The sequence below is a fragment of the Scyliorhinus torazame genome, chromosome 19 (genome assembly GCF_047496885.1).
Source record: "Scyliorhinus torazame isolate Kashiwa2021f chromosome 19, sScyTor2.1, whole genome shotgun sequence".
NCBI classification, from domain to species: Eukaryota; Metazoa; Chordata; class Chondrichthyes; order Carcharhiniformes; family Scyliorhinidae; genus Scyliorhinus; species Scyliorhinus torazame.
In genome coordinates this window covers 110123786-110267964 of record NC_092725.1, presented here as the reverse complement: position 1 = coordinate 110267964, position 144179 = coordinate 110123786, and the positions used below count along the sequence as shown (strand labels likewise).

The window sequence follows — 144179 nt, the reverse complement described above, 5'->3', positions numbered from 1 at the left end:
ATAAAACTTGAACTGTGAAGCACGATGGTCAATCCAATTTGGCAGCTCTGATTCAAGTTTGAATGTTTGCCAGCACAAGGTTCATTGAGTTCTGCTTTCCATAACTGACAAAGCAGTTCTGCAGACGAGGTATCTTGCAATGCTGTGCATCATGTGATCTTAATAATACTGATTCACTGAAGAAAATCTTGGAAAAAAAACACGAAAATAAGCCCACGCCTGTCTTATGTACATAAAGGTGCCCTGTTCAGCTGGATTTCATTTTATGTGAATGCAGGGAGATCTGAAGTAAGCTAGATTTTGACTGCTTTACTTAACAATGGATATTTGTCTGTGTAAATAGACAGCACTATTACCAAAGTGAAGATGTCACTGGGGATGGTTGAATGTACCGCAACACCAACAGGAACTCATATTTATATAATGGTGTCAACATAATAGACGTCCCCTGAAACACTTCACAGGAGTGTTCATGTTCTAACCCGACAGGAGGCCCAGGGATCTGCAACCTCAGAGTCCCTGTGGCCTCACCTGAGTACGATCTACCCAGATGAGGGGGCGATGCGATCCCTGAAACCAGGGACGGCTGGGACATAAATACCCTGGCCCGAGTGTGGGCCGGGCGCAGGAGACCCTTCGGAGAGTAGGAGGTGTAAGTATACAAGGAAATAAGCCTAACCCTTTCTACAGTCACCACTTCCGAGTGTCCGCTTGCCTGAGACTTTACAAAACAAAATAAGGCACCAAGCTATATCGGGAGATGGGCAGATGATCAAAACTTGGTCAAAGAGACAGGCAGGAGGGAATTCCAGAGCTTACGACCTAAGTTGACGGCTCAGCCACCAATGTTGGAACAATTCAAATCAGCATGCACAAGAGGCCAGAATTGGGGCAGTCCAGATATCTCGGGGTGTTATGGGGTTGGACGAGATGACAGAGATAGTGAGGGGCAAAGCCCTGTGGAAGGATTTGAAAACAAGGTTCAGAATTTTCAAAATTAAGATGCTGCCTGCACTGGGAGATGATAGAAGGCAGCAAACACAGGGGCGATAGGAGGACCGGATCTGCTCTGAGTTAGCACAGAGGCAGCAGCGTTTTCCATTACGTCAAGTTCATAGCAGGTAGAAAGTGGGAGACCAGCAAGGTGGGCATTGGAATGACGAGTCTAGAGATAGCAATGGAGTGGACGAGAGTGTCAGCTGCAGTGCAGTTGAGGCCGAACAACGTCAGACGATGTTATGGAGCTGGAAACAGGCAGTGAGTGTGATAACATACAAATAAGGTCAGAAATTCATCTTGGGGTCAACATGACACCAAGGTTGCAAACAGTCTGGTTTAATCTCAGACAGTAACCAGGCAGAGGGCTGGAGGCGATAACTAGGGAGGGGGAGCAGGGAACAGGAACAAAACCAATGTGGTCTGGGTACCATCAGGATACTGTGCTTCCAAATGATATAGCTGAGGGGCATCATGTAGTTGAAAAATAGGAGGAGTCCAGGTATGAATCATTTGGGGCACACCAGAGGTAACTGCACAGGAGCAGGAAGAGAAGCCATTGCAAATGATTCACTGGCTATGATTGTATAGTTAAGAATGGATTCAGGTCAGAGAAATCCCACCAAGATGGAAGATAGTGGAGTCGTGTTGGTGGAGGATGGTATCATCAACTGTGTCAATGGTTGTAGGCAGGTTAAGAAGGACAAGGAGGGATAATTAACCTTGGTCGCAGTAACGTTAGATACCATTTGTAACTTTGATAAGAGTCACTTCTACTGTGACAGAGGTAGAAACCTCATTGGAAGGATAGAGGTCTGGACACAAATTTGGGAGGCAACAACACATTTGACCTTTGAAAGGGAACAGGAAGTTGTTGTTGGGACAATTTAGTTCTCAAAGATGGTGGGTGAAGGATTCTTTTTATATTTGGAGATGTGATGGCAGCAAATTTAAATGAGGAACAACACCTGAAGAGAGAGAACCATTAATAATATCGGCTAACATGGGGATCATCAGTTGGGTGGGAAACAGTATAGTTGGAAAATGATACAGGGAGTAGGAGGTGAGTTTCCTGGAAAAGGATACAGGGAGTAGGAGATGAGTTTCCTGGACAAGAAGAGCTCAGGGAGGGCAGGGGGGCAGATAGGCCACACTAGACATCTAGACACAAGAGAAAGATGTGAGGTCACAGCTAGGGCAGGAGGGAGCATGAGAGTAAGTATAATCAGGCGGGCTAGTCAAAGGCCACAGAGGAAGCTGATTGGATAGTCTTGATGTAAGTGACAAAGAAGTCCATGATCTCCTCACACTTAATTTGGAGGTGAGGATGGAGGAGATCGAGGAGAGAGGTTTAATAGGCGGTTTAATAAGGACACGTGAAGTCCATACTGAGTAAAATAAGAACAAAGTTTTATTTACAGACGATATATATTGTCATGTGAGAGTACCTTTAAGAAATGGGTGTTTAAGAAATGTATCTTGAAGAAATGGGTGTTTATCAGTGATAAAACATAGAACATAGAACATTACAGCGCAGTACAGGCCCTTCGGCCCTCGATGTTCCGCCAACCTGTGAAACCACTCTAAAGCCCATCTACACTATTCCCTTATCGTCCATATGTCTATCCAACGACCATTTGAATGCCCTTAGTGTTGGCGAGTCCACTACTCTGATGTCAGAGTGTGGGTGGAGCTGGGCTGTCAGTCAGCATTTTACTTTCATTTTAGGCTGTTCGCTGCAGGGTGAGTTTTAGTTTCGTTTTCAGTGTTGGAGCTGAAGTCAGACAAAATAGCTGTATTGCTGTTCTCTCTGCCGTGAAAAGACTATCTCTTGATCATTTGGTGAATTCAGAATTATAAATGTTTTCAGTAGTGACTTTAACCTGATGTGCTTCTGTTGAAGGTTATGTTTTTTTAAGTCTTCTGGATGTTAAAAGGACAGCGTAAGCATCACTTAGTGTTGTACTCTTTAGGGGTTGTATTTGAATTAATGGTTGCGAAGATGTTCACTGTTTGTTTTAAAAAGGTTAACTTAAGTTCATAGAATAAACATTGTTTTGCTTTAAAAAATCCTTTTCCATTTCTGCTGTACCATACCTGCAGAGTGGGCTGTGTGCTCCCCATACCACAATCTATCAAAAGTTGTGGGTCAGGTGAACTCCATGATACACTTTGGGGTTCTCTAAACCCTGGCCCATAACAAATTGGGGGCTCAATTGGGATAAATGTCTATCTCTTGGATTGACTTAGTGAACTTAAAGGCAGTTGAGGGGTGAGCATATTGTGGTTGCTTTTCAGGTGTGGTATTCTAGTTTAAGTAGGGAGTGTGTTATGGACAATGGCTCTTTCAGAGGCTCAGAAGTTTTTGGGGTTGGAGATGGTCACACACAGTATATTACAGACAGAGACTAAAAGCAGACCGTTAGATTTGGCAAAATGCAAAAAGATGAGGTAATTATGGCAGTGGCTAAGCATTTAAAGTTGCCTGAGATACAGTTTGATTAATTGGAAATGGCAAAAATTCAGTTACAAATTAAACAAATGGAACATGAGAAAGAATTAAAGCAGCTTGAATGTGAAAGAGATAGAGAGGAAAAAGAAAGGGGAGAGAGGGAAAAGAAAGAGAAAGGGCTGTGACCAGTGGTGTTCCACAGGGATCAGTGCTGGGACCTTTGCTCTTTGTAGTATATATAAATGATTTGGAGGAAAATGTAACTGGTCTGATTAGTAAGTTTGCAGACGACACAAAGGTTGGTGGAATTGCGGATAGCGATGAGGACTGTCTGAGGATACAGCAGGATTTAGATTGTCTGGAGACTTGGGCGGAGAGATGGCAGATGGAGTTTAATCCGGAAATATGTGAGGTAATGCATTTTGGAAGGTCTAATGCAGGTAGGGAATATACAGTGAATGGTAGAACCCTCAAGAGTATTGAAAGTCAAAGAGATCTAGGAGTACAGGTCCACAGGTCATTGAAAGGGGCAACACAGGTGGAGAAGGTAGTCAAGAAGGCATACGGCATGCTTGCCTTCATTGGCCGGGGCATTGAGTATAAGAATTGGCAAGTCATGTTGCAGCTGTATAGAACCTTAGTTAGGCCACACTTGGAGTATAGTGTTCAATTCTGGTCGCCACACTACCAGAAGGATGTGGAGGCTTTAGAGAGGGTGCAGAAGAGATTTACCAGAATGTTGCCTGGTATGGAGGGCATAAGCTATGAGGAGCGATTGAATAAACTCGGTTTGTTCTCACTGGAACGAAGGAGGTTGAGGGGAGACCTGATAGAGGTCTACAAAATTATGAGGGGCATAGACAGAGTGGATAGTCAGAGTCTTTTCCCCAGGGTAGAGGGGTCAATTACTAGGGGGCATAGGTTTAAGGTGAGAGGGGCAAGGTTTAGAGTAGATGTACGAGGCAAGTTTTTTACGCAGAGGGTAGTGGGTGCCTGGAACTCGCTACCGGAGGAGGTAGTGGAAGCAGGGACGATAGGGACATTTAAGGGGCATCTTGACAAATATATGAATAGGATGGGAATAGAAGGATACGGACCCAGGAAGTGTAGAAGATTGTAGTTTAGTCGGGCAGCATGGTCGGCACGGGCTTGGAGGGCCGAAGGGCCTGTTCCTGTGCTGTACATGTCTTTGTTCTTTGTTCTTTGTTCTAAAGGGAGATACAGATCAGGGAAAAAGATAAAGAGTGAGAGTTTGAACATCAGAAAATGGGCATGGCACATGACAGTCAGTTAAAATTGGCAGGTGTAAAGGGAGACGTACAGTTGGATGGTAGTGATGAGGATAGTGAGAAAGAGCGTCATAGTTGAAGGCTTGGTGGGGATCTATTTAAATATGTCCAAGCATTGCCAAGGTTTGATGAGAAGGAGGTAGAAGCCTTTTTCATTTCATTTGAGAAGGTAGCTAAACAAATTAAATGGCCATACGACATGTGGGTATTACTGATTCAAACAAAGCTAGTAGGTAGGGCTAGTGAAGTGTTTGCATCACTACCGGAGGAGGTATCTGGAACGTATGAGGAGGTGAAAAAATAAATCTTAGGTGCATATGAACTAGTGCCTGAAGGCTACAGACAAATGTTGAGAAATTTAAGGAAAGAATTTGGTCAAACATACATGGAGTTTGAAAGACTCAAACAGAGTAATTTTGAGAGGTGGAAAGGGCTTTGAAAATAGACAAAACTTATGAAGCTCTCAGAGAAATTATACTTTTGGAGGAGGTTAAAAATTCAATTCCTGATGTAGTGAGAACTCATGTGGAAGAACAGAGGGTTAAAACTGCGAGGTTAGCAGCAGAAATGGCAGATGATTATGAATTAGTTCATAAATCAAAGCATGGTTTCCGACATCAGTTTCAGCCTGTAAGGGATAGAAACTGGGGACATGAGAAATTCTCAAGTGGTAAAGGTAAAGGTGATCTGAAGGGAGATAATAAGGAAAGTGCACATCAGAGTAAAAAAGAAATCCAGGAGGGTGGAAAAGTAATGAAAAGTTTCAAAAGTTTTCACTGTAATAAACTAGGTAGGCCATGTAAAGTCACAGTGTTGGTGGTTGAAGAAAAGCACTGGGAAGGCTGATGTGGTAAAACAGGATAAGACAGTGGGATTTGTTAAAATGGTAAAGGAAAGCCCAATTGAAGCGAAGGAGGTGCAAAAGATTGTGCAGCCTGATCAAGAGCTGATTGATAAGAAGGTGCCAGATCTTTTAAAGAATTTCCTTGTGTGGGTAAAATTTACTCATGTGTATCAGGAGGAGCAGGTAAAGAAGTCACAATTTTAAGAGATACGGGAGCTAGTCAATCATTAATGGTAAGAGGTGAAGAGTTATGTAGTTTGGGAAGAATATTGCCAGAAAAGGTGGTAATATGCAGAATTCAGGGTGAGAGGAATAGTGTTCAATTATATAAGGTAAGGTTGGAAGAGTGAAGAGTGGTGAAGTGGTAGTAGGAGTAATAGAGAAACTATCTTGTCCAGGAATACAGTTTATCTTGGGTAATGATATAGCTGGATCACAGGTGGGAGTGATACCTACTGTGGTTGATAAGCCAGTGGAAAATCAGACATCCAGGAATACATTTTATCTTGGATAATGATATAGCTGGATCGCAGGTGGGAGTGATACCTACTGTGGTTGATAAGCCAGTGGAAAATCAGACATCCAGGAATTCATTTTATCTTGAATAATGATATAGCTCGATCGCAGGTGGGAGTGATACCTACTGTGGTTGATAAGCCAATGGAAAATCAGACAACTGAAGTGTTGAAGGGCGAATATCCTGGGATTTTTCCAGGTTGTGTAGTAACAAGGTCGCAAAGTCACAGGTTAAGACAAGAGGAGAAATCAAAGAGTGAAGATAAAGTTGAAGTGCAATTATCAGAAACGATTTTTGATCAGATGGTTGAAAAAGAACAAGAACAGCTGGAGGACGAGGCGGATATTTTTAGTTCAGGAAAATTGGCGGAGTTACAACAGAAAGATGTCGAAATAAAACGGATGTATCAGAAAGCATACACGGAAGAGGAATCTGAGTGTACGGAAGAGGAATCTGAGTGTATACCAGAGTGTTATTACCGTAAAAGTGATGTCTTGATGAGAAAATGGAGACCTTCACATATGCAGGCGGAGAAAAATGGGCAGAAGTTCATCAAATAGTATTGCTGCTGGGGTATAGAAAGGAGGTGTTGCGAGTTGCACATGAGGTACCAGTGGGAGGTCATTTGGGAATAAGGAAAACTCAAGCTAAAATACAAAAACATTTTTATTGGCCTGGATTAGAAAGATGTAGTTAAATTTTGTCAATCATGTCACACATGTCAAGTGACAGGGAAACCTCAAGCAGTGATAAAACCAGCGCCCTTAATACCCATTTGAGGAACCTTTTACAAAGGTCCTAATTGATTGCGTAGGACCCCTTTCTAAAACAAAAAGTGGGAATCAATATCTTTTGACGATAATGGTTGTGTCTACTAGGTTACCAGAGGCCATTCCAGTACGTAATATTACAGCTAAAAAGATTGTGGAGGAATTACTTCAATTCTTTACTAGATATGGACTACCCACAGAACTACAATCTGATCAAGGATCAAATTTTACCTCCAGGTTATTCAAAGGAGTTATGGATAGCTTAGGAATAAAACAATTTAAATCAACTGCGTACCATCCAGAATCACAGGGCGCGTTAGAAAGGTGGCATCAGACATTAAAGACAATGTTGAGGGCTTATTGTCACGATTATCCAGAGGATTGGGATGAAGGAATTCCATTCGTACTGTTTGCGATTAAGGATGGACCTAATTCAGTCCTTTTGAACTAATTTTCTGTCATGAGGTAAGAGGACCACTTAAATTGATTAAGGAAAAGTTGGTGAGTGAGAAATCAGAAATTACATTATTGGATTACGTGTCAAATTTTAGGGAACCAATAAATAGAGCAGATGAATTGGCTAGACAACATTTAAAAGTCGCACAAAATGTGATGAAATGGCTAGTGGACAATAAATCCAAAGTTCGTAGTTTTGCCATTGGAGATAAAGTTTTAGTGTTGTTACCAGTGGTAGGTGCACCTTTAAAAGCTAGGTTTTGTGGACCTTATCAGATTGAAAGGAAATTAAGTGAGGTGAATATGTGGTAAAAACACCGAGTGTGTCATGTGAATATGCTTAAAAGGTACTTTGAAAGGGAAAGAGAGAAAAAGGAGGTTTTAATGATTCTAAATCAAAGTGACGAACCAAATCCAGATGACTGTGAATTTGACATACCTCAAATTAAATTGGAAAACGAGGATGTTCTTAAAAATTGGGATAAATTGTGAGTTACCTTCCAGAGGAAAAACAAACTGACCTGAAAGAGTTATTGATGTCACATGGGCAAGTTTGTGGAGATAAATTGGGAAATAATAAAATGGCTATACATGATGTAGATGTGGGAAATGCTGTTCCAATCAAACAACATCCATATAGACTTAACCCTTTAAAATTGGCACAGGTTAACAAAGAGATTGAGAGTATGCTTAAAAATGGCATAATTGAAGTGGGTTGCAGCCAATGGAGCTCACCCATAGTGATGGTACCTAAACCAGACGGTACCCAACGGTTGTGTGTGGACTATAGAAAGGTGAATGCAGTTACAAGAACGGACTCTTATCCTATCCCACGTTTGGAGGATTGCATTGAGAAAGTTGGACAATCAGCTTTTATTTCCAAACTGGATTTACTTAAAGGTTTCTGGCAAATTTCTGGTTATCCGAAAGGGTGAAGGAGATTTCAGCTTTTGTGACTCCAGATGGTATATACCAATTCAAAGTTATGCCATTTGGCATGAAAAGCACCCCAGCCACATTCCAACGGTGAACTAACAAAGTCGTTTCAGGATTACCAAATTATGCGGTATACATCGACGATCTGGTAATTTTCAGCCAGACATGGTAAGAACATTTAAAACATCTGATGGAGTTATTCGATCAACTTTAGGAGGCGGGTTTGGTGATAAACCTAGCCAAAAGTGAATTTGAGGAGTTTCCGATTCCCTCGAGACGAAGGGAAATAATGTGATTTCTTGCATGAGCGGATTTGATCGAACATTGTTGAAAAAGCTTTGTAGCATGGTTGCTCCACTGATAGACTTGCTGAAGAAACGTCGAACATTTCAGTGGACAGCGGACTTTCATCAGGCATTTGACTGCCTGAGAGCTGTGATAACCAATGCTCATGTGTTGGAATCGAGAAGGATTCCAGTTGGAGGAAAAACAAAAAATGGACCAAATTGTTGTACCTGTTTGCGTGTGTTGTTTTTTTTTAAACTAAAAAGTACATTTACTGTGTGCTTTTCATAAAGGATAGTGAAAAGGTGAAAAATGAAGCCATCTTGAAGTTGATGGTTTATGTATTTTTCTTGGGGGAGGTGGCATGTGAGAATACCTTTAAGGAATGGATGTTTAAGAAATGTACCTTTAAGAAATGGGTGTTTATCAGTGATGTCAGAGTTTGGGTGGAGCTGGGCAGTCTGTCAGCTTTTTACTTTTGTTTTAGGTTGTTTGCTGCAGGGTGTGTTTTAGTTTCGTTTTCCGTGTTGGAGCTGAAGCCAGACCAAGCAGAGAACTGCTGTTCTCTCTGCCATGAAAAGACTATCTCTTGATCATTTGGTGAATTCAGAATTATAAATGTTTTCAGTAGTGACTTTAACCTGATGTCCTTGTGTTGAAGGTTATGTTTTTTTAAGTCTTCTGGATATTAAAAGGACAGCGTAAGCATCACTTAGTGTTGTACTCTTTAGGGGTTGTATTTGAATTAATGGTTGCGAAGATGTTCACTGTTTGTTTTAAAAAGGTTAACTTGAGTTCATAGAATAAACATTGTTTTGCTTTAAAAAATACTTTTCCATTTCTGCTGTACCACACCTGTTGAGTGGGCCGTGTGCTCCCCATACCACAAGTTATCAAACGTTGTGGGTAGATATTCACTACCCAGTAGACCCCGACCGGGTTTCTCTCTGTCGGTAGAGCTTCTGGTGCTCTTGACAGATGGAGCACTGCTGGGCCAACGTCGCGATAACCGTGTCCAAACCCAGCCACCAGACATCGCTTCTCGCTAGCATCTTCATTTTGGGCATTCCGGAATGTCCGTTGTGAAGGTCCTTCAACACGACAGCCTGTCCCTTCACCGGGACAATAACCCTGGTGCCCCACAGGAGGATGCCGTCTTTCACGGTCAGCTTTGACTATCTGGAGGAGAAAGCCTTTAACTCTCCTGGCAGCTGCCAATGCTGCCCACCATAATGCACCAGATGACGCACCTTGGCTAGGACAGGGTCTATTTATGTCCAGTCACAAACATACGAGGCAGTGTCGGGCAAGGAGTCTATGATATTCAAGACCGTAATCACTTCCTCCCCCGCAGGAGGGTTCGTGCCTCGATCTGCAGGGGAACGCATCAGCATGAGCAATCTGCGTCCATGGACGTTGTGCAAAAGAATATTCATACAAAGCCAATAACACAGCCTTGCTCTGACTCCTTGCAGATGCCATTGGCTGGATTGCCTTTCCTTCACGGAAAAAGCCGAGCATGACTTGTGATCGGTAACGATAAAAAAGTGGCGGCCATAGATGTATTGATGAAAGCGCCAAATACACTTGCCAGATCTTGTTTCCGATCTGGGCATATTTTCTTTCAGCCAAAGCCGTGTCTGGAGGCAAAATCAATCGGACGGTCACGGCCGTTGACCATTTGATGGGACAAAACTGCCCCAATGTCATACATTGAAGCATTGCATGTGACATACAATGGTTTTGAATAGTCAAAATATGTCAACACCCCTGAAGAAGACAACTGCCGCTTCACCTTGTTAAACGCCACATACTGGGCTTTGCCCTATATCCAAGGCAGTGCTTCTTTAAAAGCAAGTGGAGCGGGGCGAGGATGGTAGCCAGATTTGGAATAAAGCCCCTGTAATAATTCATTAATCCAGGAAAAGAGCGAAGTTCCATGGCGTCTCGGGAGCAGGGTCTATTTTAATTGCCTATCTCTTCTCAGCGACCAGGTGTAAGCCGCCTCGGTCCACACAATATTCCAAATACACCATGGTCGGGATTCTTCGGTGGCCAACGCTGAAATCAGGAACGGCGATCGGGCAGTGAATAACTCCCGACGCCGAAATCGCGGCAGGCGCCGGTTTGACGCCGAGTCGCAATGCTCCACCCCCACCATGTTCGCATCTCATTATCTGGCCCACCCACGATGCTCTGCGTTCGATGGGCCGAGTTCCCGACGGCGCGGTCCACATGTGATCTCAACAGTTATTAACCTGCCATGGTGGCTGCGGAGAGAAAGGGCATATAGACAATGTCCAGCGCCGCTATACTTCGCCGACAGTCGTGCTGCTGGCCGGGGGGCTTCTGCCAGTGCTGGGGGGAGTCGTGGACGGTGACCGGGAGGTGAGCTGTGGGGTTGGGGTGGACGGGTATGCGGTCCAGCACAACCGGGTGCGATCTGTGTGCGTGTGTGGGTGTATAGCGTACATGTGGCTGCAGCGTGTCAGCCCTGCACATGCCCCTCAAGGACCCAGTGATTCTTGCACCAATTTTCTTGTGTTCTGCGGGTGTTCCACGCGGCGCCAGTGAGAGCCTCTCACCGGTAGCGGAATCGGTGCAGATGTGGTGACGAATCTTCTGTCGTGGAACTTATCCTCCGTTGGTGTCAGCACTTAGACTCAGGAGCGGAGAATCCAGCCCCACTTCTTTCGCGTGAAACACGCACTTCGCAAACCCCATACTTGGAAAACCACTTCAATGCCGCATCAAAGCTCTTGTTCTTGTTCCGTGGCATCTGTGACTAACACGTCATCCAAGTAAACCACAACATGCAGCAATCCACGCAGGATGTTCTCCATGACCCGGTGGAAGACTGCGCGCACCAAGGACACTCCGAACAGAAGTCGGTGTACTCATCGAGTGCCTTGTGCGTACTAATTATGACATACTTTAAAAAAAAAAGAAATTTAGAGTACCAAATTATTTTTTTCCAATCAAGGGGGAATTTAGTGTAGCAATCCACCTATCTTTGGGTTGCGGGGGTGAAACTCACGCAGGTACGGGAGAACATGCAAACTCCACACAGACAGTGACCCAGGGCCGGGATTGAACCCGGGTCCTCAGCACCATAGGCGCAGTGCTAACCATTGCACCACTGTGCCACCCTGTGACGTACTTCCATGAGGATTTATCGAGCACCAGCTGTAGATAAGCGTTGCTCATGTTCAATTTCGTGAATATACAGCCACCGGCCAATGTTCCAGAGAATTCCGAGATGCAAGGTAAAGGGTAATGCTCCAACCTCAAAGCGACGTTCACTGTTCATTTATAGTCTCCGCAGAGGCGGACTGTCTTATTTGGCCTCATCACACCCGCACCGTACAATCAGCAAAGCACACGGGCTGAATAATGCCGCAAATGTCTAAACTCTGAAGTTCGGTCTCAACCTTCTTCACTGTTGCGTAGGGAACCAGGTGAGCACGAAAATATCGGGGCTGGGCTTCCAGATCCACCTGGATTTGTGCCATTGCCCCTTTAATGGTGCCCAAAGCAAGCTGGAAAACCTTCCGGAATTTGCTCAGTACTGTACACAAACCACCAGACCTCACTTGGAGGATATGCTGCCAATCCAAGTGGAACAGGTTTGGGCCATTTAATTGCGCAACAATGAGGGGAAGGTGCACTGACTGGTGCCCATAAACCACCAGAGTGAGGGTGGACCCCACGATATTTAGCCATTCCCCTGTATAAGTGGCCGAATGAGTCGCCGTGTCAGCCAAATACAAAGTATGGAGTCCTTGTGTCAATAAGATCAAAAGTGCTCTGTGCCACCACAGAAATAGCTGTTCCCGTATCCAGCTCCATTTGACTATTCACTTGTATCAGAACGCAAGTAGGGGGCCACATGGGGCGCTGCCAAATAGCTCAGCTGCATCTCAGCTTCATCCTCGGCCCTTCTGGGTCATCTAGATGCAAGGCCCGGCCCCGGGGCTGATACCTAACTCGACCAAGACACCTGGAGAGTTGGCATTCCTGCTGCCAGCGGGTATGCCTAAATCAGCCGCATGTAGCACGTGGACTGCAATCTCCTTCAGCCGAGTCCAGGGACGTCGCATGCCTCGGCTTTTCGGATAGAAGCCAGAGTCGCAGTGGCTATCGGTCCGGTGAGGGTATGTATCTCTTGGACGCCGCATTCCGTGGTTTCTTCGGGATAGGGAGATCTGCAGTGCCTGTTGAAAAGTTAGGGAGACTTCACCCAAAAGCTTTTTCTGAGTTTCCATATTATTCATACCATAGTTCAAGTGGTCGCAAAGCATATCGGACAAAACATACAAAACGTGGTTATCTTCTGCAGCCGAGACACAAACTTGATGACAGACTCACTGGCAGATCTCTCCGCCGTTTTAAACCAATATCTTAAAACGATTATCAACGGGGTTGGGTAAAGTGCTGCGCCACAATCAGCACGAGCTGGTTGAATGTTTGCGTATCTGCCACTGCCGCGTACATGAGACTTCGGATCACCCCAAAAGTATGCGTTACACAGACCGTCAACAGTATGACTGCCTGGGGCTCGTTCTCTGTGATATTGTTGGCCCACATTCGTCCAGCCTATTTGTGCCAGTCTTCAACACCAACATCAAATGCACCTAACTGCCCAAACAGAGGCATAGCGACTCAAGGAAATCCAAACCTGGGTCCAGAAAATCTGGGAGGAGGCTTAACTGAGTAAGTCACAGTGTCGACAGCAAACCAGTTTATGGCTTGTCGCCAGTTTAATAAGGACACGGCGAGTCCACAACGAGTAAAATAAGAACAAAGTTTTATTTACAAACAATATATGTACACTACCCGGTAGACCCCCTGCCAGGTTTCTCTCTGTCGATTCCTGACTGGCTGGCCTTATGTACACTGGGTAATTGAGATACCCCGCCCCTAGCGGGGGAGCACGTACTCCTCAAGGAGCACGGAGAAGACAAGCATTCACACCCAGTAGGTCCCGTGCGGGATATTACAGGTGGGTGTGCAGCAGAGTAAAGAAGCCAGAGGTTACGTTTTATATTACAGAACAATCATGGAATAATGAGCAGTTTTAGCAGATGAGAGCAACAGAAGCTGATAGTGCATTGTGTGGTGCAGTCAGATGTGGCAGTGAAAAACAAAAGCAGTTGCCTGCTATATTTTTCTTATCCTGGCAGAAATGAACTAATTCTCAGGGACTGGGCACAGATGTAGAAACCATTTGAAATTACTTCAGGGCGTATAAAGGAGGCCTGGTCTCCCTGCAAGCAACTTACAAACTCAAACTGTTGCCAAGAATGACTCAGAGAGTTACTGAGAGCAATCCTCAACACTGAAAGCCACATCACTGGAGCAAGGACAGAGAAAGATGCAGGTTTAAGTTATGAGACAGATGTTAGGGTATTTTAATACTGCCCAGCCCCGAAGAACTGGGCAAATTAGCAGTTCATATTGCCGATGGGACTGACCCACTAATGTCCTCTACCAATCACTCAGGCTCTGATTTTAACCTGGAAAAAACCCACAAAGTTATTCTTTCCTCTATCAATTGGGCTGCAATCATTCATTGGATCTCTGCTATTTTAGCTATGAGCCTGCATGGGGAAGCCTTGAGGCTTTTTCCCCAGGCCAACCTGTGGCGACAGTGTGTACCTTTACAAGGTGTTCTGTAACAGCTCACCAAGGCTTCTTCGACAACACCTTCCAAATCCCCAGTCTCTCCCATCTCCCATCTGGAAGGACAAGGGCAACAGATACATGGGAACCCGCAAGTTCCCTTCCGAGCCACTCACCAGCCTAACTTGGAAATATACCGCCGTTCCTTTAACTGTCGCTGGGTGGGACTTTCCGGTCCCCGCCCCATGGAGTGTTTCCGGCAGCGGAGGCAGCTCGCCATTGGCCACTAGAAGGATTTTCCGGTCCCGCCAATGTCTCCAACATTTTGCATAACTCGCCTGTCCCGCCGCTGGGGAACCCATTGCGGGGTGGGCCGCCTTCGGCAAGACCGGAAAATCCCGCCGGCAGGAAGGGTCAGAAATTTCCGCCCACTGTGTCAAAATCCCACAACTCTCTCCATAACAGCACTGTGGGTGTACCTGTTCAAAAAGGCAGTTCATCACCTCAGGAAAATTAGGGGTGGGCAATAAATGTTGGGCTTACTGGTGACAAACCTTGAACTAGGATTGTTTTTGTTGTTTCCAACATTATGCTGAATCGCCAAGAGATTGGTTAATGGGAATCTGTGGCAGACTATTGATTTTTTTTCTTCGTTGATGGATGAAGGCCGATTGATGGAGTGGTCAAAGTGCTCTTGTCACCTTTCTAGAACGTGGCCTTTTTCTGTGAGGCACGTTGATCTGTTGGCACCAAGGGTAGGTGATAAAGCAGAAGCTGGTAGTCAGATTTCAGAGCGTTGCACAACCCCTTCCAATCTTTGTGGCCTGCATCTGACTGAAGTTCATCCGCTTTGTGATTCAGCCATCGCTCTGAGCTTGCATTGGACAATCCTGCGGATCTTTTGGTCGGCATTGTGCTTGGATAGCGATGACTGCTCATTGAGGTAAACCCTGTAGAGGTAGGTGATATTTCTCTTCCAGTTGTTTCTAGATTACCTAATTGTTTTCAGTGAGCCAATCTTGATGCTTACAAGAGGGAGTGCCAAGGGGCATCTAGAGCAGTGGACTACTCCATACCCTTCAAGTTAGTCCAGCCAGCCTCCAGGTAATGAGTATCCATTTTCATTGTACACAGGTGACTTCGGGTGCCTGAGAGAGTGTGGTGGTATGTATTAGGGGTAATACAGTACACCATGAATGCCGAGGAGCTATTGGAGGACAGATGCTGGGTCCCGATTGGATCTGCCGCCTACTGAGCTCCACCCAGATAGGCGGGGTATAAGAATCTGGGTTAATCCCCGCAGCTGTATTCTGTGACTGAGCTGCTGGGGAACAAGTCTGAACAAGTCTGCTCAATAAAGCCTTGATTGAAGTTCTTTACGTCTCGCCTCGTGTGTGATCGATGGTGCTACAGAGAGATTCCTTCATGACTGCCTGTTTGAGCCTTGAGAAATTGAGGCGCTTCTAGATCTTCATGCCCTTGGAGCGTCTAGGGAGAATAGATATTGACGCTTAGCACTGAATTGATAAGACAGTGGCCAGTCTAGCAGTCAGCATATGGAATACGTGATGAGTAAATGCTGCCTGTCGACTGTCTGGTGATCACATAGTTGAATTAATGCAAATGCATAGAACGGGGTGATTTCAAGATGTCATGTTATGATTAAGGAGGGAGAAAATTGCCGAGTTCCACTTCTGCATCTTTCTAGTGAAGAACAACCCCCTGGCCTAAACCTACAACTCCCAATGAATGTGCATCTGCTCATTGTCACAGGACTTGTGACATGTAAATAATGGGTTACACATAATAGAAAGATGATGAACGTGACTTCCATGTGATTTGGATTATAGCAAGGGAGAGTAGTGCATCGTCAGCCTCACTCTTTCACCTATCTTGGTCCAGTGGCAAGGCAAATTTAGAGAGCTGGAGAGAGATCTACATACAGTGGGAGCCCAGGACATGTCCTGCTTCTTGTCAATGTGTCTATGTGTTCCACAACACAATGCTGATCCATCCTTCAAGACCATTGGATCTTAGGTTGTTCTCATTGCTCAGTCTCCCTGTATTTGGTCATCACATGCTAGAATAGACAAATTCCAAGGTCACACAGTGTAGGAGACCCAATAGCTTCCCTCACCTGGTTTGGCCCACCTGTCAGAGCTGGTTACCAGAGTGTGGCGACTGTCACATGCTCCCAGCTACTTGCAGCCACAGGTGAGAGCTGGGTGAAGGTGAGGGTCCATAGCCATCTAAAGGTCAAGCCATCTAAATTTCAATCAAACCCTACTCAGCCCTCTGCAGATATTACTGGCAAATGCTCTCAAATAGAAACAGTAAACACTCAAATGCTTATTCAATGTTTATATCTGGCATTTCTGTCACCAAAGCTTTATATGTGTGCAGGGCTAGAACTGAAAATGGAAGCTATTATTTAGGGGACAAAATTAACTAATGATTTTTGATTACAAAATGTTTACACTGGCTGATGCAAAAGGCTTTTTGGTTTAAGATTCATTTACAATGCAGATTTCTAGTTTCAAAATATATTCTCTTCATTTTTTGCAGCTGTTAGCACAGATATTGTGTGTTGGTTTTAAATTGACTGTGAATTTTAAGTAGTATTACAACTCACAATCAATATGCCTCATTTTTTTGTTGGTAGGTTATATGCAGAAGGAGGGAGTGCAAAGGTATGCAACTGGTTATGGCCAGGTCAGCTGCAATGATGTTCCAGGGATGCATTGAGTTGAAAATGCAAATGAAAGAACCCACAATGAGCGCATTGACTCCAGCTATTCCACACTCGATGTCGGCATGCTAAGCGGAACTGAAAGTCTTGTCTTTGTTTTTAGTGGAGAAAGAGAAGTGAGGTTTGTCTTTAGAAAGAAAGCAGTAGCATTAAACTGCACTCATCTTTCCTCTGGGAATTGAGTTCAAATCCAGTTAATCAATATTAGATGAAAGTCCCCTGTATTTGTTGACCGTAAATGCCTGAGGTGAGATGAATTTGGATCCTAAATCCAAATTGTACAGGATACAGCCCTGGCACAAAATGGATATTAAATTGGCAGTCAGTAAAATGATGACCAGTGTGAACAAATGTACAAAATATTGCACTGGTGCAGGAGGGGCTGTTTTTAAAACCAGAGGAGATTGAATCAAAAGACTGTCTGTCAGCCTATTGGATCAATGTTCCGGCTTTGTTGAAGCTATCCTGAATTGCAGATTGGCCTGGGAACTTTTGGTATACCTGCACTTCCTTTGCTTCAAATATTTACCCTGGGTGCGATTCGCTACCTCGTTTCGCTTGAGCGAAAGGACAACAAGGCCGGTGAATAGCGGGAGAGGCCAAAAATGAGAACCGCGCCGGGTGTCAAACCATTTGCGATGCAACGGCCCACTCCCGTAGGCAAAATCGGGATCCTGCTGTAGCGTGGCGAGAAACCAATTATCACCACTTAAGCCCTATTTCCATATAATTCACGGGTGTCACCCCATATCTAACGGCCTCCCATGATTCATCAGCCTCCCCAGCAAGTGGTCACTCTGGAGCTAATTAGTGCTCCTTTTGAAAAAGGTGAAAAAGGTGAAAAAGATGCCAGAGGCATCAGAATGATTGTAGTGAGGGTATTTTAATGTTCCCCGTACAAGTGAACATCACTGCCCCACTCTCCCGATGGTGCCACGATCCCCACTCCCCTCCCAAATGTCCCCAAATGCCCCCTCCCACTGCCCCCCAATGCATATTCGACTCCTTATCCCCCCACCCCCACCCCCCCCCCGCCCCTCACCCCCTCCCCACCCAGTGCCCTCTCAATATTCCTTGTGCTCGTTCCTTGGCCTTGATGTGACCATCAATTCACTTGAGACAAGAGTAGAAATAAACTGTGGCTTTAATCAACTAGAACAGTGCCTGCCTGCGACTGATCTAACACTGAGAACTGCCGACAGGTCGACTGCTCTTTATACCTCCCTTCAAGGGGAGGAGCCATGGGCGGAGCCCATACATGCCCCAACATATTCCCTTATGGATAATGCCATACAATGGCCCATAGGTGGAGCCCACAAGGGCAACAGCATAGCACAGATACATTGGTGGATTATTGATATAATACATTCACCACAGGCCTTCCTTGCTCTACCGCTATGTCCTGGTGTATTACCAAGATGCACATCAGAGTTCGAGACAGCCAGCTGCTTACCTCGTCCCATGGCCTTCGATGCCCCTGGCTGGAATCCTTTGGGGCTCTGGGGCCGGAGAGCCCTGCCACACTTGTCAGTGGCACATGGACAGCCATGCTGCCCTGTTATGGGTTCTGGCTGAGCGATACGGCTTCAGAGAGGGTTGGAACATGGGGGAGCTAGTGGCCACCGTCGCCAGTTCATAGGATGGGTCCGGGTTGGCACCCAGTGCCCCCTCCTCCAAAGAGCCCTGGGGTTCAATTTGGGATGGCGGGGCAGCTGGATTGAGCCCCGGCTGTCCCCGCATCATCTGGCTCTGCCAGCCCTGGCGGTTCTCCATTCTCTGCACCACGGTGCCGACGCCCTCGGCGATGCTCCTCAGCGATTCTCTGAAGTGCCTTGGCAATACCAACCTGCAACTGGGACAAGCCATTCCCACCTGAGAGCGGGACATGTCCCGCAGTGCCTCATCAAGGTCAGCATGGTGCTGCATCACGTCCCCCAGCGAGTCAGACATTTTGCCTCAGCGACTGCACCACGCCTTGGACACCTCCACTAATGCTGCTGATGTTGTGCACCAGGCTCTCCACTGTGGTCACCACTCTAACAGTGTTGGCCTCAGTGCCACGCATTGCCAGTGATGTCTCCTGCACCCGTCGCCTCTAGGACTCTTCCAATCGGCTATGGATCTGCTGGAGTATTGCTGACATCACCCCCTGAATGTGCCGGCTGCTCCCTAACCTCTCCATCAGCACAGGGATAGCATGTTTCATAGACTCAGCATCTGGCTGGACCCCAGCTGGGACTTGGGATCCCACAGACCTCCAACTGCTGTCTCACCTGGGCGTTCCTGCCTCCACCTGGTGTGCATCAGCAGCTGTGTGGTGCTCACCAGATTGTGCCCCAGAAGCCTGTCCACTAACATTGCCCACTAAGGTGCATGTCTCTGCGCTGGTGGAGGGTGGATATGACAGCTGTGCCGCGTCTATGGTGGCATCCTCAGAGCTCTCGTCCGAGGTGGTGTCATGGGAGACAGGGGAGGGGGCCACCCCAGGATGGGCCGGCGCTGTCGGCTGGAGGACCTGTGGGAGAATGAACACGTGGTCAGTGGGAGGGATGGGTCAGTCTGTATGGCAATAACAACTCACGTTTGACAGGTCCTCCGGGTGATCTCCGCATCGGTGACCCTTCAGTCCTCGGCCAACCCCGTAACCTCCAGGGCCCGTTCCTCGAAGGTCATGAGGAGTCTTATGACCGGCACCCCTCCGTCACTCTGGGCCCTCTCTCGACCATTGTGGGACAGCTTCTCTTGTGGAGATAGAGAGGGCATCGTTAACCGCATGTGCTGTTTATATTGGTCGGGGGGGAGGTTGGTGTGAAGGAAGGTTTGGGGGGTGAAGGGAGGGGAGGTGAAGGGATGGGGGATGAAGAGAGTGGGATGAAGGGAGTCGGGTGAAGGGTAGGTTGGGGGCTAATGGATGGTTGGGACGGACTGGTCACATTTGGATGGGAGTTTTCGGGGGGGGGATATCAACTCACGCCTACAGCCCGGTGTAGGTCATTGACCTTCTTGCAGCAATGGAGGCCAGTCCTCCTGGTCACGCTTCCCGAGCTGCGGGCCACAGCCACTTCATCCCAGGTGGCACTGGCTGCCCTGTGGTTCACCCTCGGGGAATAGGACATCCCTCCTGGCCTCGACCAGGTCTAGAAGCCTCCCTCGGTTCAGTGTCTCCAAACCTTGGGGCCGGTTATCTCAGTGTCGTGTCTGCGAGTCTTCATTTGCGGCATGAAGCCCTTGGGGCCTTGATAATAAACGTTGTGTTGCGTTGTCGCCCTCACCGGGTTGAGCGGCGGGAAGTTCGCTTGAGTTCCCGCTCGTTACCACACTTGGAAATCTTTCCGGAGAATCGCACCCTCTGTTTTCCCTTAAAGACACAATGGTCCCTGTCCCAGCCATTCCCTTTGGCCTGATATTGCATTTGTAAAGAAATGAATTCCTTAGGGATTCTGACCTAACGGCCCAGATTTTGTGATATTAGCGAAATCAAGGCTGTGCTTGCCCACAATGAGGACACCTTAGTGCAGGCAGCAGGAAAGGTCTGGGCCTACCAAATTTTCTCAGGTACTTCCCTTTAATCTCCAACGTTCCCAAAACAAGGAAGACATGCACAAAGAGGAAAGTCCAACTTTTAATTGGCTGGGCATCGTAAAGTGAGTGAAATTATTTTGTTAAAAACTCCTACTTACCACTACCACTATTTTAATAAGGACATTTTTGGTGTGTTTGGAGACAGGAAATGCAATAAAGAAGTTCAATATTCTTTGGCATGGAAGATCATTCCTCTATTAAGCTGAAGTACAAGCTGGTCAAGATGTCTGCAGTTTTGCATCCCAGTTTATTTGTCATCATTGGAAGGTGTCGACCTAATGTAAACACGCATCCTATTCGCCCTCGATGTGACAGGATGAAAGCGTTCAGTGAGCATTGGTTCCTTATCAAAATTACTCTGCCGTTCAGCATAAAAGCAAAGGCCAGTTTCAATGTGAGTCAGTGAATCTTACACATAAAGTTTATTTTGCAGATGGTACTGTCACTGGGAATACCAGGCTAGCTAATTTGCAAAGTCCTAGAATGGACACAGTGAGTATAGAATCATAGAATTTACAGTGCAGAAGGAGGCCATTTGGCCCATTGAGTCTGCACTGGCTCTTGGAAAGAACACCCTACCTAAGCCCACACCTCCACCCTATCCCCATAACCCAGTAACCCCACCTCCCCTTTTTGGACACCAAGGGCCATTTATCATGGCCAATCCATCTAACCTGCGCATCTTTGGTCTGTGGGAGGAAACTGGAGCACCTGGAGGAAACCCATGCAGACATGGGCAGAACGTGCAAACTCCACACAGACAGTGATCCAAGCCATCAATCGAACCTGGGACCCTAGAGCTGTGAAGCAACAGTGCTACCCACTGTACTACTGTGCTGTCCCATAGTTAGGTAGTCGGACATTTGCTAGTATCTTCCAAAATATGTTCTGCTTACAGGCCATGCACAAGCACCATAAGATTACCAGGACAGGCGATAACCCAGTCATACTGCAGAGGCTCACCCAGGAAGAGAAGATAGCCCTCACCTTTGGTTGAGGCGATTGGCGAAGGTGTCGTGGCCACCAAGAACCCTCCATTTGTTTGTTCCTGTCCCAACACTAATTTGCTGCTTGGATCCTCACTGCGAAGCAGGCATGTGACACAGAGAACATTTTATGGTCTTACCTCTTCTGGAAGGCACTGCCTTGTGGATACTTCCTTAAAAAGCTTTGTGCAGAGGTTATTCTGGTTTAATGGCTTGTTAATGGTTTGAAAACACTGAGGTATGATGAAGATGAATTGTGTAGGCTGACTGTTACTCATTACAGCCATTTGCAAGAATCGCTCATAGTGGCATTCTCAGGAATTTGCTGATATGCGAAGTATGATTTCTGAAAAAGCAATTAGCCCTCCCAAGTGAGGTAAAAGTGCATGGCGCGCAGAGTATTTCTTTATTTCAGAGTGGGGCATCTCACTTTGTCTGGATATGGGCACGTGATGAAAAATAACAAGGTGACACAGCATGGAGACAACTTTTGCTAACAGAATGACTTATATCAGTACATCTTCCAAGAAACTCTTAAAGGCACGTGTGCCCTTCTCATTGTTGTGATCACATTTTTTGCCTATTAGTCGGGATTTGCAGTGACACTCAATGAAGGATGAAGGTCACGTATTATAATGAGATTTTTATTTGTCATCAAGCAGCCATCTCACTGGTGTCAGAAAAGTGAGGTATCCTTTGCAAGCTTTTTCGATTGGCAGGACACCATATGGCCATTCTTCAGAATTATGCACAGATGGCAATTGTAGACTAAGAAACTGTGGCAATTGGCCAGGAATCTCATGCATCAAGGCAGCAACTTTTATCAACGGCACATCTGGTTGCTGTTTTCAATTAAAGTATATTTTGGAACTGTTTTGCCTCTCATGTGAGTTTCTGCAATCCTACTGATTTTAAATTAAAATAAAAACGCACGTCGTGTCATTTATTTTATACGGCTATTATGATCAATTTACTTACTGCCTGTTGTGGAAACTACCTGATTTTTATTTTTCACATTAGGCAGTCAATCCACGATGCCAGTTTAATGCCCAGGTGAACATTATGTACCGCACAGCAGGATAGACAGACATGTTTCTCGTTCAACCTCGTCTCTGCAAGACGGTATGAGGGATCGACCATCACACTGCACTGTCATGCCATGTTTAAATAGAGATTCAAGCATGCTAAATAAGATTTGAAGCATTTTTCTGTCTAAAGTTTAGGGTGTGGGGAGCGGAGGGGATGTGGCAACAGCAGCCTTAGGATCAAACTTGAAGAGGCATTGGATCTGGTCACCAGGATACACGAAGGTTGATGTAAGAAGCAGTGGCATCGCTAAGGTTACGTATCAAGAGAACAGGAGAAACCCTTAACCCCATGAGGGCAGACGAGCAAAAGCTTGGTCAAAGAGGTAGGCTTTGAGGGACAATTAAAAACAAAGTGAGGAGAGCGAGGGAGGTGGAAAGGTTCAGCGAGGGAATTTCAGAGCTCAGCGGCTAAGCAACTGAAGGCAGGGCCGCCAATGGGGCAGTGATTAAAATTGGGAATGCGCAAGAGTCCAGAATTGAAGGGGAACAGGGACCTTGGAGGAATAGGACTCATAGACAATCTCATAGAGAAGGGAGGCTGAGATGTGTGCCTCATAGAATCAAAACAGTTTAGTTTCTATGATTTTTCCACTAGTGGGAGGAACGTAGGATGGGACGTCGTTGTGAACCTACTTTGCAGTTCAAGAGCGGCAGGATTGAAGATGAGGCTGCAATCCTCTGCCTCCGGCGGGATCCTCCCGTCCTGGCGACTGAAGGTTCCCTGGCAACTCATTGACAGTGGCGGGACCGGAAGATTCAGCTGCCAATCGATGGCGAGCCACATCCGCCACCTTTAACCATGCTGCGGGGGATGACAGAAAATCCCACCCTGCTTGTTTGTTCTTTACTTGTGTCAAGGTGCAGACACTACTTTTGAAAGGAATCAGTCAGAATCAATCAGAATAGATGAGGCTACAACAGTTTGGTTGACAAATAAACAAAGTGACTTGAACCTTCCTGTTGTTTGGGGGGGGGTTCATGATAAAAAGTGAAGAGCAGAGTTTTTTTTAAATGATTTACTTCCTACTCTCAGCTTACAGGACTTAAGTCTAGTGGTCAAGGTTTTGCTGCTCTCATTTGGTTCGATTCCGTGTGAGGGAATTATTTTTTAAATGCTTGAAGAGGAACATTTTGCAGAGTTATGGGGCAAGAACAGTGAAGTAGGACTCCATCCAAGAGCCAATACAAACAGGAAGGACCAAGTGGTCCCCTTCTGCGCTGTATCTTTCTATTGGTCAATTATTAATACTTTAAAAAATATTATTCTATTAATATGGAATGTTACACATATTACATTATCACTCAGAAAACCTTCATACAAATCCAAGCAGAAATGTTAGTTTCTCGCGTTGAATGTCAGATGGTCACTTTATTACTTTAATAGGATCGGGACAATCAGATGATAATTTGAACAATAACGCCCTGTGGGATTAAGATTGTTTTGATACCAATGTCCAAGCCAGATTGTTTCAGTGAATGGCAGGCTGAGAGCAGAACAAAGTGCAATTTATTATCTTGATATAGAAGGCGACCTATTCACGCAGCAGGATTCATACAGCAGCTACTACCTGCACTCAAACTCAAGCAGATAAGTAGTGATCTAAATCATCTTCAAGACAACACTTAGAGTTGCCCGCATGCCTTGCCAAACACAACTGATTCTATCTGTGTGCCAAGAAAGACGTGTCATTTAGCAAAACTCAGTTAGCGATTAATCACAGACAATTCAATTGCCTTGGTACGCTTCGTCTGCAGATTTATGTCTGCACAAGTACTTACGTGATTGTGGATCCTGAATTTTCTCTCTTCCTATTTGTTGAGACAATCCCTGTGCCACCTCCTTGTCAGCATTGCACATTAGTGCCTTCATTAACATTTCAGTTTTGTTAATGAATATTTCTTTAATGAACGAACCTGAAGTTTTCCTGCATACACACACACATAAGATGCATGGTGCCCAAATGTATCCATTTGAATCTCTGGGCACGATTTAATGGCCGTGTTGCGCTTAAGCGAGAGTGTATTAAAATCACATGAGAGGCCAAAATCTGGAATGCCGCCAGCACGCCAATCTGTTTACGATCTAACTGGTCACCCCCCTTTGCGAAATCAGGATCCTGCCATAGCGTGATCACCACTTAAGGCCAATCTCCATCCAATTAACAGGAGCGACCCCTTATCTAACGGCCTCCCGTGATCTAACCGTCTCCCCAGCAAGTGGTCATATGGACACCCGCCAGTCCGCTGTGCCACCCTGAGTTCCCGTTCTGGGGGCAACCCCAGCCCGCCATCCCCACCGACATCCCATAACTCCCACTGACCACAGATGCCTCTGGCCATGCGGCTGAAGGCTATCGCTAATTGGGAATCATAATTAAGTTAGCACTGCACACCTCCCAAGCGGATCCCCTTGGGTAGAGCTGGTTTAGCACAGTGGGCTAAATAGCTGGCTTGTAATGCAGAACAAGGCCAGCAGCGCGGGTTCAATTCCCGTACCGGCCTCCCTGAATAGGCGCCGGAATATGGCGACCAGGGGCTTTTCACAGTAACTTCATTGAAGTCTACTTGTGACAATAAGCAATTATTATTACTAGATGGAGGTTTTCGCTGGTATGGGAATCTAGAACCAAGGGACATAATCTCAGGATATGGGGAAACATGTATTCACTCAAAGGATAGTGAACCTGTGGAATTCCCTACCACAGAAGATGGTGGAGGTGAAGTCACTGAATGTTTTGAAGAAAGAGACAGATAATGTTTAAAGATTTTACTGGCATTAAGGGGTATGGGGAGAAAGTGTGAATATAGCACCAAGATTAGGGATATTGAATGACGAAGCAATGCTGGAAGGGCCAAATGGCCTCCTCCTAGTTTCTATATTTTAGGGCAGCACGGTAGCATAGTGGTTAGCACAATTGCTTCACAGCTCCAGGGTCCCAGGTTCGATTCCGGCTTGGGTCACTGTCTGTGCGGAGTCTGCACATCCTCCCCGTGTGTGCGTGGGTTTCCTCCGGGTGCCCCGGTTTCCTCCCACAGTCCAAAGATGTGCAGGTTAGGTGGATTGGCCATGGCAAATTGCCCTTAGTGTCCAAAATTGCCCTTAGTGTTGGTTGGGGTTACTGGGTTATGGGGATAGGGTGGAGGTGTTGACCTTGGGTAGGGTGCTCTTTCCAAGAGCCGGTGCAGACTCGATGGGCCGAATGGCCTCCTTCTGCACTGTAAATTCTATGATATCTATGACATGTGGCATGTAGGAGTTATTGTGTAGCATCCCAATCAGAGCGTGATGCCTGAACACTGTAGGGAGCAACACCACAGACAGAGCGACCAACATCCGAGCACCCTGGGGCTGGGTCAGAGCACCGAGGACGAGCCCGGGGAGGTCCCGCAGGATTAGCCGGAGCTAGGGAGGCCCTCATCCTTGTCCGCTTCATGTAGGACGTTGCCTCAGCCATCATTCCCCTCTTCCCACTTGCCCCCCCCCATTCCCCACCCCCATCTCCTTTCCCCCCTCCCACCCTGTCCCACCCTCACAGGGTCTGTGTAACTGCACTCCAGAATGACGGGAGTGTTGGCACGGTCAGCGGGTCACTGTTGAGGGGAGGAGAATGATGATATCCCGCTCAGAGCTGAGCGGCAGTGCTCCTCAATCTTTGCCATAGTTTGACCGCTGCCTGTCTGTTGAGTGCTCGCTCATACCCATCACCTGCAAATGGTGTGCTGGGGGGTGAGGGTGGAGGGAGTAAGAGGCACCCAGGAACTCCATGTTCGGGGAGCTGAGGAATGGGATTGGTGCACCACCCGCATTGCAGAAGGAAGTGCCAGAGGCGGAATATTTGTCAAGGTCAACATTTTATAATGCTATCCACGTGTCCCAAAATGCTCTAATTCCCTGATCCTGCCGCCCTTCTCTCCCAATCCCTCCTCGCACCCATTCCCCCCCCCCACCCTCACCTCACCCTTTCCCCCCCTACCCGGCTCCCCCAAGTGCCCTCTCAGTGATCCTCAACCTGCTTAGCCTTCCGTGCTCTGCCGCTGCACCTAGGTGTGTCACCAGGGTGCACATCACAGGTGGAGACAGCCTACTGCTTACTGCATCCATGGCCTTTTATGCCCCTGGCGGGTGTCCTCAGGGGGCCCTGGGGCCGGAGAGGCCCGGCGCCCTTGCCGGCGGCACATGCCCGATTGTGCCACCCAGTTCCGGGTGCTGACTTGGACATGCTGTTGAGGCGCTCAGCCATGGCCGTCACCGACTGAGCTACGCCTGGGCCACCTCCATTCATGCTGCCGAAGTCATGCACCAGGCTGCCCACTGCGGTCGCCTGTTGTTGGCCTCAGTGCCATGAGTTGCTGATGCCATCTCCTGCATCCGTAGCCTCTGGGGCTCCAACTCGGATATGGACCTGCTGGGGTGTCGCTGTCAGCCCCCACTGAATCTCTTGGCCGCACCCTAATGTCTGCATAAGCTCCGGCAAAACTGGTCCAGAGGCTCAGCGTCTGACTGGGACACAGCTGGGTCCTGGGATCCTGCAGACCTCTGACTGCTGCCTCCCCTGATCATCCCTGCCTCCATCTGATGTGCATTGGCAACTGTATGGTGCTCACCAGAATGTGCCCCAGAAGCCTGTCCACTACTTTTACCCACCAAGTGTGTCTCTGTGCTGGTGGAGGGTTGGGATGACAGTTGTGCCGTGAATACGGTGGTGTCCTTGGAGCTCTTCTCCGAGCTGTTCTCATGGGAGCATGGGAAGAGGGAGTGGGGAACCACCCCAGATGAGCGGCACTGTCAGATCTGGGTCCTGTGGGAGAATGGACATGTGTTCAGTGGGAGGATTGGGTCGCACTGCATGGCATTAACAACTCACGCGTGGCAGGTGTCTGTTTGGGGGCTGGTGGATCCTCACCTCTGCGCCGCATGCCAACCTCGAAGTTGATGACAGATCTGTCTTCGGCCACCTTCAGCACCCGTTCCTCATAGGGGGTGTGAACTCTGGGGCGTCATTCTCCGACCCCCCGCCGGGTCGGAGAATGGCCGTTGGCCGCCGTGAATCCCGCCCCCGTCCCCGCCGAAGTCTCCGGTACCGGAGATTGGGCGGGGGTGGGAATCGGGCCGCGCCGGTTGGCGGGACCCCCCGCTGGATTCTCCGGCCCGGATGGGCCGAAGTCCCGCCCAGAAATTGCCTGTCCCGCCGGCGTAAATCAAAGCTGGTATTTACCGATGGGACCAGGCGGCGTGGGCGGGCTCCGGGGTCCTGGGGGGGGGGGGGGGGCGCAGGGCGATCTGACCCCGGGGGGTGCCCCCACGGTGGCCTGGCCCGCGATCGGGCTGTTTCCCTTCCGACTCCGCCACGGCCTCCACCATGGCGGAGACGGAAGAGACTCTCCCCACTGCGCATGCGCGGGAAACTGACAGCGGCCGCTGACGCTCCCGCGCATGCGCCGCATTTCCGCGCCAGCTGGCGGGGCAACAAACGCCATTTCCGCCAGCTGGCGGGGCGGAAATCCCTCCGGCGTTGGCCTAGCTCCTCAATGTTGGGGCGAGGCCGCCAAAGATGTGGAGCATTCCACACCTTTGGGCCGGCGCGATGCCCGTCTGATTGGCACCGTCTATGGCGCCAGTCGGCGGACATCGCGCCGTTGGGGGAGAATTTTGCCCCTGATGTCCGGCCTCCCGCCGCCGATCTGGGCCCTCTGTCATCTGTTGTGGGCCAACTTCTCCTGTGGGGCCAAGGAGGAGGCATCATGAGCCACCCGCATCATTCATTACAGGGCTGTATGGGGTGTTTTGGGTCAGGGGGTGATGGGGCATATGGGGGGTGGGGTGGGGTGGATGTGGGTATGGGGAGATGGGGGGATATGGGGGAGATGGGCCCAAGGGGGAGGTGCATTTGGGGATGGGATGGCGAGGGTGGCACTGCTGGACATGGGTGAGCCGGGGCACGGAATCGTGCAGGGTAGGGGATGTGCCAGGCATTCTCGGTGGGGCTGGGGTGAGGAGGCGGTCGAGGGTCCGGTACCAACCCACCCATGCAGCCCAGCGGAGGTAATTGATCTTCTTACGCCACTAGTTGCCAGTCCTCCTGGTGATGCTCCCCGAGCTGACAGCCACTGCCACGTCCTCCCAGGCAGCTCTGGCTGCCCTGTGGCTGACCCTCCACGACCCTCGGGGGAGCAGGGCAACCCGTCTGGCCTCTACCATGTCCAACAATCTGCCCAGGTCGGCATCCCCGAATGGTGGGGCTGGTCTCTGTGGTGGCACGGCTGGGAGCTGAGTGGGGTTGGCTGTGCAGGAGCGGTTTAAGAGCTGCTCTCCCTTGTTAGCAGAGAGAGCAGTAGGGTGAGCACAGTCCTGGAGAATCAGCTGGCGGGCGAGGCTAGCATTTGCGGCGTGAAGCCCATGGAACCTCATTAATTGGACCAATTAATGTTTTGTGGCGATGATGGCCTCGCTGGTCCAAGCGTCGGGAAGTTTGCGGCAGCTCCTGCTCACTACCACACTTAGAAAACTTTTGATTAAATCGCACCCGCTATAAATCACCAGGGGGTGTTGATCTCATGCACATGTTCCATTTGGCAGCCTGCTACGTTGATGGTCACTCACAGGCAACAGGGATCTTTCACAATAAAAATTAAACAACTCCTGAACATCAGGAGAAAATCGTCATGACAATGGATTGCAGAAACTGCTTGAAATGTGCGTTTCCTTCTTATTTGCCGTGAACAGGAACTTGCTGGTTCTAATTTAATTTATAGGTATCTGCTTCTTGGGCACCAACCAAGAGATGCAGGAAAAAGAGACAAAGGAAAATTCAGCTACACTAATTTTCGACTTCACATGCTCCAGACAGAGCCCTGTTGGTTGAGATTGTAGGTTGAAATTGCAGAAAATGTAGATTTTGGAAGTATACATCAAGAAAAGGAAGGTTCCCTCCCAGCAGTACAAAGACAGAACATTAGGCATTAAATATAATCGTCAACAGAAAAGCGCAAAGACATTCTCTTCTAGGGGAATGGAATTCTGGTGGAGTGGTCCTGAGGAGAGTGGGCACACACCTTGAGTCTGCCGAGCATCTATCCCATTTAAGTTGTGTTTAAATTCTAGCCAGGTGAAGTGCTTTCTGCCCACATGTCCTATGTCATGGGAACATTTAGGTACAGTAGCGGGAGACATATGCAGGAATGTAGGATAAGTGTAGACCTTGAGTCTTTTCCTCTATTCAATCAGATCACGGCTGATATGTACCTTAAGTCCATTCACCTGTGCTTGGTTCCATATCTTTTTATACACGCTTGCCAGCAGAATCAACCTTGCACACTGCTGTTGTACAAGCCATGCCTTCTGGCAGCAAGCATGGGTACCCTCTATCAAATACATGTTAATATTGGATCAACAAACAACACTCGGATCAGTGTACTTCCTCGCCGTGTGCTACTCCTGACTTTTGTCCTGATTCCCAGTGCTGATTTTAAGCTGCAATATCATAGGTAGAGTACAATTTCCCCTCCCATATTAAAACGGAAATGGCTGTCACACCACTACTCCTGTTTTCTTTAGGTCCATCAGTGCCCCCAGATCACCATCCATACTCAATTCCAGTCAGTTTTTTGCACCACTAGATTGCTGTATCGTGCACATTACAGCCATATGCACGAATAGCCTCCCCCCCCCCCTTTAAAATTGTAGATTTTCACTTCAATCCAAATTAAAAACACACACATCCTATCCCAATTCCAGTAGAGGAGCTCAGCCATTGTACTGCGATCCAGTTATAAACCATGCAGCCCATTGACACCATGCAGGTCACCCATCCGCCCCGTGGAATAGTCACTTTAAGTAAGCCAAACTTGACCAAGAAAGGTCGCCATTCATCATTGATGTCTGCATCGTCGGAGCAAATATGCAATTTTTCTGAACATATAATGGAGTCAGTGGTGATTACTGTGGAGGGAAAAAAATGACCTAATCTGTAATGAATACAAGCAGATATATATTTATTATAACTTCACACAACAAAAATTTTACAGAATTATATTGTTACAGTGGGCTACATGACATTTTTAGTAGCAATTTATGAAAACTAAATTTCAGAGGAAAGATGTACAGACACATAATGGGTCACCTTGAGCCTCACTTATGTTACTAGTAAAGAAAGTTGCAGGTTATGAGGATAAATATACAAATGCAGCCATATCATATTAACAAAGGAGATTAGTATAAGCCTCTAAGTCTTTTTGCAAGCTCATTATTGTGACAAATGTCAGCAGAGTAAATGATTCACGCTTCACTCCTGCAAACAATGAGCCCTAGAAGGCCGCACATGGAGCACAATGCTCACTGGGCTCCATGGCTGGAAGCTAACAAACATCAATCCACTATACATTGTTACAGAGGTGAAAAGTGTTCAAAACAAGAAATGGAAATGTCCAGGAGGTTTATCAGCATGCAAAACAGAGGTTCATGTCTGAAGTACATCTCTTTGTCAGAATATTAGTGATCACTGTTGCGGGAGAGGTTGATTGGAGCCGAGGTAGAGAATTCAGTTGGGATCGAATTACGTTGTGTCGCATTGAAGGTTGAATGTGGACCTCGGGTTGGACTGCATAATCCAATGATCCCAGGGTAATGTTCCGGGGAACTGGGTTCGCATCCCAACATGGCAGATGTCAAAATTTGAATCCAATAAAAAAATAGAATCTGGAATTAAAAGTTGATTGTCGATTGTCATAAAAGCCTATCTGGTTCACTGATGTCCTTTAGGTATTATGTGGAGATGCCGGCGTTGGACTGGGGTGAGCACAGTAAGAAGTTTTACAACACCAGGTTAAAGTCCAACAGGTTTGTTTCGATGTCACTAGCTTTCGGAGGAGCAGTGCTCCGAAAGCTAGTGACATTGAAACAAACCTGTTGGACTTTAACCTGGTGTTGTAAAATTTCTTACTGTCCTTTAGGTAAGGGTATCTGTCATCCTGGAGCACTTGCAGTGTAAGAAGGAGGCCATTCAGTCCAACAAGTTTGCATCACCCCCTGAAAGGGCACTGCAAGTCCCCCTCTCTATCCGCCGTAACTCTGTGCATTTATCATCCCCGTAACTCTGTGCATTTCATAGAATTTACAGTGCAGAAGGAGGCCATTCGGCCTATCGAGTCTGCACCGGCTCTTTGAAAGAGCACCCCACCCAAGCCCACATCTCCACCCTATCCCCATAATCCAGTAACCCCACCCAACATTAAGGGCAATTTTGAACACTAAGGGCAATTTGTCATGGCCAATCCACCTAACCTGCACATCTTTGGACTGTGGGAGGAAACCGGAGCACCCGGAGGAAACCCACGCACACACGGGGAGAACGTGCAGACTCCGAACCAAGCCGGGAATCGAACCTGGGACCCTGGAGCTGTGAAGCAATTGTGCTAACCACCAGGCTACCGTGCTAATTATGGCCACTCCACCTAACCTGGATATCTTTGTCACCCAAGGCCGGAATCGAATCCAAATCCCTGGCACTGTGAGGCAGCAGTGCTTACCACTGTGCCAACATGCCTTTTTTTTGTATTGACACTTTTTAATCGAATTAAACATTCGGTTCAGAAGTTCTGACATATTTAAATTACAGCTTAAGTAAAAAAAAACACCTAGTCTGGCCTACACGTGACTCCAGAACCACAGCAATGTGGTTAACTCTTTAATGTCCTTTGAAATGGCCTAACAAGCCACTCAAGTCAAGGGCAATTAGGGAAGGGCAATAATTGCTAACGTGGCCAGCGATGCCCACATCCCATGAATGAATTTTTAAAAATTAAATCCGAGCATTATCATTTGCTAAGAAGCCAGTGGAATACAAAGGAATGTACATTTGCTTCTGCTCAAGTCAATATTTTCCATTCTATGCTACTTTTTCTAGAGAAGTGTTTATGAAGGTAAGTTTTCCAATACCCATATTTGGACTTTGGGAATAAGTATTCAGATGAGCTAGGAACATTTGACCACACCGGTCCTTACAGATTGATCAGGCTTATATATTTGCTGTAAGTTCGGAGCCTGAATTCAGCTTGCCCAATCAATGATGAGAGTGAGAAATAATAATAATAATCTTTATTATTGTCACAAGTAGGCTTACATTAACACTGCAATGAAGCTACTGTGAAAAGCCCATAGTCGCCACATTCCGGCGCCCGTTCGGGTACATATGGGAGCATTCAGAATGTCCAATTCATCTCCCAGCACGTCTTTCGGGGCTTGTGGGGGGAAACCGGAGCACCCGGAGGAAACCCACTCAGACACAGAAAGGACATGCAGACTCCGCACAGACAGTGACCCAAGCCGGGAATCGAACCTGGGTCCCTAGCGCTGTGAAGCAACAGTGCTCACCACTGCGCCACCGTGCCGCCCACAAACAGGCACATTTCGAGCTCTGAGATGAGTATCGCTTATGTGCCCAGAAGTTATACACCAGATACATCGATGACTTTTTTTTCTTTTGGACCCACGGCGAAGAATCACTGAAACAACTACACGATGACATCAATAAGTTCCATCCCACCATCAGACTCACCATGGACTACTCTCCAAAATCAGTTGCATTCTTGGACACACTCGTCTCCATCAAGGACGGTCACCTCAGCACTTCGCTTTACCGCAAACCCACGGATAACCTCATGATGCTCCACTTCTCCAGCTTCCACCCTAAACACATAAAAGAAGCCATCCTCTATGGACAAGCCCTCCGTATACGCAGGATCTGCTCCGACGAGGAGGAGCGTAACAGACATCTACAGACACTGAAAGATGCCTCGTACGAACAGGATATGGCGCTCGACTCATCATCGACAGTTCCAATGCGCCACAGCAAACAACTGAACCGACCTCCTCAGAAGACAAAAACGGGATACAACCGACAGAGTACCCTTCGTCGTCCAGTACTTTCCCAGAGCGGAGAAACTACGACATCTTCTTCGCAGCCTTCAACACGTCATCGATGAAGATGAACATCTTGCCAAGGTCATCCCCACACCCTCACTACTTGCCTTCAAACACCGCGCATCCTCAAACAAACCATTGTTTGCAGCAAACTACCCAGCCTTCAGAGCAGCAACCACGACACCGCACAACCCTGCCATGGCAATCTGTGCAAGACGTGCCAGATCATCGACATGGATACCACCATTTCACATGAGAACACCACCCACCAGGTACACGGTACATACTCGTGCGACTCGGCCAATGTTGTCTACCTCATACGCTGCAGGAAAGGATGTCCTGAAGCGTGGTACATTGGCGAGACCATGCAGACGCTGCGACAACGAATGAACGGACATCGCGCGACAATCACCAGGCAGGAATGTTCCCTTCCAGTCGGGGAACACTTCAGCAGTCAAGGGCATTCAGCCTCTGATCTCCAGGTAAGCGTTCTCCAAGGCGGCCTTCAGGACGCGCGACAACGCAGAATCGCCGAGCAGAAACTTATAGCCAAGTTCCGCACACATGAGTGCGGCCTCAACCGGGACCTGGGATTCATGTTGCATTACATTCACCCCCCACCATCTGGCCTGGGCTTGCAAAATCCTACCAACTGTCCTGGCTTGAGACAATTCAGACCTCTTTAACCTGGGGTTACCCCATCTCTGGATCTGTAAACACTTAATTAACTGCAAATGCTTGCATTCTAAGCATTGTCTTGCATCTTTGAATTTATCTATGTATATGTTTCTGGAACCTACCTCTTCATTCACCTGAGGAAGGAGCTCCGAAAGCTAGTGTTTGAAACAAACCTGTTGGACTTTAACCTGGTGTTGTAAGACTTCTTACTGTGCTCACCCCAGTCCAACACCGGCATCTCCACATCGTGCCGAGAGGTGACTCAGAATGAGCTGCAAGTTCATAAAAGTTATGCCAGAGTTGGATGGTATCTGAAGCCAGGTTCCAGTGGATAGCACAACTAAAGCCAATACCGCCCTGGTGAACTGGAGCCTATAAAGGTATATGCTCTTGGATATTCCCAGGTAGGGACATCTGGATGTGTGCCCACTAACACAGGGAATCTGCTTCTAAGTGTATGTAGGAACATCAGGAAGGAGTCATAGAGTAAACCCATTGAGCCGACTCAGCTATTGAATTTAATTATTGCAGACCTGTACCTCACCCACCAGATAGCTCCGTGACACTTGGTAGCCTGAGCAAAGATTGATTCACTTCAGTCTTGAAAACTTCAAATTGCCCCAGCATCGAAACAGCCTTTTGGGGGAAAGAGCTTTCCAGTTTTCTGCTACCCTTTGTGTAAAACAGTCCTTGCTGATTTAGAATCATAGAATTCCTACAGTACAGAAGGAGGCCCATTGTGCCTGCACCGGCCTTGGAAGGACACCCAACTTAAGCCCAAGCCTCCATCCCATCCCCACAACCCAGTAACCCCACCTAACCCCAGGACACTAAGAAGCAATGCAGTATGGCCAATCCGCCTACCCTGCACATCTTTGGACTGTGGGAGGAAACCGGAGCACCCGGAGGAAACTCACGCGGACATGGTGAAAAAGTGCAACTCCGCACAGGCAGTTACCCAAGGCCGGAACTGGACCCGGGTCTCTGGAGCGGTGAAGCAGCAGTGCTAACCACTGTGCCACCAAGCTGCCCAGGGATGCTTTTTAATTTTAAGATTCTGCCTCCTCATTCTTGGTTCTCTCCGCCACAGAAAATAGTTTCCTCCACCTTATTGACCCTCCATTTAATCCCCTGCTTCATCCAATTGAGTAGAGCTCAAGCCAGTATCTATTTGAAGTATTTTGATTGCAGCGATAAACCAAATTTAATAACCCATTTCCTGAAAACCTAGAATGTGTGGTCCTTCCATTATGTTTTTGGGCTTGCTGAGCGCTCGGCAGGTTCTTTATGACAGCATTGGGGAATCATTCATTGCCTCATGTACATAAATTTCCGCACTTTATAATACTAAAATAAATGTCCTGCACCAACCAATTCCTCTGGGCTGGAAAAGCTGAGTAACTGATGATGAAAATGTTCAGTCAGTGTGCTTACAATCTTCTGTGATGATCAATGCACAGGTTTCCTCCCATGTTTAAAACCTGCAGAAAAATGAGGCAAAACGACAGCAGATAAGCAAGATGAAGTATTAAAGTGCTTTCTTTCTTAAAGATATGAAGAAAACTGAAAATCAAACCTTTGCCATAATGGGTGCCTGATCAGAACAGCAATTTTATACCCAAACATTGGATGGGATTTAACTAAATGGGAACAAAGTCCCATAGCGAGCAGGTTTAAGCTGCATGTTTCTTGGGGCTCACATCATCGAGAAACACAATGCTATAAAATAGTACACCAGTTAGATAGGGGGACATAAACGGGGAACACATGGCCGAGGCCACACAGCCCTGTTTTGTGCACTTAGGGGCTCCACTTGCCAGGCTGGCACCCAGGTGGCATTGCCAGGTACCAAGTTGGCACTGCCAGGGTGACTGAGTGGCACCAGTGCCAGGGTACCATCTTGCCCAAAGGGCATGCAGCTGGGGGCCTCCGATCCCCTGAGAGACCCCCATGAGTGTCATTCAATCTGGTCCCCAGTTTCTGAAGACAAGTACAACGGCACTTGCCCGAGGTCTCCAAGGTGAAGGGGATAGATCCCAATGCGTTGGGTACCTCGGGAAACTGCACATTAGAGTGAGACTAGCTGCCTCACTCTAATATGCAGATTTGCCTAAAATTAATTGCAACGTCTCGCAAGATTGCGTTAGGGCCATTGAGTCTGCACCAACTCTCTGAAAGAACATCCCACCTATGCCCACTCCCTGCCCCACAACGCCACCTAACCTGCACAGCTTTGGAGACTAAGGGGCAATCTAACATGACCAATCCACTTAACCTTCACATCTTTGGATTGTGGGACGAAACCAGAGCACCCAAAGGAAATCCACGCAGACACAGAGCGGAAGTGCAAACTCCACACAGACAGTCACCCGAGGCTGGAATTGAATCTGGGTCCCTGGCGCTGTGAGGCAGCAATGCTAACTTCCTTGCAACACATTCTGGTTACGATCCCGAGTTTAAGAAACATATAAGAAAATTAATCAGTCTGTGTAAATTATTAAGCCTGCAGGGTTACTTTAGAAAAAACAATCAAAGCTTCTGTCAGGGAAAGGATAATCTTTTCCTCGGAAAATAAAGCTTAATTGAGCCTGTAAAAAGATTAAAGAATATGTAGCATTTTATTAAAATTCAAACTTGTTAAAAAAATGAAATTTGTTGCGTTGATGAATGATGAAGGAATAATGAAAATGGTGCAAGCTGAAAGGACAACACCAGATCCATGATCCAGGTCGAAGGCCTTTCTGTGCTTTAACCTTTCGATGGTTCTATACGATTCAATAACTTGGCAATAGACTTTGAGGCTCTGCTGGCATGCCAGAGTGAGAAAAAAGAGCAGCAGCTTTAACAATAACAGCAATTAGAAAGGAAAATGGAAACCTAACAAGGGATTATGAATGTATTAATGATGCTTTTGAAGCCTATTACCAAGTTAGACACTTCAATGGGCAATCTTCCAAACAAAAAATATGGAGAAAATTACTTCGAAAATTAAATTACTCTCTCTAATGGAGAAGGATGCTGAGGAAATGAATGGACCAATAGCAGTGAAGGAGACTCAATCAACAATTCTGAGTCTGTTTGATCATCAATCAATGAGCGATTGCTTACTCTAATTACTCTACATTAAGTGGTGCAACAATAGGGTACAGCTGGGCTGGTGACTCACTAAGGTAACCTTGGCAACTGCTGAGAATACAAAAATACTTGGAGAAAATTGTATTGGGGCGCCAACAAATGTTCCCCTTGTCCAGTGCGAACCTTGAGTCAGATTGTGATTGTTAATTCTGGATTGATAGATTATTGTTTCAGAGTTCCTGAGGGGTAAGTTTCTAACTTCTAGGCAGAGTGGTGCAATCGGCCCAAAAAACAGGCCCCGATACAAAAATGTAGAAATAGAACCCCCACAAAACCCCACCACGGAGCCTGCCCCCCCCCCCCCCCCCCACTCCTCCGACACTGTCCCCTGGCATTGCCCGGACACAGCCTCCACCCGGCGTTGCGCTCTGTAACTCTGGGCAGTGCTGGGGGCAGTTCTCTATACAGTGCCAGGGCAGTGCCCGGCCGGGGACAGGGGGAAGTGCCAAGGTACTGCCCAGGCACGGCACTCTTCCCCTGGGGGATATAATTATCTGCGCGCGTCTGGCAAGATCTGCTCGGAAGGTACACACTGTGGGGGACCTGTCAAGGTTCATATTGACGTTCCCTCATGCCGGCGTGAATGGAAATTTTGACGGGGGTGCTATTGGATGTAATGGTTCATACATTTAAATAGGTTCAAATGGAGATCAATAAAACCCAATCCAATCTTGACTTTCAGTTTTGGGATTCCCATTATGAAATTGGCGGGGACAATCGGAACGGGAAGTCCCACCAGCGTAAACCACATTTTGCGAACACCCTCTAGACTTCTTGCTCACGCTGCCAATCCTGGTCCCTGAAAGCAGAAGCAGAAAATCTACCTGCCTGCCCTGCAGCACCTTCCCCGGCTCTCCACCTCCCCCCACCCAACTCCCCCACTGTATTTATGACACCGCCTGAGTACAGTGCACAAAGAAAAAGTGACGATGGAAGAGGGCTGATGATTGCACATCAGTAATGAAGACTCCCTGATTTTCCAGAAATTCTACATAGAATAATTTGAAATTTATAGTATGGAATCAGGCCATTTGGTCAAATGGTGTATAATGGACTCCATGCTCCTCAATAACCTCACCCTGCACCCTTCACCTAGCCCTATCAGCATTTTGTTCTATTCTTTCCTCTCTTGTACTTATTGAGTTTCCCCTAAAATCTAAGGGGTGAAAAATCAGGCCAGCAAATGGTCTTTTCCCTCTAAGCACCTTTGATGCTGCAACATTATAAAAGAAGATACACGTCTCTAATTCCTTCTTCCATGGAATAAGGTTCTGGGTTCTGATTTGATCTGATGGTGCAGTGACACCCATCAATGCACTAAAGCAAATGAAAGTGTAGATGAGCGCAGGCATCTCTTATGCTCGGACCTCATTGTCTGGGTTTATTTTGATTTTTATTATAAATGCTCCTCTCCAAATCATCAAGGCATCAGACTCAGGAAGCACCACGTGTCAATTCCTGAAAAGAGAAAACCAGTCAGCTGGGTTTAAACCCTCTCAGACAGCAAGCCATTCATTCATTTCTCTTTGATATTGGGCACGATTCAACAAAAACCTTTGTAAGTGCTGTTTTGGGCGGGTTAGGTGTGGTTTTCCTTGATGGCCGCAATGGCAAGATGGCGGTCAGTATTCGACTTTGTGTCAAAAATGAGCTCCCACATGAGTTGGCACCATTTGATTTGCCAGAGGTGATTACAGGAGGGGAGGAGAGGATGAGGCGGGGAAGGAGAGAAATGGGGCTGGATGGCTAGCACGGAAATGGGGGATGGGTTGAGCTGGTGGATACAGCCTCGTCCTAAGTTAATTTGGTGTGGATGAGGGTCTCCTGGGTCTTTCGGGTGTGCCGGACCCTTGCCGCCACCTGACCTCCATCCTCGGGCACCTCCTACGGCTCATCCCTGGGCAAGTCTGACAGCCCCTCCTGGTCCGGCCCTTCCGCCTCCTCCTCAAACAAGGCTGCTTGTCCCTCCTCCTCCTCCAGCATGTCGCCCCGCTGCTGTGCCAGGATGTGGAGGACACAGCAAACAACGACAAATGGGAAGACCCTCTGGGGGTGTGTATTGCAATGCAACACTGGAGTGGTTCAGGCACCAGAACCGCATTTTGTGCAGACCGATACACCATTCAATGTCAGCACGGGTGGCAGCATGGACCTTATGAGGCCTCCACATGGGTGTCAATAGTCAGGGCCTAAGTGGATACCCCTTATCCACCAAGAGCCAACCCATCATCCTGGGGTGGTCCTTGAAGACGCCGGGGATATCCCAGGGTGTAGATTTCCCCTTTATTTAGCGGGTCTCTGGGGACCTCTTTATTGAAGGGGTCTCTAGTGGGGGTCTCTAGTGGGGTCTCATTGTTTAGGGAGCCTCTGGGGGAGTCTCTTTATTGGCGGGGTCTGTATCTGTAAGATAATTGGCCAAAATACAGGTTGTGGGGAAAGTTAAATGATGGGTGAGGGGTGGAGGTATCTTTTACACATTAACCTGTCATGAGCTGGAATGCTGGTGGAAGCAAATTCATCAGTAAATTGCAAAGAAACGTAGATATGTTTTTGAAACGGAAAAGTAATAGCAGGGCTACGGGGAAAGAGGAGGTAAAAGGGACCAATTGGGTGGCTGTTTCTGAGAGCTGACACAGGCACAATAGGCCGCGTGACCTCCTTCTGTGCTGCAGGATTCCGTGGCCTGAGTTTCGTGGTCCCATGAGGGTGGGGCTGGGGGTGTGGTGGACGCCAGCCAAATGGATAGGAGCCGGATCAGAAACTTCCCCAATACATTCCCGCCAACCACTGGGTCTCGTTGCTTGATTACTTTTCTGCAGGAAACCAAGGGCAACTCCATGCTGAGACCATGTCGAGGTCGGTGTGCGTCAACTGCACCCTTAATTTCTCATGGGGCTGCTAACCTAACAATGCTTCAGGCCCTCTGATTGGGCCTCCAGTCTCAGGATCCCACTGCCATTGTGGCACGGTAGCACAGTGGTTAGCACTGTTGCTTCACAATGCCAGGGTTCCAGGTTCGATTCTTGGCTTGGGTCACTGTCTGTGCAGAGTTTGCATGTTCTCCCTGTGTCTGCGTGGGTTTCCTCCGGGTGCTCCGGTTTCCTCCCACAAATCCCAAAAGACGAGCTTGTTAGGTGAATTGGACGTTCTGACAGGCGCCGGAGTGTGGCGACTAGGGGATTTTCACAGTAACTTCATTGCAGTGTTAATGTAAGCCTGCTTGTGACACTAATAAAATTTATTATTAATAAGGTGATGGCCAGTTAGGAGGCTGCCTTCTGGAAGATTGTGGAAAAAGATGCTCTCGGGACCCCAAAATAGGCCTAATATCAGGGTCCATCGCTTTCTAGAAAATCCAACCATATGTTTCCATAGCAACGTGAATAAAACTACAGTATTGTTAGAAATGTGTAATAATTTTAGAGTGGACTAGAGTCCATAAGAACTACTACTCCTTAGCAGTTACAAAAATCTGTTGCTTTGCACAAAGTAAGGTTGTGCTTCTCCACTCTATATAGGTGGTAAAATTGTAACTTAAATGTTAACTTCTAGGCTTACAAGACTAATACACCTCCAATGACATGAACTGAATACTAAACACAATATGGTAACGATTTGGACCCTGACTATCCAGCCAGTGTGATAGCTGCCTGATAAGCATATCTGTGGTTATTGTTGAACTGTCTGCTTTTTGAGACAATGACTGCTCCAGGCTTCAATATGATGAACAAACACATTTTGGATATCAGAATAAGTGATATCAGGAGGAGCAATTTCAAGTGTGCTTTGGGGAAATCAGACAAGGTTGCCTGTTATCCCAGCTACTTTCTACTTAACCCTGGAACAATTCCGTACGGCCATTCAACAAAACAAAGATATTAAAGAGATTGGACTAGACATTGATTTAAACTGTCATTTTACATGGATACTATTCTTGCTATGATTAATGAGTTGCAGTCTCGGTACCTATATTAATGAGGACTATATGGAAATACAGATTGCTGTCTCGATATTCTATAATGTTGTAGAGATCTGAGGCGATATTTCTCTCTAAAGTTTGATACCCTGGAGAGTATGAAAAATGAGTTCATTTAAATGGTCACAATGAGGTCTAAAATTTACTGGCATCTTAATTAAAAAGAAATTGCAAAAATAAACACAATAATTTTTACAATTATAGATAATTTACAATTATGGTCAACTCCCCCCTTGTTATTAGAAAATAGAAGAGAAACAATAAGGAAGAATAGCATGGCCTTAACCATTTATAGAATGATAATAGCAATTTAGAATATGACAGCACTGCTGACATTAAAATAAAATCCCAAGGTGCATTACAGAAAGAAAGAGAAGTGGGCACTGATCCTGTAAATGATTCTGCTTAAAATACAGTAGACATTTGTCATGCAAATCAATAGAGTTGTGCCTGCCGTCTTGCTTGATAGGAAAGCCAAATTGGAATTTGGTAAATTATAAAGAGGATTTAGGATCAGGAAATCCATTGTGGCATTATTTAGTATTTCACACTCGATCTCACTGAAAAATGCATAATTCCCTTCGATAACAAGCATCCTTTGACGCAATGGGTGTCGCCATTGTCCAAGCTTGTTTATGACAAATCTGCTTCACCCTCAGATCCAGATTTTAAATCAGCCAGTAGATTGCCTGGGAAAGAAGCCATCCATGGTGGTTTTGGGGCAAATGGGAAGCCATCTTGAGAGGTAGCTTTCAACTCTTGCACTTTGTTTCAATATCATTGAGAAGTTGCACACAAAATTGCTCAGGAAGATCCAAAGTTTGATTCTTTATCTGTGCTGAGTTGACTAATCCCAGCAGTGGGTGTTCAAGCTGATGTAAAAGCTCAGCTCAGCTTGAAAAAGAAAAAGCAACTCAAGTTCATTTTTGCACTTCAGTGATTTCTCAACAAAGTGTGAATGATGTCCGAATTGGCTGTTCCAGTTCTTCGTAAACCTACTTGATGACACTCACGAGGATTGCTCACGTCTGAGGAAGATGATTAATATAATGAATAGTATCAGCAATGGTGTTATTAATAACCACTACCACTACTAGTTACAGTAATAATGTTATTAAACACTGTACATTAAGTGACATATTAAGCAATTGGACAGCTTTCACAGGAGGTGAATTCAGAATATCATCACATTGGAGGACAAAATGTCCAACAATGAGGTACTTCAAAGAGCTGAAATGCCTTGAATTGAAACACTCATCAGTGGAATCCAGTTGAAATGGAGTGGCCTTTGTATAATTGACAATACATTCCTTAAGCAGTCAAGTATCCACCACTTAACCTTGGACATAGCCTGTGAGATAGACCAAGATTAAGATTCAAAACTCCTTCAAGGCAAACCTCAGGAAATGTGGCAGGTGCACCAAGTACTGGGAGAAAACATTTTAAGGAAGAAGTAACTGGGAGCAATCTCCTATGTAAAGTGTTGTAGCTATTTAATATGGTTAACCATATACTCATTATAAGCCACTCCCAGAGTGAATGGAGTGGAAGAAACAATATTGACAAGAAAATAAATATTATTACATCAATGTAGTTAATAACATGTCTGAGGGACTTGTGCTGGGTCTATATCTGCAAATGATTATCATAGAGAATAACATAGTCATTTACTGATGTTGCCAAATTAAGAAGCTAATTAAGGGCAAATATGGGAAACTGCAGGATTAATTCAGCCATTTGGAGGAATGGGCAGATATGTGGCGAATGCAGTTCAGTCTAGATAAAGGCAGAATGTATATTTTGGGAAAAAGATCAAGTTTGGAAAAGTACCATAAATGATACATTTTGAAGGGATTGGCTAGGGTTAGACGGATCTAGGAACGCAGGTCTTTAAAAGCAAGGTTGCAGGTAGAAAATGCGCAAAGTGGAGTTTGGATTTTCTGTACAGTATAAATACAAAAGCAAGGAAACTGTGATAAATCTAAACGAGACATCGATTAGGCCACAGTTGAATTACTCTGTGCTATTTTGGGAATCCTACTATTGAAAGGACATTGCAACCATAAAAAAATAGATATAGATTGATTGGGTTGATAGCAGATCTGGCAGATTTTAGGAGGTGAAAAACTGTCTATATTTGCAAAAGTAAAGACTGATGGAGGAATCTAATAAGAGTGTAGAAATGTTCAAAAGAGTTGGTTAAAAATATTATTTTGACTGGGTTATTAGACTAAAAACTCTATGGCCAAGCTGAGAAGAATTTGATCAACACTCGAAGGTAAATATTTATCTAAATGTACCGGAAAAGAGCAGATAAAATGGGTTAAATAGATCTGTTGGATATAGTGCTAATACTGGTAATAAGGGTCAAATGGGGCTCCTGTCCTGGATTTTTGATGATTCAATGAACTTCTGATACCTTTGGATTTCCAAAGTACACTAAACAAAGAGTTGGAAACTGAACACCTCCATCCAGGTGGCTCATTTCTAGTAAATGTTTAAATCGAAAAAGCTAAAATGTCACTTATGTCATTGTATGATCAGCTATTTTAACGGGAGGATCCGCAGCTGCAGGTTGCCCTGAAAACTTGGCACGCTGCCAGTGGCTCCTCCAAATTATTGACACCTTCCTGGAAACCTCAGGCACCTTTTATTGGTATGCAGCTAAACAAATATAGTGTCAGTAGGACAGAAAAATGTTAGGTGGGGGTTACTGGGTTCCGTGGATAGGGTAGATACGTAGGGTTCAATAGGGTGCTCTTTGTAAGGGCCGCTGCAGACTCGATGGGCTGAATGGCTTCCTTCTGCACTGTAAATGCTATGATTCTATGAAAAACAAATCAGGAATCTTGTGAGACAGACAGAAATATCGTTAGCTGAAGAACCCATCGAATTCCCTTGTGGAACGCATTTTGAAATTTATGATCGAGAGAAGCCAGAAGAGACAAATGAAATACAATACACATCGATTTAATGACACGGCTCCTGATAGTAGCCCCAACTCATTCAATTATGCATGGAATGTGCTTCGTACCATATAGAATAAATTAGATGAAGCGTTTCTCTGCAGATGCAAATTTGTGCTTCCCTATTTTGATATGTTTTGGGACCACAGGGAAATATTCTGGATGAATGTAGTTGGCCGCATCTCGTAATACCAGATTTCTGTTTATCATTATCTCCAGGTAATTAATTATTAAGCACAACATTCCTCAATGCAAGTGTGCAAAATATCACCACTGGTCAACAATCATCCAAGTGAAAGACACGGGACTGGAAACTCCGTTCCCAGCGACGCGCAATTTGCTGGTGGCGGGATTCTCTCTTCCCGCCGCTTGTCAGTGGGATTTCCTATTGGAGCCACCCTGCTGGGAAACCCATGGTCAGGGGTGCACTTCCAGCAGGAAAAGAGAATTCCAACAGCCGGAGAACTCAGGCCATGATTCCAACAAATTGGAAAGCTGAAAGTATGGGAAAATCTTCATTTGACGTGATTGGAAGGGAAAACCTATTGCCTGACGAAGAAAAAAAAAATAATGTAAGACTCAAAATGAACATGATATCACATGGCATGTGACCAATAAGGTGCAGAACTTCACGCTTTGCAGTCGCATCCATTCAATAATACTCCGCTCGTTCACGGATGTTGAAGGTAGTAATTTACACCTGCTGAATTTGACTGATCCACATGATTTTTGAGGTTAAGTGTTCAGCTGGCCGATACTGATGGCAGAATGTTATTACTACAAAATTGGAGCTGTTCTCATTTATAAAGTACTAAAGAGAGAAACTGTGATACTAATAGCTTTGACCAGGCCTTATAGAGGGCATTGGTTGAGGCATTGCATGAATTAGGGATTTTGAAATGATACTTATGGTTGAGCTCTTTGGACAGTTTGTCAATTTTGCTTTTAATCCATTGCATTAGGCTTTGCGAAGCAATTTCAATGCTGATTTTATAAGATAATGAACAGGGAACAGAAGTTAGTAAAAGGAAGAGTTATGACTTTGTCTCCATGAAGTGTTTGGCCAGCAGCCAATTTACCTTGATAGTGAAGTGCACTACATCTAGGTCACACAGCAAATCTGGTCACTGGATGATTATGGGCGGCATATAGCACCAGGGATGCGGATTTGATTCCCGGCTTGGGTCACTGTCTGTGCGGAGTCTGCGCGTTTTCCCCGTGGCTGCGTGGGCTTCCTCCAGGTGCTCCAGTTTCTTCCCACAAAGTCCCGAAAGACGTGCTTGTTAGGTGAATTGGACATTCTGAATTCTCCCTCAGTGTACCTAAACAGGTGCCGGAGTGTGGCGACTAGGGGATTTTCACAGTAACTTCATTGCAGTGTTAATGTAAGCCTACTTGTGACACTAATAAAGATTTTTATTATTTTGCTGTGCCTTGGGCAAATTGTTTTTTTTATAATTCATTCATGGGATGTTGACACCAGTTGCCGATGCCAACATCTATTGCCCATCCCTATTTAAGACCATAAGATCATAAGAAATAGAAACAAGGGTGGGCCACTCAGCCCTTCGGGTCTGCTGTGCCATTTAATAACATCATGGCTGATCTAACACTTACTAAATCCACTTTCCTGCCTTATCTCCATAACCCATAATTCTGCTACTGATTAAAAACCTACCGATCCCAGCCTTGAAAATATCCAAGGACTTTGCCTCCACAACTTCCTGGGATAAAGAATTCCAAAGAACTTTCAATCAATCGTCTCCCATCGTTTCCACCCACAGTCCAAAGATGTGCAGGTTAGGTGAATTGGCCATGCTAAATTGCCATTAGTTTCCAAAAAAGGTTGGGTGGGGTCGCTGGGTTTCAGGGATGGGGTGGGGGAGTGGGCTTGGGTAGGGTGCTCTTTCCGAGGGCCGGTGCAGACTCGATGGGCCGAATGGCCTCCTTTGGCACTGTAAATTCTATGATCTCTCATTCTTCTGAACTCCAAGGAGTACAGGCTGAACCTGTTTAAGCTTTCCTCATACGGCAGTCCCTCCATGCCTGGGATCATCTTAGTAAACGTCCTCTGTACTGCCACCAATGATAGTATATCTTTCCTTAAATAAAGGGGCCAAAACTGTATACGGTATTTTAAACTAAAGAGGAAATACTGGAAAATCTCAGCAGGTCTGGCAGCATCTGTAGGGAGAGAAAAGAGCTAATGTTTCGAGTCCAGATGACCCTTTGACAAAGGCTGAAATTTTCCAGCATTTTCTCTTTGGTTTCAGATTCCAGCATCCGCAGTAATTTGCTTTTATACATTATTTTAAATGTGGCTTCACTAATACCGCGTGTAGTTGCAGCAACAGCTCTTTACTCTTGAACTTCAGCCCCCTTGAAATAAAAGCCAGCATTAGCAGTGATCCCGAGAGCACTTCACTGGTTAGTGCCCTCCAATCTGAGAAAGAAACCCTTATCACTACTCATTGTTTCCTGTTAATTAGCCAATCCTTTATCCATGCCAGAATATCACCTCCAACACAATGAGCAAATCTTGCAAACCTTATCAAACTTTTTGAAAAGCCAAATATACAACATCAACTGGTTCTTCTCTATCTACTTGAAACTCTCTCTATCTATTTGCCTTAGAGGAGGTGGTGGTGAATAGCCTTCTTAAACTGCTGCAGGGCTTGTGGTGCAGAAACACCTACAGTATGAAGGGAGTTCTCGGCTTTGGACCAGTTACGATGAAGGAACGATTACACAGTTCCAAGTAAGGATGGAGCACGACTTGAAAGGGAAGTTGCTGGTGGTGATGTTCCCTGTGAGGCGACAACCTTGTCCTGGGTCTCGGCCAGCAACTGCACTGAATGCCCCAGGCCTTGGGTCTGCTGATCCGTAGGCAAAACCGTCGTTCCCCATTGCCTCCACCACGGATGGAACCTGTGCGGTGTTGGCCTGGGTGGCACGCATGGTCAGCGCCACTTCCTGGTGGATACCTCCAACTGCACCTTCAGGTGCTGGATGCTCGCCAACAACCCCTCATGTAGTCCCTGGCTCTACAACTGCATCTCCACAATCGATTGGACTGTCCGTTCCAGTAGCCTGAAATCCATCTGGACGACAGCTAATCTCTGGGTCAGCCTGCCCTCCAACCGTCCGCCCCCTCGGGTGTTCCTACCTTCACTTGCTGTACCGGATCGGCTGGGAGGTGCGCACCAGAGAGTGTCTTCACTGAAGTGCCCAACCGAGATGAGTGCCTCTGCAATGGTGTAGGGTGTTGGAGACAGCTATGACGGGAAGTCAGTGTCATCCTCAGACTCGAGCTTTGGGAGTCATGCGTCACGGCTGAAGGGCTGGCATCTGAGCTGCTCTCAGCGTCAGTTCTCGGCTCTCGGGGGGGGGGGGCATGGATGTGGCATTGGCTGGGGGTGGGGGGGTTGCCAGATGGACCGCCCCATCGCCAGCAGGTCCTGTAAGGTACAAGGTAAGACACATGATTAGACCACGGGACGGGGGAGTGCGGGTGGGTGGGGGGTGCGAGTGGTGTGGGGATTTGGTGGGGCTGAGGGTGTTGATGGTGTGGGGGTGGGGGTGGTGTGGGGGTGAGAGTGGTTAGGGTAGGGGTGGTGTGGGGTGATGGTGGGGGAGAGGGTGGTGTGGGGGTAGATGTGTTGTGGGGTGAGGGTGGGGGTGAGGGAGGTGTAGGATTGAGGGTGGGAATGAGGGTGAGGGTGATGTGAGGGTGAGGGTGATGTGGGGGTGAAGGTGGGGTTGTGGGTGAGTGTGGTGTGGGGGTGGTTTTGGGGGGGGGGGGATTGACACCCATGCCACGGGGAACCGCAACTGAGCAGGTCTCATTTCCTCGTCCGCGGCCGAACTCCACCCCGGCGACCTCCCTTTCCTCAGGGCTGCTAACCACGTCCAGGGCTTTCTGCTGTGCCATGGTGAGGGGCCGCAGGTCCAGCTGTCCCCCCCCCAGTCTTCTCCCGCTCCCGGCGCTTGTGGGCAGCCTGCCTCTCCTCCATCGTGTCCAGGAGGGTCTCCAGCTCGCCACCCATGAAGCGTGGGGCACCGCGTCTTGCTGCCATCTCGTTGACTGGGATGGTGCGTGTGGCTAGTGAAGTCTATATATGCGGCTGCAACTTCTCAGCCTCCTGAGAGTCAAGCGTGAATCCGGCCAATCCGGTATCGTTTCTCATTGGAATCGATTGTGTTCCATGTGGCCCTGGGGCTAGCCCCTTAACAGTAGCAGAATCGGTCCAGGTGCGGCGCCAGTTTTGCTGTTGTGGAACTCCACGAATTTTGCGCTGCCGTCTTAGCAATGGAGAATCCCGCCAATAATGTATAAGTTTATGCAATTGATTAATGCCAATACATAGACAATGTTAAAAATGGCAAAGAATGCCTGCTGGGTTCTTTTTCGTACTGATGTTGGAAAATTAATATAATTAAGCATCCTCCTGAGCAATGCTAAGGTTAGTTGAGGAATGACTTTGAAAATTGCTGACTGATTGATGCCCATGGTTGCTCTGGCACAGGTTTTAATATGCCAAGAGCATAGAAGTCATCAACTTCACTGGTGGGTGTTTGCGGTGTCAGTTTCACACCCTTGATTTCTTTACAGAAGTTAGATTTAATGAATTTTGATGAATTCAGTGAACGCTGCCAACCTGTCCCACTAATGTCCAACATTGTTCCTCAGCTCGTCTCCACTCACTGCTGTTCTCCCTTGCTATACACACGCTCATTTGCCAGCTGGAGTATCAGACAGTGATCAAGAATGTAGTGTCTGGTGGCATTTTCCTTCCTATTCCTGAGCAAATAATTTTACTCTTTAAGAAATCTAAATTTCCAGATAAAGACCACTAGGACAGCTGTGACTCTTGAGGGTACCTCTATTTTCGGAGTCTGAACTGACACAGAAACATAGAACATAAAGCACGAGTAGGCCATTCAGCCCTTCAAACCTGCTCCCCCATCAAAATGATCATGACTGATCATCCAACTCAGTAACCTGTTATCACTTTCACCCCAAGAGCTCTACCTACCTCCTTTTTGAAAACATACACTGTTTTGGCTTCAGCTGCTTTCTGTGGTAGAGAATTCCACAGCACACCACTCTCTGTGCGAAGAGGCTCCGCCTCATCTCAGTCCTAAATGGTTAACCCTGTATCCTTAGAAGTAACTCCTGGTTCTGGTTGTGCCTGCCATCGGGAACATCCTTGCTTCATCTACCCTGTCTAATCCTGTTAGAATTTTATAGGTGATGCACGATCAATCACTACTGAAGCGAGATTGAGGTCCAATTGAAGGCTTTATTGAACAAGTAGTTACCCCAGCAGCTCCGGTACAGAATGTGAATATAATCCTAACCAAATTAATCTCTCCGCACAAATCAGGCCTGCCATCCCAGGAATTTGTCTGGTAAACTTTCGCTGCTCTCTCCCTATAGCAAGAACATTCTTCTTCAGATAAGGAGGCCAAATAGGCCCACAATTTTCCAGGTGTGGTCTTACTAAGACCCTGTATAATTGCACCAAGAAATCCCTGGGCGTCATTCTCCGACCCCCCAAAATAATGAGACAATATTTTGACAACAGAATTCTTTTGCATCAAAATGTTTCATTTGAAATGCAAAATGTAGATGTATCCCATAGCGAAACAAAATGTTATACAACGGGCATTTCAATATTGTGTGCAATTCAAAATATGTCATGCAAAATTAATTTAATCGCTTCAAATGCTGGACTCTTTGACCGTTTAATAAAAAACATGTTAAAAAAATATTTTCGAAGACCAATTCTGCAAAAAAAGACCTCCTCAGATCCTAAAGTATGATGCTCAAACTGAATTGGGCTGGTTTGCATTTCCTCAGAAGAACCTAACCTTGATCATCCTTGATTATACCTCGAAAGTCCTACCTTTCTCATTCAAGATCACAATTTCTCTCATGGTTAAGGCTGTGAGCAATGGTAAAATCAAAGGCTTTTTGGAGGAAATGGGATCACTTTAATAAGTAATTGATAAAGTCTTATCGGGCAATTTTTCACTGCATTACATCAATTTCCAATTCATGTTTTTACAGTCTTTTGGTTTTCTTTCTGTAGTGACAGAGGTGCTCCGGTTTCCTCCCACAGTCCAAAGATGTGCAGGTTAGGAGGATTGCCCATGCTAAATTGCCCTTAGTGTCCAAAATTGCCCTTAGGTTGGGTGGGATTACTGGGTTATGGGGATAGGGTGGAGGTATTGGCCTTGGGTAGGGTGCTCTTTCCAAGAGCCGGTGCAGACTCGATGGGCCGAATGGCCTCCTTCTGAACTGTAAATTCTAAATTCTATGAAGGCAGGTGGCAGTGGATCAGATTACTGGCGTGCTGAGGGCTATCATTACTGATTTCTCTCCAGGAAATATATGTGAAGTAAGTAAGTAACAGAATTCTGTACATTACTGTGTAGCATGCCAAAAATTGGGGTAAAAATGATCCCCTGCCCCCAAAATACCTCACAAATGTCCAACATAACATTGATTTGATGATTTTCAGGCGACCTTAAGCAGGCCTCTCACATATGCTAGCAAGTTCTTCTTATGTCTGTTTTTGGTGCCCCTCTGAGAAATTGAGCTGTCCTAAATGTAACAGGTACTCGGCCAACTCTTGGTGAAGCCGAGGAAATGGCTGTCATCGAGAAAGTAAGCAACAGCGCTCCAGCCCTTCTAGCGCTGCAGTGGCTGTGAGAGGTAATGCAGTGCTGTGCCTGAGCCTAGTTCCCAGGAACACACTTGGGTGTCAAGTAGGTGTCAGGGATCCCTGGAGCGTGAGGGCAGGAGACGCCCTGGGGAGTACAATCTCAGTGTTAGTAAGAGTAGGCTGGGTTGGGGGGCTGGCGGGGAGAGGGAACACTGGTATCTCAGGTCCTGGAGGGAAGGGTGCCCCAAATCTAAAAACGGATTCAGACTGAGACACCCCCACCACTCCTCCAACCGTTCTTGTCCAAGGTGTAGATATTTAACTAGTCAATTTGATCCCCTGCTCCAACTGTCGCCCACCAGCCTAAGATTTGAGGTTGGGCAGGAAAAGGCTTTTAAGTAGCTATTAATAGGGGTATAGGCTGTCCTTGCCCGTCCAAAGCTGAAATTGCTTCTGGATCAGAGTGGGCATGCAATTTTACGTTCCTCCCCCACATCCCACCACAGTACCCATTAAGGTGGGGGTGGCATGGAGTGTCATTATGGTACAGTGAATCATTGTGGTACAGAATCAGGCCATTCAGCTGTTTCGGTCCATGTCTGTACCCTGTAGATCAATCCAATCAATATAATTCTCCAGCTCCATCCCCATCGCCTTGCAAGTTTCCTTTCCTCAAGTGGGCTAATGTTATGCTAAGTTGGCTGGAGGCCTTTAATACACCACGTTAGATTTAAGCCATGCATACCAGCAGCTTGAGCTGGAAGAAGAGTCAAGAAAGTTTGTTGCTATAAATACCCATAAAGGCTTGTTCCAATATACAAGATTGCCCTTTGGCACCTCATTGGTCTGTGCAATATTCCAGCGCACAATAGAGAGCATATTGCAGGGAATTCCAAAGATTGTCATGCATCTGGATGATGTCCTAGTGACAGGGGCAACACTAGAGGAGCACAAAGCAAATTTGGAAGAAGTCCAGAAGACATCGGTATTTGGCTAAAGCGGGAAAAGTGCACATCTCAGGCTGATGAAGTCACTTATTTAGTTTTCTGAGTTGATGTCAAGGGGTTACATCTGCTTAAAGATAAGTTAAAGGTAATAAAAGGGGTTCTGGAACCAAAGAATGCATCGGAATTGAAGACTTTTCTAGGGATGCTCAATTATTATGTCTAATGTTTGCCAAACTTGTTGACCATTTTGGCACCACTCCATCAACTTTTGATCAGGTTAAGCAGACCTTGCAGTCATCGACCTTACTGGTCCATGTCAACCTGGATAAACCCATTGTTCAGGTCAATTCTGTTTTTATTTCAGTGTAACTTCCCTACTTTTAATTTCAGAGCCTCTGTTTATGAGATCTATGGTGCTCTCTGCTTTGCTAACTGCTAAATAAGTCCTGCCACCTTAGCATAGAAGGTCTAAGCACATGAAATCCCAGGCCTCCCTGTCCCTGTACATTTTTTAGAACAGTGTAAGTTAGCCTACATTGTTTCTCCCTAACCAATATGCCAAAACCTCTTATACTTCTGTGTAGTAAATTCCATTGCCATTTGTCTGCTCATTCTGCTAGCAGTCAATTGGTATCATCTTCGTTGTCAATCCAATCTTGGGGAAGACCATCCTTCAGTCTGAAAAACCACCATTTACCAAAACTAACTGTTTCTGCCCTTCAGCCAATTTTTTTCCTACAAGCTGAAATTGACCCTTTTTCCCATGACCCTTAAATTGTTAACAAGCATTTTATGCGGTTCTTTGCGAAAGGCTTTCTTTAAATCCATACACAAAGCATACAAATCTGGAAATGGGGTAGCTGCTTGCAGGCACAATCAAATCCAGATTTGGAACAGATTCTGGTCTTGTGTACATCTTTGTGTAGTGTTGATTCTATGTCCAAAATGGACTGGAGCTCTTCAAAAAGGCAGGTCACTACCATCTCCTCAAGGGCAACTTTTAAATTTATTATTCACTTGAGGGATGTGGGCTTCGCTGGCGAGGCCAGCATTTGTTGCCTATCCTTAATTGCCCTTGAGAAGGTGGCAGCAAGTTGCCTTCTTGAGCCGCTGCAACCCATGTGATGTAGGTACACTCACAGGGCTGTTAGGGAGGCAGTTCCAGTGACTGACAATGAAGGGATGGTGATATATTGACAAGTCAGGATGGTGAATGGCTTGGAGAGCAAGTTCCAGATGGTGGTGTCCCCACGTGTCTGCCGACATTGTCCTTCTAGATGGTAGTGGTTGTCATTTTGGAAGGTGTTATCTAAGGGGTCTTGGTGAGTTGCTGGAGTATAGCTGGTACACACGGCTGCTGCTGTGCAATGGTGGTGGAGGGAGTGTATGTTTGTGGAAGAGATGCCAATCAAGTGAGCTGTTTGTCCTGGATAGTGACAAACATTTTTAGTGTTGTGGGAGTTGCACTCATCCAGGTAGGAGTTGTGAATTCCATCACACACCTGACTTGTTCTTTATAGATTGTGGACAGGCTTTGAGGATACAGGAAGTGAGTTACTAGCCGTAGGATTCCTAGCCTCTGACCTGATCATGTAGCCACAGTCCAGTCCAGTTCAGTTTATGGTCAATGGAAACCCCCAAGATGTTGATAGTGAGGGCTTCAACAATGGTAATGCCACTGAATGTCCATGAAGATGGTTAGATTCACCCTTATTGGAAATGACCATTGACTGGCACTGTGCAGTACAAATGTTACTTGCCACTTGTCAACTCAAGTCTGGATAAATTATCCAGGTCTTGTTGCTTTTGAACATGGACTGAGGAGTAATGAATGAACATTGTGCAATCAGCAGTAAACATCGGTGGCATAATGGTATTGTCATTGGACTCGTAAGCCAGAGACCCAGAGTAATGCTCTGGAAGATCCAGGTTCAAATCCCGCCACTGCAGATAGTGAATTTGAATTCAATAAATCTGGAATTAAAGTCTATTGATGACCATAAAACCATTGACAATTGTCATAAAAACCCATCTGGTTCACTAATGTCCTCTAAGAGAAGGAGATTTGCCGTCCTTACCTGGTCTGACTTACATGTGACTCCAGACCCATAGCAATGTGGTTGGCTCTTAACTGCCCCCCTCAAAGGCAATTAGGGATGGGCAATAAATGGTAGTGCAGCCTGCAATGTCTACGGCCCATAAATGACTAAAATAAAAATCACATCTGCTGACATTATGATGGAAGGAATTCATTGATGAAGCAGCTCAAGATGGTTGGACCGAGGACACTACCCTGGAAAACCTCTGCCCAGATGTCCTAGAGCTGAGAATGACTGCTCTCCAACCAGCACAGTTGTGGCTCCAACCAGCGGAGAGGTTGCCTCCTGATTCACATTGACTCGTTTTGCTCGGGCTCCTTGATACCACACTCAGTCAAATGCTGCCTTAATGTTGAACTCTTTTGACTATATTTGAATCAAGGCTGCAATGACGTCAGGAGCTGAGTGGCCTTGGCGGAACCCAAACTGAGAGTCAGTGAGCAGGTTATTGCTAAGCAAGTGCCACTTGATAACATCATTGATGACCCTGTCCATCACTTTATTGATAATCAAGAAAAGACTGATGGGGCAGAAATTGGCTGTGTTAAATTTGTCCTCCTTTTGTGGACAAGCCAAAGCTGAGCAATTTTCCAAATTGTCAAGGAGATGCTGGTGTTGTAGCTGCACTGGAACAGCTTGGCTCGGGGCGCGCCATGTTCTGGAGCACAAGTCTTCAGTATTATTGCTGGAATATTGTCTGAGATCATAGCCTTTGCATATCCCGTGCCGTCAGTAATTTCTTGATATCACGTAGGGTGAATTGAATTGGCTAAAGACCGGCATCTGTGAAGCTGGGGACCTCCGGAGGAGTCTGAGATGGATCCTCCACTCGACACCTCTTGCTGAAGATTGTAGAAACTGTCTCAGCCTTATTTTCTGCACTGATGAGCTGATCTTCCCCATGATGAGGATGGGGACATTTGTGGAGTCTCCTCCTCCAGTGAGTTGGTTAGTTGTCCACCACCATTCACGGCTGGATGTGGAAGGCATGTAAAGCTTAGATCTGATCCATTGATTGCAGAATCACTTAGTTCTGTCTGTCAGTTGTTGCTTATGCTGTTTGGCATACAAGTAGTTCTATGTTGTAGCTTCACCAGGTTGACACCTCATTTTTCGGTATGCCTAGTGCTGCTCCTGGCATGCCCTCCCGCACTTTTCATTGAATTAGGGATGGGCAATAAGTACTGACCTAACCAGCGTTGCCCATATTCTATGAATGAATTAGAAAATGCTGACACACCTTTCTCTGTTTAAGAGTGTGTTGTCATTGCATATTTATTTACTGATAAACACACCATTGTCTTGCGAATAGGCCGAAATTGCTGGTGGTATCACCATTAACTGCACTTCCAAAGTCACAAGAAAGAACAGGGGCTGAATGCTCCACAGCCCCGCGACGAAATCGGGGTTGGCGTGGGGATGGAGAATCCTATTTGGTGCCGAAATCGGGCTCGGCGCCGGTCTGGCGATTCTCCGGGCCCCGAAAATCAGCGTGTTCGCCAAGTACTCCACGCGGCAGGGTGGTCATTGCCAGAGACCCGCCCAGCGATCCTCTGCTCCCGACCGGACGAGTTCCCGACGGCGTGGAACTAACATGCGATGGCCGGTCGGGATGCTCGCGTAGCGACTGCGGACTGAGTCCGCGGCCGCCCTGGTGGAGGGGGGGGGGGGGGGCGTGGGGATCGGGCACTGGAGGGGACCTTTGGGTGGCCGGGGAAGAGATCGGGCCAGACAGATCTTCGGGCGTGCGGCCGATCGGGCGGGCCTACATTTTGACACTGACTCCGTGGTCCAAGTCTGCCATAGCGCTCGGCGCAGCCGCTGGAGGCCGCCGCCGTGCGCATGCGCGAACTCCAGACCGGAAGTGCAGGGGCCCGTATCCGCAGCTAAAGCTGCGTGAATCACTCTGGGTCCCTGCTCGCCCCCTGTAGGTGAGTGAATCAACTGTTCTTTTTTATTGGAAACTCGGTTGTGAAACACCCCATTTTGAGAGAATCCAGCCCCAGATTTATATCAACTAATATGAAGCAATGACAGCTGGAAGAAAGATATTATTGGGAGTTTATGACCTATTTATACCATTAAACTTTAGTTCCTGGTGTACAACATATTAGAAGCCTTATATGTATTGCATTGTTATTCTCCTTTATTTGCTGTGGATTGTACTTTCGGACCAAAGGCACAATGGTGAAGATAGCAAATCAAAATTAGGATTAGATGCTTTTCATAGCGCAGAATTCTTCTCTTGTAGGACTCTTGGCAGTTAAAATGTAATGATTATATTTCTTATCCTTTTCTGGATAGCTCAGCATATAACATTTAAAAAAGATATATTGCCCAGCAATCTGATGCAACTGTGGAAGGAGATAAGCGTCTATATTACAACTATATTTGCTTTGAAAGTCAGAGTATTATACAAATCCAAATATTCCATCACAACTGGAATGCACATTAAGATAGGCTTTTAAGTGGAGCTACCTGGAAAAGCTACATTAACAGATCTCAGGGCACCCTTGCTACTAATTCATCTCCAGCTCCACAGCTACCTCGCTATTTATTACTTCTATGCAATCTGAAGTTGAGCAAAGATATTAATCTTCCAAAACCACTGGGGAACCCAATATATTTTTGACTACAATCTGTACATTTTACCTAATTAATTCTCATTTGCTAAATGCTTGTAATTCCAGTACCGAAGCACAAACTAATTGAGTTTGCATATTTAACTACTATCTGACAATTGCATCTATGTGTGGTGATGCTTGTAAATGGAAGACTGTAAAAGTTTAGACAATGTCACGGCAATAAGCAAAGGTGAGAATTACAGAGACGTTCCTTGCAGTGATAACCAAAATGAATGGTTTCCAGGAAGAATGGAGAACGGTTGTGGTTGGCAAACAATTTACATCTCGTCCGCCCCAGAAAATGTCATTCAAAACTGCATGAATGGACAGCATGTTAAATGCTGCAGGCGCTTAAAAGAGAAATGAACGTTTACTTGTGATGGAAAAAGTTTTCAGGTTTGTGTGGACATAGAAATCGTAGAATGGGACTAATTGGATGGCTCTTTCAAAACACCAGCATTGGCATTGATGGGCCAAGCGGCTTCTTTCAGCTGTAAGACTCTATACTGACAAGTTCTCATAAAATCACCTAACGTCAAGGTTCAAATACTATTTAAATAGAATTACTCTGAATGTATTACTGGGCAGTACATATTTATGTGTGTGTGTCTGTATGTGTGTGAGGATGTATGTGTGTGTGTGTGAGCAAGTGTGTGCATGTGAGGGTGTATGTGTGTATGTACGTGTGTGCAAGTGTGCATGCAAGTGTGTGTGTGAGGGTGTATGGGTGTATGTCTGTGTATGTGTGTGTGTGAGCAAGTGTGTGCATGTGAGGGTGTATGTGTGTATGTACGTGTGTGCAAGTGTGTGCATGTGAGGGTGTATGTGTGTATGTACGTGTGTGCAAGTGTGTGCATGCAAGGGTGTATGTGTGTATGTACATGTGTGCGTGTGCAAGTGTGCATGCAAGGGTGTATGAAGTGTGTGCGTGTGAGGGTGTATATGTATATATGTGTGCGGGTGTTTGTGTGTGTGTATTACAGTCCAGACCAGACCCTCAACAGTGGCTAGGATACTGACTGAAACCCCAGTATTTTAGTGTATTTTAAGGTTGCGCGAAAGAACGATTCACTCCAGGAGTAATTGCATGAGAAAATAGAGATGTGGTATTTCTAAAACAAAACTTTATTATAAATACGATATTAGCTTTTTAACTTCACCCCCCGAAAGGAGCAGCTTATACTATCTCTTAATACTACTACTCAATTTTCTATTGAACAACAAGAAAAGAAACATACAGCTCTCAATCCAGCTTAAAAATCAGCAGGGCATATAGTAATACTTGCTTTACAGAACAAATTCTGACTCTTGTTAGAACCCCTTCAGACTGAATGTCTTCAAATAGCTGCTACAACTGGGTTGTTTCAGCCTTTGACAAGGAAACTTGATACTCTTTTTTTTAACTCTCCGACTGCCTTAACTTGTGGTTTAACAAAACAAAATCAAGGCTTGCCAGATCAGACTTCACTCCCAAAAGCCTTTCTCCAAAACAACTCTCTTCACAACTTTCTCCAAAACTGCCTCTCTCCACAGCTTCTCAAAATGCCCCTCTTAACGGCACCCAGCACTGACATCATCTTCCCTAGCTAAAAAACAAATTGACTTTCCAGGACCTGAAAGCACATTGACTCCACGGGGACTTCCCCAAGAAACCACTATGCATTAGCCCAGACTGAAAAACACATTCCTTCATCAATTTCACCTGCCAGCTGCTAAATCAATCCAGGCGCTGCAGAACAGAATTTAAAAAACAAACATGACCATTTCAGTCAAACACATTCTAACCCCAGGCTTTTAACTCTTAAATTGTCCAATACCCTGAAACCTTCCAATCATCACAGTGTGTGTGTCTGTGTGCGTGTTTGTGCATGCGTACGCATGTGTGCATGAGCATGTGTGAGCTTGTGTGCACGTGTGCGCCTGTGTGTGTATGTGCTTGCGTGTGTGTGCGTGTGTGTACCTGTGTGCCTATGTGCATGTATGCATGTGCGTGTACGTGCACGTGTGTGCACATGTGTGTGCCTGTTTGTGTGTGTGCTTCTGTGCCTGTGTGTGCACATGTGTACTTGTTTGTGCATGTCCGTGTGTGTGCTTGGGTATACGTGTGTGACTGTGCATGTTTGTGTGCATATGTGCATGTGTGTGCAAGTCTTTGTGTGCAAGTCTGTGCGTGCATGTGCCTGAGTGTGTGTGTGTGTGTGTGTGTACATGTTGCTTGTGTGTTCGAGAGTTTGTGGTATATTGGCTGGCATGGGAACAGAATATAGTGCCTACCACAAGGAAGGATTCCTCATAAATTGACTTTGTTGCAGCTGCTGACGCAGGACGTGGAAAATACTCAGCCCTGTCAGAGGGCAGGACTGGAGTGGTAGGAAACGTAAATATGAGTTTCAGGTTAACTATCCAATGCCTTCTCACCTCTGAGAAATCTTGCCGGAGTCCGGTAAAGGGAATGTGGCTACTGCTCAGCAGTAGTGTGTGTGCATGCCAATTAATCCCAATAAATGGCCAATTGCAGACATGTTTATAAAGCTGACAATGTCTTCCGGCCAGCGGCCGAGTCCTGCGATAAAGGTGGAGCCCAGCAGGTAGTTGGCGGGAGCTTCCTCGTGATAGTCCAGGGGTGGCAGGTGGGGTGAAGGCATTGGTACCTCGTTTTAAATCACTCTTTCCCAGAGTTACTTTGATCATCGGTTCACAGCTGTGGCCACAGGCCATCCAGTGCAAGGCTTTCCAATCCACTGATGGCCAGGCAGCTGTAGCCATACTGATTTAAAATTACTAATTATTCAGAGAACACCTCCATCTTGAGCTGCCCTCATGGTTTCCTACCTGCGTTAAAAGTGCCCGCTTCTCCTGGAAGGGATGCTGGCAAGACATTGCTGAGGGCTCTCCTTGTTCCCTGGCCTCCTGCTCTCCTAAATTGGATGGCGCTCCCAGGGGTGGATTCTTAATGGCTGCCGAGGGGAAGACCTTGACTCCATTCAGACTGCCGCCCCCATTGGAGTCGGGATCCACAATTGCTCCAGCTGTGGAAAATAATTCAAGTACAGGAAGATTCCACCCAATAACAGCAGAAGGATATATGTTTTGGTGCATATTGCCTTGCTCCCTACTGAGGAGCATTTAACTTTTCATTTCTGCTATCTTCCTCACTGTCGCCAGTTTTCTGTTCATTATCTAATCTTTTATCTCTCCAGCTTCTGTATGGATTTGCAAATAGAATCACAGATATATTACAACGCAGAAGGAGGCCATTTAGCCCATTGTGTGACTAGCCAAATGAGCATCATGACATATTGCCATTCCCTGCCTTTTCCCCATCCCTTGCACATTGAATAATCATCTGATGCCCTCTTGTGTGCCTCGTTTGAACCTGCCACCACCACACTTCCAGGTTGTGCATTCCAGACCCGAACCACTCGTCGTGTGAAAACACTAACGGCTACTCTGTAAGATGAAATATAGTTGCCGCCATTATAGCAGCAGTCTTACCTTAGAGACATTATGGCGGTCTAGATAGTACTTTATTCTCAAAAAACTGTTTCATCAGTATTACCTCTTTTATGTTATCAAAATCCTGATCAATCTTCACAGTCCTATAGCACCGATCAAATATCATTTCCTTTTCATTAGAAACTCACTAAAGTCTGATTCTGCCTCTTCCTTAAATTTCTAAACTTCCGATGCAGCACGGTGGCGCATTGGGTTAGCTGTGCTGCCTCATGGCGCCGAGGTCCCAGGTTCGACCCTGACTCTGGGTCACTGTCCGTGTGGAGTTTCCACATTCTCCTTGCGTCTGCGTGGGTTTCGTCCCCACAACCCAAACATGTGCAGGGTAGGTGGATTGGCCAAGCTACATTGCCTCTTAATTGGAAAAAAAAAATGATTTGACACTCTAAATTTATTCAAAAAAATGTTTTTCTAATCTTCCGCATGTGAGTTTCTGGTGCTGATTCACTTACGTTGAAGACAGCAGTCTTCACAGCATCATAATCATTAGGTTATACATCTGAAGGCAATGAGGACCACTTTGAAAACTTCCCCCATAAACATGCTTTGCGATAAGACTGTCCAGCTTATCTGCAGCCATTGTAACTTTATGGCAATTTCCCCAAAATAAATTTCAGTTGTTTTCTCACTGAATTTTGACACTTGGTGATATTCATTGTCAAATCACAAGCAGGGTATCTGAGTCATTGACAATTTATATACAACTCCCTGGATTTGGGTCATCTTTTCTTTGTTGAGATCAAGTTTCCTTGCTTATTTTTCTCTTTGGAATTCAAGATGTCCCCTCTCTCATTTTGTGTTTCTCCCTTTCTTAATTCTTTTTCAAACACTGACGCAAGTATTTGCATTTCTATCTTTTTCAAGCTCAGTGTGCGGGATTCTCCGTTTTGCCGGTTCCCGGGGGTTTCCCGATGGCGTGGGGCTGCCCCACAATGGGAAACCCCATTTGTTTCATTGCGTTAAAGGTTAAAAGGGGGAATTTTTTCCTATAGTTTAATCTATTATTTGGCCGCAAATTGTATTTAGTTGCTGTTGATTTAAGTTTGTTTGCTACAGTAAAAGTCTTAAAATTGAAGTCTTGGCAAGTGATCATTTGGGTCAGTCACTGAGAATTCAAATCTCTTTTTAAAAGTTATTATTTCAGCCGCAGGGAGAATGTGGAAATTCCACACGGACAGTGACCAGCCGGCGTAATGGAGAATCCCGCCGGCGGGTCGGGGCTGAAATTTGGCGCAGTGGGGCAGAGAATCCAGCCCATGTTTCTTATCTCTTTTTTCTTCAAGTTTCTGCCTTTCTGATTCCAATTGAGTTGAAATCCAGCTAACTCAACCTGAGTATCATCTGGATTACACTTCTCTTCCTCAAGGTTCAGGTGTTAAGCCAATTACTTTAACAATTACTGCCTTTTTAGCACCAACTTTGAAATCTGTTTCCAACTTCTCTGTCGCTGCCTTCAAATTAACCTTGGTTAACTGTCACAAGGCATTCATAAGCAACTGGGAAATCACTTTTAAATAACTTTTAAAAAGAGATTTGAATTCCAATAGGGTTTCCTTTTGGGGGCAGACCCACGCTGTCAGGAAATCCCCGGGCATGGGTGCACTGCCGGCGTGATGGAGAATCCCGCCAGTGGAGAATCCAGCCCCTTTTTTCCCCCTTGCAACAAAAAAGAGAGGTTTGTTTAAAAAATGAAAGACTTCGGGGGAGTGCAAAATGAAAAATCATTTCCATTGGCTGGCAAATCAGCAATAATGGAACACCTCTTCAAGACTGTCACAAAAGCAAATGAGAAGTTTGAATGGTTCTTTTTCATTCCCAGTGGTTTACTAAGTAGTATGCGTAGTTTGCTGAGGAAAATCGAGTAATTTTGGATTAAAGGTTCACAAAGCTTGCAGGACTCTCCATCGGTGGGATCCTCCACTCTGCCGGCAGTGCCTGTGGCCACAATGGGAAACCCCATTTTCCGGCTACCAGAATGGAGGATCCCGCAGGGGCATGCCGTGCTGGAAAACGGGGCTGGCGTGACGGAGAATCCTGCCCTTGATGCGGGACCTTTTCTCACCTCATGTCTGGGGTTTGTTGTAGAATAATTGTCAAGAGATTGAGAACCATGATGGAAACAAAAACTTCATTGTCATTGTATCATGTGAGTATCTGATCAGGGGAATAGATAGAGTAGACAGTCAGAGACTTTTTCCCCAGGTGGAACACACCATTACAAGGGGACATAAATTTAAGGTGAAAGGTGGAAGATATAGGAGGGATATCAGAGGTAGGTTCTTTACCCAGAGAGTAGTGGGGGCATGGAATGCACTGCCTGTGGAAGTAGTTGAGTCGGAAACATTAGTGACCTTCAAGCAGCTGTTGGATAGGTACATGGATTACGGGAAAATGATATAGTGTAGATTTATTTGTTCTTAAGGGCAGCACGGTAGCATTGTGGATAGCACAATTGCTTCACAGATCCATGGTCCCAGGTTCGATTCCGGCTTGGGTCATTGTCTGTGCGGAGTCTGCACGTCCTCCCCGTGTCTGCGTGGGTTTCCTCCGGGTGCTCCGGTTTCCTCCCACAGTCCAAAGATGTGCGGGTTAGGTGAATTGGCCAATGATAAATTGCCCTTAATGTCCAAATTGCCCTTGGTGTTGGGTGGAGGTGTTGAGTTTGGGTAGGGTGCTCTTTCCAAGAGCTGGTGCAGACTCAGGGGGCCGAATGGCCTCCTTCTGCACTGTAGATTCAATGATAATCTATGATTAATCTGGGACAAAGGTTCGGCACAACATCGTGGGCCGAAGGGCCTGTTCTGTGCTGTATTTTCTATGTTCTATGTTCTAAAGGTACATTAGATATCCCTTGATTATATTTTTAATCAAGAAATGTATATGAAAAGGGGATTGAATAAATATTTGGAAATGTATATTCATTTAAATGTCTTTATTCTTCTTCTTTAAGAAAGGTTAAAGACCTGGGATTAGAGTGGACAGGTCAATTTGAGAGTCAGAGGCATGGTGTGGTAAATCCTTCTGAGCTGTAAAGTTCCCTTGATGCCTTTCTGTGCCTTATCTCAACCTTGATTTCTTCTTTGTTCCACAGCACTCCCATCTTCAGTAGCGGCCAATCTCTAACTTTTTTCCTGGAAGCCGGGTAAGGCAACATAAAGATTCACCTCTCCATTAACAAAAGCAATGTGCCTTTCTGCAGAGAAGGAGCTCGCTTTCACATTTAGGTGAACACACTTAACCTTTTTTAAAAATACATCCCATCTCCACACTTTTCACTTGCCAGCCAGGCAGGTGTTGCTTCCTCTGGTGCTTGGATAGCCTTAGGGCACTTGCTGATTTATTCAGGTACATCCATCTATCCTGCCAACCTCCTGTGGTGATCCGGGTGCCGCAGGGGTCTGTTCCATCTCCTCCGTCGACTCACTATGGTTTTTCACTAAACCCTTTCAGTTAGTCAGAGGCAAATAACCTTTTAGTTTCTCTTTCACACAACCTTTTCAGATAAAGAAGAAGGAGCATAAAGAATATGCTTGTACTTCTTTGAATGAGGAAAATATTGCTTTTGCAAAATTGCTGAGAATACTTTTGGACAGCTGGTCCACAACGACATAAGTATATTTCATGTTACCAATGGACAGATCCTAATAAAATGATTCTATCCATGTAAATCATTCTAAAGCCATATAAATTAGACTCTGGATCGAGGGGCTGCACAGGATCAACTTTACATTCCTCTGAGTCGGGCTAAGCCTGACGCAGGTCACGGTGGTGCACAGAGCATGCCTTACTAAGGCAAGCATGAGCGGGTTCTTCCCGAAGGTGGAGGGTAGGTGCGAGCGGTGTCATGGGGCTCCGGCCATCCACATCCACATGTTCTGGTCCTGCCCCAGTCTCAGGGAGTTCTGGACGGCCTTTTTCTAGGCCATATCCAGGGTGGTGGATAAAAATAATAATCTTTATTGGTGTCACATGCAGGCTTACATTAACACTGCAATGAAGTTACTGTGAAAAGCTCCTAGTTGCCACATTCTGGTGCCTGTTCGGGTACACTGAGGGAGAATTCAGAATGTCCAAATTATCTAACAGCGCGGGCGGGATTCTCTGATCCTGAGGCTAAGTGTTGACGCTGACGCGTTTCGCGACGGCGTCAACATGGCCTCAGGGGCAGCGATTCTGACCCCTACAGTGGGCCAGCATGGCACTGGAGCGACCCACCCGCTCCAGCTCCACCAAAAGGGCCCACAGGTCTGTGCATGCACAGTGGGACCGGCGCCAATGCGCGCATGCGAAGTGGCTCCCTCTCCCAGCCGGCCCTGACGCAAAATGCCATAGGGCTACAGGGGCCGGCGCAGAGCAAAAGAGGCCTCCAGCCTGAGAGGCCGGCCCACCGATCGGTAGGCCCCGTTCGCGGGCCAGGCCACAGCGGAGTGTCGTCGTCCCCCCCCCCCCCCACCAGGCCGCACCCGGATGGATCCACGCCGAGTCCCGCCGGGTAAGCGCAGGTGTGAACAGTGGCGGCGGGACTCGGCTTTTTTTGCGTGGCCGCACGGCCCATCCCGGCCGGAGAATCACCGGGGGGGGTGGGGGGGGGAGGGGGGGTGGTGGTGGGGGGGGGGGGGGGCGTAGAGCGGCCCCCGACCGGCACCGCGCTGATCGCGTCATCACCAAAGACGGCGATTTACCGCTCTCCGGAGAATTGGCAGACCGGCGTCGGGGCAACGTGGCACGATTCGCGCCCGTCCCAGCGATTCTCCGGCCAGCCCCCGGGGTGAAAGAATCCCGCCCCACGTCTTTCGGGACTTGTGGGTGGATACTGGAGGAAACCCACGCAGACACGGGAAGAACGTACAGACTCTGCACAGATGGAGCTATGCCCATCTGTGGTGGTCTTCGGCATTTCAGAGCATCAGGAGCTCTGGACAGGGAAGGGGGCAGATGCCCTGGCCTTCGCCTCACTGATCACCAGACTTCTGCTAGGCTGGAAGCTGGCAGTACCACCCAGGGCCTCGGAGTGGTTGTCAGGCCTGGCTGAATTCCTGAAACTAAAAAGAATAAAATTCTCAATAAAGTAGTCCAAGGAGAGATCTTGACATGCGGAAGAAGTTCACAAACCTCTTTGCACACCTGTTCACAACCAGCAACTAACTCGGTGTGGGGGTGGGGAGGGAGGAACAGATAGGAAGGGGGAGGGATAGGAAAGGGGGGTAGGGAAATCGCCTGGATGAAAGGGAGCTCGCATATAGCAGGGAAGGAACGAGGAGGAGGGGTACAGATCCCTCCCACACGTGCCAAACCAGGAAGGCGGACCATCCTAACCTCCATCGAGAACTCAAAGGGGGAACAGGACTCCCCCCCCCCCCCCCCTCCCCCCGTAGCAAAACAAATGTAGTCAGAAACAATGTAAAATCCTGGCAGTAATTGTAAATACGTGTGTAAAGTTGTGCATAATTCTTATGACTAAACGTTAAAAATCCCATTAAGAACTGTACGATACACACTAATGTAAATAATGTAGGAAATGATAGTACTGGACTAGACACAGACATGGTGGCAGCTTGTGATACTGGGGTTAGTGTTGTTATTGTTTTGGTTATTATTATTGTTTCCATCTTGATCTGCAAAGTTTTGTGATTAAGTGCAAAAATTCCAATAAAAATATTTTCAAAAATAGGAATGTAGTGCACTAATATTTTGCAGAATAAGGAGAAAATGATTGAGAATCAGATTGGTGTATTGTCCTATGACTAGAGGAAAATAGTTCTGGCAGTTTCTTCAAAGGAGAAAAACAACACCACAATTAGAACTCACAATGAAAATGGGAGGTTTTGAGACCTGTGTTAAAGTGTCCCAAACTTGCATCTGCTATAGGTTCCTTCCGCATTTGATGGCAACTGTTCCTCCCATTAGCAGTCTGCAGAGCTTATTCTTCTCCAGGAATTGCTTTACATGGCCCTTTATCTACCTGTTGGACAGAGTAACCAAGGTGAGTTAAAATACCCTCCTCGTGATCCAAATTTACTGTCTTCCCCATGTGCATATTTTTCAATCTTCCTATTGCACACCAAGCAACTTGTGATGAGGCAACATTTGAGGCGAACGATTAAGATGCTTTATTTAAAAGCAAGTGGACAGGTAAAACAAGAGAATCTGATTCACTTGGATCAATCGGTGCAAACATGATGCCAGATGACATCACCACCACCTTTTCAAGGTCAATTCGAGATGGGCAAAAGGTACTGGCATTGCCAGTGACTCTTCCAGTCAGTTGATCATTTTACTTAACTTAAATAACATTGGATTGAGTTTCCTCTACCTGCTGAGCATGGCATCACATCAGTTAACCCATTAGCTGCTGCTCTGGCTACTGCCATTGTGTGTAGGCCACATGATATTCAAACTGCTACATTTGGATATATCCACCAGTATTTTGAAATGGGGAGCCAATTAGAAGCCAGGATATGGACTCACTACCCAATCAGGGACAGTTTGTCTTTAGGCCCCTGTAGTTCCAGGAGAGAGCACCCAGAGGCTTTCTGGAGAGTAAGTCAGCCCTCACAGTGGCCTTCTGGAGAGAGTTAGCTGAATATTTCTTGAGAGTTAGCAGAGTCTTGCCTCCTTCTTACTGCCAGAATCAAAACTGAAACCAAACTCAAAACTTGGACTCTGAATAACATTCCAATGGGATCAGATCTAATCACCACCTATTACCGGGTAGAGCACAGTCATTTGGCCAATCCATTACTCTGTCACTGATGCCGGCCAGTCTGCCATCTCTAGTTTAAACCAGCACAGCCTTTTGGATTCTTCCGGCTTGAATTAAAGATACAGGTTGCTTACAGGCTGCTTGCCTTAAAGTGAGATGTCCATTAATTATCCATAAATCAAAAATGTGACGCCAAAAATAAAAGAAAGAGGAAATAAGGGAATAAACAGGAAATAAACAGAAAGGACCTTTTACAGGAAGGAAATCTGTCATCCTTACCTGGTCTGGCCTATGTGTGACTCCAGACCCACAGCAAAGTGGTTGACTCTTAAATGCCCTCTGAAATGGCCTATTTAAGGGCAGTTAGGGATGAGCAACACATGCTGGCCTCCATATCCCATGAATTGGAAACAAGCCTAAGGTTCTCTACCTCTCTCACCTCTTTTAAGATGCACTTTAAAACTAACCTGTTTGACCAAACCTTTGAGCAGCCTCTCTATGTGGCTCAATGTCAAATATTGTTTGATGTTTGATGACTTTCCTGTAAAGTGTCTTGGGATATTTTAATACACGAGCTATGTAAATATCAGTTGTTGTTGTTTCAAAAAACTCACTCCTTCACGTCTCTCTGAATAGGTAGCAATAGGGTGACATGATGGCACAGTGGTTAACACTGCTGCCTCACAGCTCCAGGTATGGGTCATAGGGCAATAGAGTGGCATGGTGGCAAAGTGGTTAACACTGCTATTTCACAGCGCCAGGGACACAGGTTCAATTCTGGCCTTGGGTGACTGAGTGTGTGGAGTTTGCACGTTCTCCCTGTGTCTCTGTGGGTTTCCTTCAGGTGCTCCGGTTTCCATCCAAAAATGTGCAAGTTAGGTGGACTGGCTATCCAGGAACGTGTAGGTTAGGTGGGGTTACAGGGATAGGGTGGGGGCGTGGGTAGGGTGCTCTTTCAGAGAGTTGATGCAGACTCATTCGTCTGAATGTCCTCCTTCTGCACTGTAGGGATTCTATTCTATGGAATGCATACATTTTTTGCCAGATCTGATCATTAGAGAAAAACTGCTCTGATTAGATCCTTCACCTGATGAAGGAGCTGCGCTCTGAAAGCTAGTGATTCCAAATAAAGATGTTGGACTTTAACCTGGTGTTGTAAGACTTCTTACTAGATCCTGCAAGTCAAGAAATTGTGAGAAAAGTATGTACTTCAAGCATTAACTTTTTTCATTATTATTTTGCAGTATTACTACCAATTTCCACTTGGCTTCAGGAGAACAAAAAAAAATCACCAGAGTATTCGCATCTGATTGTTTCTTCTCATGTTTGCAACAAGATCAATCACTCTTACTAAATGAAAAATTGTCTCTTAACACAATGCCGTGCTAAGATGTACTAAAATATCAAATAGATTACTACCACAAAACCACCTAGTCTCAAATGATCAAATATGAACAGGGAAATACTAATCAGTTTCAAATCAAAGCTCCCACATCAATCTTCAAGAATTTTTGGTGAGAAGTTTCCGTGATTCTCATTGAACCTCTCATTCTTGGTTTCAAATCTCTCCATGGCCTTGTCCCACCCTCTCCCTACAATCTCCCCAGCCCTGCAGGCCTCTAAGGTACATGGGTCAGGGAGCGAAATCATGGGCCCTGAAGCTTCTTTTGTTTCTGCGCTCACTGGTAGTGCCAGGGTGGCAGTGCCAGTGCCAAGGTGTCCGGGTGTCAGAGGGAGTGCCATGTGTCACCTTGTCCTGTCCCTGACCACCTGTGGATCTCCAATGGCCTGGGAGATCCCCCAAGGTGCTGTTACGCCAAGTCCACGTTTGTGTGGACCAGTACTAAATGGTGTTGCAGACATGGCTGGTGAACTCCGGGCCCTGGGTAAATCATTTAAATACGCAGATCCGGGTCTCGCCCAGCGGGAGCGAGATCCACAACACGAAGCCTTGCAAGATTCAATGGAATCCTGTGAGATGTTTTGAGCATCGTGAATCTCACGAGAGGCCTCTTGCGAGATTCAACGGCCTTGTCCCGACACCAAATTGGAAGTGACAAGGCCGCTGAATCACACCCTAAGTGTTCCCGGCAGAATTGAATAGTATGCGATTCACGCTTCCACTGGGACACGAAATGCCAATGGGCCAGCACTCTTCCGGCGAGAATTGGAAACAATTTCCAGCCCAGCGACAGTGTAAATGCTGGGGCTGGAATTAGCGCTAAAGAGCATGACAGCAGCAGCTGTTTTTAGGCGCTCCACTTACCACACACTCGTTGCAGCCAGAAGGATGGCTCAGAGAAGACCTGCCCCCCAAAAAATTTTAGGACTCTGAAATAGACCCACTGTTCGATGCCAATAAGAACACCCTCGTCCCCCGGTGAGGGCCGCAGACTCAAGCCCACCTTCCTGAACAGCGCCTGGGAGGAGGTGGCAGAAGCAGTCAGTGCTGCAAACTTCACCAGGAGGAGATAGCTCCTGAGGGGTGGGGATCACTGGTGAGGCCTCTGTCCTGAGAGGGGCAGTGTGTCAGGGAGGGCTCAAAAGGCCACGATGCAGGTGTCCCTTGGTTGGTGTGAGGTCTGCTAATCCCACTGCTCTGCAGTGGGGCTGTTCTTCTGAGGTGCGCATTGAGGCGTGCCATTGAGCAAGGCCACGCTCATTCCCTTGTTGATACTGCTGGGGTATGAGTGTTTCCAGAGGGGCAGCCTTGGTGGGCTCCTAGACACCAGAGGCTCTCTGGACATTTGCAGGACGCAGTCAGCAGTGTGAGCAGCCAGGAACCTGTAAGTTGCACCAAAGGGATGGATTTAAATCACATACCACAACAATGGCGGTCTGATGGTATTGCGATTCAAATCGGAGTTTTTCCGTTGCAGGGCAATTGCCCAAAGGAAGTTTGAACTTCTTGGACAATTGCCATGCAATCCTTGCATGGGGACTTCTGGGGGCGGGAATTGTCCCCCAGCGCCTCTTTGGAGTACCCACTGAGTACGACATTTCGGAGCTCAGAGATTATGAGCCTATGTCTTGATGAAGCCTTTGATCAGCTGTCCGATACAATTCCAAATTATGTTTGATAGTGATGCTGTCAAATGCCTTGGGAAGATTTTCCTTGTTAAATTTGCCATCTGAGTGCAAGTTGTTATTGATGTAGATATCACATGTGATTGCACTGTTTACAGAGATGTCAAACTATGAAAGCTACAATCTAAAACAAAGTGAAAACATAGTCATGTGTAATGAGGAGATGCAGTTTATTTTGATTTTTGAAAGTTAATGGCTGTTATTATATCTATATTTACATTGGTGTCTGCTCGAAGGCTATTTGGACAAATGTAGCATGATTCATTTTTTAAGAAGAAGCATTTCAAATGATTCATGTACAAACCAAGTTGCACACCTATCTTTGTGAGACACAAAATGAAAAAAAGTAACTATGTGCAAAGTATGCTATGCCAAATGCTCAGACTGCCTGTTTGTATAAGAGTATTCATCTTCAAGATATAGCCTACATGGGATTTGATACATAGAGGTTGTGACCCTATCTCTAGCTCAATCTCTTTCATTATACAATTTTATTCCTACTGGATTGCTCCACTGAGCTATCCCCAAAGCGCTTAATGGCAAGGTATCTAATTATTCAATTATTCATTGTGATCGCAGAGTTATTCATCTTTGTCCTTATGCTTGGGGTTGTGAAGATTGCAAAGTAAGGCCAAGACACTGCTGACTTGGACAAACACCAAATCACCATCAATTGGGTCTACAAAGTTTGCAGCAGCATTTTGCTGCAAAGCATTTCTCCCCCTCCAACCCAGAAATGTTTGCAGGGGCGGGATTCTCCGCGAACCGGCGGGGCAGGCAACTCCGGCGCGAAGGAGTGGCGTGAACCACTCCGGTGTCGGGCCGCCCCGAAGGTGCGGAATCCTCCGCACCTTCAGGGGCTAGGCCGGCGGCGGATTGGTTTACGGCGCGCTGCCCGGCACGGAAGGGGCTTGGCGCCACAGCAACTGGCGCCGAAGGGCCTCCGCCAGCCGGCGCGAGTTGGCGCATGCGCGAGAGCGCCAGCATGTGCTGGCATCATCCCAGCGCATGCGCAGGGGGGTTATCTCTGTGCCGGCCATGGTGGACCGTTACAGAGGCCAGCGCGGAGGAATAGAGTGCCCCCACGGCACAGGCCCGCATGCGGATCGATGGGCTCCGATCGCGGGCCAGGCCACCGTGGGGCACCTCCCGGGCCAGATCGCCCCGCGCCCCCCCGAGGACCCCGGAGGCTGCCTGCGGAGCCAGATCCCGCCGGTAAGTACCTGTTGTAATTTATGCCGGCGGGACCGGCCATAAACGGGCAACCACTCAGCCCATCATGGGCCGGAGAATCGCCGGGGGCACTGCCAATGGCCCCCGACCGGCGCAACGCGATTCCCGCCCCCGCCAAATCCTCGGTGCCGGAGAAGTAGGCAGCCGGCGGGGACGGGATTCACGCCGCCCCCCGGCGATCTTTTCAAGTTCGATCAAAAAGGGATTTTAAAAAAACTGTTGGGTTGAGTCTTCTTTCCTTCCCAATCTTCAATGCAATTGCTTATTCCTCTCAGAGAAAATCGAATCTTGGCAAATTGAGTGCAATTAGACACTTGAGGTGTGCTGAAGTAAGATTTTGACTTCAAGTGTTAATTCCGCTTGAAGATAATACCAGAAGTTTGAAAATGATAAATTAAAGGCCTCATTGAAGGAAGGTCTGTGATTTAGAGATCCCTGTTGACCTTCACCTCTCATTTTCGCAGGTGATTTAGGAATGCAAAAACACGAGAAGGATATTCGGCCCCTTGAGCCTTTTCCACCAACTCCAGTTACCAGCCTTGGTCCTCTTACCACCTAACAATAATGTATAGATGTCAGAACTGAGACTTTTCATGGGCCTACTTTCCAGAGCCATTGGTGGGAGCAAGTTTCAGATATCTTCTAAATCAAAAAGCAAAATCCTGAAGATGCTGGAAAGCTGGTGTTAAGTATTTCAAACATTCTCTCAGTTTTTATGCCGGATTTCCACGGCTCTTGGTGTGAAGAAGGGCTTCCTGACATCATCCACAAAATGCCCAAACTCTCATTCTAAGATTATGACCTCTATTCTGCCTTTCCCAACCAGAGGGAATGGTTTCTCTCTATCTGCCCTATCGAATTCTTTTAATCATTTTAAACACCTCTAACTGAGCATGTTGAACTATTTTGTCCGATAATAGTAATAATAGACTTAAAGTTAATATAGAAATTACTTAAGGAATTCTAAAAAAAGAGTAAAAGGAGGGACAGGAGATTAGACGAGCAACTAACATAAAAGAGACTCTCAAAGTCTGTTATACAAAGAACAAAGAACAAAGAAATGTACAGCACAGGAACAGGCCCTTCGGCCCTCCAAGCCCGTGCCGACCATACTGCCCGACTAAACTACAATCTTCTACACTTCCTGGGTCCGTATCCTTCTATTCCCATCCTATTCATATATTTGTCAAGATGCCCCTTAAATGTCCCTATCGTCCCTGCCTCCACTACCTCCTCCGGTAGTGAGTTCCAGGCACCCACTACCCTCTGCGTAAAAAACTTGCCTCGTACATCTACTCTAAACTTTGCCCCTCTCACCTTAAACCTATGCCCCCTAGTAATTGACCCCTCTACCCTGGGGAAAAGCCTCTGACTATCCACTCTGTCTATGCCCCTCATAATTTTGTATACCTCTATCAGGTCGCCCCTCAACCTCCTTCGTTCCAGTGAGAACAAACCGAGTTTATTCAATCGCTCCTCATAGCTTATGCCCTCCATACCGGGCAACATCTGGTAAATCTCTTCTGCACCCTCTCTAAAGCCTCCACATCCTTCTGGTAGTGTGGCGACCAGAATTGAACACTATACTCCAAGTGTGGCCTAACTAAGGTTCTATACAGCTGCAACATGACTTGCCAATTCTTATACTCAATGCCCCGGCCAATGAAGGCAAGCATGCCGTATGCCTTCTTGACTACCTTCTCCACCTGTGTAGCCCCTTTCAGTGATCTGTGGACCTGTACTCCTAGATCTCTTTGACTTTCAATACTCTTGAGGGTTCTACCATTCACTGTATATTCCCTACCTGCATTAGCCCTTCCAAAATGCATTACCTCACATTTGTCCAGGTTAAACTCCATCTGCCATCTCTCCGCCCAAGTCTCCAGACAATCTAAATCCTGCTGTATCCTCAGACAGTCCTCATCGCTATCCGCAATTCCACCAACCTTTGTGTCGTCTGCAAACTTACTAATCAGACCAGTTACATTTTCCTCCAAATCATTTATATATACTACAAAGAGCAAAGGTCCCAGCACTGATCCCTGTGGAACACCACTGGTCACAGCCCTCCAATTAGAAAAGCATCCCTCCATTGCTACCCTCTGCCTTCTATGGCCTAGCCAGTTCTGTATCCACCTTGCCAGTTCACCCCTGATCCCGTGTGACTTCACCTTTTGTACTAGTCTACCATGAGGGACCTTGTCAAAGGCCTTACTGAAGTCCATATAGACAACATCTACTGCCCTACCTGCATCAATCATCTTAGTGACCTCCTCGAAAAACTCTATCAAGTTAGTGAGACACGACCTCCCCTTCACAAAACCGTGCTGCCTCTCACTAATACGTCCATTTGCTTCCAAATGGGAGTAGATCCTGTCTCGAAGAATTCTCTCCAGTAATTTCCCTACCACTGAAGTAAGGCTCACCGGCCTGTAGTTCCCGGGATTATCCCTGCCACCCTTCTTAAACAGAGGAACAACATTGGCTATTCTCCAGTCCTCCGGGACATCCCCTGAAGACAGCGAGGATCCAAAGATTTCTGTCAAGGCCTCAGCAATTTCCTCTCCAGCCTCCTTCAGTATTCTGGGGTAGATCCCATCCGGCCCTGGGGACTTATCTACCTTAATATTTTTTAAGACACCCAACACCTCGTCTTTTTGGATCACAATGTGACCCAGGCTATCTACACCCCCTTCTCCAGACTCAACATCTACCAATTCCTTCTCTTTGGTGAATACTGATGCAAAGTATTCATTTAGTACCTCGCCCATTTCCTCTGGCTCCACACATAGATTCCCTTGCCTATCCTTCAGTGGGCCAACCCTTTCCCTGGCTACCCTCTTGCTTTTTATGTAAGTGTAAAAAGCCTTGGGATTTTCCTTAACCCTATTTGCCAATGACTTTTCATGACCCCTTCTAGCCCTCCTGACTCCCTGCTTAAGTTCCTTCCTACTTTCCTTATATGCCACACAGGCTTCGTCTGTTCCCAGCCTTTTAGCCCTGACAAATGCCTCCTTTTTCTTTTTGACGAGGCCTACAATATCATTCGTCATCCAAGGTTCCCGAAAATTGCCGTATTTATCTTTCTTCCTCACAGGAACATGCCTGTCCTGTATTCCTATCAACTGACACTTGAAAGCCTCCCACATGTCAGATGTTGATTTGCCCTCAAACATCCGCCCCCAATCTATGTTCTTCAGTTCCCGCCTAATATTGTTATAATTAGCCTTCCCCCAATTTAGCACATTCATCCTCGGACCACTCTTATCCTTGTCCACCAGTACTTTAAAACTTACTGAATTGTGGTCACTGTTACCGAAATGCTCCCCTACTGAAACATCTACCACCTGGCCGGGCTCATTCCCCAATACCAGGTCCAGTACCGCCTCTTCCCTAGTTGGACTGTTTACATATTGTTTTAAGAAGCCCTCCTGGATGCTCCTTACAAACTCTGCCCCGTCTAAGCCCCTGGCACTAAGTGAGTCCCAGTCAATATTGGGGAAGTTGAAGTCTCCCATCACCACAACCCTGTTGTTTTTACTCTTTTCCAAAATCTGTCTACCTATCTGCTCCTCTATCTCCCGCTGGCTGTTGGGAGGCCTGTAGTATACCCCCAACATTGTGACTGCACCCTTCTTATTCCTGATCTCTACCCATATAGCCTCACTGCCCTCTGAGGTGTCCTCTCGCTGTATAGCTGTGATACTCTCCTGAACAAGTAGCGCAACTCCGCCTCCCCTTTTACATCCCCCTCTATCCCGCCTGAAACATCTAAATCCTGGAACGTTTAGCTGCCAATCCTGCCCTTCCCTCAACCAGGTCTCTGTAATGGCAACAACATCATAGTTCCAAGTAGTAATCCAAGCTCTAAGTTCATCTGCCTTACCCGTAATGCTCCTTGCATTAAAACATATGCACTTCAGGCCACCAGACCCGCTGTGTTCAGCAACTTCTCCCCGTCTGCTCTACCTCAGAGCCACACTGTCCCTATTCCCTAGTTCTCCCTCAACGCTCTCACCTTCTGACCTATTGCTCCCGTGCCCACCCCCCTGCCATACTAGTTTAAACCCTCCCGTGTGACACTAGCAAATCTCGCGGCCAGGATATTTATGCCTCTCCGGTTTAAATGCAACCCGTCCATCTTATACAGGTCACACCTGTCCCGGAAGAGCTCCCAGTGGTCCAGATAACAGAAACCCTCCCTCCTACACCAGCTGTTTAGCCACGTGTTTATAATCACAAAATAGTAAAAAGGTAGTCTGAGGAAGCGTGGGGATGGATAAAGACCTAAAAAGGGAGACGAGCATCCAAAGGCAGTGGGAATGGCTGAGGTACCAATGAATACTTTGGCATCAGTTTTCACCAGTGAAAAGGATGGTGCCAATATCAAAGAAAAGGAGGAGGTTAGCAGCCATATTGCAAATACAAATAGATAAAGAGATGGGGTTTAAAGGGTTGACAGTATTTAAGGTGGAAAGGTTACCTGGTCTGGGTGGGACACATCCTCATTCGGAATTTTGTACAGGTGGCAGGGATACGAATGACGCGTGTGGAAACTTTATGTGGACCAACCTTGGTTGTTTCTGCAACCCCGTGAACATTCTTTGTCCCCCTGTCTGGGCTTCCAACCCTTCAAAGGATGGGCCTTCTCATGCCACACCCCCCCACACCCCCGCCCCGCCCACTCAAGGAGATTCCAGCCAATCGGAGGGGTCTACAGCTCAGCAGTCTCAGCAGTGCCAGTGTGAGTGCTGTCCACTGCTGAGAGTGTGCCAAGCGGTAAGGGCACCATAGGGGCAGTTGCCAGTTGCCCTCCCTACCAGGTAAGTGGATTCAGGTGGCAGAGGGGCCAGTCACACAGGTCATGGAAATGTCTGGTGAAATGGAGTTGGGGAGCAGGGTAAGGGGAGTGGGGGGGAGGGGGTCGTGCACTATTGCCGCAGGTGCAGCCATTGCTACCACTGGCCTCTATGTGGGCCACAAAGGCCCCTCACCCCTATCCCGCAAGTAGACTCACGGGTTGGGTTCCTCATGCAAGTGGAGAGTGGCACCTGTTGCTAGCAAAATACCAGTGGTGGTGGCAACGGCCTTTAATTAGCCATTTTTGTTGCTCAGTTGGCCTTTGGACAGGAGAGCTGTTATGTTATTCTTCTCTACAATGTAAATGTATCAATCATACACAAGGATTGATGAAACAGTAATGTGGGTTGTTTATTTGAAGACCAGCTTATGACATTCACTCAGAATCTAAAGCCAGGATTTTGCCCCCCCCCCCCCCCCCCCGCCGCGCCTTATGCTCTTATGCTATGGCGAGGGGGGTGCAAAACCCACGTGAGCCAGAAAACGAGATTCTCGCCAGTGAGATCTCGCAACGCAATTGTTGCCGCTCCCTCTCCTGTCAGTGACAAAATGGGGTTCCCGCCATTTTATTTAATTACATTTCAGTATCATTAGCAGGCTTCCCCGCTGTATCCTCCCCCCACATTCGGATCACCCCCTCACCGATGTCTTACACCAGGTCTGGACAACTGTGAATCGGGCGAAGGGAATCCACTAGGGGTACACAGCTAATTACAGCCACCCAAAGGGAACAGTTACATGCCCGGCATTGCCCCTTCGCACTGCCCCCTCGCACTGTGGGGGAAGTGCAAAATTACAGTTCCGGGGGCAGTTTCAGTTCAATAGCAAGGGGAGCTTCCTTTGGGGAGATCCATGGGGGGGGGGGGGGGGGGGGGTTTCCCCATGTGCTTGGTTGGGGGTCTCCATGTCCTCCAGTTGGTTATATCGGAGTGCCCTTTTGACGTTGCTGGCGAGAGCCCGTCACCCCGGTGTGATGGTGTGGGACCTTTCTCCAGCCTTTGTTTTCTCAAAGTATTTGAAACTATGGTGGGTAAAGCCAGCAGTGCAGTTGACAGGCTGCACAACACTTTTCTCGCCCGAGACAGCACTTTAAAAAATAATTGTGAGATTCTGCCATAAGTATAGTACATCTAGGCTTGCATTTCATTTTGGAGTCTAAGTTCTCCTGCCGGAACTGAATTGATACTGGCCCCTGTTGATGTTGGGACATCAGCGGTGTTCTGGTTCCTTGACCATGCACATTTATGCATGGCAAGGAGCCTGCCTGATACCGATGGAGCATCACGATCAGGTCACCCGCTGTGAAACTAACTGCAATGTTTATAAACATTAAGCTATGATTGACAACTCATGGACCACATCAAAGCGCTTTCTGTTAGTTTCATGGCTGACGACTTCAAAGCCACTCAAGCTGAAGGGAGATGAATGAAATAATGCAGACAGCAGGGTGTGTGTGGAAGTGTCAATCACAGCCTAGGGAGAGCAGATCCTCAGAAAAATGAATGAATGGCTGGCAGATCAAAGATCTAAGGGAATTAAACCCAGCTGGCTGGTTTTCTCTTTCCAGGAATTGACAGGTGCTGTTCCTCTGTCTGAGCCAGCAGGGGTATTGCACAGGTGAGTTTTAAAGCAGTGATCTTTTTCACTGCCTCTGTCTGGACTGTTCTCGAGCTTCCAGGCAGGGGTCTCTCTTCTCGGATTGGATTGGATTTGTTTATTGTCACGTGTACCGAGGTACAGTGAAAAGTATTTTCCTGCAAGCAGCTCAAACAGATCATTTAGTACACGAAAATAAAATAAAATAAAAAGAAAATAATAGGGCACCACAAGGTCCACAATGTAAATACATAGACACCGGCATCGGGTGAAGCATACAGGGGCGTAGTGTTAATGAGGTCAATCCTTAAGAGGGTAGTTTAGGAGTCTGATAACAGTGGGGAAGAAGCTGTTTTTGAGTCTGTTCGTGCGTGTTCTCAGACTTTTGTATCTCCTACCCGGTGGAGGAAGTTGGAAGAATGAGTAAACCGGGTGGGAGGGGTCTTTGATTATGCTGCCCATTTCCCCAGGCAGCAGGAGGTGTAGATGGAGTCAATGGATGGGAGGCAGGTTCGTGAGATGGACTGGGCGGTGTTCACGACTCTCTGAAGTTTCTTGCGGTCCTGGGCCGAGCAGTTGCCATACCAGGCTGTGATGCAGCCAGATAGGATGCTTTCTATGGTGCATCTGTAAAAGTTGGTAAGAGTCAGCGTGGACATGCCGAATTTCCTTAGTTTCCTGAGGAAGTGTAGGCGCTGTTGTGCTTTCTTGGTGGTAGCGTCAACGTGGGTGGACCAGGACAGATTTTTGGTGATGTGCACCCCTAGAAATTTGAAGCTGTTAACCATCTCCACCTCAGCCCCGTTGATGTTGACAGGGGTGTGTACAGTACTTTGCTTCCTGAAGTCAATGACCAGTTCTTTAGTTTTGCTGGCATTGAGGGATAGATTGTTGTCGTTGCACCACTGGGATTCTTACACACAGGGGTCTCTCTTCTGGGGGCTTCCAGACAAGGCTCACACTTCCAGGTGGGTTCCAATCAGTGGTCTCTTTGCTGGAGGGCTCCCAGACAAGGCTCTGTATTTCGGGGGGTGTCCAGTGATGGGTCTTCCTTCTGGGTGGCTTCCAGGCAGGGGTCTGTCTTTTGGGGGTCTGAATTGTATTGCAGCGGGTGGGGCCAGCCACTGGACCTCGCTATCAACCCAAATGCTGGCCCGATAGCGGGAATCCCTCGCAATCCTCACCGTGCATAAATTTGCATGGATAAGGATAGTGACTCGCTTTTTGACTCACGCCTCCAGTGAGCTCAAATCAGGTGCAACTCAGCTCTGGCGGGATTCTCCATTGCCTGAAGCTGAAATCGGGAACGGCGATCGGGCGGAGAATAGCTCCCGACTCCAAAATCGCGGCATGTGCCGATTTGACGCCGAGTCACGATGCTCCACCCCCTCCAAAACGGCATCACTGTGACGCGTGCACTTGCGTTTTAATGTGTTCTGCGGGTGTTCCTCACAGTGCAGGTACCAGCCCCTCACCGTAGCAGAATCTGTGCAGGTGTGGCACCAATCTTTCTGACGTGGAACACCACAGATCCTCCGTTGGAGTCAGCACTTAGACTCAGGAATAGTCTCCCATGTAGAAAATCCCAGCCCAGGTCTTTATGATTTTTCCCAGGTTTATTTAAACTCTTTCCACAAAGCAATGATTTAGGTTGGGAAATGGCTGCAGGGCTGCAAAAATGAAAGCAATAGTGATCAAAAGCCTTTTTTCACAGACAGGTTGTAGATGTTGGGCGCAGTTACTGGATGAATTTCTTTTCTCAGACCAGTCTGCAGAATTTATGTTTCCAAGACAATAGGAAGTAATAATTTCTCCTGTTGGTGGAATTCTGCCTTTAGTAAGGCCACCTGTTCCTGCTTAAACTTCATAGCAGGAATACTTTCATTATTTAAGCTCTCCCAAATTTGAACAATCTTACTGGTACTTAGTGCCTGCTGCCTGGAGTGACACACAAGCCCAGAAGGAAGGTATGCGGCGAGAATCTCCGCTCCTGACACTAATTGTTAGAACATAGAACATACAGTGCAGAAGGAGGCCATTTGGTCCATCGAGTCTGCACCAACCCACTTCAGCCCTCACTTCCACCCTATCCCCGTAACCCAATAACCCCTCCTAACCTTTTTGATCACTGAGGGCAATTTGTCATGATCAATCCACCTAACCTGCACGTCTTTGGACTGTGGGAGGAAACCGGAACACCCGGAGGAAACCCATGCAGACACGGGGAGAACATGTAGACTCCGCACAGACAGTGACCCAGCGGGGAATCAAACCTAGGACCCTGGCACTGTGAAGCCACAGTGCTATCCACTTGTGCTACCATGCTATTAACGGCGCCGCAGGATTCATGGGACCTGGGTTTGACTGGCGCCACACCTGGACCGATTCAGTTACAGTAGCACCTGCGCCATGTGAAACACAATTGATTCCAATGAGAAACGGTGCCGGAGTCGCCGGGTCCAAGATTGACACTCAGGCGGGGGGGGGGGGGGGGGGGGGGGCGGAATTGGCAGACATTGTGGGTGACATAGATCCTGCCGCACATGTCGTGCGGTCTCCCTTTCCTACCTGGGCCCCATGTCCTGCCCATCCTCGCACTCCCCCACATCCTCGGAGGAGGAGGCCTGATGTTCTTCCTCGTCCAGCACATTGCCCCTCTGCTGCGCGATGTTTTGGAGGGCACAACCGGCTGCTATTATGCGGGCGACCCTCTCAATGTCATACTGGAGGCCCCCTCCAGAGCGGTCCAGGCACCTGATGGGATTGAGGTTCATCAGGAGGAGGTGTTAGCAATTCTGGAAAGTGTGAAAATAGATAAGTCCCCAGGGCCGGATGGGATTTATCCTAGGATTCTCTGGAAAGCTAGGGAGGAGATTGCAGAGCCTCTGGCTTTGAACTTATGTCATCATTGTCTGCAGGAATAGTGCCAAAAGACTGGAGGATAGCAAGTATTGTCCCCTTGTTCAAGAAGGGGAGTAGAGACAACCCCGGTAACTATAGACCAGTGAGCCTTACTTCTGTTGTGGGAAAAGTCTTGGAAAGGATTATAAGAGGAATAGTTTGATTAGGGATAGTCAACACGGTTTTGTGAAGGGTAGGTCGTGTCTCACAAACCTTATTGAGTTCTTTGAGAAGGTGATCAAACTGGTGGACGAGGGCAAAGCAGTTGATGTGGTGTATATGGATTTCAGTAAAGCGTTTGATAAGGCTCCCCATGGTAGGCTATTGCAGAAAATACGGTGGCATGGGATTGAAGGTGATTTAGCAGTTTGGATCAGAAATTGGCTAGCTGTAAGAAGACAAAGGGTGGTGGTTGATGGGAAATGTTCAGCTTGGAGTTCAGTTACTAGTGGTGTACCACAAGGATCTGTTTTGGGGCCACTGCTGTTTGTTATTTTTAGAAATGACCTGGAGGAGGGCGTAGAAGGATGGGTGAGTAAATTTGCGGATGACACTAAAGTCGGTGGAGTTGTGGACAGTGCGGAAGGATGTTGCAAGTTACAGAGGGACATAGATAAGCTGCAGAGCTGGGCTGAGAAGTGGCAAATGGAGTTTAATGCAGAAAAGCGTGTGGTGATTCATTCTGGAAGGAGTAACAGGAATACAGAGTACTGGGCTAATGGTAAGATTCTTGGCAGTGTGGATGAACAGAGAGACCTTAGTGTCCATGTGCATAGATCCCTGAAAGTTGCCACCCAGGTTGACAGGGTTGTTAAGAAGGCGTACGGTGTGTTAGCTTTTATTGGTAGAGGGATTGAGTTTCGGAGCCATGAGGTCATGATGCAGCTGTACAAAACTCTGGTGTGGCCACATTTGGAGTATTGCGTGCAATACTGGTCGCCGCATTATAGGAAGAATGTGGAGGCATTGGAAAGGGTGCAGAGGAGATTTACCAGGGTGTTGCCTGGTATGGAGGGAAGATCTTATGAGGAAAGGCTGAAGGACTTGAGGCTGTTTTCGTTAGAGAGAAGAAGGTTAAGAGGTGACCTAATAGAGGCATACAAGATGATCAGAGGATTAGATCGGGTGGACAGTGAGAGCCTTTTTCCTCGGATGGTGATGTCTAGCACGAGGGGACATAGCTTTAAATTGAGGGGAGATAGAAATAGGACAGATGTCAGAGGCAGGTTCTTTACTCAGAGAGTAGTAAGGGCATGGAATGCCCTGCCTGCAACAGTAGTGGACTCGCCAACATTAAGGGCGTTTAAATGGTCATTGGATAAACATATGGACGATAAAGGAATAGTGTAGATGGGCTTTAGAGTGGTTTCACAGGTCAGCGCAACATCGAGGGCTAAAGGGCCTGTTCTGCGCTCTAATGTTCTAATGTTCTAATGAACCGCATCTTCAGGAGGCCGAAGTCCTGCTCGATCACGCTCCTGGTTTCTTCATGGGTGTCATTATAGCTGGTCTCCGCGTCAGTCTGTGACCCTCCAAATAGGTGTTATCAGCTGCTACTGAAGTGGATAACCCTTGTCGCCCAGGAGCCAACCCCCCAGCTGGGAGGGGGCGTCTTAAACGTGTCAGGAATTGCCGAGTGTGCCAGGAAGAAGGCAGTGTGCACACTGCCCAGGTATCGGACACAGACTTGTATGATGCACAGCTGATGGTCATCTGCAGCTGCAGCTGCTCGTAGGGGGACATGCATCCTAGACCTTGAGCAACTTGGCGATGGCGACGACCGCCACTGTCCGGGCAACCTGGTGGGCTCGGTCCACATTGAAATGGATGGATTAAGCCGACAGGGCATACAGGGCCTCCGTGATGGTGTGGATGCGCCTGTGATCCCAGACAGGTCCCCACTTGGCACTTGGAAGGACCTGGTGGCGTAAACTTTTAGGGCAACTGTCACCTTGACGCCCATAAAGAGAGGGTGTTGTCCCCTGTACCTCTGTGGTGCCAATTGTGCCATGATCTAGAAGCTATGTTGCACTGTCTCCCTGCTCAACCGGTGTCTTTGGCGACATGCCTGGTCCGGCAGGTCCTCGAATGATAGGCGCTGCCGGTGCACAGGAGGCCTCATGCGGCGCCTCCTTTGCACCTCCTCCTCCTCGGCCTGCTGGTCAGCTGGCTCTCCATCCTGGCCGGCTGCCTCCTGTTCCACTGGGGCACGCTCCACTGCGGCACGTTCCGTGCTCAAGCTTTCTCCTCCTCCTCGGGCAGCGCCATCTCGTCCAGCCGCAGGGCATCCCCCAGGGCTTTGGCGATGAGCAGGACAGCCACAATTGCTGGTTGTATTCCAATATCCATTGTCTGTTGGGGGTGAAAGGCCGACATGTTAGCATGGTGCGTACTCCTGTGCCCAAACAAGTCCATCGGACTACATGGTGGCCCTGGCTGACACTGTGGGCTCTGCCACCGCATGTCCTTTCCTCTCCCATCTATACACCCTTAGCCCCGTTGTTGTCTGGCACCATCGGGGCTTCTGGCCCTGGTACCCGTCTCTGATGCCAGGGTACCGTCAGATGCGCTGCCACCACCTGGCACCCCGTGGGGGCTATAGTGGGTGTTGCCCTTGAGTGAACAGTGTGATGCCCCGTCGGCGGGTGGTGTCCGGGTGAGAGGGTATGGTGGAGGGTGGGGTGTGGGGGTCGGGGCCAAGGTGGGTGGTCAGTGGGTGTGCAGCAAGATGGCTGCCTTGTTGGTTGCGGGAATGGCGGTCCGTGCCTGGACATCGCCCCAGCCACGTTGGGGGTCACCCCCGCAACACGGCCCATCCCTGGTCAACACGCCGCTCCCCACTGGCCCTGGCAGGGCTCCCCACCCCAGCCAGCACGGCCAGGGCCGTGCAGGGCAGCTCATGGTAACTCGTATCCATTCTCTGCCAATCACTGTTTGTGATTTTGGCGTCAATGTGTCTGCAGGATTCCTACAGAGCTGCAGAATCATTTTCACATGACGAGTTTTGATAGTAGTTTCACTTTCAAAGCAGGGTCTGGATTCTCCGCGTCCCGACGCCGAAAGCGTGTTCGGCGATGGGGCGAAGAATCCAGCTTCACGCATGAAATCGGGACCGCCGCCGGTTCCGCGATTCTCTGCCCCCTCGAAAAGCGACATACTCAGGAAGTACTGCTTGAGGCCCGCCCCGCTATTTTCCGCCCCCGGCCAGCCGAATTCCAGCCGGCATATTTCTAATGTGGTCCTGCCATTGGGGATACTCGGGTGGCGGCCGCTAACCGGCGGCAGGCCTGCCAGAGGACGGATGGGGTGCCTCATTCGGGAATGGGTTATTATTGTGTGGGCTGTCCGGGTCGGGTGCGTGGCCGATCGGGGGCACTATTTCCGCGGCCCATGTCCGCAGTCTGAGTCCGCCATGGAGCACGGCCACTGGAGGCCGCCGCCGTGCACATGCGCGGCCTCTGACCTGGAAGTGCAGTGGGCCGTATCAGCAGCTGGCACTGCGAGCTCCACGCCAGCTGCCTGCTAGTCCCCTGTAAGGCTGTGAATCTGTGGCCTTTTGTGGTAAACCACTCTATTGTATTATATTGTTACATGCCTGCTGGCTCCGCCTGTGGCTCCTCCCCTCGGGCTCATGTATAAAGGTGGCTGATCTCCGCCTCTGATCCATTTCGGGATCAGAGGCCAGGAGGCTTTCTGTTTAGTGTATTAAAGCCTCAGTTACGTTCACCACTTGTCGTGTGTTTATTGATGGCATATCACCTTTTGACACCAGTTTCTCTGGCGTAAAACACCACAGTTTTCACGATGGCGTGGGGACACAGTCCCTGAAATGGAGCATCCAGCCCCAGTTCTTTTGGGCACAAATAGGTGATGCTTGTATATTTTTCAGTCAGATCGTCAAAACCGTGCTGCCACTCTGCTTCTCTTTGATGGATATGTACCAATCATATACAATGATTGTTGAAACAATAATGTGAGTTCTTTATTTAAAGGTAAGATCGTATCGATAATGTTCACGAGGAGGCTTAATACAGGAGACATCTAATCTCTGCTGCTGCTTGTAGACTAACTACAATTCATGAGATTAATACATCACATCCTCTTGTGGAAGATAATGATTGACAGCAGTTTAAGATACACCTCCTGAAAGTTGCATGCACATCTTATCACATCATGTCATTCTCCACATATCCACTTCTGGAAACCGCATTGGCAGTGGAATTAAGACATGTACCCCACCCTCCCGGCCTTTCCTCACTATTTTACGGCCTTGCTTGCTTCCCGATCCCTCCCTGTGGGGGTAGGGGGCTGGTAAAATCCAACCCCCTAACTCACTGAATAAAATAAGGGAAGGAATTGCAGAGATTCTGATCACAATTTTTGAAAGTACCTTGGATATGAGGGTGCTGCAAAAGGGCTGGAGGATTGCAAATGTCACGCCTCATTTAAAGAAATGGGAGAGGGTTAAAGTCAGCAACTACATGTCAGTCAGCCTTATATCAGTGCTGGGGAAACGTATAGAGACAATAATCCAGAACAAAATTAATTGGTATTTGGGAAAGGATCGGCCAATAAATGAAAGTCAGCACTAATTTGTTAAAGGAAAATTATGTTTGACTAACTTGATTGAGTTCTTTGATGAGTAATGGAAAGGGTTGATGAGGGTTGTACAGATGGTGTTGTGCGTATGGACTTCAAAAGGCATTTGACAATATAAATGCCTTGTGCTTGTTAGCAAAATATAAACCCGCAGGATTAAAGGCGCAGTGATAGACTGGTTCAAAGTTGGCTCTGGGATAGAAAGCCAAGAACAATGGTGCACAGTTCCTTTTCATACTGGACAGAAGTACACAGTGGTGACACCCCAATGACGTACTGTTAATGTTAGGTCAATCAAGAGTGAGATCTTTCTTTCCCGATGTTTCTCGTTGCTTTTCTTCCAGGAGAAACGTTGAGAAAATTCAACCGCAGTGTTTTAACTGGCTATAGATTTTCCTTCCGTTACAAAATCTGAGGCCATGGATTTTCAACCTGTCATCTAAAGGCATGATATTTATGTCAGAGATAAGCCACTCATAATAGAAGCTACCCAATTTTCATCCAAATCCTTAAATCTAATTTTATTCCTGGATGGCAAGTTGAAAATTTATCACATGGGGCAGATTATTATGTTTCCTGCCAGCGGGCTTGTAGGCTGCAGGGATGGGTTGGGGGGGGATGACCATTAAATTTCTCAGAGAGCCTTCCCACCAGGTTCCTGCCCACTCTGTCCTCTCTGAGAATTTCCGCTTGGGTGGCCTAGGCCTAGGCTGCCCTTCAACCAATTGCATGCCTCAACTGGCCAATTATTGACCACTTAAGGACTGTTTCCCACTGAGTTTCAATTTTCAGATGGATATGAGGAGTTCGGGGGCAGGTGGGAAAGCCACCTTGATGAATCATGTTCAGGCTTCATTTGGGACGTTTGGGAGTTGGGGGGGAATGCGCTCCATCATTGTGTGACCCTTAAATAGATTTTACTCCGCAGGGTGCTCCCCCCCCCCCCCCCCCCCCCCCCCCCCCCCCCCCCCCCCCCCCCACCCCCCCCCCCCCCCCCCCCCTCCCCACCACTGGCCTCTCTATCAACATCTAACACTGCTCCTCTGCCAGCTCTCCTGGATCTCACCTCCCTTCTCTATCCTGAAACTCCCACATGTATCATGTCCTGGACTTCCAGGGCTTACGCTCTGGGGATCAGATGCAGTTCCAGTCCCTGTCCACTGCAGCTTCTGTCACTGCAAGACCCGGAGAGCTGCTGGCCAATCAGATTGCACCCCAGATCTTTGAGGTGGGTCTTCCTCCTGAGGAAGGTTGGGGGGCAGTGTTGATTAGAGTCCAATCTCTGGCCTTTTAACACTTGTTGGAGCTTGAAATCGCAGCAGGGCAGGTGGTATCGGTGGGGGATGTGTCCTCCACTGACTTTTTGGATAGTGTTAGGGGAAACCGGTCATCCTAGAAATCATGGCCAGCCTATCTACAATTGTCTCATGATCATCACATAGTGGAGTAACACGGTGGCACAGTGGTTAGTTAGCATTGCTGCCTCACAGCACCAGGGAACCAGGTTTGATTCTGGCATTGGGTGACTGTTGTAGGGTTTTAATGCTCTCCCAGTGTCTGTATGGATTTCCTCTGGGTGCTCCGGTTTCCTCTCACAGTCCAAAAATGTTCAGGTTATGTGGGATCACAGGAATAGGGCGGTGGACTGGGCCGAGATAGGGTACTCTTGGTCGGGTTGGCACAGAGTCGATGGGCTGAATGGCCTCCTTCTGCACTGTAGGGATTCTATTTTATTTTAAAGTAATTGTTGCAGATGCCAATATCAAGCAAAAAACAAATAATTTGGACACAGAGATGTGCTTTCTCCCAGTATTTTGTATTCCTTGTGGTCGCTCAGGGTTACAAGCTTCCCGTCCATTTTCCCCTTCATGCCATTGATGGAAGTGCAAGTTTATAAAAGTTACCTTCTTATGACAGCGCCACTGCAGCTTTAAATCTCTGCTCTGTTCATGTGAATTAAAACCAGGTAGAAGGGGGCATTTAATTACCTTGTAGACTGCCCTTCATTATCGGCAAGTGCACTTTCTCAGTCTATCCGTATATAATTGAATTAGAAATAATGTAAATGCTGAACAGTTGAAAATGTCAGAGCATCTATATCCTCCTCCGCCTCACACCGGGGCCACACAGCTCCACATAGTTCATTAAGAGGAATATTCGAGAATTTGGTTGAACGGTAATCATAACATGTCCACTGAAAATTTCACTGCTCCGGCCTAATGGAAACTGGCAGGTTTCTAGTTTAGTAAAAGAAACAGATTTGGGAGGTGAATTGTAGCTGGCATTAAATCCACATTAGAAGGATAATAGGGAGAAAAAAATTCAAACTTCCACAGTGTGATCCGAATGTCAAAGCACGCAGCAAATAACCTCTGCCATGATTCACTTGGAAAGAAGTCCGTGAGGACGTATTGTTTATGCCGAGCATGACAGAGTGCAGAGTTGTAATTCATATGCAGTAGGCAATGACCTGACTGCTAAACCCACTAGGTACATGGATTAGCATCATTTACTGGGACATAAAATGTTTTCATAGTAAATCATCAGGACAGTATGCTTTTGTAAGCGCCAACCTTTCTGCGATCAAAAGTTTTTTTATTTTTCAAATATAATTTAGTCTTGTGTCTCCCTGACTCTATTAGCTTTTCACCACACCATTCTATAGATGAGAGAGAGAGAACGGATTGACCAAATTCTCCTGACCTCTGCCATGTCTGGACTTACAAACTCACGGTGGCTTCAATTATTATTATTATTTTTTTAAATTTAGAATACCCAATTCATTTTTTCCAATTAAGGGGTAATTTAGCGTGGCCAATTGACCTACCCTGCACATCTTTGGGTTGTGGGAGCGAAACCCACGCAAACACGGGGAGAATGTGCAAACTCCACATGGACAGTGACCCAGAGCCGGGATCGAACCTGGGACCTCGGCGCCGTGAGGCAGCAGCACTAACCATTGCGCCACCGTGCTGCCCTGTGGTGGCTTCAATTATTGGGTGACTTACTATACAGTGGAGAACACAGACAATTGCCAAGAGAAGTGGGTTGTCTGTTACATTTTCATTCATTGATCAATGTCTTGATTGCTTGAGATAGAAGCATGTTGAGTGGTACAATCTGGAGAAGCACAGTTATTTAAGTTAGCAATGTGAGCGACAGAACAGATTCGGGCTGGAGTTCTCCCATCCTGCCCACGGCATGTTTGATGGCGGGCGGGAGAGCAGAATCTAGTGGGAGCCAAAACACCAGCAATCTGCTTGCAAACAAACGTGTTGTCATTCTCCCAATTGCGGGTTAGTGGTGGATCGCTCTTTCCATTGGCAGATGGCGTGAACACTATTTGCATTTATTTGCATCTCATGAATGCTCATTAGAACAGCTGCTCGCCGGAATCTTGTCGGGTTTTCCAATCTTGCCAGCGGGAAATTATGTCTGTCTCATCCGCTTGATAAAGAGTGGCGTGCATGAGACGGTCCTCAGTTCGCCAGGAACCTCAAGGTGAATTCCACAGGCAAATCCTACCTACCATAGTGCTGCTCCTGATGTGCTGTACACAAGCCTGCTGGGACACATGGGTTCCTGCCCTCCATCTCCATTTCGAGCTGGTCTTCATGGACAGGACCCATGGAGTTGGACCTATGGACTCCCCTGTGTCACCGACTCGGATCAGTAATGCTCCTGGGGTTGGGGAATACAGGGGTCTCCTTCCCGCTGGTTCTACACATCTATCTGGACAGCACTGTGTTGCGGAATTCATTCAGCTACTGCAACAAAAGTCTGTAGTTCGACCGGGGGTGGAGTGCCAGATGAAGCTGGGGGAGGGGGATATGGGCTGATGAAGATGAGGGGGAAATGTAGAAGGAAGGCTGTTCAAGGAGGGTGAATGGTGTGGGCTCATGATGGTAGGTAGAGGGGCAAGGATGTGGATGAAGAAGACGAACAAGGGAAGGCTGAGGGAAGACCGAAGGGAGAGAAGCTGGACCCCAACAAAGCTGCGTGAAAAGCTCAAAAACAAATGGGTCAAAGGAATACCACAATGTTTACTGGAAGCACATTCCAGGATATGGGGCGGGATTCTCCCCTACCCAGCGGGGCGGGGGGTCCCGGCGTGATGGAGTGGCAGGAAACACTCCGGCGGCGGGCCGCCCCAAAGGTGCGGAGGTCTCCGTGCCTTTAGGGGCCAAACCTTCACCTTGAGGGGCTAGGCCCGCGCCGGAGTGGTTTCCACTCCACTGGCTGGCGTGGAAGGCCTTTGGCCCCACACCAGACAGGGCCGAAATGACTTCGCCGGCCTGCGTAAGTCCACGCATGCGCGGGAGCGACAACGGCTGCTGACGTCATCCCCGCGCATACGCAGGGGAGAGGATCTCTTCCGCCTCCGCCGTGGTGAAGACCAGGGCGAAGGTGGAAGAAAAAGAATGGCCCCTCGGCACAGGCCCGCCTGCGGATCGGTGGGTCCCGATCGCGGGCCAGGCCACCGTGGGGGCACCCCACGGGGCCAGATTGCCCTGCGCCCCCCCCCCCCCCCCAGGACCCCGGAGCCTGTCCGCGCCACCTGCTCCCGCCGGTAAGGTAGCTGATTTAATCCACGATGGCGGGAGAGGGTTGACAGCGGCAGGACTTCGGCCCATCGCGGGCCGGAGAATTGCCGGGGTGGTCCCGCCGACCGGCACGGCGCGATTCCCGCCCCCGGCGAATCTCTGGTGGCGGAGACTTCGGGCCACGGCGGGGGCGGGATTCACGCCAGCCCCCGGCGATTCTCCGACCCCCTCCCGCCCCTGGTGAGGGCTTGGCCCCTAAAGGTGCGGAACTTTGGGGCGGCCCAACGCCGGAGTGGTTCCCGCCACTCCATCACGCCGGGACCCCCCGCCCCGCTGGGTAGGGGAGAATCCTGCCCATGGTTTAGGGACCTGTTAGTGTGGCACATTAGGGAGGTTTTGCATGAACGCTTAACAGGTCGATTTGTGAAGGTTACTGTTGTCCGCAGTCTTATTTGGAAATAGGAACTATGTCAAGGCTCCCATTTAAGTTCAGGAGCTGGCAGACAGGAGCCACAGAGCGCAGGCATTCCTGCTGTGAAATGGAAAGGATCCTTGGATGAGAGGCAGTCCAGTGGCTATGCGGACCTCAGACTGGAGTCAGAGAAAGGAGGCAGTGCAGAAGAGCAGCAGCCATGCAGCAGGAGCAATCATTGGAAGCATGATGTACCCCAGATGCAGGGAGGGACAAGGGCTGTGCTTCAAAAGAAAACATTCACAGCTTGGTGTGCAAGGCTGTTCTCCAGTCAATGCCCCTGGGTGTGGTGGGCTCTGTACTGGGCAGCAGAGAGTATGGTGATGGTCACAGGGGGCTGTTGCAGCCTGTAGATGGGGAACCACTAATATTGAGAGTGGGATGGGGGTGGGCGTTGTATGTGAAGCTGGCAAGGGGATGGTGGGCAACCCCGAACAGCTGTAGGTTATTGTGGGCAGGCTCTTCAGATGACTGGTCCATGTGTGGCATGGACACCCTGCAGGTGACCCTCATTGTAGGAGGGGTAGAGGGGGAATATCCACCACCACAACAACAGGATCCGGTAGTAGTGCGTGGAGGCTGGAGAATAACAGGTAGCATCTGCACCTGAACATTATGAGGGTCCAGGTAAGTCAGAGCCGGGTTGGGGGGGGGGGAGTGAGAGAGGGTCGTCTCCAGTAATAAAGGTGTAGTGCCACCATCTTGACGCACAGGTAAAGTAGCTGCCCCTTTTCTCCCATAGATCTCTCGCACACATCTTTCATCTCTGCACCCTTTAACCATTCTGGGCTTCAATGTATCTTTTCAGAGAGCAGATAAAAGTGATAATGGATCCAATGGTGCAGGGAGATTTTCTCAGAATCCACGTTTGAAGAAGGATGGAAATGCATCGGTGCACGCAGCTCCAGAAGGAGGCACAGGATGAGGGGGGGGGGGGGGGGGGGGGCATGGCCGAGGGAGGCTGAGCATGAACAGGAGGTTGAGGAACAGAGACTCAGAGAACGGAGATGACTCACCACACTGAGGGCCCGTGCCTCGATGGAGAAAGAAGGTGCTACCTACTTCTTCAACCTACTCACTTTTTGCTTCTGGCTTGCTGCCATGTTGGAGGGTCTCCTGAAGACAGGTGGGCTGGACTGGTATTCAAATACGGTGCCAGGACCTTTGAACCCACCAGCTGATGGCAGGTGGATGAATCAGCTGTAGGCCTGCCAGGTGATTCAGAGGGGAGCTTGCCCTGCGAATAATTGATGGGCTGACAAGTGCAGAATCTGGTGTGGGATCCTGCATTTCTGACCGGTGGGAGCGGCGCTATCGGAGCCACCTGTCACCACACTATATACATGAAGAATTCTGCCCTTAAAGTCCAAAGCATTCTGAGTTATAAATTATTCTCCCAAGTGTTTAATATGATAGCAGCATAGAAAATTTCATTTTGTCAAATGAAAAAATGGTTTATAAATGCATTCAAGCATATTGTTCACTCACAATGAGGACAAATCCTTAGCAAGATCAACATATCTGCTCCCTCCATAGTTTAGTGGGTGAATGCACCATGTAATTTGAACAAGGAGGTCCCAGGTAATACTGAGGTTAGTGATTGCATCTGCAGCTGGTTCTGTCATTACCATCCTTAGCCAACATCAACACATTGAGCCAAGATGTTATTTCATAATGCTCAGAAGAAAGAACCCTGTCTAATTTCTGCTCTCCCCAGCCTCTGCACACCAATGCTCATAATAGCATTTCCAGGATTTGCCCTTCAGTGGGCCTGTTCCCACAGCTGATGCAGGCAATTAGCTTAGAAGTCAATGAGGCGGGAGGTGTGGTTCCAGGGAGCATGTTCGATGGCCCCAGTGCAGAAGCGTCTAATTAAAATCTGTGGTCTGCCCTGGATCCTAGCCCATCCTTCAGCGGGTCTATAGAGGTCTGGATGAAGCTGATAATTTAGCCTTTCGGGTATGTTCTTTTGTCAAAATCCTTCTCATGTTTATAGGCCTCGCTTAACTCCTGCTTTACTTATTGCAAAGTTAAGATTCATTCCTCTCGTTCTTCCAGCAGTTGATGCTTTAGGCTCAACCTTCTGAGTACTGCATCTCATTCACATTTCTTGCCCTTTCAGCTATACTAGAGTGATAGTTCAACAGAAGAAAAAAGGATTGGGAGTCAGGATCACCCTCCCTCCCTATCTCTTTCAGTGTGCTGTGGGTGAGGGAAGAAATAGTCAACTAGCCGTAGTTCTGAGATGAGTGGAGGAGGGAAACTAAGGCTGGGTAAGATGGTGGGAGGAATCTCTGGGTGGGATTTTCCTGCCCCACCCCACCTCCTCCCCATGACATATTTTCTGGTAGAGCCAGCTTTTCATTGACCACTAGGCAGGATCTTCAATGGGCAGCACGGTAGCACAAGTGATTAGCACTGTGGCTTCACAGCGCCAGGGTCCCAGGTTCGATTCCCCGCTGGGTCACTGTCTGTGCGGAGTTTGCACGTTCTCCCCGTGTCCGCGTGGGTTTCCTCCGGGTGCTCCGGTTTCCTCCCACAGTCCAAAGATGTGCAGGTTAGGTGGATTAGCCATGATAAATTACCCGTAGTGTCCATAAGGGTTGGGAGGGGTTATTGGGTTGCGGGGATAAGGTGGAAGTGAGGGATTAATGTGGGTCGGTGCAGACTCGATGGGCCGAATGGCCTCCTTCTGCACTGTATGTTCTATGTAATAACATTCTATGTAATGTTATGTGTCGCTCGCTGATCCCGCCATCGGGGACACTTTCGGTGGTACCGGAAGTTCCTGCTGGTGGGTAAGGGCTGGAAAATCCTGCTCTCCGTCTTGGTCTTCCAGACCCTAAGCTCTGGAATTCTTTCTCTAAACCTCTCTACTTCTTCCTTCTCATTTCAGTCGCTCCTTAAAATTACCCCGTTGGCTGAGTTTTTGGTTACCTGTCCTAATTTTGCTTTGTGTGTCTTGACGTCAGATCTTATCTGATTTACACACCTGAGAAGAGCCTCGGAAGGGTTTATTTTTAACCCCATTAAAGGTGCTACATAAATGCAAATTGCTGCTATTTTCAGATCTTGCCACTGTCTCTTATTCAATTTGGTACGGGGGTGTGAAGCAAAATCCAGGCCACAAGGTGTTAATCGGAAGAAAGGGAAAGAAAAAAAAGAATAAAACAACAAGGATTGCAAAAATGAATCACTGATGGCATAACCTAGATTCTGGAAGCAGCTTGCTGCAAAGCAAGACCAAGCTGCTCCCAGGTGGAGGGAAATTTCAACCAGTTTAAGGAGCTAATATTATTCCACGCTATCTGCTGTGTGAATACATAAACTGAGTGGATCTCATACCATAAAACTGGAGCTCCATCTGTTTGGATTTGCACCCAGTTCTGTGTGCCGTTCCCACTAAACTAAGTATGGTAGCTGTTTTTACCAGGATAGTTTTTTATTTTAAATGTGCTCCGGCAGCGCTAATTCCGTTTTCCACTGCCCTGATGCCCTAATATCTGACAAGAGTTAAATAGTTTCGATCAAAGCTGATGTCCTAATCGTGGCAAAATAGGGTCTTAATTACTTTTAGTCGGATTGCCTGTGTAGGATAATTTGTAGCAGGCTAAATGGAACATCATGGAATAGATATGTACCTTGCACGCTCGTGTGAAATGGGTGGTCTTTCATCAATGGAACTTGAATGTCAGATGTGGTGTATAACAGGCGGCCACTCAATAATTCCCAAGGCAGATTTCTACATCTCAATGTATGAACATTGGACATAAAAAGTTATGATACATATTAACATACATAATTGTTGTCATTCATGTGAAGTTTCCAAGATTAATTGTCACCTAAGTCCAGGATATGATTCTCTGATTTTTAACTGGGAAATAGTCCAAGATTGTCTTCTTTTGTCTACAACGTAAGTACTGTGTACGTTCCCTTGGCTGCAGAAAATACTTTTCACTGTACTTCTGTGCATGTGGCAATAAATATCAATCAATCAATCAATCAATCCATTGGCATTAATATTAATCAATTCTACACAGTATTCTGCACTCATATGTTATCTATGCTTAAATGAATTTCAGCCAAACAGGCGCTCTGCTCATTCATGTTTTGAGGGACTGTCTGCCGAGCTTTGGGAGGAGCCAGTGTTGAGCTGATCTTGCAGAAGCGACTGCTCTGAAATGGATGGCGCGTCACCAACATCAGAGCTGGATGCTGGCCCACAGGCCCAGCCAACTGGCATTCGGGAGACTCAATGAAACTCTAAAAGCAGCAACCAGACACTGTTGGAAGGAAGCTTTATGGTCTTGCACCAGTGAAGGGAGCAGATTGATGAGCACGTCAGCATGCTTTGCCAGCTCTAATCATGCCAATTTGGATAACAGCATGCAATATGGTCATGCCAGCGCACATCTTAGTCTGCACAATGGGAAGGGCACATTGTTGGCTGCCAGTGGCTTCCTGCAACATAATCTGTGTGAGAGCTATGGGACTACCAATAGGTCACCTATTGTGCCTTATGTGTCCTCTCTTCAGCTTGTGTGAAGAAATTATAGAAGATCCTATAAGCAATGCATGTGCCAAGTCATGAAGCTGCTTGACAGTAGAATCATCCATCAGACCCAAGATCATGTTTCTCTCTTTGCAGCAGTGATATGATTCCGATGGTGCAGTTTATTCTTTATAAAAAAGTGCATGTGCTCATTGAAAATAATGCTAGAGCCATGGAACAGAAAGTGCAACTATTCTCCATGGAATCAGAGAATCCCTACAGTGCAGAAGGAGGCCATTCGACCCATCAAGTCTGCACCGACCCTCCCCACCCTATCCCCACAACCCCAACTAATCTGCACACCCCTGGACACAAAGGGGCAATTTTAGCATGACCAGCCAACATAACCTGCACATCTTTCGACATTAAGGGGCAATTTAGCATGGCCAATGCACTTGACCTGCATATCTTTGGATTGATTTACAATAACCCCAGTATTTACTGTACAGGATTTCCTCGTAAAATGGATGTTATTGCACATCCTTGTTGGTGAAGGCCAGTCACCTTTTAGAACTGTTTCATGCCATATGGTGAAGATACGCCCACAGTGCTATTAGATAGGGAGTTCAAGGATTTTGACACAGCAACAATGAAGGAAGGATAATATATCTTCAAATCAGGATGGTAAGTGGCTCAAAGGAAAAGCTGGAGGTGGTGACGTTCCCATGCATCTTCTGCCCCTGTTGTTCCCAATGAAGGTGCCATTGAAGAAGCCTTGATGAGTTGCTGCAGTGACTGTTTTGTTTGGATAGTGTTGACGATCTTGTGCACTGTAGAAGTTCCAACCATCCAGGAAAGTGGAGAATATTCCAATTACACTTGCCTTCTGACTTGAAGGAGGTGGAGAACTTTGGGGAGTCAGGAGGTGAGTCACTCACTAAGGAATAAGAACACCCTCTGACCTGCTTTTGGTCGATGCTGATCTCCCAATATATTGATGGTCGGAGGTTGAGCAATGGCAATGTCGCTGAATGTCAAAACAATATGGTTATGGTTTCTCTCTTGTTTGAGATGATTATTGCCTGGTGGCGCAAAAGTTACTTGCCATTTATCAGTTTAAGCCTCGATGTCATCTCAGTCTTGCTGCATGTGGACATGTACTGTTTCCATGTCTGAGGAGTTAGGAATGGAACTGGCCACTGTGTAATCATCACTGAATATCGCCATGCCTGACTTAATGATGATGGGAAGGTCGTTGGATGAAGCAGCTGCAAATGGTTGAGCTGAGGACACTGCCCTGAGCAACTCCTACAGCAACATACAGGGGCGGAGAGGATTGGCCTCCAAAACCCAAGACCACATTCCTTTGGGCTGGGTTTGCCTCCAGCTACTGGAAAGACATGGCACGATTCCCACTGACCAGTTTTACTAGGGTTCCTTGGTGTCACATTTGGTCAAACTTTGCCTTAGTCATTTTCACACATCTGAAACTTAGCTCTTTGGTCCATGTTTGGGTCCATGGAGTGCCCCATTGGAACAGCTTTTGATTATTGACATCAGCCGCAACACACTTTCATACAAATTCAAAATTACCCTCGCAATGTTTAGTGACAGAAGCTGGACTTCACATTGACCTAGAGGCACTTTTGCAAGATAGTGGTTTCAAAAGGCAATTGGACAATTTGTCCTTAAACATTCTAGTGTTTACAGTGAACAACAATTGAGACAGGACATCATACCCAAGATAAATGAGAGCAGACAGTGCTTTCAAAAGATGTCATGTATATTGCTAAACTAATATTATCTATTTCTAACTGGAACAGACAGCAGACATTATTTTTATAACTTAACAGACTCTGCGGAAGGCTCTGATGTTGAGATAATGTCATTGTTGCCTTGGAGCTTGAACTGTTCGACTATCACTTTCTCAACTGTTATGAGATATTTCCTGGATATCTGTTATTCTAAACAGTTGGTTTGCATTCCCTTACTGTCATGCAATTTAGCAGTTCCAACATATTACAGGCTATTGACATATTTGCAACATTTGTACTGTTCTGAGTACTTGGCTACACCTATTAACCTTTTACATACAAACAGAAGAAAAAGGACCAAGAAAAGTTCAAACAATCCATTTAGCTCATTCCATTCACATATGGTTCAGCCACATGCATTTAAATAGATTTATGCACAACACCAGGGGCTGGGTTCTCTGTTTTTGAGACTATGTCCCCACGCCAGAAAAACGGAATCCCGCACTTCCGGGTCAGAAGCCGCGCATGTGCATGGCAGCAGCCTTCAGCGGCCGCGCCGTGCTCCATGGGGGACTCAGACCGCGGAGCTGGACCTCCCAAATAGTGCCCCCGATCGGCCGCGCGCCCGACTCGGACCGCCCGCCCAAACATTGTCCAATCCTGTTGATGCCTATCCGATCAGCCCGACCCCGACCATGGCGGCCGTGGACTGAGTCCGCAGCCGCCACACGAGAATCCCAAACAGCTCGGACCATGGGCGTCATTCTCCGAACCCCCGCCGGGTTGGAGAATCGCTGAGGGCTGCTGTGAATCCCGCCCCCGCCTGTTGCCGAAGTCTCCGGTACCGGATATTCGGCGGGGGCGGGAATCGGGCCGCGCCGGTTGGCGGGCCCCCCCCGCTCGATTCTCCGGCCCGGATGGGCCGAAGTCCCGCCAATAAATTGCCTGTCCCGCCGTCGTGGATTAAACCACCTTTTGAACGGCGGGACAAGGCGGCGTGAGCGGGCTCCGGGGTCCTGGGGGGGGCGTGGGGCGATCTGACCCCAGGGGGTGCCCCCACGGTGGCCTGGCCCGCGATCGGGGCCCACCGATCCGGGGACGGGCCTGCGCCGTGGGGGCACTCTTTCCCTTCCGCCTCCGCCACGGTCTCCACCATGGCGGAGGCGGAAGAGACTCCCTCCACTGCGCATGCGTGGGAAACTGTCAGCGGCCGCTGACGCTCCTGTGCATGCGCCGCCCCGAATGTCATTTCCGCGCCAGCTGGCGGGGCAACAAAGGCCGTTTCCGCCAGCTGGCATGGCGGAAATTCCTCCGGCGTCGGCCTAGCCCCTCAATGTTGGGGCTCGGCCCCCAAAGATGCGGAGCATTCCGCACCTTTGGGGCGGCGCGATGCCCGTCTGATTGGCGCCGTTTTGGGCGCCAGTCGGCGGACATTGCGCAGTTTCCGGAGAATTTCGCCCCATGTTAGTTCCACGCCATCGGGACTTCAACCAGTTGGGGGCGGAGAATAGCAGGGCGGGCCTCCATCAATGGCCGCAGGTAGGGGATATGCAGCGCGGCGTACTCAGAGAGCATGCCGCTTTTCGAGGCCCGGAGAATCAGGAAACTGGGACAGGTCCCAATTCCGTGCGCGGAAATGGATTCTCCACCCCAGCGCCGGACGCAATTGCGCCGTCGGGTTGCGGAGAATCCAACCCTGATGTCTCAAAGCACTTCACAACCAATGAGGTACTTTAGAAGTGTAACTGTTGTTGTAATGTAGAAACACAGTAGCCAATTTGTAGACAGCAATGTCCCACCATTAGCAGTGTGATATTAGACAGATGATCTGATTTTAATAATATTCATTCAGAAAGGAATATTGACACCAAAGTCAATTCTCGTGCTTTTCTTTGAAATATATCCACCTGAGAGGCCAGGTTCTGACAGTGCAGCGTGCCCGAGAAATAATACCTACCCATCGGTGCAAAGAATTGCATGCTTAATGGCTGTGCCATGTGACCAACAAAGAGGCCTTCTTCAATTTCAAGTCTTGGTTAAATCTGGAAGGTGAGCTGTGGGGACACAGAACAACGTTCCAGGTTTAGGCCTCTAGAGCCATAGGAGTCTACAGCACAGAAAAGGCTCTTTGGCCCATCTCGTCCGCGCCCGTCAAAAACAACCACCTCAGCATTTTTAATTCCATTTTACAGGACTTGGCCCATAGCCTTGTATGCCTTGGCATCACAAATGCAGGTTGGGTCTGCCAGTGGCAAGCTAAGTGGTAAGTTATAGTGGGGTGGGAATGTCACAATCATGGAGGATGGGAGTCCCTGGGAACTGGGTGCCAGATAAATTTTGTGGGTTCCGGAGAACCATTTACCTCTAGTGGGACTCTTCAGTTCACACGACTCAGTTCTGATCTAAAATGTAAATTAAAGTCTATTTATAGCAGCGCACTTGAATTTCCATATTAAACGTGGTTATCACCGGAAACAAGTGGGCGTTTCTGTCACTGCTGGGTGCACGGGGGAGAATGGTCCTACTAAAACAGAGGCAACCACATTGCCATTCTTAACGGGACAATAAGGTGATCAACAGCAATTTGAGTTCCATACCCATCATTAATGGTAAGAGAAGACAGCCAAAATTGAAGCCAGAAAACATTTTATGGTGCAAAGATGGTGAATTACACCTTGGCTTACAAGCAGAATCATAGAATCATAGAATTTACAGTGCAGAAGGTGGCCATTCGGCCCATCGAGTCTGCACCGGCTCTTGGAAAGAACACCCTACCCAAGGTCAACACCTCCACCCTATCCCCATAACCCAGGAACCCCACCCAACACTAAGGGCAATTTATCATGGCCAATCCACCGAACCTGCACAAGCAGTGTCAAACTCTTATTCTGTACCATTGCTTTTGCCTCTATCCTTGTCAGGAAGAAGCAGTGTTAAGATGAAGTCAGAATTATTTGTAAGCAATCTGCATAATTCAAGTTCTCCAAACGCAAGTTGCAAAATCGCCTGAATAGGTTCCATTTCAATGTGATTGCTGGTGAGTGATGGCATTCAAAAGAGGATCATTTGCTCAAGGATACGGGGGGGGGGGGGGGGGGGGGGGGGGGAGGTTTTCTGAGTACACAGAGGCAGTGGCCGAACCTCGAACACGATAAAGATATTTGGAAAACCGCAGAAATGCTACCTGTAATTTTCTGGATACGCAAAGCTGCCACCATCAGTGCTGAAATAAAAAAATCTATCCCTGTGTGAGGAGCAGTCCATACACTACCACCATGTACCAGTGTTCAGAATGTATGTTTATTAGGTATAGTTTAATTGGTAGTGGATTAAGACCGCTATACCATAAAACATAGGAGCAGAAGTAGGCCATTCAACCCATCAAATCTCCTCCACCATTGAATGAGGTCATGACTGAGCTGATACAAAAATCCTCAACTTCACTGTTCCGCCTTATCCCCATAACCCTGAATTCCCTTACTAATTAAAATCTGTCTATTTCAGCCTTTGACATACTTAACATCGCAGCATCTGTTGCCCTCTGCAGTAAAGAATTCTGCAGATTAACTACCCTGTGAGAGACAAAATTCCTCCTCACCCTCATCTTAAATGGGTGACCCCTTACCCTGGAATTATGCCCTCTGACCTTAGACTCTGCCACAAGAGGAAACAACCTCCCAGCATCTAACTCCAGTGAATACAGGCCCAATTTAACCTCTCCTCATAAGAAAATCCTTCATTACCTGGGATCAGCCTAATGAATCTTCTCTGGTCTGTCTTCAATATGTTTCTTTTGACAAGAGGCCCAAAGCTATTCGGAGTATTCCAGGGATTGTGCGTCCAAATCCTATTCCAGGATCTGAGCACAAAACTCGAGGCTAACACTCCAGAGCTGCACAATTGGAAGAACTGCCTTTCGGGTACAATGTTCAACAAAGTAAAAGGTCCCATCGCACTATTTCTAAGAAAAACAGAAGAGTTCTCCTCAGTGTCCTGGCCAATAATTATTCCACAGCGAACATGACAAAAGCAGTTAACCTGGTAATTATCACACTGCTGTATATGGGAACTTGCCGTGTGCAAATTGGCAGTCGCATTTCCTATTTGCCAGTGACTCTACTTCAAAAGCACTTAATTGGCTGTGAAGCGCTTTGTGATATCCTGAAGTCATAGAACATAGAACATAGAACAATACAGCGCAGTACAGGCCCTTCGGCCCATGATGTTGCACCGAAACAAAAGCCATCTAACCTACACTATGCCATTATCATCCATATGTTTATCCAATAAGCTTTTAAATGCCCTCAATGTTGGCGAGTTCACTACTGTAGCAGGTAGGGCATTCCACGGCCTCACTACTCTTTGCGTAAAGAACCTACCTCTGATCTCTGTCCTATATCTATTACCCCTCAGTTTAAAGTTATGTCCCCTCGTGCCAGCCATTTCCATCCGCGGGAGAAGGCTCTCACTGTCCACCCTATCCAACCCCCTGATCATTTTGTATGCCTCTATTAAGTCTCCTCTTAACCTTCTTCTCTCCAACGAAAACAACCTCAAGTCCATCAGCCTTTCCTCATAAGATTTTCCCTCCATACCAGGCAACATCCTGGTAAATCTCGTCTGCACCCGCTCCAAAGCCTCCACGTCCTTCCTATAATGCGGTGACCAGAACTGTACGCAATACTCCAAATGCGGCCGTACCAGAGTTCTGTACAGCTGCAACATGACCTCCCGACTCCGGAACTCAATCCCTCTACCAATAAAGGCCAACACTCCATAGGTCTTCTTCACAACCCTATCAACCTGGGTGGCAACTTTCAGGGATCTATGTACATGGACACCTAGATCCCTCTGCTCATCCACACTTTCAAGAACTTTACCATTAGCCAAGTATTCCGCATTCCTGTTATTCCTTCCAAAGTGAATCACCTCACACTTCTCTACATTAAACTCCATTTGCCACCTCTCAGCCCAGCTCTGCAGCTTATCTGTATCCCTCTGTAACCTGCTACATCCTTCCACACTATCGACAACAAAACTCATCGACTTTAGTATCGTCTGCAAATTTACTCACCCACACTTCTGCGCCTTCCTCTAGGTCATTGATAAAAATGACAAATAGCAACGGCCCCAGAACAGATCCTTGTGGTACTCCACTTGTGACTGTACTCCATTCTGAACATTTCCCATCAACCACCACCCTCTGTCTTCTTTCAGCTAGCCAATTTCTGATCCACATCTCTAAATCACCCTCAATCCCCAGCCTCCGTATTTTCTGCAATAGCCTACCGTGGGGAACCTTATCAAGCGCTTTGCTGAAATCCATATACACCACATCAACTGCTCTACCCTCATCTACCTGTTCAGTCACCTTCTCAAAGAACTCAATAAGGTTTGTGAGGCATGACCTACCCTTCACAAAGCCATGCTGACTATCCCTGATCATATTATTCCTATCTAGATGATTATAAATCTTGTCTCTTATAATCCCCTCCAAGACTTTACCCACTACAGACGTGAGGCTCACCGGTCTATAGTTGCCGGGGTTGTCTCTGCTCCCCTTTTTGAACAAAGGGACCACATTTGCTGTCCTCCAGTCCTCTGGCACTATTCCTGTAGCCAATGATGACATAAAAATCAAAGCCAAAGGTCCAGCAATCTCTTCCCTGGCCTCCCAGAGAATCCTAGGATAAATCCATTCAGGTCCCGGGGACTTATCTATTTTAAGCCTGTCCAGAATTGCCAACACCTCTTCCCTACGTACCTCAATGCCATCTATTCTATTAGCCTGGGGCTCAGCATTCTCCTCCACAACATTATCTTTTTCCTGAGTGAATACTGACGAAAAATATTCATTTAGTATCTCGCCTATCTCTTCAGACTCCACACACAATTTCCCATCCCTGTCCTTGACTGGTCCTACTCTGTCCCTAGTCATTCGCTTATTCCTGACATACCTATAGAAAGCTTTTGGGTTTTCCTTGATCCTTCCTGCCAAATACTTCTCATGTCCCCTCCTTGCTCGTCTTAGCTCTCTCTTTAGATCCTTCCTCGCTACCTTGTAACTATCCATCGCCCCAACTGAAACTTCACACCTCATCTTCACATAGGCCTCCTTCTTCCTCTTAACAAGAGATTCCACTTCCTTGGTAAACCACGGTTCCCTCGCTCGACGCCTTCCTCCCTGCCTGACCGGTACATACTTATCAAGAACACGCAGTAGCTGATCCTTGAACAAGCCCCATTTATCCAGTGTGCCCAACACTTGCAGCCTACTTCTCCACCTTATCCCCCCAAGTCTCGTCTAATGGCATCATAATTGCCCTTCCCCCAGCTATAACTCTTGCCCTGCGGTGAATACTTATCCCTTTCCATCATTAACGTAAACGTCACCGAATTGTGGTCACTGTCCCCAAAGTGCTCTCCTACCTCCAAATCCAACACCTGGCCTGGTTCATTACCCAAAACCAAATCCAACGTGGCCTCGCCTCTTGTTGGCCTGTCAACATATTGTTTCAGGAAACCCTCCTGCACACACTGTACAAAACCGACCCATCTATTGTACTCGAACTATATCTTTTCCAGTCAATATTTGGAAAGTTAAAGTCTCCCATAATAACTACCCTGTTACTTACGCTCTTATCCAGAATCATCTTCGCCATCCTTTCCTCTACATCCCTAGAACTATTAGGAGGCCTATAAAAAACTCCCAACAGGGTGACCTCTCCTTTCCTGTTTCTAACTCATAAAATAAGCTATATGAATGCAATTCTTTCTTCACATGGTAGACGCCACTTACCATTGTGTATATGCTTGGGTAGTGTTTTCAAACTTTTTTTCCTGGGACCCACTTTTTTTTAAACAAACATTTTATTGAGGTATTTTTGGTATCGTAACAACAACAAAATAAACAATATACATGAAACCATAAACATAGTGCAAAAGCCATTTACCTTTCGTAGAGGTCCCACCCTTATTGACCACCTACTCTAATCTACACTACTACCCCCCCCCCCTCCCCCCCCCCTCCCGTCTGCTGACGATTAATTTTCCGCAAAAAGTCGACGAACGGTTGCCACCTCTGGGTGAACCTTAACAGTGACCCTCTCAAGGTGAACTTGATTTTCTCCAAACAGAGAAAGCCAGCCATGTCCGATAGCCAGGTCTCCGACTTTGGGGCTTTGAGTCCCTCCATGCTAATAGTATCCGTCTCTGGCTACCAGGGAAGCAAAGGCCAGAACATCCGCCTCTTTCTCCTCCTGGATTCCCGGGTCTTTTGACACCCTGAAAATCGCCACCTCTGGACTCAGCCCCACCCTTCTTTTTAACACCGTGGACATGACGTCCGCAAACCCCTGCCATAATCCCCTAAGCTTTGGACATGTCCAAAACATGTGGACATGGTTCGCCGGTCCTCCCGAACATTTTGCGCACCTGTCCTCCACCCCAAAGAATCTGCTCATCCGGGCCACTGTCACGTGAGCCCGATGAACAACCTTAAATTGTTTCAGGCTGAGCCTGGCACATGTTGCGAACGCGTTGACTCTACTCAACGTGTCTGCCCATAGACCATCCTATATCTCCCCTCCCAGCTCCTCCTCCCATTTGCGCTTCAACTCCTCGGTCTGCGTCTCCTCCGACCCCATAAGCTCCTTATCAATGTCCGAGATGCTCCCTTCTCCTACCCACCGTCTGGAAATTACCCTGTCCTGAATCCCCCTTAGTGGTAGGAGCGGGAAGGTTGACACCTGTTTACGAAGGAAGTCCCGCACCTGCAGATACCTGAATTAGTTTCCCCTCGCCAACCCAAAAATCTCCTCCAGCGCCCTCATACTCGGAAAGCTCCCCTCTATGAACATATCCCCCATCCTCTCAATCCCCACTATCCGCCATAACCGGAACCCCCCCGTCTATACTCCCCGGGGCAAACCGGTGATTATCACAGATTGAGGCCCAGACCGATGCTCCCACATGCCTGCTCCATTGGCCCAAACTCTCAGGGCCGGCACCACCACTGGACTGGTGGAGTACATTGCTGGCGGGAACGGCAGAGGCGCAGTTACCAACGCCCCCAGACCGGTGCCCTTACATGAAGCCGTCTCCATACGCACCCATGCCGACCCCTCCCCGACCACCCACTTCCTGATCATGGCTATATTAGCCGCCCAGTAATAGCCAGATCGTCCTCTCCCCGACTCCGCTCAAGCATTACCTTCCTTACTCGCGGGGTCTTGCCCGCCCAGACGAAGCCCGTGATCCCTCTGTTGACCCGCTTAAAAAAGGACCGAAAAATAAAGATGGGGGGACACTGAAATACAAATAAGAATCTCGGGAGGACCGTCATCTTCACCGTTTGCACCCTCCCAGCCAGAGACAACGGAAGCATGTCCCATCTCCGAAAATCGTCCTTCATTTGGTCTACTAGCCGGGCCAGATTCAATTTATGCAGCCGGTCCCATTCCCACGCCACTTGGATGCCTAGATACCGAAAGCTTCCCTCTACTAACCTAAACGGCAGCGCTCCCAGTCGCTTCTCCTGTCCCCTCTCCTGGATCACAAACATCTCCTGGACCACAAACACCAGCCAAATTCCCCTAGAATCCTCATGATTTGTTCCATCCCCTCTATTGGGTCCGAACGTACAGAAGCAGGTCATCCGCATAGAGCGAAACCCTGTGCTCCCCCCCCCCCCCCCCGCGCCCCCCCCCCCCCCCCCCACTCCCCCCCCCCTTCCCAGACCAGTCCTCTCCAGCCCTCGAGGCTCTCAGTGCAATTGCCAACGGCTCTATAGCCAGCGCAAACAACAGTGGGGAGAGGGGCATCCCTGTCACATCCCCCAGTGCAGTCTAAAATAGTCCGATGTTATCCTATTCGTCCGCACACTTCCCATAGGAGCCTGATACAGCAACTTGACCCAATCAATAAAGCCCCGCCCAAATCCGAACCGTCCCAGTATCTCCCACAGATAATCCCATTCTACCCGATCAAAAGCTTTTCTGCATCCATTGCGATTACTACCTCCACCTCCCTACCTTCCGGGGGCATCATGATCACATTTAACAGCCTTCTTACATTGGCCACCAACTGCCTGCCCTTAACAAACCCCATCTGGTCCTCCCCAATAATGTCCGGAACACAATCTCGATCCTGGAGGACAAGATTTTGGCCAGCAACTTGGCATCTCCATTCAACAGGGAGATCGGCGTGTAGGAACCACACAGCTCCGGGTTCTTGTCCCGCTTAAGAATCAGCAAAATCGTTGCCTGTGACATCGTCGGGGGCAGCATCCTCGTTCCCTTGCCTCATTGAACATCCTCAACAACACCGCCTGGGACCCACTTTTACCAACCAGCCGAACCTTTTTGACTCACGCTGGCCAATCCTTGCGACCCACGATGGCCGATCTTCGTGACCCACGCGACCGACCTTCATGACACACTATTTTCGCTCACCTTAAAGCGACAGGTGAGCCTGCGTGGTCCTTACAATTTCACTTGCTTTGTCATTCTGCTTTGTCATTCTGTTATATTTCTGCCAAGCACTTCAGCTGATGATTTAAGTTCTCGTTGCATCCTTTGAAAAAATCAAGAGATTTGTCCTCGAACTCGCCATGCGGAGTCTTCAAATGCCTTTGGGGTTTTGAGGGTTTTAAACCTCCATTTACCTGTACTTCCCTGCATATAACACACAGGGACTTTGCATCCTGATTTGCATTGTCTAATTTAATAAAGCCATATCTCAAGAAGTCATATATACTGCTTTGTTGCTGATTTCAGTATCTTCTTAATGGGATGCCCACCAGAGACCCTGGACCTCTGTATGCAGACACACTCGCACTGCTTAGTCCTGCCATGGACTTTCCTGAGCAGCTCACACTAGCACTGCATTGTCCTGCCACACAGTCTCCTGAGCAGCTCACACTAGCGCTGCATTGTCCTGCCACACAGTCTCCTGAGCAGCTCACACTAGCACTGCATTGTCCTGCCACACAGTCTCCTGAGCAGCTCTCTCCAGCACATTCACAGTCCTGTTGCTGGCAGATAGAAAATGGAAGAATCTCTCCTCTCTGATTTTGCGCAAAAAGCACGGATGTACAGGGCACATGATTTTGGTGTACGTGTTGGGCGCGTGGCCTGCTCTCTTAACATAAGAACTAGGAGCAGTAATAGGCCATCTGGCCCCTCGAGCCTGCTCCGCCATTCAATGAGATCATGGCTGATCTTTTGTGGACTCAGCTCCACTTTCCGGCCCGAACACCATAATCCTTAATCCCTTGATTCTTCAAAAAAACGATCTATCTTTATCTTAAAAACATTTAATGAAGGAGCCTCAACTGCTTCACTGGGCAAGGAATACCATAGATTTGCAACCCTTTGGGTGAAGAGGTTCCTCCTAAACTCAGTCCTAAATCTACTTCCCTTTATTTTGAAACTGTGCCCCCTAGTTCTGCTTTCACCCGCCAGTGGAAACAACCTGCCCGCATCTATCCTATTTATTCCCTTCATAATTTTATATGTTTCTATAAGATCCCCCCTCATCCTTCTAAATTCCAAGTAGTACAGTCCCAGTCTACTCAACCTCTCCTCGTAATCCAACCCCTTCAGCTCTGGGATTAACCTAGTGAATCTCCTCTGCACACCCTCCAGCACCAGTACGCCTTTTCTCAGGTAAGGAGACCAATACTCCAGGTGTGGCCTCACTAACACCTTATACAATTGCAGCATAACCTCCCTAGTCTTAAACTCCATCCCTCTAGCAATGAAGGACAAAATTCCATTTGCCTTCTTAATTACCTGTTGCACCTGTAAACCAACTTTTTGGGACTCATGCACTAGCACACCCAGGTCTCTCTGCACAACAGCATGTTTTAATATTTTATCATTTAAATAATAATCCCTTTTGCTGTTATTCCTACCAAAATGGATAACCTCACATTTGTCAACATTGTATTCCATCTGCCAGACCCTAGCCCATTCATTTAACTCTGCAGACTTCCAGTATCCTCTGCACTTTTTGCTTAACCACTCATCTTAGTGTCGCCTGCAAACTTGGACACATTGCCTTTGGTCCCCAACTCCAAATCATCTATGTAAATTGTGAACAATTGTGGGCCCAACACTGATCCCTGAGGGACACCACTAGCTACTGATTGCAAACCAGAGAAACACCTATTAATCCCCACTCTTTGCTTTCTATTAATTAACCAATCCTCTATCCATGCTATTACTTTACCCTTAATGCCATGCATCTTTATCTTATGCAGCAACATTTTGTGTGGCACCTTGTCAAAGGCTTTCTGGAAATCCAGATATACCACATCCATTGGTTCCCCGTTATCTACTGCACTGGTAATGTCCTCATAAAATTCCACTAAATTAGTTAGGCACGACCTGCCCTTTATGAGCCCATGCTGCGTCTGCCCAATGGGACAATTTCCATCCAGATGCCTCGCTATTTCTTCCTTGATGATAGATTCCAGCATCTTCCCTACTACCGAAGTTAAGCTCACTGTCCTACAATTGCCCGCTTTCTGCCTACCTCCTTTTTTAAACAGCGGTGTCACGTTTGCTAATTTCCAATCCGCCGGGGCCACCCCAGAGTCCAGTGAATTTTGGTAAATTATCACTAGTGCATTTGCAATTTCCCTAGCCATCTCTTTTAGCACTCTGGGATGCATTCCATCAGGGCCAGGAGACTTGTCTACCTTTAGCCCCATTAGCATGCCCATCACTACCTCCTTCGTGATAACAATCCTCTCAAGGTCCTCACCTGTCATAGCCTAATTTCCATCAGTCACTGGCATGTTATTTGTGTCTTCCACTGTGAAGACCGACCCAAAAAACCTGTTCAGTTCCTCAGCCATTTCCTCATCTCCCATTATTAAATCACCCTTCTCACCCTCTAAAGGGCCAATATTTACCTTAGCAACTCTTTTTTGTTTTATATATTTGTATTTTGTATACTTGTATACTTGCGGCGTTTCTGTTGGGAAGCCTGCATCATTCACATTTTTAAAAAATTCTCACCAAAAAAGCAGGTTACGGCCGGGATTCTTAAAAGTTGGGCACGACTGTTGGGCGGGAACGCCTCGACCGATCGTTCCATGACTCTACCAACACTCTACCCACGATCCACCCATGGGTCGTGTTTTAAAAATCCTATGCTAAGGCATGGATTTACACCATTCATCTTTTAAAAATTCTCCCAGTGTCTGTGTAGGTTTCCTCCGTGTGCTCCGGTTTCCTCCCACAGTCCTAAGATGTGCAGATAAGGTGGATTGACCATACTAAATTGCACCTTAGCGTCCATAGATTAGATGGGATTACGGGAATAGGGCAGGGGAGAGTGTCCTTTCCAAGGGTCGGTGCAGACTTGATGGGCCGAATGGCCTTCTTCTGCACTGTAGGCATTCTATGATTCGAAATATGGATTGCCATTTAGAACATCTTGTGGCTGCTCCCATGTTGGTAAATATCCTGATGCAACAGTGTAAATTTTTTCAATAGAACAAGACAAGAGTGGTTAGCACTGCAGGTTCAATCCTACCCCGGGTCACTGTCCATGTGGAGTTTGCACATTCTCCCCGTGTCTGCGTGGGTCTCACCCCCACAACCCAAAAGATGTGCAGGGTAGGTGGATTAGCCATTAAATTGCTCCTTAATTGGAAAAAAAGAATTGGGCACTTAAAAAACAATAATAGAAAAAGAGTGCCAGTGCTACTAAGTTCATCTGCATGAACCTGTATCCAGCCTAAGCACCTAAGCACGTAACTTAGTTGACCTGTAAGACCTATGTGGCAGTCATTGGCTGAAGCTCCTTGCTGACACCGGCATCATCTTTATAATACACTTCAATTCCCAATTCTTTCCTGATGCTTTACTCATAAAGGGAACAATTGTATTCAGACGAAGCCAATATAAGCCACAAATGACTTCACTTGGGTTTTGGCATATAGAACACCTTCATTATAATATTCCCCCTGGATGCTTATGAAAATAGCGTTCTAGTGAAAGGTGTGGCTTAACAAAGTGTTGGGGGCTCCAGTTTACCCATAACTATTGGACAAAACAGACAATTTGCTGATTTTCTATGAGGGACCATATTCCACTGCTGTTGCATTATATTTTCTTTTTAGGAAATCTAAAACTACGTGACTCATAATCAAAAGTAGAAAATAAATGTGGACTCCATTACAAGTAAAGGAGAGTCTGTGTCCAGAAGCAATTTTAGAATAGCATTCATTTAATCAGGAGAATCAAAAATCATAAACCACCAGAATGAAGCTCAAAAAATTTACTATCTGTACTCCAAGATTAGGGGATTGCTAGCAAATCATTTTTATTTTCCTATTGTAAATTCGATGTTGTGAGGCAGCTACATTCAAATTTTGTTCATTTTTGGATGAGGAGTTATCGGGCGCCATTGTGTTTGCTCACTCATTGAAGATGAAAAAGCTTGTGCTTATATCACAACATCTTGGATTTAGATAACGTCTTTAGCGCAAAGAAAGTACTCATGTGCTTCACGGATGATTTGAAAGAGAACACATTCAAACAATACCTTTTCTTTGTTCACAGGATGTTTCGCCTGCCAATGAATTACTTCTGAGGTGCCAACCCTGGGAGTAATTTTCCTAGATCCTGCAGGCAGAAAATAACCTCGAAGCGCAGTTGAAATGATTTTTAATGTGTTGGTGAGGTCTATTGGTACATGGATATACGAATGACTGGGCTGGTCAGCCCTTCAAGCCTGCTCTGCCATTTAGTAAGATCATGGCATTTCTGATAGTGACCTCAAATCTGCATCCCGCCAACCCTGATAACCTATCATCCCCTTGCTTCATAAGAATCTATTCACCTCTGCCTTAAAAATACTCTAAAACTGAGCTTCCACCACTTTTTCAGGAAGAGAATTCGAAAGACTCCTGACCCTCTGAGTGAATTTTTTTAACCTCAGCTCAGTTTTAAATGCACGACCCCTTGGGGGTGGATTCTCTGCTTGGGAGATTTTGTTCTCCCGCTGGAGTTGAACTGCAACTGATTTCCGATTCCCCCTGGGAGTGTAAATTGGGAAGCAATTCCGTATCTTTTGCCATGCAAATTTATTCATATAGAGGAATACAAGAGATTACAGAAGGAATCTCGCTATCGGTCCGCCATTTTGAAGGGGTGGTCCAATAGCAAAGTCCCGCGGCCAGCCCCCCCCCCCCCCATCGCAAAGCAGCTCCCCACTGACCCCCCCCCCCCCCGTACTGCAAGCAGCCCCCACCTCCGGATGTCTGGGTGCCTCCCTTCCCCAAGTACGGGCGGTGACCCGACCAGCCACCATCCCCACCCCCACGGGACTCCCTAACTAGGGAGACACCCACCAGGGGATCCATTAATGGGAGACCCCCCCCCAGGGACTCCATGAAGAGGGAGACCCCCACAGAGACCTGTTAACAGGGATCCTCTAACTAAAGGGAACCCCCCCCCAGGGATCCCCTGACTAAAGGAACCACCCCCACAGGCGTCCCCTAACTAAAGGGACTCCCTGACGTGACCGCGGGCCCTCCCAAACTCACCTATAATAGGGTCCTCAGGACTCCCCGCACAGGACCTCACACGAGCAAGATACCCGCAGGGCCAATCCACAGCAGTGCCACCTGGGCACACTGGCAGTGCCATGTAGTGTTCGACTGCAGAGGGATCTAGGTGTCCTCGTGCATGAGTCGTAGAAAACTAGCATGCAGATACGGCAGGTAACATAATATAATAATCTTTATTGTCACAAGTAGTCTTACAGTAACACTGCAATGAGGTTACTGTGAAAAGCCCCTAGTCGCCACATTACGGCGCCTGTTTCGGTACACAAGGGGGAATTCAGAATGTCCAATTCACCTAACAGCACGTCTTTCGGGACTTGTGGGAGGAAACCGGAGCACCCGGAGGAAACTCACGCAGACACTGGGAGAACGTGCAGATTCCGCACAGATAGTGACGCAAGCGGGAATCGACCCTGGGACCCTGGAGCTGTGAAGCAACAGTGCTAACCACTGTGCTACCGAAAGAAAGCATATGGAATGTTGGCATTTATAGCTAAAGGAATTGTATATAAAGATAAGGAAGTGTTGTTGCAACTGTACAAGGCATTGGTGAAACTGCACCTGGAGTATTGTGCACAGTTTTGGTCCCGTTATTTGAGGAAAAATATAGTGGCATTGGAGGCAGTTCAGAGGAGGTTCACTAGATTGATTCCAGAGATGAGGGGCTGGATTCACCATTTTTGGGGCTAAGCCCCCATGCCATCGTGAAAACTGTGGTCTTTTACGCCAGGAAAACTGGCGTCAAAAGGCTACAGATTCATCGTGTTGCAGGGGGCTAGCAGGTAGCTGTCGCGCAGCTCCAGCTGCTGATACGGCCCCCCACACCTCGAGCGGCCACGCCGTGCTTCATGGCGGACTCAGCCCGGGGACCTGGACCCCTGAAATAGTGCCCCACATCGGCTACTCTCCCGACCCGGACTGCCCGTGCAGATAGCCCTCAGTCCCAAATGATGCCCCCCCACTGCGTTCTAATCGTCCCTCCCCCAACTGTGGCAGCCCCAGGCTAAGTCCGCAGCCGCCACACGAGTTTCCCGAATGGCAGGCCCAAGAATAGTGGGGTGGGACTCAGGCAATGGATTGAGGCGGTGGATACGTTTCCGGGGACGGAGAATAGCGGAACCTGTGCCACTCCCGATTTTGTGCGGGAAAACTTGATAGAGTTTACTAACTTGATAGAGTTTTTCGAAGAGGTCACAAAGATAATTGATGCAGGTAGGGCAGTGGATGTTGTCTATGTGGACTTCAGTAAGGCCTTTGACAAGGTCCCTCATGGCAGACTGGTACAAAAGGCGAAGTCACACGGGATCAGGGGTGAGCTGGCAAGATGGATACAGAACTGGCTAGGTCATAGAAGGCAGACAGTAGCAATGGAAGGATCCTTTTCTAATTGGAGGGCTGCGACCAGTGGTGTTCCACAGGGATCAGTGCTGGGTTCTTTGCTGTTTGTAGTATATATAAATGATTTGGAGGAAAATGTAACTGGTCTGATTAGTAAGTATGCAGATGACACAAAGGTCAGTGGAATTGCGGATAGCGATGACAACTGTCAGAGGATACAGCAGGATTTAGATTGTTTGGAGACTTGGCGGAGAGATGGCAGATGGTGTTTAATCCGGACAAATGTGAGGTAATGCATTTTGGAAGGTCTAATGCAGGTAGGGAATATACAGTGTATGGTAGAACCCTCAAGAGTATTGAAAGTCAGAGAGATCTAGGAGTACAGGTCCACAGGTCACTGAAAGGGGCAACACAGGTGGAGAAGGTAGTCAAGAAGGCATACGGCATGCTTGCCTTCATTGGCCGGGGCATTGAGTATAAGAATTGGCAAGTCATGTTGCTGCTGTATAGAACCTTAGTTAGGCCACACTTGGAGTATAGTGTTCAATTCTGGTCGCCACACTACCAGAAGGATGCGGAGGCTTTAGAGAGGGTGCAGAAGAGATTTACCAGAATGTTGCCTGGTATGGAGGGCATTAGCTATGAGGAGCGGGTGAATAAACTCGGTTTGTTCTCACTGGAACGACGGAGGTTGAGGGGCGACCTGATAGAGGTCTACAAAATTATGAGGGGCATAGACAGAGTGGATAGTCAGAGGCTTTTCCCCAGGGTAGAGGGGTCAATTACTAGGGGGCATAGGTTTAAGGTGAGAGGGGCAAGGTTTAGAGTAGATGTACGAGGCAAGTTTTTTTACACAGAGGGTAGTGGGTGCCTGGAACTCGCTACCGGAGGAGGTAGTGGAAGCAGGGACGATAGTGATGTTTAAGGGGCATCTTGACAAATACATGAATAGGATGGGAATAGAGGGATACGAACCTCGGAAGTGTAGAAGATGTTAGTTTAAGCAGGCAGCATGGTCGGCACGGGCTTGGAGGGCCGAAGGGTCTGTTCCTGTGCTGTACTTTTCTTTATTCTTTGTTTGTTTGAAAACGGATTCTCCCCGTCCCGTCGCCGAACGCGACTTCGGCATCGGGGTGCAGAGAATCCAGCCCGAGGGGTTTGTCATATGAGGAGAGATTGAACAGTTTAGGCCTGGACTCTCTAGAGTGTATAAGAATGAGGGGAGATAAAACTGAGTTATATAAGATGATAAAAGGTATGGATAAAGTAGACGGGAAGCAGATGCTTCCTCTTGTGAGGTAATGTAGAACGAGAGATCAGTCTCAGGATAAGGGGTAGCAAATTTAAAACAGATGAGGAGAAACTACTTCTCCCAAATGTCATATCACGTTGCGTAATATCTTATTACTCATTTGCTTTCTGCCAAGATGGTCATATACTCAATGTTCAGTGACACTTGAAGTTTTCAAATAAAACAAATACTATTGAGTAACGATAACAATTTAACTATGAGTTTGTTCTCTCTTCAACAACTAAACTATAGATTAGCTATGATTAACGGCACATGCTCACTAAGCTATTTCTCTCCACCTCTGGTCATTAGTCACTCCAAACACGAAGAGGCGGGAACTCTCCTTTTGTTTATCTTTTATACCCATCTCTAGTGCTGCCATCAAGTGGTTATCTAGCTGTTACTTCTGTATATTCACCCTTTAGATACACACAGATATGCAGGTCACTACACCAAACTAATACTCTCTATTTAAAGCAAGAGTTTGCGATCCCAGAGCGCGGTGAATGCTGGAACAGTGAGTAAATTTAAGGAGGAGTTAGACAGATTTTTAATTAGTAATGGGTTGAAGAGTTATGGCGAATGGGCAGGACGGTGAAATTGCAGCCATGGTGAGATTAGTCATGATCATATTGAATGGGAGAGCAGGCTCCAGTAGTTAAATTGCTTACTCCTGATCTTAGTTCTTATGTTGTTATGTTCTAAGAAATAACTATTCTGTCTAATAGTAATTATTACCGTGCTCGGGCAGCACTTTAGCACAGTGAATAGCATTGTAGCTTCACAGCGCCAGGGTCCCAGGTTCGATACTGTAATGACCTCCAATTGGCATTATTGGTTGGCCAATTGGAGTATGAGCTCCCTTAATGATAGCTCATTGAGGGGGCCCATATAAGCACCTGTGTAGGCTTTGTGAACCAGTCTTAAGTTGACTGGAATGCTAGCAGCACTGTTTGGAGCTGCTCTTGTATATAGTTGTTGCAAATAAATACTGGTGTGGTGACGGAACCCCTGCCTCCTGTGGATTATTACAGATTCCCTGCTGGGTCACTGTCTGTCAGGAGTCTGCACGTTCTCCCCATGTGTGCGTGGGTTTCCTCTGGGTGCCCCGGTTTCCTCCCAAAGAAGTGCAGGTTAGGTGGTTTGGCCATCTTAAATTGCCCTTGGTGTCCAAAAAGGTGAGGAGGGGTGATTGGGTTACGGGGATAGGGTGGAAGTTAGGGCTTAATTGGGTCGGTGCAGACTCAATGGGCCGAATGGCTCCTTCTGCACTGTATGTTCTATGTTAATTCCACCTAGCTCATGATCTGTAATTCTGTAGGTAACAGCGCCTCAAGCACAAATCTGGTGTTCTTGAGGGGATTTCTTGATTTAAAAAGGGGATCAGGGATTATGGGGAAAAGGTAGGAGAATGGGGATGAGAAACATATCAGTCATGATCGAATGTGGAGGACTCGATGGGCCAAATGGCCTAATTTTGCTGCTATATCTGATGGCCTTATGGTCTAAAGGCAAATTTGTTCATTCTTTTGGATAGCGATGACCTTGATTTTACATTTTATCTGATAGCTGTTTTGTTCTGTGGTAGATTGGGGTTTTGGGGATTGTCTATTCTCTCTACTTTGTCAAAAACTAATACTCTATTTAAAACAAGAGTTTACTCAATTGAACCTTTTGTGTTTCTCCTTCCAGATCAGGGGTGGGATTCTCCCAGATCAGGGGTGGGATTCTCCCAGCTCGGGCACCGGGCCGGAGGATCCCCGCAACTGGGCCACGCCGCCCTGACGCTGGCACACGATTCTCCACGGAGCGCTGGTCGCGGGCCGCTGTATGCGGCTGGGCCGTGATTCTCTGGCCCGGATGGGCCGAGCGGCCGCTCTAAAAAGGCAGAGTCCCACCAGCGCCGTTCACACCTGGTTGCAGCTGATGGGAACTCTGTGTGCGGGGGCGGCCTGTGGGGGGCCTCCGATGGGGCCTGGCCCACGATTGGGACCCACCAATCGGTGGGCCGGCCTCTCGCTCCACGGGCTTATTTTCTTGCGCGCCGGCCCCTGAACTCCTGCACCATGTTGCGTCGGGGCCAGCACGTTGAGGGAGGCAACCGCGCATGCGTGGATCCCGCGGTGCACAGTTCATGCCGGGATGGGAGGCTGGAGCACTGTGAACTGCTCCAGTGCCGTGCTGGCCCCCTGTAGGGGCCAGAATTGCTACTCCCAGTGGCCCGTTCATGCCATCGTGAAACACGACGGTGTTTCTGACGGCGTGGACACTCTCCCGCCGAATGGGAGAATCCCACCCCTCGCTTACCCCTCAGTCCTGTGATCTGACATCATTATTACATCAGCACCATGTGTGCTTTTGATGTTAACCTTTACTCTACATCTCCCCCCATGTCTTTATCATTATCATGTTTACATCCTCTTGCAATAGGCAACACCTTCAACAATGCAGCACTCTCTCAATAAGGCACTGAAGTGTCAGCTTTGATTATGTGCCCTTTCCTAGAAGGAGTGGTAGAAACCTACAGCCTTCTGGCCTAGAGGCAATAGTGTTGTCAACTGAGCCAAGGTGACATGTGAATAATTTGCCACATTAGGCTGGAAAGCTTCTAAAGCCAGCAGATATTTGAATGCAGTAATTGCATGGATTCTCACCTTCCTCTGAGTGAAGTGGAGCCTTATTAGTTTTGGTATGTTGATGGTTTGATATGGTTTATATGGCAGTAGGCAGCATCTTTGCATCTGTGGACTAAATTGGGTCATTCCACATGATATAGTTCTGTTGATTGCCATTTCATTCACAGAGAGCTGGCAGGGTCCTTTTTGTCATCAAGGAGAATGATTCTGCTTGATGCTTGTCCTTATTTAAATACATATCAATTACATTAGCATATGAGAATGTAATTAACACTGAGGCTTTCAATTTCATTAGCCAGAAACCAACCCTCCCACCACCCCTGATGGCCATGATGAATATTAATTAAGTCAGGAAACTAAAATCCAAGTTTCAAAAAATCATTAGAAAGCAAACTTTGGATCTAATTATCATTTAAAGGTCATCAGCGTAAGAATTTTGGGTTAATCCCTGTAACTGATCAGCAACAAGTCATTCTGAGCTTTTATTATCAGTCACTCCCTCGACTGTGCTGCAAACATTCACAAATTAATTTATTTTCCCACGCCATGGCACACCATGAATGACAGATATCCCATGTATATATTTTTTGAATACTTCAAAGTTATTATTAGGGGTCTAGATTGGAGCTGGGTGAGAATCAGTTCTGGCGACAATAATGACTTACTGGGCCCGGTTTAACGTCCAGAAAACAGAGTCCCGCTTTGGGTGCATACAGCGGGGTGATTCTTGGAGCCTGCAGCGCCAAGAACAACCCAGCAAATAAAACGGGCCTCGGCAAACAACACCCCACCTAGGCTGCACTTAACCCAATTCCTGTACTGACTCCCACCGTGGCCTCTGGAACCAGCCCCCCCCCCCCCCCCCCCCCCCCCCCCGCCGCGCCCTCCCCGCCCCACTTACCTCTTAGGGTGCTCCTCTGTGTCTGTATGGGTGTGGGGGGAGTTAAATTCCAGTGTTGATCAGAGCACCCTTTAAAGATGGCACCCAATCTCTGTGGCGACGGCCTTGCCAGTTCTACCAGGCCCCACCCCACCAGGGTGACACACAAACCACGCCCCCAGTTTTTCTGTGCACTAAGTGCCAGAAAATCCGGTCTGAAAACTCAGCTGAGCATCTGGAAAGATACACGCCGGTTTTCAGTCAGAGCCTGATACTGACAGATTATGGCAAAATTCCATCCATTGTTTGGGCCTGGATTTGGTGCCTCCTGTGGTTAACTACACTATTGACACTTGGCACGAATTATACCCACCTACCACCTATCAGGTCATCTACAGGATGGTGTCACAAAGCTGGTTATACACCCTGCCTTATTTTACTCCCCATTGAAGTCTATAGAGTAATATTGGGCAGGATGTAAAACTGGTGTTCCACACAATCACACGGTTTTCCCACCCCTGCGCAACTTAAATTGAGATTCCCTCAATTGTTTATGACCAGTAGAGCAAAATAAAGGAGCAACACAGGAGTCAAAACTTTTAGAAGAGAACCTGTGTAAGGGAAATGGACAATAACTGATTATACAGCACAGGCAGCCATTAAAACATTTGGCCCATCATGTCCATGCTAGCTCTTTAAAAAAGAGCTGTCCATTAAGTTTTATATCTCCACCCTGTCGCTATAGCCCTGCAGATCATTTCCATTCAATGTGCACATCCACTTCCCCCATGAAAATTTTATTGAATCTGCTTCCACTGCCCTTCCAGGGGGTTGATGCCCAATCATTTTATTGTTCCATTTCCTGCCTGGCAGCCGGTCAAATGGACAGTCCCATAGTGGGAAAATCCCACAGTAGAAATCTGTCGCCAAATATCCTCAAAGACAGTGCCCAGTAATCGGGAATGGGGAAAAGGTCCGTCATTGTGGCTAGGGGTGGGGTGGTGGGGGGTGCGGCGTTATGGGTGAGTGATTGGGCCTGGAAGGGACTTACCTCATGAATGGGCAACTTTGATCTCTCTTTCACTGCCGAGTTTCCTGACCCGTCGGAAGCAGATGCTGCGGCAGTGAATTTTACATTGGGCTTCTGTTGGCACTGTAGGAACCTGATTTAAATGAGTTAATTAAATATTCTCCTTCTCCACAGCAGGACCCCTCAGTTATCCCAATATCCATCCCACCCAATAGGAAAAAACAGTTTGGACCAGTGTTCTTATTTCCCAGTTTTTACTGGTGTTCCATTTTTAGGTGGGAATGGGCACATGTGTAACACCATGGGGATATATTTCCCATATTTAATTTTTTAACTCCACTCTGTAACCCAACCTACACCTTCTGTCTTGGAGGAGGGGGGTTAATATTCAGAATATTATCTGTAATAAAATGGGTTAGACCAATCTGCTTCCTGTAGTGTAAGGGCCTAGTATGTATAGGGTTAATCTGGGATTAGTACCGCCCACACAGTAATGTAAGAGAACATATGAACCACTTCTAGAGGCCGGCTTATTGTCGGACAGAATTGTGTGCACACACAAGCAGAGAGACAGCTCCTAGCTTGAATCCTTTCCTGTACTTATGTACCTACTTCCTGCAGTTAATAAATACATACAGTTAATCTACGTAAGACTATGAATAATTTATTAAGACCCACTGATAGGTACCCACCACCCTACAACATTTCCTGACTAACTTGTCCTGTTGTTCCAGTATTGTAATCGTAGAAGTATGAACCATCGCCAAAAGTGACGAGATACATAAAAATAGAGAATTGGCATTACCAGTGTCTGACTGTCTGGAGGAGTATATTGAATCGTAGATGGGAAACGATTTCCACTGCACTTAGCATTGATTGTTTTATAAAAACTGTCCTTTCATCTGCTGTAAAATTAAATTCAGAAGCACGTTCCTCTTTCCTGCATATTTATTTTACTTCCAACCAATGAAGAAAATCCTTATCTGATGTGCACCTGTACAAACAATTCTCAATAAACATCACTCCCTCCCTTGACTATTTTACATTCCCCCTGCTTCACTGGCACTGCATTCCCCTCACACCTTTTCAGGTGAGAAGAAATGCATTTCATGTTCAGGCGCCTTGGACAATGAGTATATGGGCAAAATGTTGTGTCCGCCAGAATCTCTAATAGTTTGTCCAATCATCCTTCAGAACCTGCCCTTTAAACATATTTCTCCTGCAGTTATGGAAATGATTTACATTTTACTTTGGTTCCAGCGGAAGGTGTCGGCATGTGAATTGATGTTAATAGATCGGAGCAGCTTTTGTATTGATTCTGTACTGATTGGGGTAGGCGGGATACAGATTTGAGGTTATTATCAGATCAGCCATAATCTTGTTAAGTGGTGGAGTGTGCTCGAGAGGCTGAATGGCCTGCTCCGGCCGCTTGTTCTGATGCTCACTTGTAAAGTGGGCACTTGTAAAGTGGGGATTTGACCACTGCAGGCTAAATCAGTCGCAAAGTTGCTTTTACAAGGATATGTCCTAGTTCTGTTCAGTGATTGTGAAATGTTGCTTGCAATACTTGAATTATACGTCCCATCCGCTGAAAAAAAATTATTTGATCATTGTGTCTTTTGAAAATGATTGGTTTATAATTCGCTAACAATGATATTTCAAAGAATTTTGTCATCACGTACGCTGGCAGAATAGGGGAAAGGAATGAAATTGCACACCTGGATTATTGACAGATGTGTGAGGCCGATTCACTGAATCCCTCAAGATGTCTTTGTGGCAATAACATATTGAGCTGTCAAGATCATTTGGTCTGCACTTCCAGCCACAGGGGGCACTGTTTTACTTTCAAACAACTGGAACAGTCCACTGACATGATACGATTCCCCAGTCACTTCTCCTTTGTACAAGAGAACTCCACTGCAGGAAATCTCTCTTTAATCATGACATTCAGTGATAGAATGCTACAAAAAAAAACATAGAGATATCGGATATAACATTGCTCATCGAATAGACCACATTTATTTTTCCAGGTATGGAATTACAATGCAGACGGCAGTTATATGAGAAGAAAGATTTCCAGTGCTATAGAAAAGGAGGCAGGCTACTGATACGCGAGATCAGAACCGATATTCAGAATACTTTTTAAATCAACGGCATAACCAGTTTATTAATGGCTGTTTAAAGATACACTCATCCACTTAAGAAATGGAAATGAATGACGTTATTTCATTCATGCTTTTTATCTATACCTTTTTACTTGGGTAGGAACATTGTAAATTATGTCTGTGTGAAATATCATCACAGTCCTTTTCTTACACCAAGTAAAATACAACAGGCCTTTAATGGGAATAGAGTTCAATTAAACAACTAGAGGTCAAATTCTTTGAATGGCTTTTGCAATGTTCAAACACAGTCCCTATTTTTGGCACAGTGTCCTTTTCAGTCCCAGTCTGTCTCTGTTACTCCTTGCTGTGCATGTGTCAGAATGCCCTCTCTCATATTAGGTCACACAATGGACATGCTTAATCACATATTGCAATCTCTTGTTTTAACCAGTTCCTAATTTTTCGCTGCACCGTCTCTGTGCTCGTGTTTTGGTTAGTTACGTGTGCCTTGAGACTTTCTCAATCCTGGCTCACAGTTTCCTTTTCTCTTCACCAGCCAAACACAAATGTACAAGCTGCAGTGAAATGATCAATCATAGAATCCAGAATCCTAGGGACTCTTCAGCATAATCTGCAAGACTTCAAAAACCTGTTCTTCAAACAGCAGTCTTTGCAGACTCTCCCTTTTACAGAACGCGCAGTGCTCAGTACCAACGGAAGGGACTGGTCTCAGCAGTGGTCTCCTGGGCTGTTTTCGTGAGTTTGTGAGCTGCTGCCATAGGCAGCTTCTGGAGGCATCAAGCTACTTCCTCAGGGAGATGCCACACTCTCGAAGAGACTTGCATCAGTTGCATGATGGGGCTGTTGTGTCTGCTGGAGACAGGCGCTATGTTAAAGAAGCACATATGTTTGCAGAAGGTAAAAAAGACCCACGGTTAGTCTATTCCAGAAAGCCTTAATAACAACCCTATGTCACCTCAGTGTGAAAACTATTCTAAGTTTCATTTTGTATTTGTTCTCTCTCTTAAGATTTGCTTTTACTAAATGCCCTCATCCTAAATTCCTTATAAAACTTAGGCCTGTTACCGTTATGGCTCATGGCAATTATGCCTGCAATCTGTTGCTAGCTGACATTAAATAGAGAGCCATTAAATTAATAATTTTTATTGCTAATTATTGTAATCTCTTTATAAGAGTTTAGTAAGCTAAGAGCTCTGTGCTGAATTCAGAGAATTTGTTCATTAGCTGTGATATAAGAATGGGATCCATAGTTCTAGATTAAATTAAAATTGGGCTGATAACCTTTTATTAGCCCAGCATACTTTGTAATGCATGCACGCTAATGAAATTTGTGATCCATCAGAGATTTGTAAGGCTTCTGTGCTTAGCCTCTCTGAAAGTAGCCTTGCTATAAATCTGAAACCTCAACAATGGCGCCATTAGTGGGAAAACCTCACAAACAAAGATTGTGATTAAAGTTGCTGGTCAATCTTGTTGGAAGAATAGATTAAACACTGACATGCTCACATTATTATCTTATAATTTATAAGCTTTGTTGTACATATAATTTATCAGCGCTGAATTATCTTGTGGTACACAAATCCTTTTGTCACCCACGGCTGCAAGTCTAAATTGCTTGACGCTTCCAGAACTTCCCTGCCAGGGCACCAGCAGGAATTCTCCAGAAGTGCCTGGAGTTTTGCTAAAAACCTGCTCTTAGCCAATGTTGGGAGGTACCTCTACTCACCCCTGACTAGAGCAAGGAGGCTAAAGAGGCAAATACAGGGATAGCACTGGGGACTCCTGAGGTCAGGAATTTCTTCAGTTCTGAGCTGTCTGAGGCTTGGTATGATTTTAGGGAATCAGTGTGCCCAGTGACCCCCATTATTAACATTGACATTTGCCCCGAGGATGGCAAAAAAGGGATCCACTGGGAGGGTGTGTTGCAAATCAGGGCAGAGAAGAAGGATCCAGAAATGGTCTATTTCATTTAAATTGCGCCCCAATTACACACGGGCAAGGAGCAGAGATCTCCAAGAGGTCCTCAAAAGGTAGGCTTGTGGCCAGGAATGCCAGATGCCAGGAATAAGTGAGACAGGTGAGTGCACACAATCATGCAACACCCACCAGACTTGTATAAATTATGTTACCTCCCACTAACTGAAAAATGAACACCTGCTCATGGTGTCATTGGTGGGATCGCAGCCTTCAGCTTTAGAACATCAAGTCACTGGAAGCAAATTGTGCGAGCAGCTTTGTTCTGTTCACACTTTCATTTTATTCCCGCACCCAGTTTAGTTGTGGCTTAAATTGTCAGTACCCGTTTACCTGTTAGATCTTTGTGATGTTAATCACCAAACTATTTTCAGATATCCCACCACTTTTCATTATTCTCATTAATTGTAGGTAACACTGACACAAACAACTGTGGATAACTGGGCGGCATGGTGGCGTAGTGGTTAGCACTCTCAGATTCAATCCCGGCCTTGGGTGACTGTCCGTGTGGAGTTGCACTTTCTCCCCATGTCTGCGTGGGTTTCCTCCGGGTGCTCCGGTTTCCTCCCACAGTCCAAAGATGTGCAGGATTAGCCATGTTAAATTGCCCCTTAGTGTCCAAAAGATTAGATGGGGGTTACTGGGTTACGGGCATCGGGCAGAGGCGTGGGCTTAAGTAGGGTGCCCTTTCCAAGGGTCGGTGCAGACTTGATGGGCCGAATTCTATGATTCTATGAAATGACTGACACTAATTGTCCATGTTAATAAAGGCCGGTACAAACTGACGCACAATGCTGTATATAATTATTAGTCCACCACATGCCATTTACCACTGTATTTGGCATATTTTACACACTCAACACCACAGATTGGACTGCAGGATATACAATCAATACAAAAATGTACATTCCACAATGTAACTAGTTTTAAAACTACACATCGAGACACAAAGATTTTAAATTTCAGTAGCATTACTGGCAAAATCAATTTTTTTTAAAATGGGACGAATATATGTTGAAAACACTGCCACAAAAGATAATGCTAGTCGGTGCGAAAGGAAAGCAAACGATAAAAGAATGAAATATGACCAGAAAGTGCCGCATCTGTGGAGAGAGATAAACGTTTCAAGTCCAACATGTCTCTTTTTTGGAGCTGAAAAAGATGATATTTATACAGGGTAATTTCAATGGGTGGGGAACTGATGCACTTAACTGAATAATTTGAATTTTCAGAGTCGATTAGGTACCATTGTTGTTCGGCGTCATCTGAACGGAGTACAAAGTTCTCCAGTTTACCGTCTGCTCGATTAAAACTGAAGATCTATGTATTACACAGGTGTTAGCAGCTGGGTAAACCTAGAATTTAGAAGCAGTTCTTGGATATTCGTGTACAAACCCCAACTCTTTAAAAGACAACATTCCCAGTGCATAAAGAGTTTGCCGGCCCTATCAGGAAAATCATACAGCATGAACAAATATCTCTCTGAATCGCAGGGGAAATCAAATACCACAGATGGATAGCCACTTTAGACAGGCGGGAAATCCAATGCAATGAATTGATGGTCCCGAGGTCCACCAGGGAAATTGGATGTTGCACACATTTACTCCCTTGACTGACAGGTCAATAAGGTGCAATGGGCCCACAGCCACCGGACTAACAGAAAGCTGGATGCTTGGGACCATTCAAAATAAAAATGCTTTGCTTTAAAATTTATTGCTCTCTCCCCTTAAGTCTGCCCACAGTACACCATGGTACAATTAAGAGTGTGAAAGAACCAACCTATTCCCAGGCCTCTGCTCATGCGGCTCTTGATTTAATCAATGTGAGAAATGTGGGAGCTCTCTTTTTCCCTTTCAGTGTTTCATTATTGAAGAGCAGCTATCTTGGTGTTACCAATTCCCCGTTTGGTCATTTAAGGATACCTGCAACAACAAGGATTTAACAATAATGTCAAAATACAAAGTAAACCAAAAGTACCATGGTAGTGAATCCTTTCCAGCTTTCAGCAAGTCACTGAGGGCGCTATTCTCCGGAAAAAATTCTAAGTGATGTAGCGAGTGGGAATTGCCGTGAGCTTCCCGGCGCTCGGCCCGGCCAGGCCGGCAATGCTATTCAACGTTAATTGGTCCACTTCAGGAGGCCTCACAGGCTTCTCACCGCAAATTAAGGCTCGTCAGTCTATTCGCCGGCACCACGCTCTCCAGCCTCCCGCTAACAAGGTCGAACAGCACTTAAACTGCACTTGCTTAGCCAACCCCAGTCAGCTTGCAACAATGACACCGAGGAGACCAGCCCCAAGGTTAGGGAACGCTGACCTGGGGAGGCTCTAGACCAGGAGGGATGCCCTGTTCCCCCAAGGGTCCTGGAGAGTCAGCCGCAGGGCAGCCGGTGCCGCCTGGGAAGAGGTGGCATCGGCTGTGAGCTAAGGGGCGTATGATCAGGAGGACTGGCCTCCAGTGCAGGAAAAAGATCAATGACCTATACCAGGCAACACGAGTGAGTTACACCAACATCTCCACCCCCCGAAGAGACCTTTCCACCCTCACGGGAGCATCCACCCCACCTCCCCCTTTAACTCCCCCCCCCCAACCCCTTCCTCCATCTCCTCCCTCTTCAACCCCTCCAATCCTTCCTTCACCCCCCCCCCCCCCCCCCCACCACTGTGAAGCACATGTGTGGCTAACGTTGCCCTCTCTGTGCCTCCTCAGAAAAAGCTCTCCCACAATCGCCAGGAGAGGGCCCTACTGGCAGTGGTGTGCCAGACATCCAACTCAACACCTAATCCCGCCTTCCCCCCATATCCATTGATTCCCTTTGCCCCAAGTGCAATATATAACTGCTTCTTGAAATGTTCTAGTTACACAAGTTACACAGTTGGAATGAATAACATTTGTAAAGTGATTGCATTACACTAACATATGGAAGAATAAAACCCATTTTCATTTTGATCCTGCTACAGGCTGTCATGTGTTAATAATGCTGGCCTCAATTTGGACATTCGTCAAAGTGAACAGCAGTTGACCCGCAGATCACTAAACCTGAGGTCATTTAGAAACACTCGATGATCAAGTTGAAGTGCTTCAGCTCCAAGTCCTCATTGTGAGTTTCAGGTTTGTGAGGAAGAGACGAACGTTCGTGTAGTGATATTCAGATATCAATATACATGATCAATGTATGTAAATGTAGTACAGTCATTTCAACACTAGATGGCTCACAGTTAGATACTACAAGAACTGATTTCCCGCCTTTCTAAGTCAGATGACATGATGGTCTGATTCAGAACAGTGAACAAGCACGACATAGAATAGCTAGAGTGAGAGAAGTTAGAACTAGTTTGTTATAATAGTGTATAGTTATATAGTTATCTGTATTGTACTTTAATTCTTTATTGTTAGTTTAGTATTGAGTAAAGGACTCACAGTTTATTATTTTATTACTCATTAAATAGTTCATCTCTCAACAAGAAGACTATTGGTCATTTTATCACCCTGGTGGATTCAAGAGTAATATATATATTTTAGATAAGTCATTATTTAAAATATAATAGTTCGGTCACACGAAAATTCCAACTTTGCTAGGACAACTGAAGTCCCCCATGCCATGATCATAATGAATGGTGGAACTGGCTCAAAGGGCCAAATGGCCTCATTCTGCTCCTATTTTCTATGTTTCTATTGAATAAGCATGACTGAGAGGCCACCCTCTGTTCTCCCTTATTTTGGTGCGTGGGCCAAATTGAGCACACAACTCAAACCAACCTGTAATAAAATAAATGTTATATTTAATACTTAGAATCTTCCTGCAGCTTTCTATTCAATTATTTAAAGGCTATAATCACATTATCAAGGGCTGTAAAATAGAATTAAGTTAATTTTAGAGGTTGCTGCCAGTAGCTTTTTTGTTTACAATGGGACTGAAATGAAGCCCTCAGGCCCAGCAATGACGATAATGCCCACACAAAATTATATTATTATTATTGTTATCAACCTCGGCTCTGCAAAAGATTTTCAGGGAAAGAAAATTCTGATCTGTGACCAAGGCAGAGATTTCTTTGAAGCGTCTTTTTTTAGGACATCAGGGGACTTTAATTTTCAGAGAAGATTTTTATGTGTTCTTTTATTACGCTGAGGAAGGTCAGGTTGAAAGTTGAAGATTTAAATCTTTTCCCTGTGTCTCTGCAAGCCCTATTAGTTTCAAATGCTGGCCGTACTCTTCGGAGCATGGGTTCTGGAAAACTATACACCCCCCTCCTCCTCCCTCCTTGCTCCTTCTCACCCTCCCTTTAGAAGACTCTTCAACACTCACCCTACAGCCAGTCAGTGCTCCGCACTCTTCATTCATTGATGAGCGCTGGCAAACTGGTTGAAGCACCTTGAGAGGTATTACACCATTAGAGGTGCTATATGAGTTCAAGTTGTTGTATATTTGATTACCAAGCCAAGCAGCTGAATGCTGGTAACTGAAGAGAATTTGTAGTTGTTATAGGGAGACCGTGAACACTATTTACAGTCAATCTTGCTGACAGTGTTATTAACTTGATGTGCTCAGCTCTGAAGATAACGTGTTATTTGTCGAAGCATTGTCCATCTCTGTCTGCATCAGTTTTAACTCCAACCATAGAACAGCACGCGGCACCACTCTGAAATGTCCATTTCCTGCGCTATCTGTTTTTGTCACATTGCTTGGTGAAATTACCAATTAATCTCTAATTGTCATCAATCTCGTGGTGCGGGCTTGTGCATACTAGGAACTGGTGTGACGTGTCTGAGGCACGAGCAATTTGACTGGAGTCGAAGTTGAATCAAAGCGGAGGCTTTATTAGTATCAGATGTGTGGCCTCCCACAGCAGCTGGCGAAATGGCTGCGTGCTGGAGGCCACGCATATTTATAACCCGCCTCCTGGGCAGAGCTAGCATGCAGGGGCCACAGGTGAACCTGTAGTGCAGGTTCTACTGTACAACCCCTAATATCAGAACACAGTGGTTTACCACATTCACCCCCTGTTAAAATTGAGTCGGCTGGAGTGGTGGATAACTATATGCAATGAGCAATTTTTAATATTTACAGAGCAGTAAAAAAAATGTCTCTGGTCATCCGAAGGGCCGGTCAGAGGTTCAGCTGGTCTGGTGCCTTGATGGTTCTTTGAGATCAACGAAGTGGAGCCGGCGATGTTGGTGCTATCGTGGTCGAAGTTGACTCCGGGAGCGTGCCAAAATCCTCTTCATTAACGGGGGTGGGCAGGGGGAGGACGGACGGTCCTGGGGGGGGGTAGCTCATCGTTCTGCTGGAGGCGATACCCCTGCTGAGCAGGAACTGACGTAGCTCATCACTCATGAATGAGGATCCCCTGTCACTGTGGATGTAGGCGGGGAAGCCGAACAGAGTGAAGATAGAATTAAGGGCTTTAATAACGGTGGCAGACGTCATGTCAGGGCATGGGATGGCGAAGGGAAACCGGGAGTATTCATCGATCACACTGAGGAAATATGTGTGTCGATCGGAGGAGGTGAGGGGGCCTTTGAAATCCACGCTGAGGCGTTCAAAGGGGCGGGAGGCCTTCACCAGGTGCGTGCGGTCCGGCCGGTAGAAGTGCGGCTTGCACTCCGCACAGACCTGGCCGTCCCTGGTGATTGTCGTTACTTCCTCAATGGAGTAGGGCAAATTTTGTGCCTTAATGAAGTGGTACAACTGTTGTGCAGGGTCCGGAGTCAGTCTACCTGTGCGCTGGCACTTGTACCTCGGGGGTAGGGCGTCTGGGGGCTCGTTGAGTTTGCCAGGGCGATACTTAATCTCGTAATTAAAGGTGGAGAGCTCGATTCTCCACCGCAAGATTTTATCATTTTTGATCTTGCCCCGTTGTGTGTTGTTGAACATGAAGGCTACCGACCGTTGGTCAGTGAGGAGAATGAATCTCCTGCCGGCCAGGTAATGCCTCCAATATCGCACAGCCTCAACGATAGCCTGGACCTCCTTTTCGACGGATGAGAGCCGAATTTTGGAGGCATGGAGGGTGCGGGAAAAGAATGCCACGGGCCTGCCTGCCTGGTTGAGGGTGGCGGCAAGGGCGACGTCCGATGCGTCGCTTTCTTCTTGGAAAGGAAGCGTTTCATCTAGCGTGCATTCCAGCTTTGGCAATATGAGCTCTGATCCGGGCGAAAGCCTGTTGGGCCTCGGCCGTCAGGGGGAAATGAGTGGACTGTATGAGTGGGCGGGCCTTGTCCGCATAGTTTGGGACCCACTGCGCGTAATATGAGAAGAACCCCAGGCAGCGTTTGAGGGCGTTGGGGCAGTGGGGTAGGGGGATCTCCATGAGGGGGCGCATGCAGTCGGGACCGGGCCCCAGAACTCCGTTCCGGACCACGTAGCCGAGGATGGCTAAGCGGTTTGAGCGGAACACACACTTCTCCTTGTTATACGTGAGGTTGAGGAGAGTGGCGGTGCGGAGAAATTTAGCGAGGTTGGCGTCGTGGTCCGGCTGATTATGGCCGCAGATGGTCACATTGTCTAGGTACGGAAACGTGGCCCGCAAGCCGTACCGGTCGACCATTCGGACCAACCCCATTGGTGACGCCGAAGGGGACCCTAAGGAAGTGATATAGCCGGCCGTCTGCCTCGAAGGCGGTGTATGGCCGGTCCGATTTACGGATGGGGAGCTGGTGGTAAGCGGATTTCTGGCCCACCGTTGAAAAGACCCGGTATTGTGCAATCTGGTTAACCATGTCAGATATGCGTGGGAGGGGGTACGCGTCGAGCTGCGTGTACCTGTTGATGGTCTGGCTGTCGTCCACGACCATTCGGTTTTTCTCCCCAGGCTTAACCACTATCACTTGAGCTCTCCAGGGGCTGTTGCTGGCCTCGATGATGCCCTCCCGAAGCAACCGCTGGACCTCGGACCTGATGAAGGCGTTATCCTGGGTGCTGTACCATCTGCTCCTGGTGGCGATGGGTTTGCAATCTGGAGTTAGATTGGCAAAGAGGGAAGGAGGATCGACCTTTAGGGTCGCGAGGCCGCCAAATTTAAGGGTCAGGCTCTGGAGGTTGCACAGGAAGTCCAGGCCGAGGATAAGTGCAGCGCAGAGGTTAGGGAGGACGTAGAGGCGAAAGCCGTGGAACTCTACGCCTTGGACTGTGAGCGTGACCGTGCAGTACCCCACGGATCACTATGCGATGGGATCCGGAAGCCAGGGAGATACTTTGATTGGTAGGGTGTACCTTAAGGGAGCAGCGCCTTACCGTATTTGGGTGTACAAAGCTCTCGGTGCTCCCGGAGTCCAGTAGGCAGGAGGTCACATGGCCGTTGACTTTCACGCTGGTGGATGCGTTGGTCAGATTATGTGGTCGGGACTGGTCGATTGCCATGGAGCCGAGCCGTGGTTGATCGTCGGGTAGTGAGGCGGCCGTTGAGTTGAGGTCCTGGAAAGCCGTTGGTATCCATGTGCCGCGGGGTGGACAAGATGGCGGCGCCCGGAGATCCTGGGTATTACAAAATGGCGGCGCGCATGGAACGCACGTTGCGGGGGTGGAGCAAGATGGCGGCACCCATGAAACGCACGTATTGTGCGGGGGAGAAGATGGCGGCACCCATTGGTCGCACATTGCCTGGGGAGGGGAGGAGGATGGCGGCGCCCATTGTCGGTGACCGGGGTGTGGGGGGGGAGCGACCGCGGCCACTGAGCGGACCTGGCACACTGCAGCGAAGTAGCCCTTCTTCCCGCAGGCCTTACAAAGGGCAGCGCAGGCTGGGCAGCGTTGGCGGGGGTGTTTTTGCTGGCCGCAAAAATAGCATCGGGGCCCCCCGGAGATCACTGGTTAGTGCATAGTGCAGGCGCATTGGGTGGGTAGCGCCCCCGCTGGGGCGGTTGCCTGTGGGGCCCATGAAGCATAGGAGGAGTGGGCTACGTGATTGGGGGCGTAGGACTGGATATTGCGACCGTCATGGAGAGTGTGGTGGTATGTATTAGGGGTAATGTGGTACCTGTGAAGCCGAGAGGCTATTGGCTGTCAGGTCCCGGGTCCTGGTTGGATCTGCCGACTTCTGGCTCCGCCCTGAAGGCGGAGTATACGAGCCCGAGCTTCTCCCCGCAGCCTTATTCTGTTGCTGAGCTGCTGGGGACAAGTCTCGCTTAATAAAGCCTAGATCGACTTCATCGCTTCTCGTCTCGCGTAAGTCATTGTGCGCTACAATTTATTAAGCGAACTTAAAAGACTATGGAACTTCGGATCGCCCCGGAGTGCCTGCGGATCAGCCCCCACGCCGCGAACTCGGCGGCTGTATTCAAACACTGGCAAGCATGCTTTGAAGGCTCCCGGCCCCCGGCCCCCGGCCAAATCACAGAAGAGCAGAAAATGCAGGTCCTGCATTCGAGGGTAAGCCCGGAGATTTACTCGCTTATAGAAGACGCAGAGGAATTCACGACAGCGCTCGCATTGCTGAAGGGCATTTACATTTGGCCCGTAAACCAGGTCTACGCGCGCCACCAACTCGCGACGAGACGGCAAATTCCCGGAGAATCGCTCGAGGAATTCTACGGCGCGCTGCTAATTTTGGGACGAGGCTGCAACTGCCCGCCGGTGAACGCGATAGAACACACGGACCTGCTAATTCGTGATGCATTCGTGGCAGGTATGAACTCTCCCCAAATCCGTCAGAGACTTTTAGAAACAGAGTCGTTAGGACTCTCAGAGGCACGGGCCCTCGCAGCCTCCCTTGATGTGGCCTCCCAAAACGCCCGCGCCTACGGCCCCGACTGCGGGGCAGCCCCTTGGGCTCCGTGGACCCCTGTCGCGACCAACTCCCCGGCACCCACCCCCCCCCCGCAAGCTTGCGCGGTTAAAGCGCCAGACCATCCCGGGGGGGCCCGCTGCTATTTTTGCGGACAAGTGAAACACCCCCGGCAGCGCTGCCCGGCCCACGCAGCTACTTGTAAAACCTGCGGCAAAAAGGGCCATTTCGCGGCAGTGTGCCGGTCCCGGGGGGTCGCCGCAATCCCCGGAGAAGAACGAGGACAACAGATCCCGAACACCCCCCAACCGCCCCCCCCAGCGGTGTGAGACCTGCGGGCGCCGCCATTTTGGGTCCCGGGCACCGCGAGGGCACGATGGGCGCCGCCATCTTGTGACCCCCAGCCACGTGCGATTCATGGGGGTGGCCATTTTGCCCACCCCTGACCACGTGCGACCCATGGGGGTGGCCATTTTGTCCACCCCCGGCCGCGTGCGATTCATGGACGCCACCATCTTGGTTGACAACAAAGGTCCCCAGCATCGACGGCTCCACGGGGTCCGACGAAGACACCGTGACACTACTACCACGACTGGCTTCGGTGACACTGGATCAATCGCGGCCCCGGAAGCTCCAGACGACGACAACAACGGTGCTGGTCAACGGATACGAGACGCCATGCCTGATCGACTCCGGGAGCACTGAAAGTTTTATTCACCCAAACACGGTAAGACACTGTTCTCTGACCATCCATCCAAGCACGCAAAAGATTTCCCTAGCTAGAGGATCCCACTCAGTGGAGATCAAAGGGTTCTGCATCGCAAACCTAACGGTGCAAGGGAGGGAGTTTAAGAACTACAGGCTCTACGTCCTGCCCCAACTCTGCGCACCCACATTACTGGGATTAGACTTCCAATGTAACCTTCAGAGCCTAACATTCCAATTCGGCGGCCCAATACCCCCACTCACTATCTGCGGCCTCGCAACCCTCAAGGTTGAACCGCCGTCCTTGTTTGCAAACCTCACCCCGGATTGCAAACCCGTCGCCACTAGGAGCAGATGGTACAGCGCCCAGGACCGGACATTTATCCGGTCTGAAGTCCAGCGGTTGCTGAAGGAAGGCATAATCCAGGCCAGCAATAGTCCCTGGAGAGCCCAGGTGGTAGTCGTAAAGACCGGGGAGAAGCATAGGATGGTCGTAGACTATAGTCAGACCATCAACAGGTACACGCAGCTAGATGCGTACCCTCTCCCCCGCATATCCGACATGGTCAATCGGATTGCTCAGTATAAGGTCTTTTCCACCATGGACCTCAAGTCCGCCTACCACCAGCTCCCCATCCGCCCAGGTGAACGCAAGTACACCGTCTTCGAGGCAGACGGGCGGCTATACCTATTTCTAAGGGTCTCATTTGGTGTCACGAACGGGGTCTCGGTCTTCCAGCGGGAGATGGACCGAATGGTTGACCAGCATGGGTTGAAGGCCACGTTCCCGTATCTCGACAACGCAACCATCTGCGGCCACGATCAGCAGGACCACGACGCCAACCTCCAAAATTTCCTCCAGACCGCTAACGCCCTGAACCTCACATATAACGAGGAAAAATGCGTTTTTAGCACAAACCGTTTGGCCATCCTGGGATACGTAGTGCGCAATGGAGTAATAGGCCCCGACCCCGAACGCATGCGCCCCCTTCTGGAATTTCCCCTCCCCCACTGCTCCAAAGCCCTGAAACGTTGCCTGGGCTTCTTTTCATATTACGCCCAGTGGGTCCCCCAGTATGCAGACAAGGCCTGCCCACTAATACAGACCACTACCTTCCCCCTGTCAACAGATGCTCGCCAGGCCTTCAGCTGCATCAAAGCGGATATCGCAAAGGCCACGATGCGCGCCATCGACTAGTCCCTCCCCTTCCAGGTCGAGAGCGACGCATCCGATGTAGCTCTGGCAGCCACCCTTAACCAAGCGGGCAGACCCGTGGCCTTTTTCTCCCGGACCCTCCACGCCTCAGAAATCCGCCACTCCTCAGTGGAAAAGGAAGCCCAAGCCATAGTGGAAGCTGTGCGACATTGGAGGCATTACCTGGCCGGCAGGAGATTCACTCTCCTCACCGACCAACGGTCGGTAGCCTTTATGTTCGATAATGCACAGTGGGGCAAAATTAAGAATGACAAGATCTAAGGTGGAGGATTGAGCTCTCCACCTTTAACTATGAGATCTTGTACCATCCCGGAAAGCTGAACGAGCCGTCCGATGCCCTATCCTGCGGCACATGTGCCAACGCACAAATAGACCGCCTCCAAGCCCTCCACAAGGACCTCTGCCATCCGGGGGTCACTCGATTGTACCATTTCGTAAAGTCCCGCAACCTCCCCTACTCTGTGGAGGAGGTCCGTACAGTCACCAGGAACTGCCACATCTGCGCAGAGTGCAAACCGCACTTTTTCAGGCCGGATAGAGCGCACCTGATCAAGGCTTCCCGCCCCTTTGAACGCCTCAGTTTGGATTTCAAAGGGTTCCTCCCCTCCACCGACCGCAACGCGTACTTCCTGAACGTGGTGGACGAGTACTCCCGTTTCCCCTTTGCCATCCCCTGCCCCGACATGACAGCGGCCACAGTCATTAAAGCTCTTGGCACCATATTCACACTGTTCGGTTTCCCCGCGTATATCCATAGCGACAGGGGGTCCTCCTTCATGAGTGACGAGCTGCGCCAGTTCCTGCTCAGCAAGGGCATAGCCTCGAGCAGGACGACCAGCTACAACCCCCGGGAGAACGGGCAAGTAGAGAGGGAGAACGGCACGGTCTGGAAGACCGTCCTACTGGCCCTACGGTCCAGGGATCTCCCAGTTTCCCGGTGGCAGGAAGTCCTCCCGGATGCTCTCCACTCCATCCGGTCGCTGCTGTGTACCACCACTAACCAAACGCCGCACGAGCGCCTCCTTGTCTTCCCCAGGAAGTCCTCCTCTGGAACGTCGCTGCCGACCTGGCTGGCGGCCCCAGGACCCATCGTGCTCCAGAAACATGTGCGGGCGCACAAATCGGACCAGTTGGTCGAGCGGGTCTACCTTGTCCACGCGAACCCGCAGTACGCCTATGTGGCGTACCCCGACGGCCGACAGGATACGGTCTCCCTGCGGGACCTGGCGCCCGCTGGCAACACACACACACCACCGACACCGATCACCCCCTCCCTGCCACCGGCGCACCCCACGACCGCCCCCTTTCCGGGGGGATCGGTCCTCCTCCCATGCCCGCCCAGGAGTAAAACAGGAACAAACAGCGAAACGCTCCCGGAGACGACAACGCCCGAGCAAGCACCTGCACCACCACCGGGGCTGAGGCGATCGACGAGGAAGACCAGACCGCCCGCTCGACTCGTGGAATCCGCATGACACCAAGAAAAAGCAAGAATGTTGTTGTAACAAAACTTTTTTTTGCTTGTATTGTAAATAGTTCTCACAAACTTGTACATAGCCCAGTGTAGGGCTAAAGCTGTATTAACAGTCCGAAATTTGTTCCAGGGCCAGACTTGTAAACCCTTACCACCATGCGAACCACCACCCCGCCGGGTTCCTTTTTAACAAGGGGTGAATGTGGTGGTATGTATTAGGGGTAATGTGGTACCTGTGAAGCCGAGAGGCTATTGGCTGTCAGGTCCCGGGTCCTGGTTGGATCTGCCGATTTCTGGCTCCGCCCTGAAGGCGGAGAATAAGAGCCCGAGCTTCTCCCTGCAGCCTTATTCTGTTGCTGAGCTGCTGGGGACAAGTCTCGCTTAATAAAGCCTAGATCGACTTCATCGCTTCTCGTCTCACGTAAGCCATTGTGCGCTACAGAGAGCGCTAGTGTTTTAGTCTCTGCGAGGTCGCGCGTGGCCCCTTCTAGGAGCCGCTGCCTGATAACATCAGAACCAATCCCAGTTACAAAAGCGTCCTGCATAAGGAGATCTGAGTGCTCCTTAGCTGTAACGTCCTGGCAGTCACAGTCCCGAACTAGTGGGATCAGGGCCCTCCAGAAGTCTTCGATTGACTCACCAGGTAGTTGAGTATGCGTTGCGAGCGCGTGTCTGGCGAAGAGCGTGTTCGTCTTTTGTTCATAATTTTCTTTGAGTCGAGCATGGCATCAGCATAATTGGGCGCATCCTGGATCAGCGGGAAGACTTTGGAGCTGAGTCTGGAGTACAATATTTGGATCTTCTGAGCCTCTGTAACGGGTCTTATGGTCTCATGGGTCAGCGCCGTGTTGATATAAGTTTCAAAACAAGCAAGCCAGTGCTGGAAGTCCTTTCTGGCGTCGCTTGCGTGTGGATCCAGCTGCAGGCGATCTGGTTTAATCCAGAGGTCCATCTTCTGAGTCTGATTCTAATAAATTGAGGCACGATCAATTTGACTGGAGACGAAGTTGAATCCAAACTGAGGCTTTATTAGTATCAGATGTGTGGCCTCCCAAAGCAGCTGGCGAAATGGCTGCGAGCTGGAGGCCACGCATATTTATAACCCGCCTCCTGGGCGGAGCTAGCATGCAGGGGCCACAAGTGAACCTGGAGTACAGGTTCTACCGTACAACCCCTAATATCAGAACACAGTGGCTTACCACTGTTTCACTTGTTTCACATGGGCCAGCAATCAGAAGAAAATTTCATTTCAAAATTTGCAGATGACACAAAATTTGGAAGTATTTTGAACTGTGAGGAGGATAGTGACAGCCTTCAGGAGGACATAAACAGGCAAGTGGATGGGTGGACATGAGGCAGATGAAATTTAATGCAGAGATTTCAGATATGTTTCGTTCAGATTGTACAAGGAGTGGGGCCACATGAAATAAAGATTGTTATTCTAAAGGAGGTGCAGGGACACAGGGGCTCGGGTATATGTGCACAATTATTGAAGGTGGAAGGCACTTTGAGAAAGTGATTAAAAGGGTTAGAGGACCTTGGGTTTATAATGAAGAGCACAGAGCACAAAAACAAACAAACAAGGAATGATAAACCTTTACAAAACTCTGGTTTGTCCTCAACTGGTGTACTGTGTCTAATTCTGGCCACTGCACTGGAGGAGAGACGTGAAGGCATTGGAGAAGGTGCAGAAACGTTTAATGTGAATGCTTCTAGAGATTGTAGAAGTTGGGGTTATTCTCATTAGGGAAGGTTAAGGGAAGGTATAATTGAAGTGTCAAAATCATGCTGGGTCTGAGTAGAGTAGATAGAGAGGAACTGTTCCCAGTGGTGGTTGGGTTGAGAATCAGAGTAAATGCATTAAAGTTGAAAGGCAAAATAACATAAGGCAACATTTTTTCATGGGAGCAAGTCGTTCGGATCTGAACTGCACTGCCTGAGAGTGTGATGGAGACCGACACCATTATGGCTTCCAGAAAGTTGTTGGATAAGCACCTGAAGAGAAAAAAATTTTCAGGTCTGCTGGGAAAGGGCAGGGGAATGGGACTAACTGAGCTCCTCTTATAAAGAGCTGGCATAGAACCTCCAGGCTAAATGCCCCCTTCTATGCTGCAACCATTCCAAGATTCAATAATCAGTCCTGGCTGGTTATCGTCACAGATATGAAAGGATTCAATTGTAATATGGATATGTTCAAAGTCCCAAACACGGGGGGCTGGAATGTCGAGCAGGATTCTCCGCTGGCTGACGCAGAAATCGCGAAACGCGATTGGGCGGAGAATAGGTACCGATGCTAAAATCGTGGCGAGCGCCGATTTGACGCCAAATCGCTACTCTCTGCCACCCTGACAGCAGCGTCAATGTGGTCCAGAACGCACGTACAGTAAACACCATTTGCATGCCATTGGCAGGTCTGACCCAGTATTCTCCAGGGCCTCAGCAATGCTTCGCCTGCGATGGGCCGAGTTCCTGTCAGCGAGGTTCACTTGTGCTTTTAAAAATTGTGAAACCAGCTTTGTGACTGCTGAGGGAGAGAGAGGGGATACGGAAAGTGCCCAACATCACCATAGTTTGCTGACAGTTGTGCCGCTGGCCGGGGGTTTCTGCCATGGCTGCGGGGAGTAGGGGGTGGTGGTGGGCTGTGGCTTGGGGTAGACAGGCATGGAACACCATTGCCACAGCCGGCAAGGCAGCCATGCAGCTACGCACGCCGCTGACTTCCCACTGTGAACTTAGGGCCACAGGTCATATAAGTATCCCGCCCCAGGCCACCCCCCTAGGTGCCCTCTGGCCCCAACCGACCTATCAGCTGTATGGGCGTGCTCCAGAACTGTGGTAGTCACCACTGATGTATATATTGTATATATAGGATGTTGATATAGGTGCTTTACGGTAAGGCCCCTGTACTACAGGTACGGAGATAGATCCCTGCCTGCTGGCTCCGCCCAGTAGGCGGAGTATAAATATGTGTGCTCCCAGTACAGCAGCCATTTCGTCAGCTGCTGTAGGAGGCCACACATCTCAGTGTAATAAAGCCTCGATTACATCCTACTCTCGTCTTTGTGTAATTGATCGTGCATCAATTTATTACACTGAGTTTTTCAGAAGATGGACCTCCGCATCCAGCCGGATCGCCTGCAGCTGCATCCGCAAGCAGACAACGCCGAAAAGGACTTTGAACATTGGCTAGCCTGTTTTGAAGGGTACATCGGGTCTGCGCCAGACAAAATTCCAGAAGCACAGAAGCTCCAGATCCTTTACACGCGGCTGAGCTCCAACATCTTTCCATTTGTCCAGGACGTGCCGACCTACGCAGAGGCCATGGCGCTACTGAAGGAAAACTATGCTCAGCGGACTAACACACTCTACGCCAGGCACCTCCTCTCCACGCAGCGTCAACTTCCCGGTGAGTTGGTGGAAGATTTCTGGCGCACCCTGCTCCCCCGGGTTAGAGACTGTGACTGTCAGGCCGTTTGGGCCACGGAACACTCGAATTTGCTAATGAGAGACGCATTTGTTACGGGCATAGGGTCTGACTACATCAACCAGCGCCTCTTAGAGGGGGTCACACTTGAACTTGCGGCGACCAAAAAGCTAGCGCTCTTGCTCACCGTCGCATCATGCAACATTCAGGCCTATGCCCCCGACCGCGCGGGCCACCCCCCCTGTGCATCGTGGACTCCGCAGGCGGCCACCCCATCGTGGACCCCATCAGCGACCGCCCTCAGCCAATCCCACGCCTGTGCCACGCGGCAGCCAACCAACCCCGGGGGGCCCAAATGCTACTTCTGTGGGCAGTCAAAACACCCCCGACAGCGCCGTCCTCTGCAAGGCCTGTGGCAAGAAGGGACATTTTGCTGCAGTGAGCCAGGCCCGCTCCATCGCCGCTATTGTCCCGGCACCTCCCATGTGCAGCCAGTGGGCGCCACCATCTTCCCCGCCCAGGACCATGTGCGGCCAGTGGATGCCGCCATCTTGCTCGACTCGCAACACGTGCGGCCCATGGGCGCCACCATCTTGTTCATCCCAGGACCAATGGGCACCGCCATCTTGTTTTCCCCACGCCACATGCGGCCCTTTGGCGCCGCCATCTTACCTGACTCAGGACCCATGCCCGTCGGGCATCTCATCCGGTTGCCCATCGCCTGCAACCTCCAACGACCAACCGCGTCTCGCCTCGGTCACGATTGACCAGCCTCGACCACATAACCTTGCGACTGCTTCAACGAAAGTAAAGGTCAATGGGCACGAGATCTTCTGCCTGCTGGACTCCGGGAGCACGGAGAGCTTCATTCATCCCGAAACGGTAAGGTGCTGCTCCCTCGCGGTACACCCCGCTAACCAGAGAATCTCCCTAGCCTCCGGGTCCCACTCTGATCCGGGGGTACTGCATCCCCACTCTCACTGTCCAGGTCGTGGAGTTCAGCGGCTTCCGCCTCTACGTCCTCCCCAACCTCTGCGCTGCCCTACTACTCGGCCTGGACTTCCAGTGCAACCTCCAAAGCCTAACCCTGAAATTCGGCGGGCCCCTACCATCCCTTGCTGTGTGCGGCCACACGACCCTTAAGGTCAACCCACTAGGAACTGGAGGGGGTTGGTGCGGGGGGGAACACCGGGTATCGTTGTATGCGGACGATCAGCTATTGTATGTGGCAGACCCAGTGGGGGGAATGCCAGAGGTGATGCGGATCCTTAGGGAGTTTGGGGATTTCTCCCGGTATAATCTGAACATGGGGAAGAGCGAGCTGTTCGTGGTGCACCCGGGAGACCAGGAAACGGGGATTAATGAGCTTCCGCTAAAAAGGGCAGAAAGAAGTTTTAGATACCTGGGGGTTCAGGTGGCTAGGAGCTGGGGGGCCCTGTAGAAGCTCAACTTAATGAGGCTGGTGGAGCAGATGGAGGAGGAGTTCAAAAGGTGGGATATGCTGCCGCTCTCAATGGCGGGTAGGGTGCAGTCGGTTAAAATGACGGTGCTCCTGAGGTTTTTGTTTTTGTTTCAGTGCCTCCCCATCCTGATCCCTAAGGCCTTCTTTAAGCGGGTTAACAGGGGTATTATGGGGTTCGTATGGGCGAAGAAGACCCCGAGGGTGAGAAGGGTGTTCTTGGAGCGGAGCAGGGACAAACATTGCCAAACTTATGTGGGTACTATTGGGCTGCCAACGTGGCGATGATACGTAAGTGGGTAATGGAGGAGGAGGGGGCAGCGTGGAAGAGGTTGGAGATGGCGTCCTGTGTGGGCACGAGCCTGGGGGCGCTGGTGACGGCACCGCTGCCGCTTCCTCGGACGAGGTACACCACGAGCCCGGTGGTAGCGGCGACCCTCAAAATCTGGGGGCAATGGAGACGCCACAGGGGGGAGGTGGGGGCTTCGGTGTGGTCCCCGATACGGGAGAACCATCGGTTTGTCCCGGGGAAAACGGATGGGGGGTTCCTGAGTTGGCACAGGGCAGGTATTAGGAGAATGGGGGACAGGTTCATAGACGGGAAGTTTGCGAGCCTTGGGGAGCTGGAGGAGAAATTCGGGCTACTCTCGTCTTTGTGTAATTGATCATGCATCAAGCACAACCAGTGCCATCTTGTTGGCTTGTATGAGTATGTGTGGGGATTGTCATGTGTATATGCGACTGCAGCTTGTCAGCCTCCTGAGTGTCAATCATGGACCCGGCAAATCCTGCACCATTTATCATTGGAATCAATTGCGTTCCATGTGGAGCCGGTGCTAGCCCCTCTACTGTTGCTGAATCGATCCAGGTTCGCCGCCAGTTTTGCTGTCGTGAAAGCCCATGAATTCTGTGTCGGCTCTTAACCTTCTTCTCTCTAACGAAAACAGCCTTAAGTCCCTCAGCATTTCCTCATAAGATCTTCCCTCCATACCAGGCAACATTCTGATAAATCTCCTCTGCACCCTTTCCAATGCTTCCACATCCTTCCTATAATGCGGCGACCAGAACTGCACGCGATACTCCAAATGCGGCCACACCAGAGTTTTGTACAGCTGTAGCATGACGTCATGGCTCCGAAACTCAATCCCTCTACCATTAAAAGCTAACACACCGTACGCCTTCTTAACAATCCTATCAACCTGGGTGGAAACTTTCAGGGATCTATGTACATGGACACCAAGATCTCTCTGCTCATCCACACTACCAAGAATCTTACCATTAGCCCAGTACTCTGTATTCCTGTTACTCCTTCCAAAATGAATCATCTCACACTTTTCTGTATTAAACTCCATGTGCCACCTCTCAGCCCAGCTCTGCAGCTATTCTATGTCCCTCTGTAACCTGCAACATCCTTCTGCACTGTCCACAACTCCACCGACTTTAGTGTCATCTGCAAATTTACTCACCCATCCTCCAGGTCATTTATAAAAATGACAAACAGCAGTGGCCCCAAAACAGATCCTGTGGTACACCACTAGTAACTGGACTCCAGTCTGAACATTTCCCATCAACCACCACCCTTTGTCTTCATCCAGCTAGCCAATTTCTGATCCAAACTGCTAAATCACCCTGAATCCCATGCCTCCATATTTTCTGCAATAGCCTACCGTGGGGAACCTTATCAAACACTTTACTGAAATCCATATACACCACATCAACTGCTTTACCCTCGTCTACCTGTTTGGTCACCTTCTCAAAGAACTCAATAAAGTTTGTGATGCACGACCTACCCTTCACAAAACCGTGTTGACTATCTCTAATCAAATTATTTCTTTCTAGATGATTATAAATCCTGTCTCTAATAAACCTTTCCAAGACTTTGCCCACAACAGAAGTAAGGCTCACTGGTCTATAGTTACCGGGGTTGTCTCTACTTCCCTTCTTGAACAAGGGGACAACATTTGCCAACATCCACTCTTCTGGCACTATTCCTGTAGACAATAGTAGACATGTCACCGGCTTGTGGTTTGGTGCTGGAAAATTGAGAGACTCACATTTATAAAGCACCATTCACAAACGCACAACATCGCAATGTGCTTTCCAGTTAATGAGGTAATTTTGAAGTCGATTCACCAAACTATATTTGACAACTATAGACTTGGTTAACCCATGGAGCAACGCAAAACAAATTTGAGAAGAAGGTCCCCACAAGACTGCAGAGTTGGAACAGATAGGAACCCTTCCACTCTCACGGAGGTTTGACCCAACTAGCAGACTGAATCACATTTGTGGCATGTCTTGTTCCATTAGTTGTGTAAAAGGCATGTTAATGAAACGCTAAGAGAAACTAAGTGAAAAGAAGAAGGGGATCAAAACATAGGAAGGAACAGGGGAGATGAATGTCTGGGGAAGAAAGAGAGAGAAGGGGGGAGAGAGGGATGTAAAGGACAAAGTCCACATTAAGGGTGAGAGGGCTACAGATAGACCAGACAGACAGATGGACAGATAGACTGACTCAGAAGTGAAGTCAACAGAAGTGATCCAGTTTAACAACTTCAACAAGTTCAGAATTAACTAGAAATTAGGTTTGGCGTTGGACGATAAAGAGCACAGAATAGTCTTTTTAATGGGAAGAATTTCAGACAGGATTCCAAGTTTCTGTGTTTTTCACTATACAGCTCCAACATAACACTCCCTCATTTGAATGTGAGATAATCATTATTTGTGCTAATCCAGTAACAATCAAGTTTATCTCCCCACACAGGGCAGAATTTAATGCCCCCCCCCCCCCCAAGGCAAGTTTGGTAGAGGGGGGTGATGCACTATCAATTACGACGAGACGAGAGTAGAGAGTAATTGAGGCTTTATAAAGCAGAAATGTGTTGCCTCCTGCAGCTGCTGCCAAAATGGCTGCAGCTCGGTGAGCACACACATTTATACTCCGCCTACAGGGCGGAGCCAGCAGGCAGGTATCTACCCCTATGCCTATAGTACAGGGGCCTTACCGTATTACCTCTCATATATGTATTATACAAACAGTGGTGACTACCACAGGGGGCATACTGGGTGGGAGACCGTCCTTCGTTCAAGGCCCTTGGTGCCTGTTTAAGGTACTGGCATCAGGGAAGGGGAGAGGGGGGGGGCATGTGGGGAGTGGGAGGGAGGTTGGATTCTTGCTGCCCGCCACCCTATCCCCTCCCTGGAACCTACGATCCCCTTTCTGCTATCCGTAGCCTGTAGCCTGAGTCTCTCCATGATTCATTAATAGCCTCCCTGCCCCACCACTGATTGGCCAGAAGCTCAGTAGGCAGGACCTCTTTAGACAGGGCCCTTGATGTCAGATCAGGCCCGCTGCTTACCAATTATGTGCCTGATTGTCACTTAATGTGGTAAACTTTTCCAAAAAGAGGCACTGGAGGGCTCTCATCTGCTCTCCAGCTGATGAGCAAGATCCCATCACCTCCATGAAATTCTGCCCACTGAGTGCAATATCTGGGGCTGGATTCTCTGTTCCTGCATCTAAGCGCTGATGCCAATGGAGGATCTGTGGTGTTCCACGACGGAGAAATTGGTGCCACACTCGCACCGATGCCACTACCAGTGAGGGGCTAGCACCAGTGCTGCATGAAACACCCACGGGGCACCCAAAAACGGTGGGAGAATCGCCGTGCTGGACACGCACATTGCTGACGCATCCGCACGTACACTATACACCTCCACACGCGCACTGATGACGCCCGAAAAGATAACGCCGGTTGTGTTGGATTGTGTTCCCGTCCAGCCCGACCCCACAGCCCACGTCCCGACCACCCCCGATCACTCACCCCAGCTCCGACAGGAGCCCCCCAGGGCCAAAGCACAACTGTCAGCGAAGTATGACAGTGCTGGACACTGTCCACAGCCCCCCTCTCTCTCTCTCCCCGCAGCCACCACGTCAGGCTCATGACTGTTGAGACTACACAGGGCCCGCACCGTTAGGAATTCGGCCCATCGGAGGTGGAGCATCGCGGGTGGGCCCAATAGTGAGATGCGAACATGGTCGCAACTATGTGCGGTGAGCATCTCAATGATGTCGATTTGGAGGGGGCGGAGCATTGCAACCCGGCGACAAACCAGTGCCTGCCACTATTTCGCCATCGGGAGCCATTCTCCGCCCATTCGCCATTCTCGATTTTGGCATCAGGCAACGGAGAATCCCACCCCTTGTTTATGGTGCAAAAGTAAACCTAACCAAAATTGGAACTGAACTCAGCCCATCTTTCATGATGGGTTCTAAATTCTTTAAATATGGAATATAAATATGGAAATGTGGATGAGGGGAGGTTTAACCGAGGTATAGAATCGAATAAGGACCAGATGGAATGGATATGCAGTACTTATTTTCATTAGCAAAGATGTCAAACACCTCGGCCATAGACGTAAAGGTCGAATTTTTCAGCCCCTCAGGCCGGCCGATTTGAATGGGGATTTCAATGGTTCACCAGCCCCGTCATGGGGGAACTTGACGCCGAAGTGCTGGAAAATTCCAGCCAAAGTGTTGGGAGAAGAATTTAATAATAATTATTATAATGTTTATTGTCACAAGAAGGCTTCCATTAAAACTGCAATGGAATTACTGTGAAAAGTCCCTAGTCGCCACACTCCGGCGCCTGTTCGGGTACACAGAGGGAGAATTCCGAATTTCCAATTCACCTAACAGCACGTCTTTTGGGACTTGTGGGAGGAAACCGGAGCACCCGGAGGAAACCCACACAGACACGTGAAGAACGTGCAGACTCCGCACAGACAGTGACCCAAGCCGAGACCCTGCCACTGTGAAGCAACAGTGCTAACCACTGTGCTACCGTGCGATTTCATAGAGGGTATGTGGTTTTTACCCAGGAAATGGTGGGAATCCGGAGCTCACTGCATGAAAGGTTGGTAGAGGCAGAAACGCTTCACTACATTGAAAAAAAACCCTTAAATGTGCACTTGATTGAA

The 144179-nt window shown here is 47.9% G+C and overlaps 2 long non-coding RNA genes across 3 annotated transcripts; one reads left to right on the top strand and one right to left on the bottom strand.

The window, feature by feature from the left end:
- Nucleotides 1-30543: 30543 nt before the first annotated feature.
- LOC140396420 (uncharacterized) lies at nucleotides 30544-117216 on the bottom strand. Of its 2 annotated transcripts, none has more exons than XR_011936528.1 (3): nucleotides 117091-117216; nucleotides 35540-35649; nucleotides 30544-31267 (listed from the first exon to the last, which is right to left on the bottom strand). It is a non-coding gene; the product is annotated as an uncharacterized lncRNA (long non-coding RNA). The 2 variants fall into 2 exon arrangements; XR_011936529.1 differs by lacking the exon at nucleotides 117091-117216 and adding an exon at nucleotides 53942-55637.
- On the top strand, nucleotides 63191-68099 carry LOC140396421 (uncharacterized). Its single transcript, XR_011936530.1, has 3 exons — nucleotides 63191-63241; nucleotides 65968-66082; nucleotides 68047-68099. It is a non-coding gene; the product is annotated as an uncharacterized lncRNA (long non-coding RNA).
- Nucleotides 117217-144179: the final 26963 nt, after the last annotated feature.